We start from the raw sequence: 134,227 nt of genomic DNA, 5'->3' as shown, positions 1-134,227 counted from the left end.
AGACACTCGAGCATGAACCAAATGTCAGCGACAAGCCACAGGGAGAGGAGAGGAGCCCGTGTTAATTATTACAGAGAGAAATCATACTATTGCACCTGTAAGACATGCTATCCAGGATATCTGTGGATCACAAGTCATTTTCTTTTTTTTCCTCAAGGGATAAATGAAGAGGAAACACAATTTCAATGAATAGGTCTTTGAAAGCAATGATTAACTTTGTGATGGATGTATTTTTTCCCAAGATTTTGCATTATGGAATTGTGTTGTAGGTACTTCTCTAACGTAAATTATGTTGATATTATACAAAAAGCTTACTTTATGAAGCAGAGTAAATCTTTTAAAAGATCTCCAACTTACAGAAAACTGTGGAGTTCTTTTGCTCATCAGTATGTCAAGGAATTAGAGATTTTGTTTGAACCCAAGCTGTGAAGCTCTGTCTTCTCTGACAGGAGAAATACAAAGTTTTGGAAAGGTGTCTACAAATTCCTTCCCTCTGCACCGCTACTCTCTCATTTGACTTTGAACGAGCAGGAAAAAAAAGCCTTCTTCTTCTGACAACACGTTTCCCATGTGACACTTAACCTTTGGAGATTTCCCATTCTCTCTGATCATTCGCTGTTTGGTTCATGTTAATTAACCCTAGGGCACAGCAGAGAGTTGCAGGCTTTGAAGAGGGAGAAAACAGAAAGAAAGAGGTAAAGGGAAAAAAAAAGATTTTATTGTTTTCTGTTTTTTACGCCGATTAATTTCCCTATCCATGTGAGCGTCTTGCTGGTGCCAGTGAGGATAATGAGTGGCATGGGTGTTGGAAAGGATGGAAGATGGTGGCGGAGGGGAAGAGGCTGGTTGTGTTTGTGTCCCTGTCACCGTTAGTCCCTCTCCCTGTGAGGAAGTTGGCCAGAGCAGCCTGACCTCCCTCAGGTGGCCATGGATATGGAAATGAGATCAAAAATAGAACACAAGATGGTTTTCATAGCCTTCAGCTTCCCCGAAAAAGAGAGAGGATTTTTGTCTATTTCTTTTGATTCTTTTTGGCTCCTGGCAGAAATGGTCTTTTCTGTACTTGCTTGACAAACACAAAGCACGTTTCTCAGTGAAAAGTGCCACTGGTGGCAGGCAGAGCAATATTGCCTGAGCCCAAAGAATATGCTGTGCATGTGGAATTATTTTGTTAACCACTTCAGTGTTCGGGTCTCTTCTCTCCTTAAAGACGATAATGTCTATACTGTACAGCTGGAGCTAACCTCTGGCCTTTATATCCCCATTCATCAACAACTGTGTACATCTAAAAATACACAATCCACCACAGTCAGGTGACATACAGTACATATACACTGGCATCTCAAAACTCTGCAAGGTTTTTTATCTCCCTCTCAAAAGCACCTTTTCTTACAGCAGCAATGGATTGAAATCCACCACTCCAAAACAGTGGAAATATTCATGAGCAAATCCGCTGGAGAAGACGAGCCGCAGCACAACCAGAGGCTTTATTCTCCATGTTCTCGGGGCAAATCTGTTCCTGTGCTCTTCTATCTGACGCTTGTCTAAAGCACATAAAGACAAAGACAGGAAGTATGATTAGCTATAGAGAATAGGAGTGCAGTGCTCCCTCCAGGATAAGTCTTGAGGTGGGACTGATCAAAGCTATGCCCAGAGACAGAGGGAGACTGAACCAGCACTTTTTTTCAATGGCTATCTCTGCCTTAAGAGAGGAGGGGGGGGATATACATATTTCCCTTTCAACGTCTTTGCCAGAAAGTTGGTAATAATGAAACAATTGTGTTAGAATACAATACAGAACAATAGGTTTGACTAATGCTATAATAATAATAATAAACCCTCCATTGTTACCTGTATGTCTATAACTGTCAGTGTTAGTTTGTGAGAAGTTCATTAAAGAGATGTTGACAAAACGGTTCTACTATTAAAACTATAATAGCATCTTGATCTATCTTGATCTAATCATCAGTGCCTAAAAGAGATATTTAGAGAAAGAGTTCCTGTATATTAAGTGAAGTTGTTCTTTGCCTTATGCATCTCTGATTGTATTGTACATTTTTTGTAAATAATAGGAGCAGCACAAGGCATTCATAGCAGTATATGTCTACATTTGATCCAGTTTATTGATCCATTTACCCCGTCTTTCATCAGTTGGAATCATATTCTGTCTCTCTCACTCATTGTCTGCTGTATTTCCAGAGAGCAATCTTAAGATTCAGCTTCATGGATGCTAGTTACCCTTACTCCCTAATACAGAATAAGAAATGGTTTTACATATGCTAACTTTACTGGCTGCATCTCCTTTCAAGTGGGGCCAGTGTGTTTCAGTGAAGGAGAGAAGGAGATGCAGGTATATTTAGTCAGCCTGAGGGCGTGAGACTGGAAGTCCAAAGCTCTGGCTGGTAATTGAGACAGACAGACTGTGATGAGATCCCTTCATTATAGATATGTTTAAAGGAGAGCAGACCTCTGTGGGACCGACTGTATCAAAAGGAAGGCTTTGATATCTGGGCCTCAAATACTTATGGGTGTTGTAATGACAGCTGCCTGCACAGACAGTTGCTGCTTTGGATTTCATTTGTCTCTTTCTGTTTCTGGAAGTTTCTCCACTATCAGCATCAATATTTGATTTGTCAGTCGTGGCCTTGCTGCATAGATGGTTACCTATATTGTACATAATAATGTCATGGACAGACACACATAATCCTTTGTCTGTCTATTCTCTGGTTGTATGTAACTTAGATTTTTACAGTATATTATTGATACCCAGTCATTTTACCATTTTCATCCAGTTGATGGTGAACCAAAAACTTTTTTGTTTTTTCTTTGTTCCACATCAAAACTCAGGCCTCAGATTCCTCCAGCCAAAGCTTTAGAGCGGAACTTACACATTGTTTATTAATGTATTGTTAGCATTTTGGTTATAGCCAGACAACCGTCAATATGCTTATTCATAAAAGCACAAATTTGAATTTCTGCCTTGGCCTGTAAGCTTCTAAACTAGGAGACTAAATATATACTTACATTTTATTTCAAAGGGAAAAAATCCTCTCTGGCAAAAAGACTGGCTATGAAGAACTTTACTCAAGGATAGGAAGCACATCATTAAAATGGGGAGAAATATTAAAAAGGGGATATGAAAGCGTGAAGATCTACTCGCCTTTGGCTACTCTGAGGCGCTTCAAAAAGATCTTGAGATCTTTCCCTCCCTCAGACCTGCACTCTCCCTTGTTATTTGACTTTACTTGCTGGCTTCACACTGATTTGTGCTGTGGAGTTTTCCACTAAATAATCAATCAAATAAAGAAACATAAAGGCAAGGATCCCTATGAGAAGGCTCTTTTCTGCATGCAGCATAAACACAACACTGCGTGAAGGGCACAAGTGCTGTGGTCCCTTCATGTCTGCTTGACACTTCAGATTTCATCAAAGTCCCCAAGTCTCTGTGTCCTCAAACGCATCCCCAGACCGTGGCATGTTTGGCCTAATTATACAGAGAAATATGAATGCTTAGGGGAGTCCCCTTTATAAAAGTGTAGGTATGAGGTAATTACCTGTTTTTCCCGCCCTCTCCCTCTTTTGTCTCCCATCATCTGTGACACGGATGGGTGGGGTGCTGTCAGCTCTGGCCGAAAGACGAGCCATGAGTAGGGGACATTAACACATTACTCCCACTCCCTCATGGATAATGGAACAAGGTGTTCATTTGAATGATAAACAAAATGACTTGGAGACACTGGGAAGATCACTCGAGTCTGCCCCTCCCTGCCTCCCTCTCTCCTTCCATGTAAAGCCGAGCATATGCAAAACGAGGGCAAGGATTTTGGAGTCCCGTGAACTCATCTCTGTATCTCCCAGGCATGTTGGACAATTACGAGTCGGTGCAACTAACTCCACCTAGCTAATATTATGCAGTGTTGTGTTCACTGTCCTTTTATCAGAGCACAGCGACGGTACTTTCATCTGTAAAGTTCTTTACCAGATCCAGTGTATTATCCTCAGATTAGCATAGGGACTTGTAACTGAAGCCTTTAATCAACTGTCAGAAACAAGAAAGCACAGTGGCCTTAGTATGTCCAGGGTGTTAAATAATTCTGGACCTTGTCAAAAAAAAAAAAAAAAAATTCAAATAAAATATGAAAGAATGAAATTTTGATGTGCAAAAATATACAAAGTAAATATATTCATTTGTATGGAAAGGAAATTCAGCAGCACATAGCTGTAACAGTGTTTATTTTCATTTATGAAGACTTTCAATTCAAAACAAACTGAAGTTATTTTAGTTTATTTTGTTGCCAATAAACAGCTGGGGGGAATGTTGTTCTGCAGTGACGCTCTGACTAAAAAAGGTATTTCAAGTCTCCTGAAATCTACAGCGGTGCGGCTCACACAACACTGCCATGTTTGAAGAGTGACTCCTCAGAACTGAGTCTAAAAAGAGGGTGTTGAATATATATTGGTTAACATCCTTTAACGGCAGGTACAATTAATGTGTGAAGCTGTGCTTGAATCCCACTTAATGCCATACACCTGCCAATCATTGTGTTTGTAGAGCTAGATCACAGTGTTGTTTTTTCTACTGTATTCAGGTATGTATTTATTTCCAGTGGTTTGAAAAGATTGTATTTACTGGTCTTTTGAAGACAAGGAAAAGACGCGCTTGCTGTGCAAAGACTCACAAATTACAAAAAGAAGGAAAAGGGGGGAAGCAAGGATTGGAAAAGCACATGTAGTCATCTAGCAAACTGTATCCTCAATATATAAGTGCAGTGACAGTCGCACCAGGCAAACGTCCGATCATCTTTTGGGGATCATGTGCCTATTGTAGCTTCATCATCTTGTTCTTAGCTGGAACCTGGCATCGTCTTCTGCTGCTGTACTATAGCTCCTCTGCTTCAAGGTACAACTTGTGCATTGAGATAGATAGATTCTGATATATATAGGAACTAAAAGGTGAAACTCATTTTCTGATATATACAGAAGCAAATGAAAATGAGTCTCGTCTCACCTTTACGTTCCTCAGAATCTACCCATTGGGAGTGTCTTGTACCTCTGTAGGAAATTCTACTTAATTGACTTTCAGCATTTCTCTTTTCCTCTGCTTGTCCAAAGAAGCCTATGGTGTGCGGCTTGTTCTACTGGGAGCCGCTGTAGTTCACAGTATTCACAGTTCTCCAGTGGTTAGAGACGTGTATCCAGAGAGGTGCCAATCCAGATGTCTCACCACCTATCTCAGACGGAGCCCAGAAGGCACACGCAGGCACAAGTCCCTCGTTAAGACGACGTGCCGCTGTCTTTTATCAATGTTGACCAGCCGGGCTCCTCGTGGCTCCAGCAGCAGCGGCTTCTGGGAGCTTCTCTACTCCCTCTTCTTTGTCATCTCAGGTCAGTGGAGGTGCTACGCTTCCATCCTGAGAATTATGACAAGGGAAATACTCTGAAGGTATGTAAAGAGGAAGCACTCCGAACCTGTGGATTTTTTTTTTTTTTTTTTAAACTTTGTATCTCCAGAGATGCAAACCTGTCTGAATTATGCAGAAACAGAGCAGACATCTACAGGCCCTCTAAGAGAACAAGTCCAAGTCCAGTTCAGAGCCTGGCATAAGAAGACAGGTAAAGAATCGACCAGGCTCGATAAAATCTGATCTGACATAATTTCAATTATTTCCAAACGGCATCAGGGAGGTGAGGATTAAAGAGATAAAACACAGGCTTTTATGTATAGGCCACTTTGCTAATTAGATGGATTAAAATGTGCTCTGTGAAGGGAATTAATTTGCAAGTGAATGGCAGTTAGTCGGGAAACGTGTATAGCAGATGACACAAACCCCTGAGGGTATTCCGTGGTTAGTTTGGTACAATTTAGAAATTACACAACTCATTTACTAAATAACAGGCTCATTTTTCCCTGAACTGCATTCTTTAGTGCTTTACTGTCACTTGACTATCAGATGTGTTGAAAATAGGTTAGTCTATTCCAGTGAACGAAGGCCTCCTGGTAGTACCACTCACTGCAGTAATAGATAGCCATTTATAATTCATGAGGTGGCTAGTCCCCCAAGTTAATTTTGCCCAAGGCACTGTTTACTTCTGCTTTGTACTTTGTTTAAAGTCAGTTGTTGACAACTCTTGTACATGTCAAACTATCACCGCTAATAATTGCTTAAGGAGATAGAACTTTTGCAAATGTTGGTTCCACCACAGAGGTACATTCGCCTCACCCTATCCAGAACTTCTTCAGATGAATTTTTGATTCATCCTCTTCTCGCTCTTGACAAAAAGTCCTCTGTAATTCAAAGCAATAGCTGTAAGAGAAATTATAAAAAAGAATAATGTAGTATGCTCTCCATAACATCACAGTTTTCATGTGAAATAGGAAACGTCTCTCTCTCCCTCTCCCCCCCCCCCCCTTCCCACCCCCTCTCTCTTTCTTTCTCTATAGCTCTGACTTTCTTCTTTTTTTTTTTGCATATTGACCAAAGAGGGACTGCTCCGGTAGATGACTGGCACATGCTGTGGATTGACAGAGTCTATTGTAGGAGAGTAAGGGCCTTGGGCACTACCTCTGTGGGTCAACCCTATTCCTCTCTCGGTTCAGATAGCGACATTCACTCAGCGCAGGCAGTCGCTTGATTAGTGCCAATTATCCAGGCTGTCACTTTCCCTGGTGAGGGTGGCCCAGGATGCACCCCGTCCCCCACACTTCCCGTCTAGAGCGGACGTGCACTAAAAGTCTGCACTCATAGCTGTAGGCTGTGGGAATGATTTGGAATACAGAGAGGGGGGAAATAAAAGAAATGCGGGAAGCAAGCTCCGAGTTTGACAGTATGATAGCATTGACTTCCGAGACAGTTACAAGGGGAGTGTCACTTCACCCACAAAGATGACTCCCCAGGGCGGCACCATCCTCCGTCAGTCAGTCAGTCACCGTCTCAGTATTCTGCTGCACAGTGTCTACAGGACCCAACTGGGTTACATTCACTAAGGTATATAAAATTCACTTGTAAGTCTGTTGGTTTTTAGTCTAAACCAGAGGTACTAACTTTAACAAGTGTGCTCAAAAGTAGCGCACATGTTAACAATAACCAGCATAATTGTTTTAGAACATAATTTATGTGCTGTGGCCTTGAACCTGGAGTGAGAGGCAGGGATTGAAAACAAAGTTGTGTAATTTGGGCAACATTAGAAATGCGATTGTGAACGTTGATTTAGAATGAGGGAGGGTATAAATCTGCAGACCCAAAATTTTCAAATCTAATCCCAAAATGTGTCGACAGTTGTGTCAAAAACCTTTCCCTAAGAAATTAAAATGTATACAATTATTATATTTAAGTTGTTTCAAATAAATAGCAAGCTTTTTGTAGGGCTACTAAACAAATCTTCCTTTAGTGTTATGATGCTGATTTTTAAGTGTACCAAAAAAAAAACAAAAAAAAAAAACAGTGGATTTCAAACTCTGCTTTGCAAATGCCAAAAATCAGATTAAGCTCATTACCACATCACCTGTAATTGGGTTTAGCCTCGATCCCTCTGCAAGCACCAGTTCTTGGCTGCACTGCACTACTTTTCCTGGTTCCAAAATACAATCACGGTGTTTTCGAGCCACTCTTTAAACACTGCAGCTATGTATTTACTGATCTATTTCTTGCAGCTTTTATGTTGTTACTGTGTCTCTTGTAACTTCTCAGTATTCAGCAACAGAGAAGTGAGACGCATAGCTCCTCTAAACAGCAGAGGTTATCCTCAGTGTGGATGTCTGCAGGGGAGTAAACACCATTCGAGCGCAAGTGAATATTTTGTGTAAGAGGTTATTAATTATTCATGTCTACTTCATTGTGTATGATGATGTGTCAGGATGTTTGCCAATAAACAACAATATTCCTTGTAGGATTGATCCAATATGAAAAGTTGTTGAGCTAGTTCCTCTCAGTAAAGTCTGAAGAATGCAGTATGCGTGAGAGCTGGCAGTAGTACTTATTTATGGAAATATCAATATTGTATCATAATACCGTATCCTCTCCTCATAGTATAAACAATCCGCTCAAAAGGGTACTATAAATCTGGACTGTGAGAATGGCATTAATATGAGGATTAAGGAAAATGTGAAACCACTGTATACAAAGCTGTGTAATCAAATCGATTTTCAAGCAGAAAGGTAAACTGGGTCAGTGTGGTGCCAGCATTTCCTGAGGTTGGCAGAAAAGTACACACAAAAGAAAATAGAAATACCTCGTACCTTGTTTTGAAGTGTTTGCTCTATTCAGAAGGAGGCACGAACCAAGTATGGCGCGCCTCAGTGATCCAGCTCGTCATTGGCTCTTATTGCAGAGTGATAAGCCTCCTGTGTCTGCAGGGGGATTTCTGCTCTCTTTCATGGTAGCTGTGCCCCCGCCACTGCCGTCTCCCCGCGATGCCCCGGGGGAATACATCACCACACAGGCAGGACAGCAGGCCGGCATGGGCGTTATAATTGCCATCTCCTCCAAGTATACATTGTGCACTGTGGAGCACGGTGATTAAATCAAAAACTCCTCTGCATCCAGCTCTTTACCTTGCAGGCAAAACAGCAGGCTCCTCTGGGATGGGGTCATCATGGCCCCCTCTGTGTTCTATGATCTCTGCAAGGGAGGGAGGGGGGGGTGCACACAAACACTGCACACCATACATCACTCTATAGAACATTAAAAAAAAACAGAGCATGAAAAACTTAATGGGTGTTAAAATCTGGATTCATCGAAAAATTCCCGTATCCACAACAATCACATGCAGTATTGAAATGTTGGATAAATATTTGAATAGGTGAAAAGTAAGAGCTGACGCCGAACAATAAATGCTGATTTAACGCTGCGGAATAACACGACTCTTTTCATTATTAACATTTCTATTAGACACCTCCGTTTGATTCCTGATTAAACGCAACTGGTTAGAACATCTCCCTGATCATTAGCATTCTGATTTAAATGCGTCTTTGATCATTAAAATACAGATAATTTAGCTGATGCCATGAAGAAAATTAGACCAAGGTTTTATATCAAGAGTTATTGTCCTTGGACAACCTGCACACACACATGAATTAGACCATTATCACTTGGGTTAATGGCTTTGTTAATTTGAAGACATTAACAACTGCTCGGCTGTCCCCAATGAACATGTCATACAAGGCAGGCCTTGTATTGTTAAATGGGTTGCTAAGTAGATTGATTCCTTAGCTACAATGTACAGCAGTGATGTAGGCAAGCAGGTTAATTAAACATTTACACACAAACACCCAACAATCTATTGTACTCTTCTAATTTATGACATCAATATGCACTTTAATCAGGGATTTTGAGAGGGGCATACGTTTGGCTGCTCCATCCTAATTGGCACCATGCTGGTTTATAGCACTGCTGTTTTGAGGGTTGAATGGGACAACTGAGCTCACTGCGCTCACTCATAATAGGGACATACCAGTCACATACCAGACCTCCCTCCACTGCACAGGGAGATGCTCAGATAAAGATCCTGCACCCACACCTACACCTCCGCTCCCTTTCATCTCTGGCACCAAACACGGGCTGAAGAAGCACAAACACTGATTCCTAATCACCGCTCTCCCAGCCCTCCACTGCCTCCAACTCTCAGCTCTCTGTAGCACACACACACACACACACACACACACATATGCACATGTACACATTTGTATGCAAAAATACACACACACGCACACACACACAGAAGCCCCAGTCCACCACAGAGACTACCAGACGAGGCTCTGATGAGCGAAGTGAAGAAGCACGCACCACACCTCTTCCAAAAGAAATGTCTTTTTCCTTGTTATTCTGAAAACTCTTGGGGTCATGGGGAAGGGAAAAGTTCTTGCTTTTTATTGTTTTCGAAGAATTTCTACATTTGCGAGTGCAAAGTGGGATTTGGGCCAGAGGCATCGATGGTTTCCATCTTTCATGTATCCTCTGCTGACAGAAACTGAACTGACAGGAAGGCAGCAAGGGAACAATCAATCACCTTTTTGTTCAACTTACTTTTTGCCCACATATGTGTCTGTTAATTTGTTAACACATAGTGTACTGTAAAAAATCATCTTTTTACTTGTCTTTAGTGGCTGTCTGACTGTCGGAGCATAATTCTCCACCTAAACAAGAGTAGTCAACGGCAACGGAAAGCCATGATGAATTCCAATCATCATTCCATACACCATGCCTCATTAACTACGGATGTGTTTGCTTACAGCTTAGCCCAAATACTTCAAGTACTAGATGCACGTTGTTGTTGTTTTTTCTCCCTTTTTAAATTATCTCTCTCACTTATTCACACATACACACACACACACACACGCACGCACGCACACACACACACACCGGAAAAGCCACCCTTGCCAACCGTAGGCCCCGGGTAAGATTCCCACAAACTCCTTGAGGGCAATGTGTATCCACAACAGTGTCTTTCCCTCAGACATGTGGCATGGGTAAACAACATGGTTAAGCCTAAAACAATGTGTGTCCCTGATGACTGCAATTATTTATGAAATCAAACACAATTCAGCTCCTCGCCAAGTGGGACAGCTCTCCACATCACTCAACACATCTCCACTCTTTACTGCTCAGAGTGGTGTTGGACGTACCATAGTGCTGTTGTCCCGACCATCATGCTGCCCGGAAACATAATAATCTATTCCACTTTGTTTTAAACCTGAACATAACATTTCTTAACATCTATTTAGAGCATCGAACATGTGTAAACTGCGCTACCTTAAGGCTATTCCTTCTTCAGCTGTCTTTGTGGCTGATAGCGAACTGACTTATGCTGGGGCAATGGCTAAATTATTCAACCTAAGGTATTATTGCTCCTGACTAGAATAACACCGCTCAGAGTGAGAAATGCCAGTGTCAGAACAGTATGCGGGCTCTTGGGGGCATTAGCCTCCAGTCAGCAGCTGCCACAGATGGTATGCTCACTTTGTCATCCACTTTCTCAACACTGCTTGTGAAGAGCAATTAACAGACACAGAAGACCGTCCACACAGACGAGCTCATTTCATTTCCAAAAAGAAAATTAGAGAGGTGGACTGCAGGACACATCGTTCATCACCTGGGCGTCTCTTGATCTCGTACTCTGTGGACTTTAAAGAGAATGACTTCTTCTCTGGACTTTAATCAAACAGTCAGCTCTCAGCCAGTCAGTCAGACACAGACGCCAAACAGGTGCTGACAAGCTAGTGTCACTCAGGCACTTTCGTCCTTGTAAGGTCAAAGACCTCTCTCTCAGTCTGTATAATTAGAGAGTGTTTTCACCTGCTTTTTTCACCTGTATTTCATGTCAATAAGCACTTCAAATGAAATGACATGAGGTCTATAGTGATAGTGTGAATTTACTGTAATAACAAGCCATTGCTGAATCATAAGTAATGGTTTACTGATTATTGCTATTGTCAAATAATTTATAAATGTTAACAATTAAAAATATTCATTTACCGAACCAATTTAAGGATTTATTTTCTTTAATATCTAATAATATCTAAGAAGGAAATGGAAGGAGGAGCGTGGCAAAATCTTATAATTTATTGCATTATACTGTATATTATCCTTGTGAGGTTATGTTATGCTGTCATGCTATCATGGGTAGCCTTTTTACTAGATACCGCAACAACAACAAAAAACATTTATAAATAATAATTTTGATATCCACTAATCATTTAATCAAAATTTAATCAAAGGAAGAACGACCTTGTCATGCAGGATAGCATGAAATTCAGTGGATCAATTCAGTAAAAAGATTCCCGCATTGTAAAGCATTTCCAAGCGCATATATACTAACCCCATAAATCACAAGCAGAAGATAAATATGGGAGGGCGACTAAATTAAATGGTACTTAGCCTTGTGAAGTGCACTGTAATAGATCTAAGGAGGAGGTTTAGAGAAACAAGGAGGTGTACGTCCTCCCTTCTTCAGCCAGCGGTTGCAACCCTCGATGATCTCCCTTAACACAGAGGAAAGCAGAGATCATAACAAGACCTACTGCAAATGTATCTCATTAGCTGCCTACATACCTACCATCCCATCCATTTCATATTACTTTGCCCTCCTTGGGAATATAGAAAGAGGGCTTTGTCTGGTTTGTCCCCAAGCTCTTGTCAAAATCTTCTTAATTATGATTAATTACATACCCATAAAGATTTCCTCTACCAAGTATACAAATAATAGAATGCTCTCACTAAACACTACGTTATTCATTAATTATAGGCGTGTCTGCTACAAAATAAAATTCCTGCTGAGAACGTATTGCTTGCCGCAAGAACAATGTTTTTCATATTTTCACAACGAGTTGAAAAACATATCCATTTCTTTGCAAAGTATGCCCTAGCTTCAGGCTCCTCTGCATATTGGAGGTTTTCCCTCTGTGGGCTCAATTGTTATGGATGCTGTTTATGGTGGTGCTATGACAAGTGTGAAGGGCAGGCACGGTGAAAGATGTATCGCTCGCTTATCTGCTCAGTGTCTGAATATGTTATAGGATTGTAAATGACCCTGTATCATGACAGAGCCTCGCAACAAGCAAAACCACCTTTTCCATTTCATTCTCTATGATAACTTTGTGAAACAAAGTGACAAATACTGCGTGGGAGCCTAATGTCTGTAAATGCAATGAATTTGTGTGTGTGTGTGGTTGTGTGTGTGTGTGTGTGTGGTGGAGGGGGTGGGGTGGTGGGGGGGATATAAAATGCTTCTTATGAGATCAAATTATTTTTTGTTGTGCCAAAATTCCTGCTCATGATAGAAGTTTTACATAAGTTTGTAGAAAGTAGTCTAACGAAAACAGCTAGTTGTGAGTAATGTAGCAGGAATGAGTGACAAGAGGCACACTAATGATAAGGTTTATAAGTTTTGATAGTTTTTACGGCCTTCTCGAGGAGCTGAGGCACATCACTGAGATGTGCTCTTGAGCTGCACAGAGAACAATGTGCCTTTGAGACACTCGCTGCACTGAAGCTGCCTCGTCCTTCCGCCTCTTGCTGCATATGCTTTATAGCCGACAATAAACCATTTTAGTGCAAAATAAATTGGGATCGTATTGAAATGCTGGCGCTATATATGTCATCGAAGACATACAGTTATTTTTTAGCAAAGCTGGAGCATAGTTTATCATCATCTGAGTGGTGCGATGGGTCTGTTCCACATCATTGGCTTCTCTTGCTTAGTTAGATTGTGAAGGTCAGAGTTCTCAAGCCTTTTATGGCTGTTTAACTTTGGAGAATTATCACATGGGCAGGACTTGGCTGATTTATGCTGCAGAGCCCCGGCTTCAGCATAGGCTGATATCCATGCTGCTTTGCAGGTGTGCGGCGCAATACCATTATTTGGACCAAATCTTCAGACAAAGTGCATGCAGTGGTCTAAGATAGTTAATCAGTGTTTGTGAACATGATCAACTCTCTTCCAAAATCAGAAACCAGAGAACCAGGATCAATCCCCTAATTTGTAGAGTCATAAAGACACACAGCTGCCTCAATAGGCAATTAATTGGAGACTGACATATTGAATGTTTGTTTGAGCAATGTGAAGATTTTTTACAGATATTTTACAGTTAAATCATAAAATTAATTGAGATCCCAAAAAAAGAACCTAGTCCGAACCTAGTCCATCTTTTCATTCATTCTTAGGGTTGTCTTAGTTCTGTCTAATATTTCCTAATACAAAACTCGGGTTAACAAACTAGGGTTAACAGGGGCATAGGAAAAACATTTGAGTGCTGAAATTTGCTGTTGCTCCCCTTCAATTGCTTTGTTGAGCTTTAAAACTTTGTAAAATGAAGTTAACATCTTCAGTAACTGAAAACTGGTATAGCACGCAGTACTATCAGCAAATTTCCATAAGAAAGAATTCAAAGGTTTTGCAGATGAAAGCTTGAGGGGAGAACCCCTCTCCCTGAAACGGCAAGGTGACATTTTCTTTCCAATTGTTAATTGATGTTCTGCTGATTAAAGCACATTTTATGCTGAGGACCAGGGGGGCTCTATTTCTGTAAGCTATCAGTTTGCAGGCATGGATTGCAACAGAGTTACAAGGCCGAGCTGAACCCCATATGTGTTCTGTGTTGCATCAGAGATCCACTTTCTTCTCGAACAACTGCAGATACAACTGCAGATTTTAAGTTTGAATATCACAGTTCAGGGACAGAGAAGAATAATTATCTGCTTTAAAAAACATTGTGTTGTCTTATCTGAAAGTCTGTTAAAATATGAATTTTACACAAGCATAAAATACAGTTTTGGCACTCCAAGTAAATAAAATGATTTAAAGATTACTATAAAGATTACAAGTTACTAACTGTGTACTAAGTAAGTGTGTACTAACTGTACACATACTACATACTATGGCATATGTAAAAGGGTCCATTTGGATGATATTAGTTCACTCATAAACATCCCATGTAATGACTCACTACATAATATTTGTTTGAGCAATGCAGAATAAAAGCTGAAATCTGCAGCATAACTTATTTATGGAAATGTACAATTGATAAAATGCCAGGAAGGACTAATCTTTTAAAGCACCTCTTACAAAACCTCTTTGTCAGAATAATCAACACAATCTGCATAATTTACATTACTTACTTAGATGCCATGTACAGCCTGAGCTTAAAGTAAAGAAGTTTGTTTTCTCATGTTTGTGCCTATTAGCCACAAATTAATTAATCTACCCTCCAAAACCCAATTAAGCCACAAGCAATATTAATACATAGCCTATTTCCCAGAATGCAGAGGAAGTACCACGGAAGCACTATTATTTTCACAAACATAATCACATTTTGTTGCAACAGTTGCACCAACAAAAATGCCTGAGTTTATGTTATAATGTATTCAGAAACCATCTTAACTGTTTGGGTTCCTCCTAGAGGACTCAAACCTGCACAGGGAGATACTGAGTTCATGCAGGCGTTTTATTTTCTGCCACTAGGGGGAGAGTTGTTCCTCACAGGACTCAATACAGAGAGCAGCATGGGCCTTAATATGCAACTATAAACTACTGATGAAGCAGCTCAGTGAATACTTGTGAATAGCTCAGCATTACGTTCACTTTCACAACCTTGATCATCTTATTCAAAATGTTCTCACTTCGGTTATAACCCATATATAACACCATACCCCAAGTACCAATCATATAATTACCAACGTCTCAAGCTTGAGTGTTCATTCAACTCTAGTTCCTTCTGCCTTTCAGATTCCTCTATCCATCAATGATGTGAAAAGCTTCAGCTCCTCCATTTAAGATTGTTTGTTTTGTTGTTTGTCAACACAACAGAAGAGATGTGCTTTTCTAAAGCTCAGTGTTAAAGAGGCACCCCAAAGAAGAATACACACAGCGTTGCCATGGAGCCCATTGATGTGCAAATGTTTTCATTTAAATATTTTTAAGAGGATCAGCTCAGATTACGCCAAAGTTTGACAGAGATAATTCGATGGCTTGTGTAGCAGCTTTGTTTGTGAAGACCATCATTCAAGGCACGTCAGACCACCTTCACAAGCCACATAGCCTATATAATTAAGTTTACTTTGAGAAATAGGCCAAAGCTAGTACCTTTTCTTCATGCTCTGACTATCATGTTAGGGAAATGAGAGAAATTCTTCATAGAACTCATTGATGATAGTTTTTTAAAAGTTAATATCTTTGGTTATGCAGTCTGGTGAGGCTTGATGTGGGTTAATAATAATACACTGTTACAATAGGAGCTATCCTGCTAAAAGAAAAAAAAAACACTTAAGCCTTTTAGTTAACTTGCACTCTTTTTCCGTCTAATAACTCTTACTTCTGAGAAAAAAGACAGTTTGCCAACAAGCCGGTATAGTAGCATCCAGCGGATATATTTGCTCTTTTTCTTGCATTATAGATAAATGCACCATGGAGACCCCCCAGTATTTGGGACAAGAGAGAAGAGCTTAAATATTTATGCCTAAGCCTCCGGAGGCCCACTATTAGTTGTAAAATGTTTTACTTTCTGGGGCTGTCACTCTGCTCTGGCTCCCATTAACAACAGGGCTGACAGGGACCTCTGGGTCAAACATTTTGAGGCGACAAAAGGCCCTGATGAAATCACTCAGTGAGACCCAAATTACTTCTGTGTCATTGCTGAACAATATTTTCTCCCCAAAGCATTCCTCCTTCTGTTAACGCCATGACCCTTTCCACTGCATATGGAAAGGATTGTTTGTCTATAACACTGGGGGATGGAGATGAGGAGAAGTTCATGGACAATGTTCCTAGCAGTGTTAGCCCCCACAAGCAGGGAGGCTCCCCTCCCCCTGTTTTGTTGTGCTTTGTGAAAAAAGTTGATAAAAACAGGTTGTAAATGGAGATGGGCAGTTGGGAATGAACATGTTGGGGTGGAGCACTGAAGCGGGAAATCCAAATATACAAGACCTCAAAGAAAACTGGCAAAAGCATAGAGAGAAGCCCTGGGACATTCTTTATGGAGGGTCGAGGTCCGAACTGGGTAATTGAGAAAATAGCTCAGTCCATTTCAACACTTATGTTGAGGTTTCTGGCTAAGTGAGCTACTTTTTTGTGGGCAGGGATACAGTAAACAATATATTATTTTTTACTTAATTTTTGAATATATTAATTTTCTACTCTTTCTGTAGTGATTCACATCAAGCCCAATTCTGCCTCTATTGTTGGCACTGATGACAACAGTATGTACAGTACTGTATCGTGTAATTTCTGAACAAACAGATGTATCATAAAATAATTTGTACAATTTGTATTTGTGTTCTGCATACGTGCTGTGCTGAAAAAAAAGACAGCCGAGAGAATATAATCAATGTTTGACTTGCCTCTGTTTGTTATGAACTTCACTATTGACACGATCCCATAAAGTATACTTTGTGTTGTAAGGAAATCCATCGAGATGTACCAACATAGACATGGATTTCATCCTAAAAGAAAGATTGACAGTTGGGGCTAGCTTCGGAAAAGCTATAGAGTAATGTTAAGAGTGACACAATTGGATGAGCTGCAAACAGTCTCAGAAAGGCCTCTAAAGGAATGAACAGGCAGGGAAGCTTCAAATCCCCTCTCAACCCTAAGTGGGTGGTCCTTTCACTGTGGGTAACTGTGCAGTCGCCAGGCATTCGCACGGAGGTTTTGAGGAGGACTGGCTCTCCAGACGCAACATTCACCAGCCCAGGCCATACATCCACAGAATTAGATTCATGCTACACTGACTTTATTTAAGCTAAGAGTCCTGGCAGTGGCAGCATTAAATGACAGCCAGCTCTTGGGCCTTTCTCTGGATTAAAGGATGATTCAGGAGAGGAAGGCAGAATGGCTTAAGAAAGAATTCATTCAGGGAGAAAGAAGTCCATAGTTTATCTGGGAAAAGTAACTGAGACCTGTAGAGGTTGCCAAAGTGTATTGAACACTGTGAACATGTGTGAAGATTGACAGAGAAATATGCCGTGCCCCCCCTCCAGCCCCCCCATCCCCAACCCACCCAGTTTTCATTGAACATACTGTATAGAAAAGAGTTCACACTGAACATTAGAATAATCCAAAGTAAAATAAAATAAAGCTATAATAAGAATAATCATAATAATCACAATAATCATTCTCCTGGAACTTCTTTATTCCTGTATAACAATGTTGAAAAGTGCAATAGTTTAATGCCAACCATTTGGCAGAAATTAGAAAATATAATTATACAGTACACTTGTCTCTAGTTCTGACATTAGGCCAACTTCTCTGTTGCATCTCATTCACAAAAGCTGTAAGACAGTTATTTGTTGTTGACAAACCATAGAATCTTCTGGCACCTCCCATAATCACTGAAACTCTTCTTTCAGAAACATGCCCAAATATAAAAAATGGTAATGAAGATGATGATGATACAACAGCACCCCCATCATCTATATGATGACTAAGAATAGTTTCAGGGACACTTTCATTCTAATAGCCTATATTTGATTGTGCTGAGTCCTTCAGTAGTGCCACCCAGGCCTGGGAATGAAAAGCAGCCAGCCTACCAGCCAAGCACATGAGAACTGTTTAAGTTGGCCCCACAAGTCATACATTTCAATGATTTCAAAGAGACCTCCAATTAAAAGCTACAAACATGTCTTTGGAATGCGAACTAACACAATTAAAAGTGCTTCATGAGTGTATTAGAGGAATAAGTTGTGAATTAGCACTTTGAATACACAAGGCTGTTTTTATTCCCAAACCCTTTCAGTCATTCAAGAAGCAGAGGGAAAGAGGTCTTTTTGAAGTCAGCCGGTTCTCTTTCTCTTTTTTTTTCCTCCAAGCAAAAGAAGATTGAGTCAGCCTAATCTGCTCCTTGTACATTTGAATGTCTTCTGCAAAGAGCTCATCCTGGCTGCTTGATAAAGGCCCAGGTGCAGAGACAGTGGCCGTGCCTAACTTTGTCTCTGTGGGGGCTGTAAATCACGGGGGGAAGCCCACCCTTTGAAGATACGGGCTTGCTTTCCCCACTGATTTGTGGCCACCAGGGCAAGCCCTTTCCAGCCCTGCACATCAGTCTAGCCAACCAGAGAGGGTGTTAGGAGGAGGCAGACTCATAGCTCGGCTATATGCTCAAGGGTCCTCAATCAAGCTGCACAACACACACTCCATGCAGTAAGAAGCAGGGCTACCGATTGTCAAAGGTCAAGTGGAAGTACACTTGGGTGACACCGTGGGGATTTAGTCAGTCAGAAAATCATAGGCAGACAAAAATGTTTATCTTCCTCTCATGAGAAACATCAATAATGACTATTTATGAAGCTTCGAAAATGAGTGTGGAGTTAATAGTTGCTGCTCTTCCACTGACAACAGCAGGAACAGCTTTTTGCACTTTGCAAGCACTTGTCACGCCACTCTTTTCCCAGTCCTGTATTTAAGTATGAAATGTCTGACAACCCTGTGAATCTAGCATGACCCTTACACTGTACATACATTTGCTTCACACATACTTACTTGAGATACTTAATATGTGCATTGGAAATAAGGCTTGTAATTCATTCACCGCTGCAGGGCCCAGAGACGATGTCAATCATCCTGCCGTGATCAAGATCAGGCCGCGTTCGCAAGATGTCAGCTAACTGGTATGAATAAACATCATATTAACATGCTGCAGTGTTGGAAAGGAAATATTTAAAGAAAACAGAATTACACATTGCAAAATCAGGTTTTTATCAAAATATTAACACAATGTATAATGTATAACACATTTGCAGACACTACCTCACTTCTAAAAGAGATTTTTACTTGTGGTTATTTTTCTGACCCATTCTTTGGACTTTGGCCTGCACAGCGAGGCCAGAGCCAGTAGCAACCCTCCTACACACACACACACACACACACACACACACACACACACTAACACTCTGCCCCTGCTTTTCATTTGTCCACTACAGTGCCATCTAATGATGCCAAAGAAAAGAAATTAGCCGACCATTGCACGCTCCCTTTGACAGAGTCATTAAGGTGGCCAGCGTAGGGCTGAGCGGAGCCCTGTGAAGCTCACTGCGACACACAGGCTTGCATTCCTCTGTTTGTTATTTAGATCCTTATTTACACTTGTTGTCAAAGACAGGCTGGAAGCACAGCAGTGGCTTTCTCCATGGGCTGGATAACAATGAGCTGTAGGGAGCAGCCCGGCGAGGCATTTAGCCCAACCCAGCCCAGTCTAAGAGGAAGGGGAGAGGGAACTTTACTGCCAGTGAATCAGAGCTTTTCTCCCCCCACACACCCAGCTCTCCTCTCCTGCCGAGCGCTGTCCGCCTGCTCCTCTCCCTGTACCACACAGACCATGCACCTGTCTGTCAAGTGGGAGAGACGGCGAGATCTCCAGTTTGATCTCATGCCTGAAATGGACAAACTGCTCTCACAGTCCAGCGCCTTCAAGTGTCTCTCTTGAAATGGTCCCATAATCACAAATACAGTGGAAATAAAGCATCGCCAGTCAACTTAAAGAAGAAATAATTCGGAGTGGATGATTCTTCTCTGCTCTACTTAACAGTTCACAGAAAAGATGGATGCGGCAAGCAAGTGTTCATTTGTGGTTCTTAAAGTGCTGTGCCGTCTCTTTCATCATATTTCATCATTTTGTGCATTTGCTAATGAATTTAATGACCTAAAAAAATTCATGAGTAAAAAATGAGAAGAACATCACTTTTTCAATGCATCATCACTAAAACTCTTTGCCACACATGCTGGGCCTTTGCTGTGGATGATTTTTGCCCTTATATATGAAGAAGATGAAGATGATGTTGAAGTAAAATCAGTATTTTCCATAAAGGTAAGATATTAAGTGTGTTACTGTTTTGTGTTACTTTCTTGTTCTTTCATTTCAAGAAAAAATAATCAGTGGGAGATAAAATAATTATAGCTAGAGGAACCACAGGACCTTGAGTGCTTGTTTAATAAATGCATATTACATCATTCACAAAGAATGCCATTTCCCAGGCGTATCACTAGTTCTCATCATCTATTGCAAGTATACAAAATTTGGATTAATCAACTGCGCAACTTATGATAAAAGTACACAAAATCACAATTTTAAATGTGTGTTATCTGAACCCTGTATGGTTGCGCGCGCCCATTGTAACCTTTTTGTTTGGTGACTTCCTGAGAAGACCTAAGGTATCAGCAGCTGTGTGCTGCGTGCCTCTGATCCAGGCAGCTATTGACTTCCTGAGATTTGAATTAATTACTTGCTTCACAAGAGAAACTGGATTGCAGTGGAACCCCCTAAGAAGTCCACTCATTCTTAGGAAACTGCCCCATGGACTTGCAGATGGTTTCACTGAGATGTGCTTTCCCATAGAGAACAATTACACAGGGGATTGTGGTGCTGGCATAAACCTGGAGCACACAGTCTCCATTCTGAACATTTCAAAACAGCCATAGGGGAGGTTTGTGACTTAACATAAATTAGACCACCAGGGAATTGGGAGATCTGAAGTGGCGGAAGGGCAATATTGCAGATAAATGCACTGTGCGGAGAGCTTCTACACCAAAGAAGGAATAGAGAACAAAATCATACTGTGACACCTTGGCTTGGATAATGGCCACACTGAAACCTTTTGACGCTTGATAAAGTTGATCACTGCAACCTTATCCTCCTTTATCATGATGATGGATACGCTGGTTTAATAGGAACTTCCTCTGTATGTTCTCAATCCAAGCGGGGAAACAATGAGAGCAATTAATAATATGTAGAAACAATTACAGTTGATAGTTTTGGGGCCTGTGTAGTCTGAAAGGGATTAAATCGGTGCTGTGCTTGTATTCTGTTTGCTTTCGACTGGCAGAGGCCTTGTGTTTGGAATAGGTCTTGTGAGTGCCAGCAGCCCCGTTTCCCAGTGAAGAGTACACTTCAGCTGTGATGAAGTATCCAGGAACGCAGAGGTTACCAGTGGCTGCTAATTAACCTCACATTGTGTTCACTAACAAAGAAACAAAGAAACAAAGTGGAATTTCAATGCAGGAGATTATCACAATCACAATGAGCACAGTGCTGGATCATGCACTTAATGGGGATTTTCACACTGGCCATGACAACATGAGATTAGATCAAAGACAGATGAAGTTACATTAACAAAACAATGCAGCCTTGTTATGCAATAACAAGCAGCCATCTGGGCCTCACAGAGTCCCAGCATAGGAAAAAGGTTCCAAGTGCGCAGCGTAAATTGGCTAGACTTGAATGATACGCCTTCCTCAACAACTTCTGCAAGATTGCATTTGATTGTGAGAACTTTATTGCAGCTTTGTTCTGCTGGAAAGGAGGTAGCATCCTTCCTCAAACACATCAAGACAAAGAGGAAACGGGCTGTGTGTTCTTAGCTGGTTATTGTGGCCTCTGTTTCTATCCCACCGGCTGAATGGCAATTACTGCTGACTTCCTATCCAGCATGGAGCCCGGGCTCGCGGAGGGTGCCCCGACCCTGCAGTATCCAGAGGGGAGAGACAGAAGCTGTCAAAACTCACACCTCTGCCTGCTCCCTTGGGGAGTGCTCCTCCAGCTGCTGCCCCACGGGGCTCGCTGCACACTCCTGCTAATCAGCTCCATCTCATCTCTGGAAGGAACTGGCCCCCAGTGGACGTGGGCCCTCTTCTCACCTCTGCTACCTAGTGCACCTTTGAAGTCCCGCGCAAGTGTTAGTTTATGGTTGTAGAGGGCGCGATACAATCCCAAGGAAAGGTGATAAATTAGCTTTTCGTCCCACATTTAAAAGGGGAAATAGCAGGCTGCTAAAACCCACAGAATCTGTTACAGTTCTAACACCTAACAGCTAAAGCACTTGAGAACAAAAAACATTGTGGTGTCAAATCTGTTAAGTACCTTCATTAAAGCGGCTTGTTTGTATGAGCGTTTGATTTGGCTTCCCACACACACCCAAGGTTCTGTATGAACAAGCATTTGGTCAAGCTCTGACTGTAGCACTGCTTTGAACACAGTATTGAAAACAAATTATCCAATACACTGCGAGTGCAATAGATCATTGTATTTTGAATGAGTAAGTCTACTGGTTGTGACAAGACAAGCTGGGACAGAGCAGAGGCTGTTGGTTCTCAGAACACACCCTTCATAGGCATGCCAGATTAGATGTAGCGAAATAAAAATAGATTTTTCAACAATTAACACATGGGAATACCATTGTAGCCTACATCCTCAGTATAGCCCACTTGTACACAACATTAAATGTCCAAAATCAATGCAACTTAAGTTTTAGGCAATTATTTGCTAAACCCACCTTCAAAATGAAATTAAAAAGATGTAATATATTATATGTAATGTTAAATGTAATACAAGTGTAGCATGAATAGCAGAGTGTGGTTGAAGGTGGAGGCTGACAGGTGTGGTGCCTGAAGTTTGATGGATGGATGGTTGTCTGTCTTGACTCTGTCTCAACCCGCCCAACATTGCACAAGCTCAGGAGCCAATAAGAAGGGACCCTTCTATGTAAAATGGCAGCGCTGTCTTGCATCATTTTTTTCTTTTCTTTAATTGTACCTGGAAAAATATATCAGTCATTTTCACTGCATATTGAAACTGAAAAGAACCTACTGAAAGAATATCTGCCATCAAATTAGCTGCTTATGTTTTTACTGTTTGTCCGCTTCACATTACATTAGACCAAACCTCTAGGAGATCACTATATAAAGTTGCAAACACGTAATCTCTTTGGTCATGAAATGTTCAGCTGTTAAGTGGTTTTCAGTCAGTGGGGACCCTCTCTTTAGCACCTTACCTAACTAACACCCTTTGGTGACAATAAGCATCCTTATCTTGAATAACAATTATCACCCCATTTATCAGGGCCATTTGATCTTCAGCACCCTCCATTAGAGGCTTGACGAAAATCCTGTATGAGGAGATCAAGCATTCACTGATAGCACAATACTTAAAAGCTAATTTTTTACTTATTTTTTGAGGAGGTAAAATATGTGCTGGGTGTCAACAGTTTCATCAAAATCTATTAAAGAGAATCCACGGCCCGCCGTAACATCCACGTAGCTATCTGCTGCTTCTCAGTGGAATTTTGCTGCTGCCACCCGCTGACATAATTTGTTTCACAGTCACCACCCAGCAGCATGAATCAGATGTTGACACTCTAATTTCATGCACACATGGGTGTTTGGCCGAGCCAGCCTTGTATGCCGCTGCATTCCCCTGCCTCTCCAGCTGCCCACTATACCTGCCCTTTGCCCTTTGCCACAGCCAAGTGATGTATTTAGCCTGGGATCCACATATAATGACTGATGACTTTACCACACTCTGATGCTGACACCGTGCACTGAGAGGACAGGAGCTGCTTTATCACAAGGTTTCACTGAGGAAAGCTGGTCTATTCAAGTATAAAATGATGGTAAGTTGTTCACCCCTGGGTGTTCTAGGCTCTCAGTGGACCAAGCTGCACACTAGGTGCTCAAAACAATGCAAATCCAAATTCGGTCTGTGGTTATGTAGCATGTCATCCCCACACTGTATGCTGTCTCTTGCATTATCATCTTTCATGCTGTCCAATAAAACAGAAATGTCAAAGATTATCTTTGACAAAATCTTATGAGCATGATAAAATAAGATAAGATTCACCAACAGCAGATTTTTGTATTTGTGTCTAGTCTGATATTAAGTGTAGACAGGATACATATTTGGAAACCTAAATTGGATGCCAGTTGGTTAGAAACTAGCAAGCTTTAAACTCTGGTTTCATTAGGTAATTCTGAGTCATTGGCTCAAAAAAAAGGACTACATTCAGTAGCTCCTTTCTCAACCATCAGTAGTCAGCCACGTTGCTCTATTTACCGCTAAAATAAATCTGTTTACCATGGTCCACAACACCATCTGAAAATATTTGTTTTACTTTGTTGTTTTATCAAAACTTTGCAGGAAATAGGAAAATATAGCCACTGGTCATGTTTCAAAATGTCAAAGGCTTGTCAAGCATTGACACATTTGCAGAGTATAATTAATGCAAGTTTTGTCTATCATCGATTATTTTGCTGCTTCTAAAAGTCAGTGTTGACAGCGTGTTGTCTGAGAGAAGATTAGCTACCTTGTGGTACATGTTGGTCCATGGCCTCATTCTGTCAGCAGAGGAACTGGTATCCAAGCAAACAATTCTCAACACTACTGACCAGCAAGCTAATAGTGAACATGAGTAAAAAACTGAATAGTGAGGGCAATTCCCAATATCTTTCCCTCACAACAAATCTGACAACATTTGTTATGAGTGGGCATAAATCCACAAGATAAACTCATAAACAAATAAGTCATTCGTGTGCAGTGAAAGCCGGATAACGTCCAGGGTTTTATGAAACGCTCGCTTCCCCTTGACAAATATCCAAACAATAAACACATAGTAAATAACAGCACCCTGTCCGTTTCAGCTCCCTACTTGAGGTTAAGTTGAGTTTATTGCGGAGGCCACTGCCTGAATGCATTAAGCAAATCATAAATTATACATGCTAATTACCTTGGGCCTCCACTTTAATGAATTATTTTAATTAAACTACAACATTGGGGTTTTGCATGTGGTCTATATTTCATCCCCTGCCTAAGATGACCTTCTTCTTTGTCTAAGTAGAACATAGTTGAGAGAACAAGGACAACGCAGACTTGGATTATACAACTGAGTTCATGTTAGTGCTAATGAGTTGACAGTAACATTCAAGTAGCCATGTTCAAACTAACTCTGGTAAACGATCATCTGCATTCTCACAACAAAATGAGCTTAAATAACAAGAACAGTTTTTATTGATAGGCCAAAATGTATTATTAAAGGTGAAAGTGTCTAAAAGTTGTGTTTTCAGGATATCCTGGGGCCGCTGTAATATTGCAGGAATTGGCAGACAAAAACTTACAGAAACTGTTCATATTGGAGGGTGTTATTCGCAGAAAATAAAGTTTTATAGACAGTTGAGTTCAATTTGATGGATGTCAAGTGAAGGCAGAGCGATGAGTTTTCAGTGGCAGTGGTTTGAGATCTGTTTTACAGGATTTCACTGTCTCCTACACCTCAACCACGGGCTTCTTTTCCCGCCTCCCCCTTTTTGAGCTGTTATATCCTGTAACATTATTTTTAATACCAATGGCTTTACTCCACCCCATCTACTCACTGAGATGGTGCAATTAGTTTGTGAATTCCTTTGCTTTTATTCAGATAAAGCTGAAGGTGTAAAATTGTTTGGATGAGAATTGAATTCCAATCACATGTTCCATCTTGCATTTTTCTAGAATACTGGCACTAGATAGAAACCACAAAGTGCAATTAAGTGTAATTTTATTCTAAAATCAGAACGACTGTGTCTTAAAATATCGCATGACTGGATGTTGCTTTTCAAGTGGACTGCATCTGTGTACAGAACAATTCTTTAAAAAATCCTTCAAAAAAATCAGCTCTATATAACCTAAATCCATGTGTACTTAAGGGATTCTTTACTGTTAACAATACAATACCTAGACAACACATTAAACAAACTAAGTATGCAGTGAAATTCACTGAAAATTCACTCAAAAAAATAGCCAATAATAATAATAATAATAATAATAATAAGTATAAAAGTATATTTATAAAAGTTCCTTGGTATATTGTGAATTCAACATGTTCTTAGGCTCTTTACTTAGCATGTTAAATGAGGAGTAATGACGCCTTTTTTTTTTTTTTCCACCAGAGAAACAGGTATGTTATTCTATTTAAGTGGGCTAATTACCATATAAATGCGCTCAATGAAAAAGCTTAATTGTCTATTAATGTGGTTTAATTGTAGTTGTCCTGACTATACAGCATAATATCAGGTTTAAAATGAAAGCTTGGAAACAAGCGTTGCAACTTCAATACATTTAATCATCCAGAGTCAGCATTAATGTTATACATACAAATGCACAAAGTGGGAAAAAAAACTAACACTGTTGTACAAACAGTCCATGGGGGAGGGGTGGATTTAAATTCCAAAAGGGTCTCGGAGCTCGTTTCCTAGTTCCCCAGTCAGCAATGTGTTTGTGAAAAATCAGTCTTTTTGTCTTGCTGAAAAAAAGGCTAAATCTACATTGGTGGCCCAGCCTAAGTTTGCAATTCTTTGCACTTTCAATTCAAGTGAATGAGGGAGAATGAAGTGGCCGGAGACCCTTTATTTGATCTACTCGATTGCATAAAGTGACGGAATTCTAATGTATTTGTTTAATACCCCGAGATAGGCTGTTGCTTTCTATGGGGGGAAGCAGATAAAGCGCTTTATTTTCATTTAAGCCTTTCTGAAAACAAATCAAATAAGTGAGTGTTAAAAATGTATTTCGTACTGAGCAGTAGCCTATTTTACAATATTACCCCATCTATCCTCAGAATAATGATGAATAAAACTACCCTAAGAAAACAATAAAATAAAATGAAATTAATAGAAAAAGCAGACTTAGTGCAGGTTATGTCAGCTTCAACCAGTGCGGGATGGTAAAATTTTCAACATGGCAATTATATGTAATTACCCTATGACATTTGTAGAATTGAAAAATATGTAACCCTAATATCATTATGATTAATTCAGACATAGGCCTACAATAACTTGCTCTATGCGTTGCTTGTCTAAATGTTTATTGTTGGGCTTAATTGTGTATAGCCTACAGCTTGATGAATGAGCCCAGTTGTCTGCGCTGTGACCATGGCATGGCAACTCCATGCATCCTAATCGACTGCACGATTCATTTCTCTCCCACTGCTTCTCTAGCAGCTTAATGTCTGCAAAGCGTTTTGACTCTCACACTCTGAATTCACACAGGTCTGAATTTACGGTATGGGAAACATTACATTAAAATAATTGTTTCCAATTAAAAACTGAAGAATGCTATCAAATATTGCCATCAAGTATTTCTTTTTTATTTTAACACATGCAGTAATAGTAATAGTAGTAGTAGTAGTAGTAATAATAATAATAATAATAATAATAGGCCTAATAATAATAATAATAATAGTGTGTCCTTAGTAAATCTCCAGAAACATTGTGATTGTTTACTTCACTTTTAATGAGAAAATATTTTGATGACCAGCTTTTTTTCCAATTCATTGCAGACTATTTGCACACTTTTCAAAAGCACGCATGCTTGCAAAAAATAAACAAACAAAAACAAAACAACAACAACAATAACAACACAAATTTAGAATGCATGCTTTACCTAAAAAGAAAAAGTACAAATTTACAGCATCTGATACACATGGTCACCACAGCTTTTTAAATTAAATGCTTCACAGAACATTTTCTGGAAAATAGATATCTAAAACATAAAACTAAAAAGTGCATTTTACAACATTTCAGTATCAGTTATTTGCAATATTCACATCTTGCATTTGAGGACATTTGACAATACTACTTTTCAATTTTGAAAAGATTTCATAATTCTGTTTGCTTTCTTTTTTACAGGGATGGTAAGAACAAATCTAACCCCTATGCCTATTTGGTATACCCTTAACCATCATTCCAGTATTAAAAGCAAACAAAAACACAGAATCATTGCCTCGCAATTTCATTGACATTACAGTGGTCACACAGAAACGGTGCAAAAGTGAGTTTCGCTATTTGATAAAACTGAAAATCTGTCATGGGATTTGCAAGCACTTAAAATCATAGTTGATGGTGCCAAAACAAACTTTCTTCACTCCTCTCAGTGGCCCCACTTTCAACACCCACATTTTACAATAAACTGAAAAATAGAACTATCAAATAATTTATATTTTGAAGAGCAATACTTCGCTGTGCGATTCTGTGCTGAACTTCTATGACACAATTTAAAGCGACACATTCAATACACACACAAATAAATCAATATGCAACGCAACTTCTCGCCTTGATAGTATTTTTCCCGACAAGAATATAAACTTTGGGTTTGGTAAAAGGGGCCTGGGAGCCGACAGTTCATTACTGGAAAAGTTCACTGTATTGTTGGTCAATGGACAGCCACCGACTGCAGTGTGGAGGGGTTCGTCAGAGTCTCGCTCGGCGTTGCGGGGCTGCTTTGGCTCGTTGCTGTCTGTGGGGACGTCGGGCTCAGGGACTGTGGGGAGTTGGATAGAAACGCGGGGATGTGTGGAGGTAGCGCCGAGAAACCGGGCATGGAGGTCGGGGTGGGCTTTATTGGCACAGGAATAGCCGGTAACGACTGTCCCCCGTGACAGAGGGACTTGATGGGCATGCCATAGGCACTGTAGTCGCTGCTTGCCATGGAAATTGGGGCCGCCGTGTCAATCACGCTGGTGTTGTACATATGGGGCCAGGCTGTAGTCAACTGGTTGTGGAGGGGATACCCGGCAGACATGGACTGCATGGTGGAAAACGCAAGGCTTCCCGGGACCTTGTACTCTCTGGCAATGATGTTCTCAATGGCAAACGGGTGTTTAAAAGTTGATGACTGCGACACTCCGAGGTTGTAACTGGACATCTGCGGGAGGTGTGTGCCAGTGGCTGCCAGTGCGCTGAGTCTTAGTTTGGCTTGCTGTTGAAGGTAATGGGCAGCATCGGATTGCTTACTCGGGGCCAAATGATCAGATGCCATCAACACTTTGAACCGTTTGCGGCGTCTCAAGAAACTTCCATTCTCAAACATGTCTCCGCAACTGGGGTGCAGTGCCCAGAAACTGCCCTTACCTGGTTGATCTGGGCGCCGTGGGATTTTGATAAAGCAGTCGTTGAAGGACAGATTGTGTCGCAGAGAGTTCTGCCATCGCTGGGTGTTTTCTCTGTAATAAGGGAATCTATCCATGATGAACTTGTAAATTTCACTGAGAGGAAGCATCTTCTCGGGGCAACTCTGGATCGCCATGGCAGTGAGGGAGATGTAGGAGTAAGGCGGCTTCTGGTCGCTGTAAGTGTTTCTCCCTGGACGAGGCATCCTCGATATTTTTCACAAAAGTAAAATTTAGTCTCCGTTAATTCCTTGGCGAAAGCTTGCCACTCTTCATGAAAACAACCGCTGAAGATAGTCTAAATGCACGCAAAGCTGGAGCTGCGTTGAAGTCACCTGAAGCCGGTACAGGTTGAGCGCCTCTGGAGTTTGCAGGCGGTCGGACGGTGCACATTTATGGAGTGACGGGTGCTGTAAGTCTTTCTTGCAAAGTAAGTCAGCTTGTCCCGCTAGCAGAGTTGAATAGGCTTCATCTGGCGTCCTTGATAAGACGAGCTAAGTGGATGCCTCCATGTCCTTCCTCTAACCATCTGATAGTTTTATGTAGTGACATGAGCAGAAAAGACCCCTGTAGAGGCGCTCCATTAATGTGCCACCTCTTTGCTATCACATGACAATTGCCATGGGAGGAGGGGGCTGGGAGGAAGGCATAATCTGGTTTCATTTACACCTATTTACATGGACACCTTGGGCCAATAGAAATCATTTCCATTTGAAGACAGAAAAAGGGGTGAAAAGGCTCGGCAACCGGAATTGAACTGCGATGGCACTCAGTGTGTGAAGGTATGCGCTAACATACTTCTTCAGCGGACTTTACAGTTACAATTCACAAATGTAAAAGGAATATGAAATGGAATGTTTGACATGGAAATTATCGGGCATATTGCATTTTATTGATATACAATTGGCTTTTAGTGATCTGTGCTGTTGTTGATGTCAGTCTGTATTGTATAATCTAAAACATGGATTTATTAAAATTATTTATATTTGTGCAGTGTTGTGTGTAATGTGTAGTTTTCGTAAAGGTTAATGCGCCATGCGTAAATTGTGAGGCAGCACCTGCTCATTTACTCATCGGTAAATCTTGTTAATATGATGTGGATTTGAATGAATTGGCACCAGCTATTTCTAGTGATTTTACTGAACGAAATAGTATTTTCATTTATTTCGAATATATAATAATATTGTTTACGAAATGCACACGCCATGCAAAATTATTTGCCATAAGCAAGTTTGTTGACGAGCCGACTATTAGTTTTTCTCAGCTAATTTTGCTCCGAGCTGAGCAAAGGAAGTAGACAATATAAAAACATCAACACAATGCAAACAATGCTGTTCAAACTGAAACTTCATGAGGCAATCAAGCCTATTGTGTTTATGTAAAGAAGATTGAAAAGTACTTCAGAAATGCAAATAAACCCTTGAGGATGGTGTGGTGAAAACTGTATAAAATATCCATAAGTCAATTATATGAATGTGAAAACCAAATGGGAAGCCTATTTTGAGCTATGGCTATTCAAGCTTTTGGCCAGGGCCACCTTTCCGCTTGGAGGGTTTACAATGCCAGGGACCACACACACGCACACGCAGATTTGCTCATAATTTATGCTAATTTCCCTCCATAAACCCACAATGCACCCCATCACCAGTCTGACGGATTACGAATAGAATCGCAATGCGGGAACACCAAGCTATTTTGACCCAGAAATCAGTTAGAGGACAGCGTCCCGCCGGTTGTAAGATGTTTGTAAGAATCTCTCCAAGATGCTGTCTACAAACCCATGAAACGGGGGAAAAAATAGCTTACTGTGATTATTAAGGCAGTCTTAGCAATTGTCCTGTGATTACTACAGTATAGTAAATGTGTAATATGCCACAGTTTACTACAGTATTAGTTTATATATGGCAAGATAGGCTTTTCTAAAGAATTTTATACAAGGGAAAAAAGTCGAGGTTTCCTTATAATTCCCCCACAACTCAAAAAAAGCCTAAAACCTCCAGCATGCAGTTGCCTTCTTCATATTTTTTTCTCCAAAGTGCCTTTTTAACACCTGTCATTTCCTATTTACGCTCAGCTGAAAATGTTTTGTCCAAAAGGAAGTGGCCCTGTCGACCCATCTGAAGCACCGTGGATAATGACAACACACCGTCAAGTATCAAACATCTTCTGACATTCAGCCCATTCATTATAAAACTATATTATTGAGTCTAAAATTCGTTTCACTGAGATTAATATAGCCGTTTGCAAAGACCAGTCAAATCCGTCTGGGGTTGTAAATTATAGCAGCGCACATGCTTTGCTCTGCTATAGAATAAAAATTCTTATGGGGCTTGAGATTAATGGACTGTTCATACCGTATAGGCCTATGTCAAGCAAATAGTAGATATAATAATATTAGATGTGCGTGAGGGAAAATAATCAAAGCTCATATATTCCACAAGTGATCCTTTAATTACACACTTTCACCTGAAACGAAGACCCGTGATCAATTTCGCTCGTTCATATTTGCTCCGAAGAAGTGGCCAGTTGCTGTCATGCAAATATGTGTCTTGCAAGTTAACCTGCAGGACTCGCATTAACCAACCGAGCCACCGAGGAGCAGTGAGTATTTCTTTTTCTTTTTCTTTTTTTTTTTTTTTTTTGCTCACAGACGGTGTGGCTTTTTGAGCTTCAGGGTTATGGGATATTGGTAGGCCTTTTGTCCCTGTCGAATGCACACACTGAAAATACCACCATGACTCTGAATCTGAATAGGGTTTTTAGCTGCTCCCAAACTCCTGAGTTCAAGCAGCAGTAGATCAAGTCTGTACTATGTTTGGTCATTTGTAGGGACCCGAACAAAGGTTGGGATAAGCCAAATTGCATTGCACTTGTGAACCGTGCCTCAGTCTGAAGTATCCTTTATAGCGGGGGGGACCAAGAACAATTTTGTGTGAGGCTAAAAAAAAAAAAAAGAAGTGAAAACAAAGGGCACTTTCTGAAACATCTTAAAGTAGAGTAGTGAGGCGTGACATTCCCAGGGTGACGAGACACAAAAGCTGAGGTCATGGGGATGAAAAAGAGAATCAAACAGCCACTTTCACACGTCTGCCCTCCACTGCTGCACCCCCAAACACAATAGGAAACAAATGTTGTTAAAAGAGGATCGATGCCATTCATCCTAAAGCAGCGAATGATAGCCAAACAATATTGTCACACTGAATCAAGTTGAGATATGCTGCCACCCAGACCCATGGAGAGAAAAAACTTCTGCTATTCAGGAACGATTAAGAGAAATTTAAAAGTTGAGTGTGATGCTTATTACAGAAGCAAACACCGTAAATTTTAGTCAAGGGATTAATTTGTAATAGTGTGGAAAATAAACATAAATTAATCCAGAAATTAATTTTGATGTGGCCCATACGGCATGTAGCCTACGCCTAACAATTATGATGATCACAATATTTATTTAAGCCTAAATTATTTGGAAATGCAGCAGTAGTCCAATTTTTGGGACCCTAAAGTTGTCCTAAGCTTAATTTTAATGGCGATTTCCCTATATGATGCCAACTCCACAACAGCCAAGGTGCAGCACTTTGAGGGGCGCTTTATCAACTTTAACTTTTGAAATCCCACAGAGCAGGTTGCTTCTCGCATATGAAGCCCTAACTTCAGGCAATGTAGATTTACTAAAGAACCAATGAATAAACAGATTGCACTTTGCTAGAGGTGTGAATTGCATTCTTAAAGCAAACATTTGGAATCCCATGCAATTCTAAAAGAATAAGCAAACTATGAGGGTGAGTTAAAGCATCCCCCCCCCCCCCCCCCCCATTTCAGTTATTTATTTCACCCGCGATTTCCATTTTTAACATGCGTGATTACCACAACGAGGTCTATAGATTTAAAGGGACTTGCTATCTGGTGGCCCTTGTGTTAAGCACGCGCTCCGTTATGAGAGGAAGCAGGTAACCCACAGTTCGCTGTCTGGCATATACTGTAATTCTCCAACCAATAGGCCTGTGCTTCTAATTAAGTCCATGGTGATTTCAGCCCCCAGAGATGTTTTACGGTGCAATTAAGGACGCGCTGATGATAAGGTATGAATATTCAGCAGAATGACAATTAATTAGCAGACAGAGGGCTCTCATAAGAAGCTTCTCAATGGCGGGCAATTTTAGCCTATGAGGGGATATTCACACTACTTAAAGGCCAACTTCACATGCTGCCCCCTTGAATATGAATTTTTGACCACAAAAGGAAATCAGTATAGGCTACAACATGAAAGCATATTCTCCCTCATGCTCACGAATCTTAATTTTAAATCAAACAGATATGAGCGAGCATAAGCCAGGTAATGATCAAACATTTTTTTTTTCATATTTACATAAATGTTTTTATTTATTTTGTCAAAGACCGGGGCTGCTGTCCGTGCAGCCTGCTCATTAGTTGTTTCTGGATGACATCAGAGGGAGTACCTGGAAGAAGACCTCAGGGCATTTAGAACATATGCTCGGATTATGCTTAATGGTCTAATTACATAAATTAGGCATTCATTATACGGCACATCATCTGTAACAGATATCTCAATTGTACATAGGCGGGGACATCTAATTCAATTTGTCTATGGATATTTTCATCCAATTAAAATTGAAATAGCCGAAAAAGGGACGACAAAATGCCACTTTTATTACAAAACAAATAAAGAAACAAATAAAGCCCATTTGACAACTAATCCGTCGATTTTACACAGGACACGCTCTCTCTTACACTGACCACAGACTTTTTTTTTTTTTTACCACCTGATTATGTTTTCCACAAAATACCACACACAAAAGTGAGAGGTAGTTTCCCTCTGTGGCCATCAGATGGGGACAGGCTCTGGAGTCTGAGCCAACACTTTTCTCGGTTATTCTGTTATATTACAGGTTGTGAATCACTCTGCCTTATGTAATCACTCCTGCCACATGTAAACCAAGTGCATTAGGCTTAGTGATATTACATGACATCACATTTTTGACAGACTTGGATATTACTAAGAATTCATTGAAGGCCTCCTATTTTAAAGTTATTGATTTTGAAATGTGCTATGGTATTAATCATGACTAACTAAATCATAATTACATTTTTAGTTTTTTATTTATTTTGTTTATATAATTATACAGTTAGGATTCACTGGTATAGAAATCAATCAGTTTTACAAGTAGGGTATTTACAAGCATCCTCAATCAAAATAGATTAAATGTGTCAGAGCAAGATGTTGTTTGTTATGTCTTAATATGGTAATTTTGGGAAATTAAAGAAGTATGAAATAAGGAAAATTTAGCTCCCTCCTTTATCAACACATCTATCTATCTATCTATCTATCTATCTATCTATCTATCTATCTATCTATCTATCTATCTATTTATCTGTCTACAGTATGTGCGATCATGAGTTTTGCAAGTGGGTGTGCAAGTGTGTGTGTGTGTGTGCGTGTATGGGGATGGGTTCTTTAGGAGGAGGGGGGGGGGGGTTCCCAGTTCATTGACTCCATATGGTGAGAAACAGCAGGACTGATGAGTGTACTACCTGAGGTCCATGTTTGTGCTGTCAACTGCAACCAAAACAGAGGCCCCTGACCCCCTGCATAATTCATTACAGACAAGACAGTGCAGCTCACTCTCATTTCATCATTTAGCTTCGGTGACAGATGACTCCATAACACAAATCATCCTATAAAACTACACATGATCCTCAGCTGCTGACAGATGTAAAAAGGGAAAGAGTATGCTGATGCAAAAAGAGACACACTGTTCGAAAAAAAAAAAAATGTAAATGCGAGAAAGATGAGAGGAGAAAAGAGAATAACAATATGAAATAGAGTCCATTTCTGCGGCAATATTGAGGAAAAAAATGCAGAAACCCTCACTACTATACCATGTATTATGCTGGACTAGTTTCATATGAACAATAATCATGGAAATTTTTGGTTATATATGGTTGAAAATGAAAGAATAATGTAATATCGAGCAATGTGAGATCATAATATATTAACAACAAACTCAACAGAAGTGTGAACTTTCACCGTGAAGCAGAAAGATAAAAGGCCTATTATGCGAAAAAATCCTGTATGAATTAACATAGTTCAATCACATACAAAGTGCTACCTTTCACAGAGGATAAAAATGGGATGGCAGGCTTTGAGATGGATAATCATGGATCTGTACAGCTGCACAATGAGGAAAGGATCAGAGAATGAAATAATGCTAATGGAGGGATACTAAGTTTTAGGAGAGAGAGGCTTTTTGAACTCACAGGCTCACACTCCCCCTAAATAATGTGTTGTCTAATTTAACACTGATGGAGAAAAAATCCTGAGGGCAGGTGAACAAGTGAGAAACACAGTACCCCACACACACACACACACACTCTCACACACGTGCACAAATACACACATACACACTAGTACTACCCTTAATCAAAGCAAAGAGGATCAATACGTTTAGTCACTTTAAGCGAAATCACAGCCTCCCGAGGTCAAACTTGTGGATTTAACCCGCAACCTTGCCCTTTGACCTTTGTGTTTACTTTTTTACGACTTCTTCATAGTGGGGGAAAAAACGTCTAAGTTATTGCTTAAACCACATCTCAAATGCACAAGTGTTTTGGCTATGACATGTTAGGCAACTGGCTGTTTTCCATGAATGAATTACACTTTAAATCTATGGAATAGATGAATGATGAAGAGCTTTAATCTCCAGGCTCAATTCAGAGGTTGACATCGTTGTTTCTTACAAATGTCCTCCGCAACACCACCAACATGCATCTCCTCTGGGGTTAATGTATAACTAAGACATCCGACTGAAGCAAATCCTTTTTATTATGAGCTTGTGTGGTTGGAAGGCACAGTCCTTTGTGTGGCTCATGCTCATCCAGACCTTGGCAGTGATCAGAACACACTTAACCAACTGGGACCAAATGAGGGGCATTTTGTTCTGTCTTTCATCTAATACATCAGGGAAATGCCTGGTCTCCAAGGATGGGTAACAAACCCAAAGACAAACCAGAACAACACAATACACAATAACAATACATGAATGTTTACAACCATCCATAAACAAAAACACACGGCTGATGTTAGGGACAACCAAAGGGAAGGTAGCAACAAAACAAGGAGTTGGCAAACATAGTCCATGTCTGGACTCCCAGTTGTCTAAGCAAAAGTGAACTAAATCTGGAGACCTAATTTGAGGCTTTGCTCTTCCTGACCTACATCTCCAAAGTGCCTCTTTTGTTAGAGACAAGGGATCTGTCTGGGAGTAGGAACATTGGTTTTGGCCTCATTTGCTATTTGCATTTACAAGACAGGACAGTAACCACAATGACAATCTTCAAACCTTCTCTTGGTCGCTCACAGGTGAGTAACACAATGACCAATCAGCAACTGCCACTTGTATTGATATACTTTAATTAGGCCATGATATATGCTGTTGTAAGATGAAAATTTGCATAGTCAAGCATAAACAAGCCTCACAGTAAATCACAAAGCCCTTTAAAAAGCAATACAAACAAGCAATGTTGCATGGCTTGCTTTGCACTGTTCCTTTATGGTTGACCAGCTCAATGTGCCTCCTGCTGAAAGGTAATATGCATAACACATTTCCAGGCACTAATTCATTTGTTTAGTAATAGGGGAGCTAACCTGTGCTGAAAACATGGGTGCAATGAAGAAAACATAAAGGTCCTGTTAATCCACGGCTAATCAAAAGGGCACAGGAAACAGCCCTGCAGGAGGATTTTGCCATATTAATTAAGGCGAGACTCGAATATTTGTGTGTCTATAAAAGCATGCTCATAAGGTAGGGCACAGCATCGACTCGACATCATTATTCCACAAGATTGCTGTGACACTGTCAGTGTGAGGATGGAACCCCTAGCTGCAGCCAAGGACCTTGGGATGCATGGCTAATATCTAGAGGAAATTATGTATTTGTGTGTCTGAAATCCAGTTGATTAAGGGTTCTTCAAGCAATGTTGTGGCTGAAATATGAGAGGATTTATTTTTGAAGGATAGTAGTAATAGAACCGATGAACTGTGATGTTGATTACTAGACCCTTAAGGGTCTACACTTGAAAATAATGTTGTTGACTCTGACCTGTTCAGGAGCAACTACTTCAGACTTGACAAACCATTTGCATTATAGATGTGAAATACACACAGTCTGCATACACATAAAAGAATGAAATTGGATTTCTATCAAACAAGTCTAATCTAGAGTTGAGGTTTAAGCTATTATAATGCAATGATGAAAAAGCACAGGTAAGAATCCTATGAAATGTCAAGTACCGCTGGATATCAGAAAAAAAATCTTTGTCGGTCACAGCTACTGTAGGCACAGACAGAGAATTAAAAATCCTTATCAAATAGGGAAATGTTCAATTCCCCTGCCTAAACCAAAGCTACTACAATCCCAAATAATTAACTTTCAATAGCCAGTTGTCTTGACAACAAAGATACAGAAAATCTGAATGTAGAACAATCTTGATAAAAACATTACTCTTTGATAATAACGAGAAAAAGCGATTGCAGAGGTGCATCTAGCCTGTTATATCTCAAAGTCTTTTCAAATATTTGCAGCAGCTCACCTAGTTTCAAATGTCTGATGATAATGATAAAGTATGCTATAGCTCCTGATAATCATGTTTTAATGTGTAATTCTGAGCTTTGGTGTATAATGCGTTCACTTTCTCTACGGAAGATTGTTGTGTATTTACTGAGCCACCACTCTTGTTTGCTAACCCTAGACAACAGCTACAGCCTCCATGTAGCTTTCCACTTACTCTTTCAAGGAGAATTCTTCACTAAACTAGTGCTAAGAGGTGATACAAAGACTCTTCAGTCTTTCAGGATGGTATACATTTAGTCAGTTTTTAGATTTATAGAACTGACCCCTTCAATAGTGTTGGTACATTGGTCAAGTGAATCAATTAAGCTGCCAGTAATAGGCTGATTATAAAAATGTGCTTGCTTTATGAAGAAGTGTAATTCAGTTAATTGCAGTAGTGATTAATTTCCATTTTAAGTAATCTGAATGCAGGCCATGTTGAATAGTCACAAAATGCACTCATTATCACGAAGGGCAACTAAAATACTTTTGATTTTTACATCAGTTTCACTAAGAGCATTGGCAAGGTTTCAATGTTTTTGTAAAATACCAAGTTCCTGTAACTTTTAAGTCTTGTACAAACACATTCTGGGAATATTTAAGCAGGCCTCTTAATATTGAAAGTTAACAGCCATGACCAGAAGAGAGACAGCTAATGTTGTTCAGTAAGTATTTTGTTTTAATGAAACTGCTGAAAGTTAACTCCAGTTTTGAATTGCCCCCAAATCAGTACTGTCATTCAGTCATTACTATGTTTATGTCCTTATATCCCATTGATAGACTTCAACAGGCGTTAAACCAACTCAGGTAATATGGCCTAATAAAATGGAACCAATAAAAAGCATTTAATCTTGAGTGTCAACATGATTAATTGTGCACTAAAATCCATGTGAGACCTTCTAGTCATTGGGGCAGTGAAAAAGGCATTTTGCATTTCAGCATAACTGGCACCAGGACAAGCAGTTATGTGAGCCTATCCATGCAATGGTATGAATATCAAATTAATAATTAGTCATGTAATTTCTCCTCAGGAATTACTATGCCTCAAACTGGTTGGTGAATTTAATTATTAGCAGCCTTTTTGTTTCCATGTCCCTCTCATTACTGTCAGGATTGATGTAACGTAAACTTCATTAAAAATTAAAGCAAGAGTCTTAATTACAAGGCTACACTGACTGAAGTTAGAATTAGCCAACTCAGTGATGTGCAAATGAGAGCATTATTTAAGAAACATGCTGGAAGTAGTTATGCTAATTTGAAGAGTTCACAGTAGCAGACCTTTTCACTTGCAGTTGCATATTCATTAAACACACTATGCAAATTTAATGTAGCAGTCTTAGTAATGCCTTGTTAATTTATTCAGATTTATTGAGTACGACTTGTAAAAAGTACCAATTTAATTACCCTATCTCCTTGGAAGGTAGGGGATATGGCCAAGGTTTTAAACTGTGTAAATCAGGATTAGTGTGGTTTGATGGAGAAAAAGGGAATGAAAGGACACTGCTGTTAATAGCCATGCTTGAAAGACATATTGATTTACTTAAGACATGATCCAAGTAAAAATCTCTAAAGTGCACTCAGCCAGCCAAAAACAAAGTAAAGACGGCCAAGATATGTACTGTCGTAGTTATATTGGAGCTCTGATACTTTATACCACATCCAATTTATACCACATTTCCATCGTGAAATGTTTCTGTAAGGCTCACGGAGAGCAGCAATAACTATATCTTATAGTGTTAAGTATCAGCTGCTTTCTCCCTCAAAGTGGGTTTGTTTTTGTAACAGATATATTAAGTAAATTTAGGAACTTCAGACATGCATTACTCTAATGTGGGGCTTGTGAGGGTTTTGTACAACATTTACTGTACAACATCACAAATTGTGGCATTTAGTGCTACTGAAAGCATTTTGGAAGCATACCTTATACTTGGTAAGACATTTACGAACTCCATTCTTCATAACAGGCTCATTAAATGAGTCATGATAAATTCAAGAATGAACATCACTATTACAGCTTCATTACACATTTATGTCACTTTTCTGTGACAAGGTAACAGATGTGGAAATAGTACTAGCATATTCTACCCAAGTAGAAGTGTTACCTAAATTTTATTCAACACATTGTAAGATGTGTACATGTCTAGAAAGTTACTTAAGATCAAGTAAAGGATTAGCTCACTGAAGGAAAAAATACATTCTCATACTTAATGACTTTTGAGCAAAATTAGTAAGACTTTATACCTGTTCCAAGAGTTTTTGCTGTAGTCAAAAGTGGCCATATTAACATTTCTGTAGTAGCAGATGCATGAACTAGTTTACAAGTAAAGGACTATAGCCACCAGGCGGTGCTGAATGAGGTTGTTGACTATATCAGACCTTTGGTTGGAGTAGAGGATGTTAGAGAACTAGTGAACCAGGCTACTGCCCTCTCTTATTCCATGCTGATGAACACTACCATGTAATACAACATCCCTATAACTCCTCATTATATCACCAACATACAAGAACTGAAGAGTGCTGTACACCATCATCATTCCAGAGAGACATACCACTGTCAATATTGCTGTTTGGTTATCTGAAACAATCAAGGAAAGGGCAATGGTGGTGTTCTGCACAGTTCATAACATGATATAACATTAACTTGCCATTGGAACTGCATTAAATCATTCCCAGTGACCTGAGTTGCATCGAGTTCACACTACAGTTGGCAATAGACTGGTTTAGTTCTAACTGAGAATGCAAAGGTGATTGATGCAGAAAGGTGCATTGCCCATTGTCAGTCATTTTGCATTATGAAGAAAAGACAGCAGCTGAGCATAGAATTCATTAAACTCCTGAATGACAGGTGGAATTCCCAGTGCAATGGGATGCTCGACATGCCCAGGCAGATGTATGAGCTCAAGATAGTAAGTTACAACACCAAGTATCCAGAAATCAATGAACATTTGAGTTTCACAGTAGGAGATGCTAAGGCCCCTTGCTAAGGCTACCAGAGCAATGTGTGGTGACCTATTTACTCTTTCAAGAACAAATTTCGGAACAAGCGTTTTAAGTTGGACCCTGATGGTCTTGCAGAGTCCATATCATAGCCGGCAATTCAAGGACCTGCCCTTTCACCCAGCGGAGCTCTCTTGCTGGACAGCTGACGCAACACTGAGACAACAAGGAACATCCTGAAGCTACAGGTAACCTAAGCAATTAAATTAGGATTTTATGGTTAGTTTAGTTAGGCTAGTTATGGTTAGCTTAGTTAGTTGTCTTTACTACAAAGCAGTTTAATATGATGTAACATAATTGTTCATTGAGGTTAATTTGCTAAATGCTCAAATATTGTAGTCATGCACAGACAACTTTAATGGCCCTAGTGGTTTCCACCATAGGTGGACACATGTCCAGGCTGAGGACAACATGGACAACAACAGCTGAGTTGAGACAGAAATGAGGAACAGGGCCAGATTGGTGACTGATTTCTAGGAGCTTCTTGGACTTAGAAGCTTTTTGAAAGTGTCTCGCCATTACAGCAAAGGAGGTTAAGGATTACCTCCACACCCCACATTCCCACAAAAAGAGACACACTGGACTTGTGTGATCAAAACTAGGTACTCCATGTCTGACAGGCAGTTTGAAAGCTACCTGGCTATCTCAGCTGCCATTACCAAGGGAAAGTGTTTTGCCTATAGCTGGGAATACTGTCACCCAACAGTGATCAAGCATTCCCATATCAATGCCCTTATCCTTTTGAATGTTAACAGAGTGCAAGGCAAGGGTTTTGAATGATGATGTAATCTCACATAGCCATACCTCCAACTCAAACAACTGAGATCTGGAGAAATTCTCATCATAAAATGTGGAATATAGTTACTGGGAAAATAACTCCAGCTCTATGAGTATGGACATCAGCCCTGAGAAAAAAACACAATGCACTCCACAAACCAATCAGGAGGGAGTATGACCTACATAAGGGCTGCATGACAGCTACCTCAGCTCCCCCATACTCAGCAAACTGAATATGAGGGGCAGCTGGGTTCGTAGGTTAGAGGGCAACACCTGTACTTACAGAACTGGAGTTACTTTCCCAGTATCTATTCCTTCTATGTCTATCCAGTATCTATTCCCTCTATGTCATATGGGCTGTGCCCTCTAACAGGCTTCATTATTGGCTAAAACTGTAGGCGAAGGCCATTAGGGATGGCTAAAACTGAAGGCGAAGGCCATTACGGATGGCACTCGGATCCAGCACTCCCAGCTGGACCCGAGTGTTCAAAGAACACAAGTCAAACTACCTGACTGGCTGATAATGGGGAGAACATAAAGGGAGGTACCAGCCACACCGCTCCCAATTGTCCTCCCCATCCTAGCACACAAAGTGCCCAACAAGGTTGTGCAGCATTCCATGACAACCGTTGTTCCATACACTGTTCCTTACACATTGTTCACCCAAGAGTGTAGGGACCAAAATTAAGTTCTGTTCTGAGGACAGAGTGAACGAGTTGACTCTGTCCTCAGAACAGAATTTAATTTTGAGTGAACGAGTTCACTCTGTCACATATGGCTGGATAATGTACTCAGCAAGGCCCATTATGCCACTGTACATGTCTTCCAACGTCATGCCTCTGTAGAGAGCTGCTGATAACGTCATCCTACACATGGAGTGCGCTCGCACAAGAGCATTTTGCAACCAGTGTGCCAGCCTCTGAGCCAACAGGGGTGAGCCGTCACACCATGACCCACAAGCGATTGCTCTGGTGGGTTGGTCTGTATCAATGAAGCCATGCACCGCACGTAGCAAGAGGGCGCACACAGAGCACAAGAGGTGAAGCCTTCTCTCCTTCTCACTGATATGAGGTGGTGGATTAAAAGGTTTCAAGTTTGATCACCCTAGATCTAAATGAAGACATGATAATCTTTGGTTGAAAAGCCGGGTTAGGTCTGAGTTTAGCTGTGCTCATGTCCTCCTGAATGTTCAAGCACAAGGGATGCGTTGACAGTGCAAACAAGTCCCCTACCCACTTAACAGAGGTCAAGGCTGGTATCAGTGCTACCTTCATGGACAAAATGTCCATGCGGGACCAGCTTCAGCAGTTCGTCAGGACCACAGACCAACTGCAAGTCCTGCTGCGGTACAAGCCGGGAAGTAGGGGGCCTCAGTCTACTCACTCCCTTTAGAAAATGTTTCACCAGGGGATGGATACACACCGCCACAAACACTCTTAGCGTGGATGCAGCACGGCCCTTCTCAGAACAGAACAGGCTCGTGAATTGATGGCCTTCTCATTGCACCATTCTGTGAAAAGATTCCACCATGCTCCATAGGCTGTGGATGGCACTCGTGTGCTCTGAATTGTTTGTATCACTGCTGAGGGAAGACCCATGCTGTCTAACCTCTCCATTTCAGCTGCGCTTGAACTGAAGTGCATAGCCCCACCTTAAGTTCTTGTCCAACCATGATTGAATGGGGCTGCATAGCTCTAGCCAGTCGAAGTAGTGCTCTGAGAGCGGGGGTGCATTCATGTGTGCATGCATTGGCAATGGTTCGGGCCTGCCCACCGTCATATCCTGGCCTGAGGGTATGACCTAAGGGGGGCCCTGCCAGAAAGGGCAGTGGGGCCTGGGTGTGAACAAGGAAAAGCCAACATCCAATGCTAAGAAAGAGCATTAGGCATCTCGCTGGCACAACAGTCTGGAGTGCCAGAGACACTAGCTCCTTGGAATACCGGTGAATCAGACCCAAGGGCCTGTGACATCATGATTTCAAACTTCTTCATTCTGTTAACTGGCCTGTCAAAAGAGAACATGATTGAGCCCAATGTAATGTTGAGTCTACACTGTTCCTGTCATTGTTTGGAGCATCCCACACACTCCAATTGTGGCAAGCAGGTAGCAAGTGAGAGACAACTGGAGAAGAAAGGCTCAAATTACCTTCAAAATGTTCCGCCATCAAGAATAAAGTAATTTGAGGTGAGGTGCTGTCCTTCTGATTCCCAAGGAGACTACTCTCTTCAAGGTCAGAACAGCTAGTGCTGAGAGTGGGCTCTGTCAACTGTTCAGCTCTAGCAAGCTTGCCCGGCCCCGAGTCCTTGGCCCACAGTTACACAGTTCCCATCAGCATTCAAAGCATCTCACCCACTCCTATCACAGGAGGTAGAGAGTAAGAGAGAGCGGGAGCGGGCAAAGAAATGTTCGAATGGGGAGGCTGCCTTCGTGGGGCTCAGAGCAGCCAGTGCCGGGAATTGTCTAGTGGCCAACCCTACACACCACAGGCTTCTATGAACGCCAGTGTTGGGTTGAGTGGGGAAAGGTTGCCCAGCCAGTCAAGCACTGACTGGCCCTTACCAATCGTCTGTAGGCAAGGGTTAGGGTTTTCTCCTCTGCCCTTTCTCACTGAGCGCCGCTGCTCAGTTTAACACGTCACTTATCAGCCCACTTCCCCTACAGGGATCATGACAACAACTTGATGTAGATGTCACTTTACCTTGAACATTTTCATTTACTCAGATGAAGTGCATAATATATTTTGGGTTAAATATATAGCCTTACTGTACAGACGATGGAAGTTTTTTGATAGCCTATTTTATGTTTCACCTGCGCTATCAGTTGCATATTGGGTTTAATGGCTGATGACCAGGTGATGAGCTGAGGGAAAATATTCTGTAGGGTAAAAATTAGTTTTCCATTTGGGGATTGGAGTCATTTCTATTATTCAGTCTGAATACCACAAGTTCAGAAGAATGAAAAGGACAAGATGGCAAGATAGGAACTTATGTGAGGAACTAGTAGGAAGTAGTGAAGAAGTCTTCTTCTTCTTCTTGTGTTTATAATTATTGTATTTTGAAATTTGCTTCATGATGCCAATGTGTTTTTGTTCATTCATCATTAATCATGTTATAAGCTTGTTATGAATGCTGAAGTAGCAACAATAGATGTCTGTATTGAAAGTAAAGATATTCCGTATTTCTAAACTATGACTGCTGTGTCAATGCAAGCAGTCTGCTGGTTCAATGAAAGGACACTATTACAAACAACACAGTAATAAACATTTGCAGCTGAGAGCATTTTTACTGCATTGGACCAAATCCAAGTATAAAGACCCACTGCACAAAAAGAGGGGTGTTAACTAACATGCACTTTTAATTCAATATATAAATTCCTGAAGAAGAAAATAAACATGTCTGCACACATCTGGGCACGGCCTGTTTAATATAATAAACCTAAACTGTAAAATCACATATTCTTTTGGAACAGGTTTTGATCTGGCAATTAAAAAAATTAAGTTAAAAATGATACTGTTTAAAAAAGCAATGCACAGCCAGTACTCTATGCAGCCAAATAATGTTGTTAGTTGTGGTATGGTCAGTTGTCAGTGACTATATGTTAGTCCTCTGGGACAGTTGAAAGACTGAACTGGAGAAAAACATCCTTGGGGCTTTAGGGGGGGGGAAAGCCCAATAATTCTGATGGGTAAAAACAACCTGGAGACACGCACTGTGGGCCACATAACACTAACCATGGCAGAGCGGGGCTCACTGACTACACTACCCCAGGAGATAATTACACAGACTGGGTGTCTGTTGCTAGTGTCTGTTCATCACTCCCTGCTGTCCCCCAGGAGTCCCTGGCGGGGCACTCTGCAAACCGACAGGCCAATACTGGAATTACCTTCTACCTCTTTGCTGAATGGAAATTAAATGTTCATGTGTTTGACTCAGTCATCCAAACCAAAAGACAAAAATATGGAACCTGTTAAAACTCAGTATGCACAATTAAGCTGCTTGGGGTTATATTTATTTTGAACTCAAGGAAAAGGCCCAACTTGTTTTCTGTGATTACAATCTCCATAAATAATAAAAAGCACTCAGAAGAAGCAGATGTAAGTGCCTGAGAAGATTTTTTTTTTTTTATAAATGTGCACACAGTATAAACTACTGATGTGTGTAGGCGTTAGTGCTGTACCACAAACACTTCTGAGTTCATAACATAAATATTGCATTCCTCAATAATTTATGTGTTATTAATTAAAAAACATTTTACTTGAAAAGGAAAATATTTGTAAGTAGAAACACAGGACTTGTTTAATATATTGAAGCATACTTTAGCATAAACATACATATTATCATGCTGCATGCTTGAGGTCAGAAATGACCCCAAATAAAGTTTGATATCCCTTAAAACTAAATAAATGTTGTTTTATCAGCACAGGGGTTTTTTGAGTTCTTCTAAAACAAGTAACGAAAACAGATAAATGTTGCAAGAGGAAAAGGTTCTATGATATTGTTTCAATATGTGCACATGTAACTATGCATGTGCAGATACATTAATGTATACTAAATACATACATAATAAAGCATACTTGTACACACATACACACTGCTACTCATGTGAGCCATGTGTAACTTTTACCTTTTGGTAAGCTCAGATTGTATCTATGTATCTGTGCACTTACGTGCATGTACATAGATACAATACAGACATACAGACTCATTTTTTGGGGGGTGCAGTACTCATAATAAACCACCCCGGGTTGAATGCCAGCTGTATCAGCAGTAATGCATGAGCTTGATTTCAAGTCATATTTTTATGAGTCATTGGGCAAGTGCAAATAAGATTTACATCCTTTTTCAGATGATTGAACTGTCAACATGAACACTGAGCATTAGCATGTGTTCAATCCACAAAAAATAAAAAATAAAAACTGAAAGTACTATATATGGATTTATTGCATCTAATTAATGTGTCTATCTACTTTAAAAATAAATCACAAAGGTTTGGTTTATTAATATGCTTATTTTACCAAATATACAAATAAGCAAATTTTGAAGTGGCAATGGCCTTACTCTCTGTTTAAATGTACTGAAATTGTAGCCCAATACTGAGATGTATAATGACAACACACACACACACACACACACACACACACACACACACACACACACACACACACACACACACACACACACACACACACACACACACACTCACACTTACTGGTAAACCTGCAGTTAAATTGAGGGTTAGATAGGTAGGGAATATTTTTGTCAATTGTTAGCATGTCTGCGTACAGAGGTTTATTTAAAAACATTCATTTCCATATAGCATATACAACATATTTTTTTTCATAGTTTGCTGTATGATATCCTCACTCTGTTTATATTTTCAAGACAATAGGCAACCAAAGCACATTATACACCTGGGTTTTCCAGTAAAATGGTAATAAACATTGATGTTGCCACATCTACTGGTGCTATTTTTCCACATTATTCTACCATTCATGGAGCTGATTTTAAGATTAAAATGCTGATTGTATTCTGCAACTAGTAGATGACTTAATATCCATCCTTTATCATCTTGAGGGCAATCATTTCCATTTTTTCTCACTGAGAGTGACAGATGTGAACCATCCCATTGACCATAATTAATCTGTGTTTAAGATGAACAGGCCAGAGTAGCGGAGCCATAGCCCAGGGTCTGAGGGCCCATGTCACAGTGCTATCTGTCTGGCCCCATGCATCTCAGTGTAATTATCCCATTGCCATGAATAATGGGACAAGGGGGATCAGAGTGATGCTTTGATAGAGATGAGATTAGTTTAATCAAGTTCATTGCCTGGGCTAGGCCACTGAATCTCATCATCCTTCCTCTCAAATCACCAGACCCTCACCCCGCCCGCCAAAGCTCCCTTTACACCTGCCACATTAGCCAGAAAAATTTATGACATCGTTAGTTTTAAGTGCTACCTCTGTTAGGACAATGCATACTTAAACCAGAACCCTCTGTGGCAAAAGGACTCATATTAAGCGAGGCATAAGCAGGAGTCTTGAATCTGTGGGCAATATTCATATCATCATATGGTCTTAAGGCACTCTTACTACAATGAGAAATGCTAAACATATTTAAACATTTCAAAATAATTGTATTATGCTATACCTGTGGCTTGACCATGCCTATGATAATATATCTTAGAGTTAGAAATATCACAGGTGTCTCATACATTCTAGCACCATAACCTTGGTCAAATAACTTAATGAACTCAGCATCACATTCAAATTCATTATAAAGAAAAACTGTTGGTTTTGAACAGTTTAGGCACCTCTCATTAGAAAGTCAAACATGGGATTCATCATTGTAATGTGTTTCCCCCCTGAGGCAGATATTCATGTAAAATAGAAAGAACATGGCAGGGCACTCCATGTTTACAGACAACAAATCATGTTTGTCAAAACTGACAAACCCAGCGTGAGACAAAGGCTGTGGACTCGTAGTGATCTTAACTAGGAGGAATCCATAAACACATGTTCCCTGCAGCGCACCATCACTCTGCAGCCGGCCTGACGTCAGAGGACAGGGCTCAGACTGTCCACAGAGTACCGCAACTTTGCAAACAAAGCCCCAAGTCCAGCCTCTCGGAAGTCCCGACTTTGACTTTCTCCTAGCTTCGTGTCAACACTCTGCTCCGCAACCCCCTCCACACAAAAAAATACCACTGTTACAGCACAATTTGGGAGTCATTCATCAAATAAGACATAGGATTAATTAAGCCTGAGGACTGAATTAGCCTCCCTCTTCACTCATCAAGGTGTACCCTTGGCCTGGGGTTGGAGTCGGGGGTGGGGGCTCAACGCTGGTGGAGAGGGGTGTGGGGGCAGGGAATACATCCACTAGCATGTGTTTAGCACACCCAACATTCATGCCGGGACAAAAAAATGAAAATCCCTTTATCCCCAATTTACATATGATGTATGACAATAAAAAACTCCAGAGGGTAATGCTATCACAGTGCTGTTCATTACATATTAGCTTTATAGCAGTATATTTACAAGGGTTGAAGGCCTAGTAGGGAAAAAAAGTTGGCAAAAGATTGAATGAATTTGATTATACACAAACAAAACTTCTACCTCAGCAGGTTCCCATTCACACCAAAACAAAAACACCCACTTTTTTTCCCCATGTACTGTATATGTGTTGCTCATTTTGCTGTCGAGGGCCCCAGCATTGATTATCACTTAAAAAACAGTCAACAGCTGTATTCATAAAGCATTTTACATCACCCCAGTGTAAAATCTGGTACTTCACCATGACATTCAGCCTAACAGTCTTTCTGTATTGTTTTTAATTTAACCATTTCACATTCAGCACAAGGACAACGACAACAGGAGCACAACCTTTACACACTAGACAGAGACTGACGCCTCTCTTCGTATTGAAATGTGATGCATGTATGTCTTATTTGTTGTACTGGCTTTTGTACTATGTGTAAAGAATCCCCTCCCCTCTGTATATACAGAGGTATGACACACATAACATTCATACCATGTAATGAGTTCATTAGTCCATAGCATCCTGTCCCTCACTGGAGAGGGTCACGCTTTTGATGAATGGACTGTGTAGCTTATAGCTTCAGGCTAGGATTTAGCACCTCAAGAGGCAGAGAGGACCCAACTCCGGATAGAGCTAAGAAAGAGAAGAAAGAAAGGAGGAAATGAGGGAGAGAGAGAGAGAGAAAGACAGAGATGAATTTGGATTACCCAGGAGTTCTGTCTCCCCCGAGTCCTGTATCTGAGAGACATTAGGAATCTAATGTGCTATTATTCTCCATCACCCCCCTAAGCCTAAAACATCTGTCCTTGGGGTGTCTCCAGTAATAGACAAGGGCTTTCGGACCCTTCACTAAGACAAGACAGCAGCATCTACAAGGGCCCTTGACGTCCTGCCGACTTAATCTGCAAGTGCTTCCACAAAATTGACATTGCCTAGAGAGTAAAGCAATCAGCAGAAACGGTGTTACAGAGCATTTATATTTGAGCTGTGCTTCCACAGACAGTGAAGCCTGACCTTTACAAAACCTGGCAAAGAATTACATTTCTTTTCACTGTTTTTTTTCTAACTTTCAAAAGGATTTGCTTTGTCATTTGAGTTTCTTCAAGGTTATCAGTAGGCAGGTGAGTTAATTCAGGGAATGTGTGGGCGTGTTATATCGAGATAAAGGCCCTACTGTTCTCTTTCTCTATTTATCATGTAGGACTGCTGGTTAGATTAATATGCAATATCAAGGTTTTTGTAGTGGCTGCTAATCATTTCCCCCATTGCTCCCACGTTTGCATCATGGGAAGTTTTAGGCAAGTAATTGTGTTCTGCAAATATATTTTGTCTGTATTTGAAGATATTCTTTAGGGTGCATAGGTTGCAAAGAATATAGTATTCCATCTTTTTTTCATTCAATTGTGAAGCACTTTGCATAAGAAAAGTGCTATAGAAATAAAGTTTATTATTTTATTATTATCTGGATTGATCTTCCTTTACACTCAAATTGTGCTTCTCTCTCTCTCTCTCTCTCGCCCTCTCTCTCTCTCTCTCTCTCCCTCTCTCTCTCTCTCTCTCTCTGCCACGATTACAATGTTTTAATGAGAAAATCCTATTCAGGTGAAACAGTCTCTATTACAGCAGCTGTAATCAAGGTTTCTAAAGGCCAGAGCCTGTGGGAACACCAGTAAAATCCTGTTGCTGCCCATCTTCCTTCCCCTCTCCTGGCTTTCTGTGACCTCAGTTTGAAAGCAAACCTGTGGACGTTTCTGTTGAAATCCCTAACTACATTTTAAATCTAAATCACTGCGTGAACTCTGTTGTTACTTGTCAGCGCCATTTGAATTTCGTCGGCTAGATCCCTGCGTTAAGCGGGATGCTAAAGCACAAAATGCCAAAAAAGTCAGAGGTCATAATGCTGCGAGAAAATGATCCAGTAATGATCCAGACATAAAACAATTTTCTTAAGAACTTTTTAAAGAGAAGGCTAAATGCTCTGCTTTCACTGTCACATGACCTCTGATCCAGCTTGTAATATTTATCATTTAATATTTTTGCTACATAATTTATATAATGTCCTTTGTGAAGCAGCATTTTTATATCAAAATAGTCTAGTGATTACATGGACATTAAGGCCTAGAGTTAGTATTTTTTTCATCTACATCTTACCATTACACCTCTACAATAGAGCGAATTCACTTTCATAGATTATTTTGTTTTTGTCTATTTTACTCCACGGCGTTAGAGGATAATTGCTGTCATATGAACAGAGATGCAATATTCATGATACTCGTTTTTAACATGAAAGATCAATTAATGCAGGCATAGTATTTGATGTTGTATTTTTACTAATTGAATTAAATCTAGTCAAAGAGCAGGAATATTTGTCTTAAAGGCTTTCAGCCCCCCAGGCTCTAATTATAAATACATCTCCTTAAACAGAAAATAATACATCTTGATTCATTAATTATTGAAGAGAAAGAGAAAAAAATACTATGGATCATTTACATACCCAGTGATTTAACAGAAATAATGTTTCATCATTACACAGTACTGCATAGCAACAATCCTGCTATGAGATATGTGTCCCAGTAGATCCATCACACAGAACAGTGGGAACCATGCAACCTGTTTAAATAGGAAGTTTCTCTGTTAAAGAGACGGGGTAGACTGAACAGATGGCCAAACCTGTGTCTTTCACTACTGTTTCTGTTGAGCAATTAAAAGTTTCTGGCTGTTTTTCTCCCTTCCCCCCCAAGTACAGATTGCAAACATGACAAGAGGTCAAATATCTGCAAGGGAAAAAGGAGTGGAACAACTGTTCCATCGAGCTGCCTTGGCCTCAGCTGGTGTGCAAGCGGACGAGTATTCACCTGAACGAGGACTGGTAATCACCCCACACCAAAGTGAATAATTAGTGTAATAATTACCAGGCTTAAAATGAATCTGTGTGCTGCCCTCTCTCACAGTGCCATCAAGAATAACAGGTGTTGAAAGTGCCTTGAAGGGACAGAGATTAAAGATTATTTCGTTATCCTGGGTCTCCTTCAGGCACAACTGTCTTGTGTTTTATCCTGTCATCCACAGCCAGGGTCGTGTGGGGGCTCATTTTCCTCTGGCTTGGCAGTTTTGGGAGCTGGGCATTTGACAGAGAGTGAATGTTGTTTAATCTGGGAGTGTGAGCTGTCCTTGAGCTTCCTGGACACTCCATGTCCACATAACCTCCAGCTACATGGAGTTGGGTTGTTGTACTAATGGTTATTATTAGCTACTACACTGTGTTTTTTTTCTAGAAAATATTTGCTAGTTATTCTGGAACAACACATTTTGTATATAGTAAAAAAAAAATGGTAAAAGAAATATCAAAATCACAATCGGAGTAATATTAAAATTTTAATAATTACACAGTGATGGTACTCCTGTATAATGGTGACCAAATTCATAGAGTTTATGCCGTTTACATCAATAAATTAGACTATATTTTCCTCAGTGAAGACAAGACTATATAAATTAAAACTGCTTTGACATAGGCTGATATCAAAGCTGTGGACACTACTTATAAGATGTCTTTAGTAGCCTATAGGCTGCATATATTCTCTGTTTTGATTTAAGCAATGAAGCAAGTGAGCCTAGGGGTGTTTGTTCTTGTAGGAATTACTTAAAGACTTGTCAAGATGCCACAACTACTCCTTTGCTTCCCAGGCTCTTTCTCTGTTTGTTATGCAGACTTGCTGTGTGTTTTTGAAATTGCTACAGCAGGTGTAACAGATCTTAGACACAGCAATTCTAAATATTTGTTTGCAATCGTTGACGAAGTGTATTTTGTATTTTAAAGTGGAACTGAACATTCCTGATAGTATTTCTGACAGCAGGGTGTCCAAATGGCCGTTATTTTTCAATGTCACTATGTTTTGTAGCCGGGAACAATAATGCCATGATATTCCAATCCTACACAAAAGGATCCAACTATATAAATAGCTATTTGTATGGAATTCCAAAGCGTTTCCATTCAGCAAGAAGTAGAATATGTGAATGTCTATGCAAAATCAAGATGAATGTGGGGTCGAAACAGACATTGGTTGATTATAGTATCAGTATGACACGCTGCACTTTATCTTTCACTGTGCCCTGTTGTCTTATAATGTTGCATCATTAGTTTCCCTGACAATGATTTAGCAGTCAGCCTCCTACCCCATTGACCTGTGCTGTGGTTAAATGTAACCTTCTTTTAGCCCTGGCCATCATTTGTCACTTCTGAGCTGTCAAATACACACAAATTGGACACAAGCCGCCATGGCCGGTGACAGGGAGACACAGAGGGGCTGCAATACAGAAGCAGGGCAATCAACTGCATCTATTACATTTACATGGTCTGGGAAGGTTAGCAAGTTGTTCCTGAAAGATTACCACCTCTAATTTCTTTGGGGAGGATGGGACCTTGGTTCTGCTGCCAAGCCTGCTTTTCAGGTCAGGGCCCTCTGAATGTTAACTAAGACCCAGGAGCAGGTCAGCAGGCAGGCCAAGGGACCAGAGGAAAGACTGCCCCCTGCTCTTACACTGGCGGCCAGCAACTCGTGCAGAAAGTTGCCATCCATCTTTGGCACAATGCTAATGATCCATTCTGGGAGAGGTCTGCGGTTAGGAAGGCTATCCAGGTAGCTCTCCACTGGTGCCTCCCTGCTGCTAAGTGCAGCACCAACTCTGAAATCTATGCCAGCAAAAAGACAGGGCCACTTACCAAAAAGTCTCCAGTATTCCTTCAAGACAAGGCAGATCTGTTTGATGTCCTCACAGCCCCTCTTCAACCCTCTGGTTGTCTTCTTAAAGCTATGCTGCAAGAAAATCTCAAGAAAGTCTCACATAATGCCACAAAGGGTGCCTTTCGCCTTCACTTCTCTTTTCTAACTTTTACTTTGATCTAAATAATTCAAGAGTTTCAACTCCATCTAGGGCTGTGATGAGTACCGCAACTATTACAGAACCCACTAGTGCTTCTGCAACTCCAACCGTTATGGCCCTAAATCATGATTTCAATCTACAGCCAGTCAATTTTTTTATTTGGCTGTGGCCAAACATTAAATTGTATAAAATGGACGAGCAAAATATGATCAATATAGTCCTACTTTAAAATAATCTAAAATATTACTTCACTTGCATCTATGTGAAATCAAACTGCCGTAGACAAATCCAGGCCCATATAACCCACTTAAATACATACATAATATGTATATACACATACATATATAGATATATAACACAATTAAAATTATGTATTTATAAATATATATATATTTACTGTATATACACATATGACAGCTCCCATAGCTTCAGTACTGCATTTAACATCTGCAGGCATCTCAATTCCTATTCCACATCCTAGTAATTTTTCTTCCAGTCTGATACTGACATATTGACATAATGTACACATCATAATACACACCTATATTGACATAAAAGACACAATACACACCTATATTAACACAAAAGACACCTTATAATGCACACCTATATTGACATAAAATATACGTCATAATACACACACCTAGACTGAAGTAATATACACCTCCTATATTGACATAATATACACCTCATAGTAAACGTGTGGGTATGTACAGCATATATATTATTTGTCAGAGGGGGTCCCAAAGCATTACTTTCTTATAGCCTTAGCTCCGCCCCTGGAGCATACTTTAGATCATATCTACTATGTTTGATAAAGATAATATACTCTCATTCATCATGACCACAGTTATGTCATTAGAAATACAAAAGTAAAGAAGACAATAGAGTGTCCTACTCTTGAACAATGTGCCTCATGTCATTTTATCTAATTTGGTTAACAATGAAATGGCCAATTAAAAATAACTGCATTACTTTGTTAATAAAGCAGAGAGACTGACTCGAGGGAACATTTCATTGGCAGTTAATTATGCACTCTGGTATCCTCAGATGTTCTGAGCAAATGTACAGTGAGACTGTAAAGCTGCTATTGTGCTGTGGTTTCAAGTCATATTTGCATAATACAAAGAGCACCATGTGTTTTGCCACTGCCTCCACATGCAAAGACTCAGCATGTATACAAAAAAGCTGATGCTATTTGTATCTAAAGAGATGCTTTAGAAATACTGCATACCTTATCAGGTTCAGTTCCTGTGACATAAAGGAGAACTCCCTAATGAAAGCCTAATTTGGGTTTCATAACATGGATATAATTATATATTTATGTTGTCAATGCTATATAAACCACAGGTATACAAAACAATACAGTGAAAGATTAATGCCCACTATGTATGGTACCATCTACTGTATGTCTAACTGGTTTTTAACCTATGGTGAAGTCCAACTATGTCCAGTCAATCAAACTTCAATCCAAATTTTAAATTAAAATGAAATTTAAATAATTTTGACAACTCATAGTTTTCCAAAAAAATTAAAAATAATAACTAACACATAATATGGCTTAAAATCCAGGAAGGAAGGAGGAATTCCTTTCTATTTTTTTATATTTTCTATATTTCTTTCTATTACCTGCACACTTAGTGGAGTTGTGCTGTAAAGTCCTCTGTTTTCATGTCTTTCTGTGGTAAATGATGCTTGAAAAGCAGGGAGATCGCTCACTGTTAACCATATGGTTTTATGCAAAAGGTCACCAACGTTTCTAAGGGTTAATATCATACGCCCAAACATAGACAAGAGGGACCCATGTATATTAATGATAGTCTATAATCCCTTGTGCGAAGAAGACCAGTGATGGCAAATCAGTATTCTTTCAATGTTTTCAGTACATTGACAGACAATGAATGGGTACTTTTTTCGCAGTCTATTCTAATTACCAGACTAATATGATGAGATAAATAAAACAGATTTAGACTAAACCAAAAAAGTCATTTTAAACAATCTGTCTAATCCAGTGGCTGAATACTAAGTAAGTCTTTTTTATTTACTTCTCTTGCCGTCTATCAGTGATTAATCAGATAACCACTCATGTGACATGTTAGACTGAGATGGATTTAGTTGTCTCGCAAAGTTTAAATATGTAAACTTCCCAACTGTTAAAGGGTAACGTTAATATGTGATTTTTCTCTTAGGTATGATTTTTCCACTTTGTTTTGTCGACATCCTGGCTTTCTCTTTACATTGACAGTGAGCAGGATCAGTCTCCCCTCAGCCAAAATAAGAAATATTGGCTTTTAACCGCCACATAAAAGCGCAAGGATGCTTAAGGCCATTCCAACATTGTGTAAAAGCCTATAGGGATTTATACAGAGTGTAGTTTCTCACAAATCTGCAGTACGTACCAAAACAACTATCACTTTATGTGAGAATTAGCAAATAGTTATTATTTCCATGACATAAAAAGGTCCATGCCAACATGCACTAAAATAATAAAATATTGAAACGTCTATGAAACATAAATGTGAAATCTTGCTACATCTGTCTCTTGCTAATTGAGTTGCTACCAAGAATGTTAAGACTCTGGAGAATAATTTGTCAGTGCAAAACATCGAATGGACCAATTTATTGCTTGCTGCAGGCTGTAGAGTTCCAACAGTCTTTGATCAACCTTTTTAGGTCAGTATCTCTCGAAATACAGAGAGGAGTATTACATAGAAGAGAAAATATTTCATCTTTTTAAAAGACAAGGAAAAGAATTTTTGTAGTCACATTGTTTGGCTGGAGTGGTGAATAAATTCTTTATAGGGCCGGAAACCAGGGAAGAGTGGGGAAATAGCAGCTTCTGTGCGAGATATTTACTGTTTTGTGTGGATGATTACTAAAACATTTATCATAAAAAAGTGACAGCAAGAGTAATTATAAGTTTTGCTTCTTCCATCAGTCGCTGTGCTCTCACTCACTGTACTTGTAAGATCAATGCACTGACAGTTACCAATAGGCTTTTCCTACACTCTAAATTAAAAGGGTGCTTCAAAGGGGTTTTTGTAGGCTCTGGGGTTGAAGAATCTTTGATTTGAAGGATTCTTGACGTTCTGACAATGGCTCTACAAAAGTGAAGTTGTTTTGGGGTTCAGTGATGTGTCAAAATGCTGTTTTTACCTGATATACTGCGAGGACTCTTTATAGAGTTATGGGTAGTGTGCAGGCCTTTAAAACAAGTGTCCTCAGTGCAAATCCACATTTCAATTAAGGGTTTTATGTTTGACCTGTTTTTTTTTCTTTTCTTCTTAATTAATCTAGACCCCAGTAGAATTCTAGAATGTTGCTGCAGTTCACTGGGAATTCCCACTTAAATCATCATTTTCTTGCTCATTCCAAACAAACAGCTATATCTCAAAAATAAAAAGAAATTGACAATCACAAGTTTTTCCATTTAAAAAAACACAACTTTCCCTTTAATTTGGTACCAAATACATGGCAAGGCGATTCAGGGCGCCTCCTTTAGTGTCATTCAAAGTATGACAACAAAACAGATCCTTCCTATCTTGGCTAACGATAAGCTTTCAAAATCAATACAAAACCTCCAGCGCCTCAACCCACACAGTAATAAGGTCAGACAGTAATAGTCGCCAAACAAATATGGAAAAAGTTGCCAAATTTATATGGATAAAAGTCGCGGCAACCCGGCCAGTCCTCCTACCGACTCTTCGGCGCACTGCCTGCCGGAAAACAGCGTCTGTCTCCGGCAGTGAGAGCAGGTAGGTCCCGCTGTTTAGTGAAGGTCATCTTGTGTCTTGTTTTATCGAGCAAGAACAAGCGATTTCGATCAAAAGACTTCAACTCACAATGTCTTCGTAACTTTCCACTACATACGGCGGGTCAGGTTCTGTCTCACAGCACAATCTGACAGCTTCCAGAATGTTTTAAAAGCGTGACGCTTAGCCGGCGAAGCCATTTTTACCGGTGGAGGACGACTAAACCCGGGGAAAATCAAACGTCTGTGTCACCAGCTAAATTTTCCGGTTCCGGTTCATCGATGACAACTTGAAGTACCGGTATATATAAAACAAAGCTGATAACTTGATTTTCAGTTTTTGGTACATTTTAAACGATTTAAAAATGACGGGCGCTCTTGGGCGCTATAGTGAAATATAGAACGGGCGCTCTCGGGCGCTATGGGGTCTAGAGGGTTAATGTTTATGCAAATTAGAAATAGCCTACATCTTCATGGACCACACGTGAATAAATAAAAGACAAATGAGACATGAGTAACATACATACACATACAAACATACATAAAATAAAACAAATGAATACAAAAATAAAACAGATCGATAGATAGAGATAGATAAATCAATAGATGGATGGATGGATAGATAGATAGATAGATAGATAGATAGATAGATAGATAGATAGATAGATAGATAGACACTAGGCACTTCCGCATGTTGGCAGCCCCAAATAGCAGCAAGATGTAACTATTTGAATTTTGATGACTGCAATACCCAGAGATCTTGTGACGTCAGTAAACTTTGCACTTATCAGGCCTAAATTTCATCTTCTTAGTGGTTGGTGGGAGTGAAGATGGTGAAGAAAATCTTTTTACGGCAGGCTCAGCCATCGTTGCTGAGTCCAGCTTTCCCTGGATGATCTGAAACAATAACACGCTCATTCATGAGGCTTTTTTGTTGTTGTTGGTGAATTCCACCGCTTCCCGCTTTCTGACAGTAAGAGCTGGCCACCCATGAGCCTGTGCTGCCTCTCCCTGACGCTCCTTTGCCCCGCATGTGTAGTGCCAAAGACCGTCTATGTTTTAGTACCAGCCACCCTGTGTGGTTACCATAGAAACAGACAACAAACCTTGTAATGCCTGTTTCGGTCCAGTGTTCCTGCTTTTGCCAGATTGCAGCATTTGACAGTAACAGGTGACAGCTGGCTGGCTTAAAGTGCAATACGGCCTACCTTAGACCCACATATGCACTAACATATTTCAATGCAAATAGCGCTTATTTATTATATATTTCATGTAGGAATCAATAAGGTATTACGTTGCCTTCACTATGCCTGATAACATGCCAGTTTCTCCCAACCCGCTTGCCTCCTATTAGAAATGAGTTACATCCGTCCGCCTGTCTTTCACCGCCTGAACACATCACAAGGGTTTAAGTTTATTTGGATCCCCATAAGCCTTTGCACCAAAGTGCTAGACTCTCTGCAGTCCTCTTGCATCGGCAATAAAAAGAAGAAGAGGGAGACACACAGAGAGAGAGACAAAGACACACAAAAACACACAGAGAGTGAGACAAAGACGTGTAATAACACACTGAAAGACAAAGACCACAGTCAGACAACAACTTATTTAAAGCAATGGATTCAGTTTCTATAGCTCTCAGTAAGGCTTCAGGAACCGCCATGAGGAAAGATAAATGGCTCTTATGATACAATTTATTTTGGTTTCATGTGAAAAATGTGTTTCTATCCACAGGAAAACTTGTTTTAGAACTTTGACTGTTTGATGACTGTTGAAGGAACCAAAACTAGTTTCCCAGCGGCATCACTCCAAGTGGCACTTTTTATGTGTATTTTGTGTATGATCTCAGTCAAACAGATATGGTGCTTATATTGTATCAGATCATAAGAGAGAATCATAAAAGTTTGACTCTGATAGAGTGACAGGCAAATGAAAAAGATGCAGTAAAATAGTATGCAAAGAATAGTTTAACACACCTTTAATATAACCATGGCTACATATCCTGAGTCGGTAGTCCTCAAGTACAGAGTGATTTTATTACTGCTGCTAAATAATTCATATTACTGATATGATGTAAACAATGCTTAGTCACGAGTGAATGAATGTAATCAATTAATTTTCTTCTTAATCTTTCTTTTATGTATTGTCTTTTACTGACATAATAGATGTTATACAGTATGCTGCACTTCACACTACAGCTGGCCTTTCTCTTATCAAGTAGAATTAGTTCCTAAAATGGCCATGAGTCTATGCTGATCACCACCTTATCCCATTTATTATATCTATGAATGTTCCCTATAGGTCACATGGCTGGAAATGTTTAATTATGCTGGCAGTGAAAGGAAAAATTGAGTGGTACATTTAAAAATGCTGAATTGCTGTAATTAATTTTGGGGATGGTATTGGGAATGGTAGTTGGTGGTAGGTTTAGTTAGTGGAAGCCAATCCTCCAGTGTCCCTTCAGAAACGCTGTCTCAACACCACTGAGTCAGGCCATCTATTGGACACTTTGAAGACAGCTCATGTGTTTTTTTTACCATAGCGTTAGACATGACTGTTGGTCTGTGCCATATAAATCTAAATGAGTTTTTATAGAATTCAAAGAAATGTTTAGATGCTGCCCATGCTATCATCGATACATGATGCAAATTAAAGCCCTATGGCAAAAATCATCAAACAACATTAACTTGCGACATTGACTGTAAAACAGCTATATTTCAAATTCCAACCGCCATCACAACCTAACCACAGTTGATGTCTGATTGATTATTCTGTTTGCTACACAACGCTTCCTCCAATAAAAACCTGGGGTTATCAAACTGAAAGGGCCGTAAGTATCAGCTAAGGACAGACATGCAAACTAAAACATGTTTGCTTGAAAAATATCCACACTCCATAATAGTCAGGTCATATAATTTATTTCTCTGAAAACATTTCAACAAGGCCCTCAAGATATCAAGTTGTAGAGCCCACTACATCATTAGCTCACACATGTACAGGGTCTCCGAGGACCTTTAATTTGAGTAGGAAAAGTCTGTTCCTTCGCTATGAGGTTAAAGAGTGGGTGACAAGCGAAGAAAATCACAGCGGAATGCATTAATTAGGTAGACCTAAAAGCATATTTATCAAAGGCTAAGCCATATGGGATTTATCGTAGAAAGGATCCAATAAAGAAAGGACAGGTTAATAGAATAAAGGGCCTTGAATAGAACGTGTGCTTATACATAAAATATCAATCTGATCTCACACGTAAACGCATCATTAGGATGTAACGATTAAAACGTTATGACAAGCAAATCCTCGCCAAATGAATTGACCTTCATCTAGTTTGACAGTGACAATGGTCTTCCTATGTTCACTGTGATTAAAATGTCAGCTCCGCACCGAACCTCTGACTTAATTCATCTCGGCATTTGAAAGATTCCACATGAAACGGACCAATATTTGCTCAGAGTGAAAGACTGATTACATGAACTTGAATATGATGATATTAGATATAAATATTTCATGAAATCCCTTAATCGCAAAACAGCACAATGGTCCGTAGAGGAGGTAACAGCACTGTGATTCTGGCAGGATCATCTAAATGGCGTCAATCACAAGTGAATATGGAGGATTCCTGCACCAGCTACTGATGACTGATGGCCCTTCAGCGGCGATCAAGACAGAGCGAGCTGATTGAGAGAGCCTATCTTTACGGTGGAGCCATGGAACTGTTAACAGGATGTGATAGCCTGCGTCCGCTGAGTTGAGCTGGGAAATAAAGCTGTTGGGCTCCGGCTGCTTTCCCATCATTCACAGAGGTAATGATCTCTGACGCAGTCTGGCTTATAAGTAAGTAATAGTCTGTCCACAGGTTACTAAGGGCATGACACAGCGCTGCTGACAAAGTTGAACTTGGACAGACTGTATGAAGAACACTCCATTATCCTTGAGGCATTATAATAAAGATTAGGATAATATATGGTACAACACCTAAGGTTCATGAGAAAAGAGTCAGAGAATGCTTGCATCTGATTTTTTTGCCATGCCCACTTTTAGATTTTCCCTTCTGATTCAAGAAAAATGGAGCTGTTGATCACAATGACTGCAAAACTAAAATATAGCAGATAACGATAAGAAACTTCTGCATGTCATCACAGCTCAGCACTTTTTTGCGATAAGCGACACCGAGAGACAATCATGAACAATGTTGGTCATGATGCTCATATAAATGATGATAGCAATTATATTCTTCTTGAGATCAAAATGGAGGCAAGAGTATACTGAGAGGAAGCAGTCAAAGATCTAGCTCCACTCAATTATCTTTAGCAGGATAATTAATCAATTCAGTATGCATATCCAAGTCTCAGAGGCGCCTTTGAGATAATTGTTCTCATTGACTTGAATAATTATTTGTTTGCTGATTTAATTATTTTCGCATTTGGAAAACAAATGAACGTGTGCGGATACATACTCCAGATTTTTTCATTTGTTGTTGTGAGGTGAAATTCAGAAAAGATGGCAAATGTATGGCTTTTATCTGAATGTACACTATCACACTAAAACACTGACATCATACTAAATCCTAATGCAGAATGCCTTTTTGAGAAATTCACTGCAACCCTATTCAGAATTTATATCATTATGTGTTTTTTTTAAAGCCCTAACCTCAAGTTGAAGAAGACCAGTAAAACATTAATGGTTTCTGCCTTGTGGCATCAATACAAACCACACTGAACCAAAGGCTAATATTTCTCAGCTATTAGGTCGGCCCTGGGTTACAGACCCAGGATGCCCATGTAATGACTGGCATGTAGCAAACAATTGGCCGAGGCATCAGTTCACACCATTGTCAGTGTGCTATGAAATCCAAAGACCTTATGGCTACTGCAGCAAATAGCACAAATTATGAGGGCCACTTTAATGACACTCACTACTATTTATCATGCCGTTTTAAATGTTTTGCTCATTTGTTTCCATTAAATATTTCATCTTCCCTTAAATATTCATTTAACTTCCTCTTTAAATTTTTTACCAGTCTCTTTGCAGTTGCTATCTCCTTGCCTCCCTTTTAGGCTTTGCAATCATAAATAATTATTCATCTACACCCAGAAAGAGATTGCATAAAACATGCACATGAATCCTTTTTGTCTTTTCTCATTAGAGATATACTTCGAGTAGCCTAAATACTTCCCGCTACCCCACTTATGGAAATTGGTTGGAGAACCTCCCTAATGATACTGCTTCACAAATAGGTTACAGCTTCCATCTCTGATCATAACATTCACCCCTCCTTTCATGATGAAAGGAGGGGTCTGTTACAGCATCTGTGTTGAGCTCTGGAGTTCTGCTATTACTTTTAAAAGGAGGAATCGGATACATCCTGCATCAGACAATGCATCTTTATCTTTTATCATTTAAACCAACTGGTAGGTTACAGCAGACCTGTGTGCACAACAATAGCTGCTCCACTGCACTTATTCGTGTGTTGATGAGAGAAGTTTACAGTGATGAGCAGAGACTGAATGAAACACAAACATTGGAATATTGCACTTTCATTAGCAGGCTGTTTTCTGCTGGTTCTTTCTGGCTTTATGGTAGTTTTTCTGGGAGCATATTTTTTGCTAAAAAAAAATCTTCCAAATCATCATCATTTTGAGCATACACTTCATCATCCTCTGTGTCAAAAAAAGCACAACATCAAACATTTGGAGGATTAACTTTAGAAGTGATGAAAAAGCAAAGTTAGTACGAAACTAAGAAAACAAGTTCAATCAAACTAAACTGACAGAGCAATGCTACACTAGACAATTTCTTTCTTTTTCACTGTGAAAAAATACAACTGCAACAAGGATAAAGAAGAGCTTAGACTTTACATGTACATCAAAAGGCAAAAGCAATCAAACTTTCGATGCTATTAACATTGTATTGATATTTTTTAGTAAATCTAATGAAGTAAATCTAAAAAATATTGAGGATAAATTATTCCAACTCTTTTCTATAATTGGTATAGCCTGGCTCACTAGATTTGTCTTGGCTTAACAGGCAACATTTGTCTTTATTTGTTGGATAATTGCAACATGACTCATTAGCAAACAGCACCATGGTGGAAGGTGGAAGGGAAGCATAAACTCTCAATTTGACTGGATTATCCTTTTGTGATGAGGCCTAATGATCCAACAGAGTAAATAGCAATGTGTTAATTAGAAATTACACTGAATGATCCGCTGCACACAGAGGAGGTATTAAGCAGGCTTCATCATTATAGTAGATCTATAGCTGTCCTTCCTTTTTCACCACGAGGCCTGATAATAAAACATGACAATTAAAACTGACTATCCCCAAAAGAGAAATTATGCTGCATTTGTTGCAGTTGACTTCTTTCAGTAAGGAAGTCCGAGCCAATGTTGATGTTCTAAAAGCTAAATCAGACGGACACTCTCTCTGCTCTGATACTGATGTTAAGGCCGCACTTGAACGGTGATTGCAACAATAATATGAGAGTATCACAATTAAAAAGTAGTATAATACTCTCTGAATCTGAATCACAAAGCAGATTAAACAACATGTGATTAGTAAATGCAAATATATCCATCTCTTTTCCTTTGTCAGTAGCACACATGGGGATCCCATCTAGCATTTTGTGTTAAAACTGTAATTATAAAAATATTAGCAATGTTCTGTTCATAACATCTCAGACTTTGCTCCTGCTTGCTTTTCACAGGATTTAGAGTTAAAGCAACGCCTGATTTTTTATTAATAAAGGCGTCCCCAAGACTTCAAAACTATAGTAAGCATCTGCCTCCACCTAGTGGCAAAGACTTATCAGTCAGTCAGTGATGGCAGAGGTAAGACCTACCTGAGGTTTGAATGACTGGTGTGACACATGGCTGCCTCAAAGTCAGATACAAAACCTGTGGGAGGAAATTAGTATCATTAATCACAAATGAGGTAATAAAATAAATAAAAATCTAATGTCCTTCCATAAAAAATTTGAAAATTAAAATCATTATTTGTTGTTGTCAAAGCTCAGTGTTCTGTGCGTCTTCACCCCCAATTATCAACATCAGTGTAAATATTTGGATGCTTGTACATGACATAGGCCTACACAAACACACATACCACACACACACACACACACACACACACACACACACACACACACACACATAATCAATAACATTCACACGCACACATAATCAATAACATTAATTTCTGTGGACTACTGACTGTATCTTGAATTTCCCTTCTAAATCACTGTTACTCAAAATTAAACTGTGAAGTTCACAATGTTATTGATTACAGATTTATAACTGCATTATACATCCTACTACCACAACAATACACTGACAATCTGACATTTCTAGTAGCCTGCAGTCTGACACTTGGACTTATGGACTGTTGTGTTCTGCACTCATGTAGGCACTCATAAATTGGTGTCTAGAAGCAATAGGAGTTGACCTATGGATATGTGTTTTTGAAGGCTGACACCTATACTGATATTGTTTGGATTGAAGCTGCCAGTAGGCAATATTTTGTGCAAATATTCAATCCATGGTAAAACAAACAAACAAACAAAAAATACTAGTATTCAACGCTTTCCCCTAAAATTTTTGCAGGTTGGAAAATCCTCTGAGAGAGCTTTTAGACTATGGGACTGTAGAACTCTCAATAGAAACCCAGGATAATACAAGTGCTAATACTAGTAGCCTACAGCTAAGCATAAAACATGCATAGTTGTGTGGAATCCAATCAAAATGTTGCATTACAATCAATTCAGGTTAGGGCTTCCATTGGACAACCAGTGTAATAGGCTACTGATCAATTACACTCTAAATACATAATCAAACAAACTGCATCATACCCATCGTGTCTGCGGATGACGACAATGTTTTCCAGGCAAAACTGGAGACAATTGCTCGTTGTATTTGTTTTGATATAACTCAGTAAAAAGAGACTAGAAAGAGAGAGGTCTGAGCGTTTGGAGTGTCTAAGCAAACTACCTGCTGCTGCTGCTAGAAGCTCCACTGCCACTTGTATCTTTAGAGCCTGGGAACAATAAATGAATTAATCTATTGAATGAAACTTTGGTGCAGAGATGATGCTAGACTGAATCTAGCGGTGGGGGAAAAAAGTAAATTTTCACGGTCAACAGAGGGCAGTGACAGTTCGTCGGCTCTTGGAGGGTAAACTCAACTATGACGAGGCAGGGGAGCCAGGTTTGATATTTTTCCATATTTTTTAATAGAGCAGTAAAAACAATAGAGTCATTATCCCCTTGCAAGGATGTGACAGATTTTAAACTACAGTGAGAGAGCAATGCGTTTCATCGATTTTGTTTTAATCGCATAGATTTTGGGGTCATGCCATCAAAAATGTCTGGTGTTCTTAAGTTACTGACTGTTAGTGATGTTTTGAGAACTATTGTACTGCAAGAAGAAAAGCATTACTAAACAAATGATAAGATAGAAAAAAGTGATTCATCAAGATAACAATGTTCTGAAATTTTATAGTGTTGTTATCTGCTTTAGAGATGATGGAGGAAAGTATTAAAACCAACCTGCTGGAAATACTCAGACACAACTGGCAACTCAAATAAAGTGCACTAGCTCGTGTTAGCTGGAGAAGTAACAACAGAATGCTTTCTAGCCGGCTAACAGTTAGCAAACATCAACCCTCTGCTGCTGAGCAACTGTACCGCTGAGATTAATGGAAGACAGGGTTAGTAAAACCAACTGATACTGACTTTATACAGTACATGGCTGCGCAAACGGTCGTATTAATGTTGCGTCTACGTTGAAAATTAGCTCGATTTTATAGTTTCTACGTGGCGTTAACTGGGTAACATTACTGGGCTAGCGTTAAGTTACGTTAGCTAACTGTGGTAGCCAGCGAGCTAACGTAACATTTGCAACTTTGGCAGGAGTGGATTGTAGAGGAAGAAAGGAAGGAAAAGGATAAGTGGGATCACTGCGCACCACTGCTTATGCAAAGCTAGCTAACTTTTTGGACTCCTAAGATCGCGCTGTGACGCATTTTAAAAAAGCAGACCATCTCTGAACCCTGTAAGAAATTGAACATTATCTGGCTAATATGAAATGCAGATCGTTGGCATAGTTAGCTGTCAACGACAAGAGTCCCCTTGGCTAGCGGTACAGCTAACGATAGCTAGCACGCTAGCTACCAACTTATAAAGAAGTAGTGTTGTGTCGGATGTAGCTTAGCTGGCTAACTGATATAAGTTAAGTGGTAAGCCAGTGTTTGGAGTATTAGTTTAACATTTCTGTATCAAAGACTCTCAATCTGATCAGCACAAGCAACTAGGCGACGGGAAAACTCATGGCATCGGATGTGATTGAGAGTGAAGTGGTGTTGAAGGGTGTAAGTAATATGAATTTGAACAATAGTAGCCCAGATCTCGACACACCCAGCAGGACTTATGAGGAGCTGGGAAATAGAGAGAGTCCTTCATCATCTGGAGTATCAGGAGAGGGTGATGAGGAGGAATTAGACGAATTACAACACAGCACCGTTTCCACCGTTGAAAATGGCGAAGAGGCACTTCAAGAGAGTCCAACCAAAACAGGAGGTACGCCACAGGAAAGGACAACTCCAGACAATGGACATACACAATCGGGGGCAAGAAGCTCAACTCCAGTCAGCCTTCCCCAGCCATGCTCAACTTCTGGACCCAATGGAAGGTAGTGTCTGTGTGTATGTGTACACCTTTATATTCGGTATACATTTTGGTAACTTTTAAAATATTAGCTTCACTAAAGTCTTAATCAACAGACCCAGATCCATTGAGTGTAGAGGCAGTTCAATGACAGAGAGATTGCAACCAGAAAAGCTGCCACTAGTTTTGAGTCCCTGTGGACTCTTTCCATAAAGAGGATAGACTTTTTTTCCTCACAGACTACAGTAATACCTGAACCATTTGTATCAAACCTGAGATACATGCATATCTTCAAGTCCTCCAGTATGAGTACAATGTTTCAATATACTGAATTTGAAAATGTTTTAACCAACAAATTGTTCTCCAACGTTATTATACTTATTTTTCTGAGCATTTTGACTTCTTGGCACACACAAGTCCATAGGAGCTCAGCAGGAGTCAACCTCCAGTATTAGCTGCTTAAGGATCTCCTGCTCAGGATTCTCAATATCGCTAAATAACAGGCAAACGTCTTTGAAAGTTGGACCCGGGACACATAATGTAACAATACTGCCAGGGTCTACTTTGCCTTGTTCGTGTGTTAGGTATGATTATTTAGCCTAATTGTTTGTTTGCCAGTGTTTCAAAGCCCAAGTGGTGCTGACTGAAGCCCCAGTGTAGTTTGACCATTCATGCACACTAAAATGTTTGTTTTGGGACTTGAGATTTTTTAAAATATCAGGATCTCATGCAATTTCCCCAGGTTTGATGAGTAAATATTCAGAAGTAGCCATCCAGGAAGTAGAGTAAAACAGCTACCCATAATGCCCTGCAACATTAGTCACGATAGTAACACTAGTCACAAAACAACAATATGATGTTAAAATGGGTCAGTGTTTTGAGTTTCAGCATTGAATTTAGTACAATGAAAGTGTAATGTAGCACTTTTTTTCCACACACAAAGTCTGGTTATTGCAGTTTTCAGACAAAGCCATTGTCTAGTGTACTGTCAGTTAGATCAGGGCTTTTATAACAAATGATAAAAATCCTCCCGATTAAAAGTTAGACTAGCCTACATCTATCGTGTTTTCTTCAGCAGAGTAATCTTACTACTACCACCACTGTCATTCCTCTATTTGTGGCCTAGTAACCCAGATCTAGGCTGGTATTAAATCAATTCCAACAACTGTGTAGGCTGTAGTATTATCTATGAGTAACATCACATAGGCTAGATATAGCATCACTTGGCCTGACCTTTTACGGATAAGAGTTTTCTTTCTCTGTGATCCTTGGGAATATCCCACATAGCTGATGTCTATCTGAAAAACTGATGTGCTGCTGTTGACTGTTTCTGCCCCCTTAATCTTTATATAAACTAATCACATCAGTAGGTTTATTGACAGAAGAGTCATACGTTTAAGCTTGCAGAGTACTTCACTAAAGACAAATTAGGCTAATCTGCATCATCAAGTAGGCCTATGCCAGGGGCACCCAAAACTTTTCCATAGCAGGACCGGACAGCATGCAGTGTTAAATGAAGGAATCAAAGTCAAACATGGGCAGAATAATAGTACGCAGCACACTTTTCATTATGAAGATGAAAGATAAGAACATTACATGGGAGTAGACATAGGAAAGAATAGGTGTATACAGAAGAAGAGGAGAGGAGAATCATGTCCAGCCAATAATACCAACCAATAATATTCCCCTCTTATTATTTCCAACATTGGTGAAATCTTAATTCAGTCATGACCAAGAAAAATCACACAGTGCTATGATTTAACATATTGGTAAACCTAATGGGCACATAATCAACATTCAGTCATGCAAATCCTTTCACCATGTATTGATGAAATCAAGTTAGCATACACTATTTATTGGAGCAATCATTTTGTAGTGCTTGGACTTGACAGCCTGCTGCTGAATTGTCAGTGAGGACTGAAGCTTTCTTGGCTAGGCTATTCTTTTTTGAAGGGGACCTTAACCAAGAACATGTGTGTTTACATTCTCTGAATCAACCAGCTCAAGTCAACCCCCATTTATCTGGGATTTATTTTAGCTCACTAGTGCCTCATTATTTTTTTTAACTGTCACCCAGCTACCCATTTGACTCCCTATATGTGACTGGCCCCAACTACATGTAGCCAGGCCTCTGGTGCACTTTGGTGGCAAGGGTTCAGTTTCAAGAAACCACATTCCTCTGGTACTTCTCCCTCTCTCAGCTGGATTTCAAATGCAACATGCAGATTAGCACTATACATAACCAAACAGCTAAACTGATATGTTCTGAAATGTTGAGCACCGAATGCTCAGAATGTTTTTGTGTCTGGGAGTGCAAGCACAGGCATGTTTGTGATTAATGCATCAAAGGGAGCTCTGTACACTGAAGATACAGATACAATGATTAGCATTAGTAAGTAGCCTTATGCTTTACAAACTAAGCCTTTAACACACTGCTTCTTAGCCTACAAGCTTTTCAAGAAGCCAGTGATCTGATTATGAGCCAGTTGAAAGCTGAAGGTCTTGGAGAGATACTTAATGAACATGGCAGACTGTGAATTGAGTGTTGATTAGCGCTGCAACACACAGCATCTATTCAGGAGTTGGTGCCACAAAGGCGTGTCATGCTTTTCCTCTCCATATGTCAGAGTTGTAGACTTATCGAAAAAAGGCAGTAAGCCCATGTCACCTTTAAGGATTGTACAAGTCACAAGCCACAGTTCACAGATAAGCGATTATGTGGTTGGATTTTGTTTGTTCCAGATAATCTCTCTACTACCCTTGCTCTTGAACTTGGAAAGTTTGTAGCACAAGAGGGCCTTTAGCTATCAGAGACTATCGAAGAAATAATAATGCTATATCGCTTTTTTGTTTTTCCCAGTCTGGAGCGCCAGGAGTCAGTTGCCACAACAGAGGCGCGCTTAAGAATGGAAGGGGTTGAGCTTAAGGAAGAGTGGCAGGATGAGGACTTCCCAAGGTATTTTGTCAAACAATCATGCATGGTTCTTGGTGTAGGCCGTTGTCACACATTTGTTTTCTGTGCTCTCAAAGACACATGAATCACAGACCTGTTCAAGGACTGCTCACCTTATATTGGTTTAATTGTTAGGCCCCTGCCTGAGGAAGAGGAGCTCGATGATGAGCTTTTTGCTGGAACTTCTGGAGAGGGAGAACCAGGTAACTAAACAGATAAGAGTTTATGGTGCATTGCTACAATGACCCAGGGGAATAGTAATTGTTCTTACAAATGTTATTCACAACCCACTGATGGCTCAGCGTCTTCTCCAGGCTATGCAATGAATCACGGCAAGAAAGCCAAGAAGAGGCTCGCTGCTCCAGAAATCAGCCTTACTCTGGACCGCAGTGAAGGCTCTCTTCTCTCTGATGAGCTGGACGAAAGTACAGAGCTGGACCTCGATGACATAGACACACCCTCAGACAACAGCAACGAGTTTGAATGGGAAGGTAAGGACGCCATGTTATGTAATGACAATCAAAGAAAAACTTTATTAGCTTTATTGTCATGTTTCTATACAAAAAGGTGCAAACAATAAAGATTGTATTGATTTAAATTTGGGATGTACTGAGAGGTATGCAAAACTACACTAATACTGGAAGAAGATGAAGTCTGTCGTGTTGTGAGTTGTGTTCATGAAAAGCTTTACCCTCCTGTGGTTTATTCACTGGCTTTGACACAGAAGCAAGTGTGTTTTCATACCAGAAGTCTCTTTTTTCCCCTGGTGAGAATCTCTGCGTTCCTGGGTCCAGTTCCTGAGCATATTCCTTACTTAATCTTAAGAGTTTGGTTAGGCAGTTGACTGCCTGAAGTGTAGTTAAAATGTACTCTGTTGTTTTTGTGTTTCCACTCTGCTGCCTTCCTCTTTGTCGCTTGGAAGAATTGTTTCCATTCTCTGCCTGGAAACAGGCTGCAGGCCAGCAACAGGTTTCTCTCTTCCTTGTGGTAAGGTCTCCTGGACAGCCGTTGTTTTCGCCCAGCCATGAGTCAATCAACCAAGACTGTCCAGATTATGTTCCGCCTTCAATTACATTGTTTGAACAAATCAAGGGGTGTCCTGTGTTGCATTCCCTTATTTTATTTTCAGTGAATGTTTATGAGCATGTCATTATTCTTTTCCCCTCAAATTATTTTCTTGTTTGAGAAAAAATCAACAGTAACTTGTCAGTTACAAAGTTGTTTTTATCTGTGTAATAATGCTGCAATTACCAGTTATTAACCATTTTTACATTAGTGGTGTTCACAAGTTATTCCAAGTGTCATATACTTGTTTTCACAAGAAGTGACATGATAAATACATTATAGCCTAACAAAAAATGTGTGAAGGATAATTCCGGCTATTTTCAACCTGACCTTATTTTCCTCTTTTCTTTTTTTCTGGTTTTTGCCATCATGATTGATTGTATTCAAAATGTAATCACATACTTCACTGTAGAGGTTTACCTACCTTCAGTCACCGGGAGCACTGCTGTCGAAGACACACCCAGACAGCAAACACAATCTCCAACAACTGGCCCCCAAAAAGTGATTAAAACACGTCCTTTCAACACAATAACACTCACACGCACAGTTTTAGGTGTTAGATGTGTTACTTAAACTAGTATGAGCTAGTTGGCAAGTAGACTGTTAAAGTACTCTGATGCTATCATACTGGATTTTCTGTAAATACAATGTGTCTGAGTATTTAAAAACACGTTTAACTGCAGTTTGAGTGTTGTTGTGTTAAAAGGACGTGGTAATGCTTTTTGGGTTCAACTGTTGGAGATTGTGTGTACCCTTTTGGTGTGTATTGGAGAGCAGCGCTCCGGCGAACTGAAGGCACGTAAAGCTCTACAGTGAAGTAAGTGTTGAAAATTTGAACACAATCGACTGTCATGATGGCAAAAACTAGGAAAATAAGGCCCAGGTTGAAAATCACCTGAATTATGCTTTAATTGGGGCCGTATTACACATGCAACGCTAGCAATGTAATCTTGTGCTACACGAATCAAAAAAGTTAGCTGCACTGAAACGATACACATTGCACATCATTTGTTTGATCGTTAGATCCTGATAAAAGTATGTTGGTGTGATTTTGTTTGCCCTATATACTTCTATTCCATCCTGCTTGTTGCATGCTTCATATTTAAAAAAAAAAAAACATAATCATTGGTGGTGTTATTTGGTTTGCCAATTTTGTCAGTGACTTATTGAGGTTTGTTTCATGACTATTTGAACATGTTGCCCATGCTATAAACCTAGAGAGCTTGAATGTCACGTGGTACCGTTTGCTGGAGAGGTTTTTTTCCCCCCATTTTAGCCAGAGCCCCAACATAATTCTGTTGCCGATAATTGCTTAATGCTACAAAGAAACATCATTTGCTTCCATAATTTGACATATTTCCAGTTGAATTAGGATGTTGGGGTGGGATGTAATGCGGGCAGAGATCATTCAAAAGAGGCCAACGCTGTAAACCAATGGGATGTCTGTTAGGGAGAGAAAGGCAGTTTTATATGATGGGAGGGGCAGAGGGAGGATTGTTAAAAAATCTGTGATGGTATTATTGGTTGGAATTTGTATGTACGCCATGAAGTAACCACTAAAAAATACACAGTTTTCCAGCTTTGTAAAAGTAATGGGATTTTGATATAAAACGTTAAGAAAATAAAAAGTTAGCACATTTTTTGGCGTTATTGTTAAATAGATGGATATTATGACAAAGAATATTAGCTGACATGGTTAAAAAATCATTTTCTATTTCATTGTGACTTTAACAGTGGCTCATGTAGTAGGCTATCATAGTCATTCTCATATACCGTTACTGTATATTTGTAGCATAGTAATGCTGACCTTAACCTGAAAGGGAGGAGAAAGGGAGACATGACCTTTTAGATGTTATTGTTGGCATTAATTCAGAGACAAGAAATGCTACCCAGATATGAGAGGTGGAAGTAACAAAAAAAGATATAAATAAGTGTGATGAATATGCTTGCTGAAAACGAGTGATGAAAGTGCATGTGAATTGAAAAATTCTGTGATAAATTGTCAAGTGATTTGAGGAATCCAAAGACGATTTGATTAAAATAGATGTGATTTCATGAAAGCAAGACACCCCTCATATATCCAGAGGGTGCAGTGACCAAGCTATGGATTTAAAGTTCCTTTTTTCCTTTTAGATGATCTGCCCAAGCCGAAAACCACAGAGCTGCTGCAGAAGGGTGTGGAGTCTGTGCAGGAGTACTCAGTCTCAGAGGAGAGGGAGGAGGGCCGGCGCTGGAGGGTGTTTCGCATCGGAGACCAGGAACACAGAGTGGACATGAAGGCCATTGAACCCTACAAGAGGGTTATCAGCCATGGAGGTCAGTGGCTTTTAAGTGTGTCTTTGCTCTTTTAAGTTCCAGGCAGTTGCAAATAAACCCAGAGAGATGTTTTGCATTTGTGAATAACAGTATAGTCTTTCAATACGATGGAAAAAAATAATTATGAATAAAAGTTATGATAAGGAAGATTGTGTTTTGGCACTGAAACATCAATTTTGTTTGATTTTCCCCTGCAGGTTACTATGGAGACGGGTTGAATGCCATAATCGTGTTTGCTGTGTGCTTTATGCCTGAGAGCAATCAACCAAATTACAGATACATCATGGACAATCTATTCAAGTGAGGATTTATTTGAACTCTGTTTTTTTTCCCTTGTGAGAGAGCATTTTTGAACCTGTGCTAATGGGATTTTCCTCTCTCAGGTATGTCATTGGCACACTGGAGCTTTTGGTTGCGGAGAACTATATGATTGTGTATTTGAACGGGGCGACATCTAGAAAAAAGATGCCGACTGTCGGCTGGCTCAGAAAGTGTTATCAACAGATCGACAGGAGGTGAGTCAGACGGGTTCCTCTGAAGTCGGTCATCACACTCATGACACTCATGACACATGACCCAATCCAAAGCCCACTGGTTTATTTCAGACACAACAGCATCATAATATGGGATGAGATCTTTTTTGCATTGTTGACAGCTGCTCTTGCTCTTTATTCACAGATTAAGGAAGAACTTGAAGTCTTTGATAATTGTCCATCCTTCTTGGTTTATTCGCACCCTCCTGGCGCTCACAAAACCCTTCATAAGGTAACTTTAATCTTCAAGGTCATGAGAATAATAATTCAAATATATGTATATATGTTCTTGGGTAACCTTTTTTTTTAGATTCTAACACATTTTGTAATATTTCCTGCCGTTTCTCAGCTCCAAATTTACCCAGAAAATCAAGTATGTGTACAGTTTGACCGACCTGGCAGAATTGGTTCCAATGGAGTATGTGTCTATACCAGATTGTATCAAACAGTAAGTATGCTCCACTCACACACGTTAGCACTTTTCAAGCTCATCTCAGTCGTCTTATCTGTGACCGATTAGATCTTTGCAAAGAAATAGAAGGGTGTCTGCAAGTGCTTGAACAGTCTTACAAGTTTTTACATTTAATCATATAAATCCAAGGCCTGTAAGGGAAGTTTTTGGGAGATTGACCCTTTGGTCAACTTGATGAAAACATGCTAAGGCTCCATGCAACATTTCAGCATACACTATATTGATAGGTGACTAGCAATAATATCACTTAAGTGGGAAAATGAGAACATGTAGCAGCTCTAAAGCTAACTGGTATATAAGATTGAATGGTATGTGCTTAGGTCTGACAGTTTTGTGTAGGAAATTAGTCAAATTTACATGAAATATACAAAATCCTATGACCTTAAATTTGATTTGAAGTGACATTAAAAGTCTTAAAAAGTGTCATTTAACTTGCAGAAACATTTGAATTGCATGCAATATAATTGAATAGAATTGCATCCAGAGGATTTTGTTTTATAAACTACTATGAAAGAATAAAACCCTTCCTTGATTTTCTACTGTCAACTGATGCTGAAAAGTCACTGCAGAACTCATTTTTGTTGTTTCTGTCTGAGGTGGCTTAGCCTGATGTGGATGTATTCACGCGGCAGCAGAAATTCTCCTTGTATCAAATGTTTTAAGGTGCTCTTTTGGATGTTTGGTTGCTGTTGGCTGTCTTTCTCTATTCCTTAACCCCATTTCCCTGCCCCCTTAAGGTTTGACGACGAAAAAAATAGGAAAACCCGTAAAAGGTATATGCACTTTCACCCAGGGCTTCAGTCTAGGCATTTTTTGCATTTCACAAAACTAACAATGAACTGATTGGTTGGCTTTTAGGAATGCAACTATACACCTCAGTCTGTCTCAAGTTTTTGCTTTGAGTGTCAGTCACTTTCTGGCCAAAATCAATGACTTTTCTTCCCCATTATCGCACATTTTCCTTTGAGTGTTCTTAACAAGCAGGTTGAGTAGTTGTTTGATTTTCAAAAATAGGTAGCTTGGTGACTGTTTCACAAACCAAATCCCATCTCTGAGCCAATTCTGTGAATTTAATCTCAAAGCCAATTCATGTGAAATTTATGGAATTTATTTATTGATTACCATAAAACAATGCTAGCCTTAAGTATGTGGTTTAAAACATACCATGTACTTCTTTATTTTTGTCACTGGATGCTCTTCCTACACCATGCTGCTGGCTATCACAAAGAATTATTAATTTGTGTCATGAATGGTTAGAATGATGATGTGGAGGTTTAGGCATGAGTAGCACTTACTAGAATGTTTTTAAAAATACAGGTTTAGAATATGACGTGGTTCATGGTTGGTAAGTATGTTCATGTTTCCCGGTGTTTGTGTAACTGAATGGGGTGGAACTATTGGACTGCGGTCTGACTTAGTCACTGTGGTGTGTGGTTGCACTGTAGCCATGTCCTCACATGGTCCCTTCAGTAACTAGCCCTCACTGAACACCTGGCTTGTCCATTCTCACAGCTCTTTGCATGACTCACTGCATACCTACTCCTTACTGATGTTTCTTAATTGTCACAAACCTTTGTCAGCCTTGCTTATACAGACAGACTGGATCTGTGCATTACTGATAAGTAGCCAGCGCTTACTTAATGTTAAGTTATGAATGTGCAGATATGTGACAGAACATCAAAAGATGAGAAAAGGATATCATAAGATAACTGCCAGTGGCAGAGGGCCCCAGTGTTGTAGAAGAGGTTCTGTGTTGTGTAGTTTCAGTGTTTTCAGTAACTAGAGCATGGATAATATTTTAGTCCAGTCGTTTCAGCTGAAAAACGGCAACAGACTAAATCATGCATTCATTTGTTTCGACAAAAGGCCTCTGATAAGTCACAAAAAACACATATGATACACATTGTATTGTGAGGAATATTCTCTCACTCCCATTGAAATCCTGTTGTAATGGTGTAAGGGCAATGATCATAGCCACTCCATGATCAGATGAAATAGTGGTGCCTTACAGTATGTTGTGTTCACTATAAAATCACTTGATTTTATAACTTCTGTGTTTGATATCTTGGATCTAGATCTAACTAGTGCCACCTGGAGGTGGCTGACATGTCCTGTGATTCCTCAGAAAATAGATCCTTGGTAGTGTAGTAGCCTGTTATTACTGTGATAATCAGTTAGCCTAGCCCCGTTAGCTGTGACTCCACCCCAGTCTGCCCCAGACGTCTGACGAGTACTGAATCTATCTGTGCAGAATCGACCAGGACATGCACGGCAAAGTGGAGATAGCAGCTGCTGCTGTTCCAGAGTGACTCGGCTGGCCCTGCGAGATCTGGAGGAAGAGAACGATGAAGAATGTGTAGAACCACAGCCGCTCATATGTTGATGTTCTGTGCGATGTAACTGGAGACATAGTTCTTTGTGTCAGAAAAGTGCCTTTTGGAAATTATGCTGCCTGTTACATTGTGGAAGTCTTTGCTGTGTTACTGTCAAGCCGCTTGATCTCCAGTTTTTCTCTCATGTGCTGCCTGAAGCATTTTTATAACCTTTTTATGTACTATACCATGCCAAACTTAGATATTGATGTTTTCCTAGTTACTGTTGTATCTACAGTGTATTTAAGGCACTCTGTTACAAATGGTTGATGCATGTTCTGCTTTATTACATTTAAATATATATTTATATTCAAAGGGTGACAAAGGAGAGAGATTAATATATTTTTATGGTTGCTCTGATTTAAACTGCATTTTAGGTCTCCCAACCCATTGAGTGGCATTCTTAGAGCAGGTTTCACGGCACCGTTTCCACTGTTCAAGTTCACTGCTGAAGTTCATTGTTAGAATCCTGCCTTGGGAAAATAAAGTTTTCTTGATGCCCCTCACTTGAATGTGCCCTCTGACTTGTGGAGGGATCGAGGAGGACATTTGTGAGCTACAATCTGAAGCAGAGATGTACTGTAGGTCAAGGCTTAAGATGACATTATTTCCTGCAAGTAAATTGATGGATCCACATAGTTGTTTTGTATTTATTTATTAGGTATAGTGCCATTTTTGCAATGGCAATTTCACAGTGAGACCATTTGCATTGTATCAGAAATTGTATAGCACCCAAAACACCTGTAAAGCTTCACTTAATGTCATGAACAATGTTTGTCAAGACTGTTTTCTTCAATAATACAACCTCACAACTTGTTGATGACCACCAAGGTAAAGTAATGCTCTGTAGACCTGTGCCACTGTCAACCCACTAGATGGCACTGCTGACCAATAAATAGGAATAGGAATATTAGAATAGAATATTTTAAAATACACTTCTCCAGTCTCCATACATCAAGTCCGTAACAGTATTTACAGTAATATTTACAAAATTACTTGTCCATCTGCTCTGGCTGCCACATGCATTATTACACTACATGTCAGACATTAATAAACTTAAACATACTTATAACTTAGATACACTTGACAAGAAACCAAGCGGATGTTCTGGTGATGACCGATTGCGAATTGCTTTGAAGTGAAGGAATGACTCGAGACATCTAATGGCAACGTCATCAACCTCTGGATCAAACTTATTCGCAATGAGGTGGTGTTGTTGAAAAAGCCACTGGAGGTCACCAGCCCCGTATACACAAACCGCTCTTCTGTAATTCCCAGTGCACGGAGGGTACGGGGCTCCTTTCTTCACATCTCCCGTCAAATAGCTCCACTTCACCGCCCGAGCGATGGCGTGCATGTCTGACTCGTCGTACTTGCTGTTGGCAGGCAGCGACCCAGGCACAGAGGGCATCCTCTGCAGAGTGGCCCACATGTGCTCATCAGGGCTGTATGTGTCCTTCTCCCACTCCAGAAAAGCCCGAACCTCTCTGTTCTCTAGCACATGTATCACAAAGTCTCTCGTCACCACAAAGTAGGCATTTCCTGAGAACATGGGGCTGCTGATGGGAGGGGGACTTTTCAAAATATTCGTCCATTTGATAGTGTTGGTGACGTTGTAATGATACTGCCAGCGGCTTTTCTTGTGGTTATTGGTGGCCTCAGACTCCAAACTGTTCCTTCCATTGAGGACCTTCAGTGCCTGAACCATCTCTCTATTGGTTTTGATGGGGAAGTCCGTCCCACAGGTGTTGAGCAGGTACCTCCACTGGACAGGTGACTTCAGCAGATCCTCCATGCAGTTAAGATCTGCTTGCACTCGAGACCACGAGGCATAAATCACACTTTCTAATTTACTGGCTACAAACACATTGGGCAAGCAAGAAATAATTGCCTTCACAGCTTTCTTAAATTCTTCAGAGGTTTTCTGGTCCACGTGCACACAGTAGACGTTCTGAGGATTGTAGACGGCGCGCAGGAGTCGCTCAAACATCTCAATCTTCTCATGGATCACTATGGAGTAGGCAAGGGGAAAGTCTCTCTCCTCCATGCTGAGGGGCATTGTATTGAACCCTCTATTTTTGATGTAGGCCTGACAGTCCTTTGTCACATTAAGGTAGTAATCCTCAGATAGAAGTTTTCTTCTTTTAGATGCCAGAAGCCCATCTATTTCGCCTTTCTTCCCAATGTCTCCCTGGATGATAGCTGAGCAGCCAGGCAGGTCATCAGAGTATTGCTGTGGCACTTTGAGATCAGGCAATAAATGCCTGTCGGAGCCTGTTTGCCAAAGCACAAAGGAAAGGAGCGTACACATGAGGATGAGAAAGAGGGTCTTGATGAATCTCTTACAGTCTGATGGCCTAGTAAGAGCCATGTTTTAGTTGCGTGCTATAAGAAATAAAGACTGCTGCAACACAGGTTACACTGTCTACACTGGAGGTTATACTAAAAGCAAGTGGGGAGAGGCTCATGCGCTTCATTTTAAATGGCAATGCAAATATAATCACCCCCTTAAGAAGGTGTGTCAAACTATGTTGTAAGAGGAAGTGTCTAGGAAATATTTCAACATCTATTTGCTGTTAGATAGCAGGATCTGATCAACTATGTCCTGCTGTATCCTATGATCACTATTTGAGCAGAGTAAACTTCTCCAGCTATAAATGTTACTGCAGAGTTCAACATATTTCAACCTTTACACGACATCTTTACATGAAGGGTTTATGTGCTCTGAAACTGAAACAATTGTATTTTCTTGAGTTCTTAAATTGGTGTATTGTGCACATAATATTGTTTTATCAGGTGGCATAGCCTCATTCTGTTGCACACGTCATATTTTCAATATCCTCATATCATCTTACAACACGTGCTCAAAACAGCAAATATCCCTCTCATGGTAAATAGCCATCATCCATGCAGACAGTTTTAAAGGTGTGTTGAGGGAATGAATAAAGTAGAAAAGAAGCCTTTATTGCAGTTATATTTCTATTTACAATAACTGGTATGAAATTTAGTCATTACATGATCACTTCATTTCACTGTTTAATTCACAAATACCTCTTCTAATAATGTGCAGCATACAGATAGAGTCGTTCTACATGATCACTTCATTTCACTCTTTCACTCACAAAAGCCTCTTCTAATAATGTGCGGTATACAGATAAAGGCACTTTGTAGAATAAAATTAATCTCAACAATAGTCAAAAAGCAACACAATAGATACCAATACATTCCATTCTAAAATTCAACTAAACTGCTTTGAATCCCTCTAATCTCAGTCTTGACATTGGGACTGTGTACATCCACAATACATTCCTCAGCTACTGTAAGCTCTAGTGGGTGGGATGCCTCTAAGATCGGTTGAGATAAGTGCTCTCATCCACGTCCTGGTCTGCATCTGTGTCCTGCTCGTGGATGAAGCTGTAGCGTCGATACACTGATCCCCCCTTGCTGGTGTACACCACATCTGCCTCGTCCCCACTGTCTGGCTCGGGCACGCCGTGGGGCATACTGCTGCTGGCACTGCCGCTCAGTCTCTCATAGCTCTGGCTCCAGCATAGCCTCTTCCTGGCATGGGCCTTGACCAAGCCAAATACAGCTAGAGCCAACCCCAGCGCCAGCAGCAGGGCGACGGGCAAGGCGGCCGAGGTGTGCTTGAGAGCTCCGGATGACATATTCATGCCTGCTGCCTGGTTGTCTCCTGACTTGGGCTGGGGCGCCTCCACACACAGAGCTAGAACAAAAAAACAGCTGTTAGTAGGTGGTCATATCTAAGCAATTGTTGCTTAAGACTGGCAGGGGACTCTACCTGAGCGAGTGTCACAAACGCAGCAATCGGTGTCATTCCCTCCGGCCTGGCAGCAACGGGCGCAGCGGTTCTCCACAGCGTGAAGGGCAGAGTCACGGGGGCACGTCAGACACTGGTCCGGTCTGGGGCCTGTACAGTGTCTACAGGAGCTGTCACAGGGCTCACAAGTCTCCTGCAATGGCAATGATTCAAAAAGAATAATTGTACTGGCCAAATATAAGAAACATATGTAAGTTCTAAGTTGCATATATACATATTTGAAATGCATATTATGGAGGACCAACAATTGAGCAGCATGTAATTTATGAATATGACAACCAGTGTACCACAGCAAAAACACTTTTACAGTTTTTCTGCTTTACTCAGAAAAAAATGCGTCCACATTTGTACTTTATAATGAAATAAGATGGTAATGGTTATCTTTTGCCTTTATTTATAATGATTATGATAGGGTTAATGCAATGGAGCATGACTCCTGGCTCAGAGCTCACCTCTTTTGAGAAGTACCTCCCCTCCTCACAACGCGGATAGCAGACATTTTCCTTTAGGGTGCTACCCCAGTCGCACGTCATGCATCCCTGAGGCGAGGCATCTGCAAACATACATACAAATGTCCTTTTACCGCCTAACCTAAGAGGACAAAGGAATGGCAAATATGTTCACACGTAGGCAAGATATAGGCTACAGGTGGACAATAGGCTGTGATGTTGATCTGCACTATATCATAATCACAATCGTGATATCGTAATCAAATGTTTGTTTCATGGCTGGTACCTGTGCAGGTCTGGCAGCTGGTGTGGCACTGTTTGCAGACATAATTCAGCTGATAGAAGCGGTGTGGACAGTGCTCGACGCACAGCTTGGTGCCTTGCAGCTCCAGGAGAGGAGGGGAACAGGCCCTGCAGGACTCGGGCCCCGGTCCCGTACACAGCTCACAGGAACGATCACATTTCTCACAGCTGGAGCCCTCTCTGTAGTACCTGACAAGACACATGAGAGGATCAGTATTAACAAACTAGACGGCATTCAGAAAGCACAAATGCCTATGTTGGGCAATTCTCCAACTTGCTGTTGCACCCAAAGATATCACTCAAATTTTAAGTTAAATTGATTTCTTGAACCTGTAAACATACGCTTAGTCAAATCTCTATCTCTGTTAGTTTCATAGTTATGGCTAAAAAACGATAATCGTTTAATCGCGAAAATCCCAGATCTGGATCACCACCAAAATCTGATTGATTGTTCCTTGGGCCAAGACCGATCTGTCCACCAAATTTCACTGAAATCTGTTTATAGGTTTTTAAGATATCCTGCTGACTGACAAAACATAACCTCTTTGGCAGAGGTAATAATAGTTTATAAAATGATTGTATAGAAAAAGAATACGCATTACAATTTGTGACCCATTTTTTTCAAGTGAACTTCCATTTTAAGTTGCTGAGGTAATCTGAGAAACTGATTTGCATACTGGATCCTCGCTCCGTTAGCAATTCTGGTTTATTTCCAGACTTGTGTGTTTAATCAAGCTTTTACATCAGGGGGCAAAGGGTGAGGGGAATGTCAACAGAGTTTGACAAGAGAGCTTGTGTTTTTAACACAAAGTAAACATTTCCTGGTTTGGGCTTTTTACCCTTTGGGACAATGGGAGACACAGAGGGGGAGGAGGCGCAGGTATCCTGGAGAACAGCTGAGGCAATCTTTAGGCGACGCCCCGGTGCAGGTGGAACAGACGTGGTCACATGGTGAACAGAACCCCAGCTCTGTCCCATCAGCTTCCTGCCTTGTGCTGTATGTGCCAGCCGGACACTCACTCACACAGGTGCTGTCTGGAGAATAGCACACACACACACACACACACACACATAATGTCCATCATACACACAGAAAAATAAAGGTGGCAACTGAAGAAGAACCATTTCTGTCTCCACAAAGATCCTTTCAGACCAAGGCGTATGGTTATTTTCCAAATTCATGCCATCACCCACCATCCAATATCTCAAATAGGAATTAAGAACTCTTCACATTATCAAAATATCCATAACTGCTGATCAATTTCACGCAACCTTTTAAGCTAGACTGAAATGTGATTTTTATTACTCGTCTATATTTATTATACTCGTCTTTACTTGTTTATTACTTTATTAGAACAAGCATATTGCTGTTGTCATGTGAAAACCTGGTAACTCCAATTGTGGGTGATTTTCAGGATTATATGTTCCCCTATGGGTTGAGAAAATTCTACCACCCTTGACCTTATGAAACCCTTTCAAACCCCATTGGATAAACTTAGAAATTAATGATTGTCAAGTTAAAAACAAGCCTTTTTTTTTAGTTCCTGAAATGACATTTGGGATATGGATTTTTAGATGTGATTGACTTTTCTGTTGATTTTTTATTTTTTTTTACACTCAGAGCCACTTTACTGTTTGAAATAGCAGCTGAACATGAGTGGTGGCTGCTTACTGTGGAGGTATTTAGGCACAGCGCAGGTCTGGCATTCATCGTGCCCCGGCCCCTCACAGGAATAACAGTGGCGGTGGCAGCCCATGCAGGTGAACTGGTCGTCGTGCAGGTAGGTCCTGGGTGGGCAGTCTGTGTCGCCTGTCACTCCACACAACAGTGTGTTTGGGTCCAGCACCAGCCCCTTCTCACACTGGGTGCACTGGTTTGCCTCGGGACCCAAGCAGCTCGCGCAGGTCTGGTGGCACTCTGCACATAATAAAACAAATCGCGTGCCAAGCGTCACTTCAACTACGCTATGTCACTCTATTCACAGAAAAGGGTGTGATCACTTCCCCGTTGACTTGTAGGTGTGACAGTGTATGATTAAGTTTATATCAATAACCTGGAAAAGCCCTTACAGATAACACATGATACTGAAGCTGTTGTAATTCTAGATACAGTAAATACAGTCTGCAATTTTGGAGTTGCATATGCATGCTGTAAATTCTGTCATTAATGTTGTCTATCAAAATTATGTAATGATGTTTGCCTTTCCAGCATTGTTCCACTATATTGGTTTGTTGGTATAACATCCCTTACCTTATCCAGGATCCGTATCCCACCCTCAAACCCTCATGGCTATGTGTTTTTGCCGCTGTCCTCTTCTTTTCTTGTGTAACCTTTTCTTGTGTTTCTGTATCTTTTGTTTCTCGTGATTGTTAAGCAGTTTCTAAACTTTAAAAGTGCTATACAAACTATACATTTATTATAGATGAGGCACCCATGCACATGAACAACAGGACCTCATTTGACAAGTGCAAGACATAACATGGACAGAAGACTAATAAATCTAATATAAAAATCTAACAAACAATTTAAATCTTAATATGGAGAGGCTCACCTTGACATTCCATGGCTGCAGTCTCATAGTAAGTGGCAGTGGGGCAGTCCTTGGAGCACACACCTTCATACAGTTTGGGGGTTAACGTAGAGCAGGTCTCACAGTCACCTGCCGCCGGCCCTGAGCAGCTGCCACAGGTGGCGTGGCACTCAACACACAGGCCGTCCTCCATGTTCTCATAGTAGCCCATGGGACAACTAGCCTTACACACACCATTCAGCATCAGGTAGAGGAAGCTGCATTCTGAAATAATGATGGGACAGAGGTAACAGAAACAGGAGAGATTTCTGGTCGTGGTACATGGTACCATTCATTATTCATTTTAAAGCATTATCCTTTTAGAATGAGGGGAAAGTGGGGTGGATAAATGCTCCTGTTTTTCTACTGGAAGTTTAGATGGCCCAGATGGCTAATAACTCACTGAAGCAGGTCCTGTCGTCTGAGCAAACGTCACAGTGGGGGGGGCAGCGCCTGCAGGTACCGTCGTCTGCAGGATAGGTCCGCAGCGAACAGTTGAGTCGACACAAACCACTCTCCAGGAAGTGGCCATCAGCGCAGGACAGACACTGGGACTTGGTTCCATCACATGTCAGACAGGAGCTGTCACAGGCTTCACATGACGCTTCCGCTGTCTCAAAGAAACCTCTGAAAATAAATGTAGGAGTCAGTTGATAAGATAAGAAAGCACAGTAGGTGGAAATGAACATGCTGTCTTTACTAGTGTTTTTCTTTTTTCTGCTGCTTGGATTTGGTCAAACGTTCGTCCTTATGCTTACTCTGGGCAATTAGACCAGCACCTCCCCTGGTGGAGAAAGAGTTTATAGCTGCCTTTGGAGCAGCTAATACAGTTATCACTGGTGTCCACGCAGGCCTCGCAGTTTGGCGAGCAGTCCTCACACAGCTGAGTGGCAGAGTTGGCATAGGAGCCTGGCGGACAGTGTTCTACACAAGAACTGTCCTGGTCCAGGAAAATCCCTGTGTCACACAAACACACAGTAAGTGATGAGAGAATGTTTCAATCCTTTGTCATGGCCAAAGAGAGTAAATATAAATATTTATACCTGTGTAACAAGAGGAGCAATCCAGCGCTTGTGGGCCAAAGCAGGTCTTACAGGATGCATCACATGAGTGGCATTCACTATTTTTCCCTGAAATTAGAGCAGTGAGCAGAGCGACCTCATTTTACATCATGACAATTTGACAGAAAGCAGGGAAAGATACAAAATCCCATTAAAGGTTAATTTTGCACCCAGTTTGAGCTTCTCTCTGCCTACTGCTGGTTTTGAAAAATGCAAGAAAGTAGGCATGAAATACTGGGGAGAGGAGGGGGGTTTGAGGTTGGGCCGGGGTGGAGTGTCTCAAATCCACCTTTATACTGGGGCTGTTTTTTTTTTACCAAATGATATATCTTAGGAGAATTATCCTTGTACACAGCTGTATCTCCAACTGAACACCAGCTGCTCATTTTAACCACTGGAGGGCAAACTGAGCCAGGTTTAGTGAGATAAATAGGGTACCGGCACATTTGTGCTCAAATGTTGACAGTATGACCGACATTGTTGTATTTCATAACTAAACAGCACTAAATACCAGTGTACAACTCAAAAGAAGTGTTTTAGTGTGGAGTTACTCTTTAAAACTCTTTAAAAGTGTTACTGGAGTTTTTCCTCCTTTAACTATCTTTACCACTAGGGGGAAGCATTATAAGCTATCAGCTTGGTGTTGCTGAGGTTCAAATGATTAAATAATCTGAGACGATCAATAACAAGATGGAGCACTGGACTGGGTGCTTGTTCTCATTGTTTGCTCACCACTGATACAGTGCATTTTCAATGTATTTGTGTTAATGGGCAACCTTTGACATTTTCCAACTGCAAGGAGTAACTCACTGCAGACAGGAAGTGTGACTCATAAATAAGTGACCCATCATAGTATATAACCATTGTTGGTTCAGTCCTATTATATGCCTTAACTATTTAAAGTTATCAGTCATTGGACAAGGACATCAAAAAAGTATAATGTATGGCAAAGGTAACATTCAGTAATCCTACTTCCTATGTAATAATTGTTTTGAGGTTAGAAAATCAATTGAAACAGGTTTTTTACTAATAATGGTCAGTAGTAGATGGTGTAGAAAAATACCCAGTTGAATGATGGTGCTCTTGACAATATACATCCAGACTCACTGATCCCTTAAACTAGTGGTTCTCAATCCTGGCACCCGGGACCCAGAGCCATGCTACTTTTCATTCCAGCTGTATAATCAGGGACTGGTTTATACCTGGGATGCCAAGTGAATCCTATTAACTACCAGGTAGGATTGAAAAACAGCCGATCTCTGGATCCCGAGGAGCAGAGTTGAGAACCACTGCTCTAAACAACAGGAATGTAAATAATCAAACCACTGAGGTAGGAATGTAAATGATCGACCTGACTTCTGTAGGGGTTGAAACAATGGAGTAAGACCATCTGTGTTGAAATTAGCGAAACTGTTGACATAGACAGCAAATGGGACAGCAGGTAAAGAACCCTGTGCTCGAGGCAGAGAAGCCTTGTCAAATTGCTCCACTGCAATTAACTGAAATGGCTCTTAAATGGCTCTAATATAACATAAAAAGTGGTGTAGTGTGTGTGCAGCAGGGTGATGTAGTGAGTAGGGAGACGGTCCAATTGTGTTCAAGCCCCTGTCTCAGCATCTGCCTTGCTGAAGTGTCCTTGAACAAGATACTGAATCACTGGGTCACTTTCCTGTAGTTGACCCCGACCTCTGAAGGGGATCAATAAAGTATCATATTATTTATTATAATCACTAACTCCAGTGTCAGGAAACTCAATTGTGATACTTTACTGACTCGGCTTTCAGCTGAAATGCTTCACATTGGACTTAATAGCCTGTAAACATGATTTTGATCATGTTCCAAAACAGATGCCTATTGAGAGAAATTAACAACATGAACTACTTCAGATGAGCCCCTATCACAGTCGTTCCCCTCACCGTCAAAGTACTGGCCCAGTGGGCAGTTAACCAGAGGACACTGTCCGTGGAGAGGGGCGTTCCCACCAATGCACAAGTTGCAGTCTGTGGACCGCGGTCCGTGGCACGACTGGCACGAGCTGTGGCAGGACTGGCAGCGCCATCCACTGGAGTCACTGAAGGTTTGCTGTGGGCACTGTTTGACACACTCTCCACCTGACAGGACAGAGCAGCAGAGAGGAAGAGGACATGATCCTTTTGCAGGCAGAGTATCCCTCTGTATCAGCTACCGGAACTCTTGGAAAGCCTAGCTGAAATTATATAGTAGCTATTTTACTACTGTCCATTATTGAAACATAAACCATTTCAAGAAAGTGACACTAAATAGTAAAATTTCCTCCATTCATTTTAAACAGTGAAGCACAATGTTTGGGATTAGTACAATCAAGTACAATCAAGCCTTTATTAAAAAACTGGTTCTGTGTGGTCCCAGAAAAGATGACCTTGCACTCATCTCTCTGTGTCTCCATTTACTGCATGACTGTCTAAATCCTTCCCTCTATTGCTCTTCTCTTCTCCTCTGTCTGCCCTTCCAGGATCTCTCGCTCTCCAAATTCCATCCAACTGCCCAGGCAGGAAACAGTGACCTAGATCTTTTGAAACTGGACCTTGGACTAGCCTTGGCTGAAGAGGGGAGAATGAGCTTATCGCCCATGACTGGATCCTGTCTGACGCACTGTAGAATCACAAGCCCATGAAATATGGACTATCCTCCAGCAGGCATACTCACTCATTTCATATTTGCAACATAAATGACGCACTGTGCATGAAAATGTTTGGTAGCTTGTTATTCTTGCATGCTAATCTTCTTCTTTATGATTTAAAGGCTTTACTTTATGGCCTAAAAGCTTATATTTTACCCAGTCGCCCATAACAGAGAACACAGTCATGTCCATCCCAACATCCTAATTTCCTATTTGCATAAACCATATATTTACATATCGCATGCCTCAGATTTGCTGACGTGGAAGTGATTTGCAATCCAAATGAAGACTCCATGCCAAGACTGGTCCTTTAACAAGAATGATTGATTACCCTCATGTACATAGTGATTTAGGAGAACATAAAGCACAAACTCAACACATAGTAATGGGACAAAAGGGTCATCTTGTTGTTTCAACCCTGTAGAATGTGATCAGCACCCCAAATGAATAGAGAAAGTGATATTCTTTCCTACTGGTACCATTGAGGAAGTAGCCAGTCTGGCAGGCCAGGCAGTGTGTGTTGCTCCTGCAGTCGGTGCACGGTGCTGGGCAGGTCAGACACACACCCCTCCCCCGGTCCTCATAGGTGCTCTGGGGGCAATGCCTGCGACACTGGTGCCTGAAACTGTTGAGAGAAATTCTAATTTAAAATCAAATACATGTCCGTTGAAAAAACTCTTTCTTGAAAAGCCATAATAATTAGTAAGCCATTAGTCTAGGATTAGGCTTGGTGTTTGTCTGTGAAACCATAACTGGCTTTCACAGTAGCTATTAAACTAGAGGAAGTTTTTTTTTCTTTGTGAAGCAAGCATCCAGAACAAAGCTTTTGATAGATCAAAGAGCTGATGAAAACTATAGTGATTTAATACCACACGTCACTTTCAAAGCTTTACAGCGAAAGAACAATGACGTTGCTACAGGCAGTTTGTCCCTACTTGGAGGATTCTGAGGCCAAACGAACTGAAACCGGAGAAGTGACAAAACGCACCACATGGAAGACGCAATCCCAGCATGCACTGTGCCGGTTGTACAGCACACCTGCAGCCGTATTGTTGACTTCAATACATTCCTCAGTCAAAAGGTCCACTCAGTCAAACGGCAATGAGAATGACAAACAGAGATGAAAACATAATGTAGGCTGCTTTTGTTCAAGCCTATCATGGTTCTATTCTCTTCTCAAGGCAGAAAGTTAATTGGTGTTTTATTTGCAGCCTGGAGGCGGAGGGGAACTTTTCTGTCATTAACCTGTCCTATCGGTCCTCCAGGGCTTAATTGAGCTATTAAACATGAGACAGCTCTCCTCAAAAAAAAAATCTAGCCTAAAGCAGCTGAGATATTGAGTTGCAAAGATGTCACCCATAAAACATTAAAGCAGGAATGAATCCTAGTTTGAAGAAGACATACTACTCTAAATGAAACGCGCGCAGCAGCAGTAAGCTAGGAACTTATACAACATCTACTGCTGCCTTCCATGCCACCTTCCTATATGAGAGAATCTGACCGCCGACAGCCCGAGCCACACTTCCCGCCGTGTTGCCGTGGTATCGGTGCTGAGATGCGGCGGTTGTTTGAGGAGGAACAGCTGGAAGCGCCACACTGCATCCATCATCGCACTCACAATAGCAGCTCGTGCAGACCAGGCCCCGTCTCTGGCCTGGAAACACTAGACTGCTTAAGAATCTGTGGGACGTTTAAGAATCCCTCTGTGCAAATATTGGACTATCCATTCCCGGAGAGCACATCAGCATTTCCAACGCAACTGTTGTTTGGGGCTTTTACTTTCTTGAGTCGAAGTTATAGGAGAAGGTAAAAAAATACAGGTAGCCGTTGAAGATAAAAAAGCTTGAGTAAATGAAGAATATAAATCATACTGAAAACAGTTGGGATGTGATTTCTTCCACTCAACCTCTTAGAGGGGAAGGTAAATGTCAATAAATACCAAGCATCCATCACACTGGGTTTCTTTTCTAAAGGCAGTGGTCTTCAAGAATGACAATCCACGGGGCACAAGTTATGCCTAGTTGTTTTAATTGAACCACAGCTTTCATCACTAAACGAAACCGCAAATGCTGGAATTTCTTATCGAAGAATGGTGCTGCATTCTTCCAGAAGAGTTTTGTACATGAAGAATCTATGAGAAGACACAGTGCGGCCGTTCCTGCAGTTCATGATGGCCCCACACTCTTATTAAGATCCTTTTATTGAGGATTGCTTTATACTGGTAGTTGCCGTGTCTGTGTACTGTGTATGTAATGCAGCCACAAGGTTGCACTGAGACATCGCTAAATCCATCGTTGTTAAAAGCAAGGCCACCGAAGTAGCAGACTGAGCATCTCACAGCGCCTACAGTATGTAAGAACAATAAAAAGGCTTTGAGTGTATTGAAACAGCGGACTTTCCTTCAACTCTCCTCTACTGTGACTCACACACGACGAGAGTCACTCAAGATGATGCAGCCCATACAATCATCACACCTGCTACTGGCTACACTTTTAGCTGAATCCTATGTCGCTTATGTTCTCTCTCTCACTCTCTCTCCCAAAACACACACACACACACACACACAGACATACATACAAGGTGAAGTGTCTCTATGAAGCAGACTACATTCTATGCTCAAACCAAGGCTCAGGTAACATTGCATGACTCGGAATGGTGGGTAACCTGACTCACACAATACCAGGAGGCCTAAACTCGGGGGAGAAGAGCACAATCGGAGGTCTGTTCTGGCTCTGTAGCCTGTGTTATGCTGGGTCCAACTGATAAGCCAAAGTAAACAGAAATACAGCTGAAATATACTGTAGCTTATCAGCAGTGTAATGAATAAGCAAACAAATTCTACAAAACAATTGATGTTGTATGTTTATAGAAAAGTACCCTACACAGATTCAGCTACCTAGCTCTTAATTTAGCAGGGTAATGACAAATTCAATAAAAACAGTTTAAAACTCAATTGGAGGACAACATTTCAAAATCTTTTAAACAAATGTATGAATAAATCACAGTGCCATGCCAAATTACCTTCTTTGTGTGAAAAAGACAATAAAGATTCATCTTACTCTATTAAATGTGAAGTATTAAAAATAATAGATGCATAGATTGCAAGTGGTTTTCTAGTGGAGGATATGGGAGGACAGAAAAGTCCACTGAACAGAAGGAATTGATAATCTGGAAAAAGAAAATATGAGCAGACTCACAGAAAGTAACCTTCAACACAGCTGTTGCAGATCTCAGGGTCTCCTGTGTAGAAAGGAGAAAAAAAAGTGAATAATTAGAATTTATCCTGAGGATCAAACCCATGAATAGGTTTAGTTATATTATGCTTCATAGTGTGCACCATTATTATCAATCTTTTAATCAACATCGGCAAGCTTCCTTACATAAGAGCAGGTAACAGTATGGTATTGTTAGCCTGGTACTCTGCAGCATGCGTGACTTACTTGTGGAACATGTTTTGCAGCCCATCTCACAGTCAATGCACTCTCCTGTATCAGGATCCTGGACCTGCCCTGAAACATAAAGACACACAGAACCTCTAAACCCGGAGCCTCCACCCTGTTTTTCTCTTAGGTTACAGCCAGTTATGAGCGTGCTTTACATTTACCTATGTCACAGTACGCCGTTTGGCAGACACCATTCTGGAGTTTGTAGTGCTCCCGACATTTGGCACATATGTGGGCATCGGTGCAGAGTTCACAATTGGCGATGCAGGGCAGGCAGGTGTAGTGACCCCTGTCAGGATAGAGCCCCCGGGGGCAGTGCGCCCGACAGCGACCTTGGTGGAGGAAGCGCTCCTGTCCGTCTTCATCTGCGGAGGGGACGATACGGAAGACTTGTTAGCATAAAGCCTGCTCCACTTTCTCCTCTAATGAGGATGCCATTAGCCATAAGGCACTCCTGCCAGGAAATGCCTCTTCCAAATGTGGACTCCTCTGAAAGTGGGAATCAATGAAGCCCCAGTAGTAAATGAGGGGATAGAGCCAAACGGGCCTGGCGATAACATGGAATGGAGGAAAGATGATAGGACATGCTGCCAACTGTGAGAAAGTTCAATGCCTACAGCAAACGACAGCACTAACACATACTGTAGTGATTGGATTTATTTTTATTGGAAAGAGAGACATGTCTTGTGGCACAAGGACTGAATCACCGGTTATTATTTTAATTCTGAATTAAGAATGGAGGCACGAGAAAGCATATAACATTTCATTACACATGCATTACTGACAAAAGCACAGAACAAATGGATCTCAAAACCACGAGCAACATCATAAACTGCCCGCACAGGCCAGTATGTTGACCGTATGGCCTGCAAATAATAGAGATCGCTTCCTGACTGATGATGCTGTGACTAACATATGTAAACAAGGGCAATCAGAGGCACATGAGAGAAGATCAGAGCTGCGGGCAGAGACGGTGTTGTGTCTTGGCCCTACTGATTAATGCTCCGCCACCTGCCACTAGCCTAGCTGTGGCACCTGAGGCGGCTCTGGAAGCAGCTGAGTTACAGTATTGTCACATCTGCTCAGCGCTGCAGAGAAGATGTGTGAGACAGGAAGGAGAGGGCCCACAAGCTGCTGCCTTTCTCCCCTCCACCTTCCAGAGCCTTCCACCTCAGCAGGCACACAGAAATGTGGCTGCTGTGTGAAAATTCGGCCGGTTCTATTAAAAACATTAAGAGTGTGAAGGGTAGAGATTGTTTGATGTTCTTTGATGAAGCATCTCGCATTAAAATGTAAAGCTCCTTAGTTCGCACTCACCCACACATACACACAACAAAAGCAAAAGTATACCAAAGTTTATACACCAAAAAAAAAAAAATCTACAGTGCCGATAGCCTACACGAATGCAATTGTCATTTAAATATACAGTCGGACTCAGTATAAATAGCACTCCATAGCCCCTAAACATGCATAATTCTGATAATGTCACCCTTCAGTGAAAAATACATATACTCAGGAAACAGAGGGGGGTGAGAGAGAGAGAGAGAGAGAGGGAGAGAGAGAGAGAGAGGGAGAGACTCGCAGGTTGCGCCCAGTGGATTGCAACAGTAGTACTTGTAGCCCAGGGGGATATTTTTCCCTTTCCCTCTGCTTAACAAAGGCTCCATTCTGACATGATCAGATTTCACTGTGAAAACTCAGGAAGAACCATCACACCTTCATTTCTATTTCCATTTCAAAGCTGCTCCTTTGGCCAGAAATCAACCATTTCTATGTGGAGGGGGAGAAAAAAAAAAAAGAAGAAAATCTCTGTCTGACAGAGCTTAACAATGGTAAATGTTAACCCAGAGGTGAAAGCTCCTCCTCTAATTCCCCAGCCTTTGAGCAACTCTGCTTTGGTAACCACTAAATAGCGCTGCTTTGAGAAAACACCCTCTCTGTCTACTGGATTAATGAGTCAGTGACATGGCTTTGTTTGAATCTGGCAGCTGTGAAGCCACAAGTGAAGACAGAAGAACTACACAGGCTATTGGCAAACAATCCAATATTCATATAGAAGCTGTTTTTGGCATCTCCCATAGACAATATTAGTATATCATTAATATACAGACAAGTGGAATAGCCTCATGTAGATTTGAAATCATATTTAAAATTCAATTGCCATATGATCATAGGAATATAGTCTTAACTTCAATGTAGGCTACCTAGCCTTTATTTAGCTGGTGATTATTTGTTGCCCAATATGCTTTGTGAAACTAGACAAAAACCCATCACATCTCGTCTCAAGTGCATCGTGTCAACGCATAAACACAGGCAAAATTACACTATAATACCCCGTAGCCTATTTCTTTTTATTAATCCATCGATGGGTTTGTGTTATTATGTAGAATAGCAGTATATGTGCAAGAAAAAGCACAATTACTCACCAACTCCACAGGTAGTGCATTCAAACAGCTCGTGCCCGTCGCACTCAGAACAGGTGGGATGGCAGAGCACGCACTGGTTCTTCAACATAAACTGTCCGCTTGGACAAGACGCCGCGGTTTTACATCGAATAAATCCGACACAGTAGAAAATAATACACGCGGTGAAGGACTTCATCGCCATGCCCGAGGACTCATGGAAGAGAAAAAAACGGGGACAGTCTCCAAAGGCGCAGTGTCCGTGCGGCAGGTAGTAGATCGATATGGGGCTCTGTGACACCAACCCAGAAATAACTTGCTGGACCAGTTCGTTCAAGCAGGACTGGACAATGAGCGTGGATTTGTGGTCAGGCTTTCATAAATGACCTTATCCGCAAAAAAGAAGAAGATGAAAGAAAAAAACAAAAAAAAAACACTCACTTTCTGTGTCACAACAATTTTAAGTGAAGTGTAAAACTAATAGATAGATAGATAGATAGATAGATAGATAGATAGGCTACATACATATGCATACATGAAAACGAATGTTAATTAGCTAGGCTAAATGTTAAATAGCTACATCATGAGATAAAATAGTCTATGGTGTAATTTACTGGGAATGTCGATAAGTAATGGCAATGCAAATTTTTCCTATTTTAGCAGTGCAAAGGATGACAGCCCATACAGAAAAATTGCATTTTGCATATAGCCTACTTCAGAACATGTACATAGATGTTCCAAAATATACAAAAACTGACCAGAAATTACTTGTACATGTAGATTACATTAATTTTAAATATATTATATTTGGCCGCTCAAATATTTGAATATTTGAGCGGCCAAAAGTTTATGCATAGGAATAAAATGTATCCTATCTGCAGTGTCCAAAACATATTTGGAATTTGGCATGCACATATTTTAGGCCTAACCTACACAGGGCTATAGCTTGAAACATAAAACATTCACACCCCGAAATCACACATGCAGAAGCAGCATTTCCCTAAACATGCTGCACTATTACACATTCAAAACGCCCTTGGTTTTAAAGGTGCAAATCTGTCTGTCAGCTGACTAGTTCAGTGTCAAATCGAGATTACTGATTGCAGAACGGGAATTTCCTGTCCTCAGTTCTGATTGGCTGAGACACGTTCGGTTGCAAAATGCCTGATAAACACACACCTGCTGTGACCGCAGTTAATATTATGACCCTGAGTATCACCAGTCATACTGCTACCTGTGTCGCTTAGCAACCATGGCGTCGTTTACACTAAACACTTTAGCTATACTGTAGCCTATTGTGTGTATTGAATATTTAATTATAATCAGGATATTTAGCCTAATTATTATTGATTAAAAACAAAAGATGAATTGAATATTTGTTCTTACTGAATAGTGTGCCACCGGAGTTATATAAAAGCGAGAATTCATACTGCTTTGCAGTGATTTTAGTGCAGCTAAAAGACGAAAGCACGGCCTCTTGTGGTTCATGGCTTCCTGGGAAAACCGAAAAATTAACAGAAACACCACTCATACCGTGTTACTTACCACCTGAGCAACCACGTTGTTTATTGTTGTAAGATTGCCTGGGAAGAATAACATTTAATTAGCCTATTATTATTACTGGCCTATAATACTTTTTATTACAATATTATTGTTTATTAGGCTATTATTGATTAAAAGTCAATTATTCAACATTTGCATTATTTCTTTTTAATGCTATCGCCATTTTCTAAAAGCAGTAATAGCCTCTAAATGTCGTGCTTGACAGAGCTAAAGCTACGAGGGTTTCCGGCACAGCGGCCTCTCGTGGCTCCTCGCGGTATTAACCAATAGGAGGGCGTGGGCCAAATCTCTTCACCGGCTGACGTCACACGACAGCGGCTCCTGGAGGAGGCGTGACTTTGTTCTGCTGCAGCGGAGAAATATGACATGGGGATGAGAGAGAGTGAGACAGCGACAGGCTGATAGGAATTAACTGTTCGTCAGAGGTCTGGACTGGAAAACGCTACGATGGGGAGTAATGAGTGAAAAGAGCACGGTAAGACACAGACTGGGGCTTTCTGAAGCGACAGGCCAATGCATGGCTCATTTGATATTGAACACAATACCACTGCAGACAGGTGCACCTGCCTTTAATGCGAGTACGTGCCTCGATGTATTCAACTTGGTAGTGCGTTTCAGGTTCAGTGCGAATACCTTTATTTTTGGTTGAATGCAAATGCATTGATGCCAGATATCTCACCGAGGGTTAGGGATGGAGCCGGAGTCTCGGAGTTGCATACAGCAAACATGGATGTAGTATTGTATGTGTGTGCCTAGGCACAGACCTGTGTGATGTAGGAACATAGCATGTATATGGAGAGCTGAGTAGATTTTGTGATGGCAGCATGTCTTATAAACATGTCTTAGCCTATTGAGGCTGTGTAGCCGTGAAGGCTAAGGTTCTCTATACAGCCATGGAATATTAATCATCATAGTGTATTTTGGGCCGGATGGCTTAACATGTAGATGGTTATGAAATACATATCATATGTTCCATGGAATGTCAGTTATAGCAACCTGACTTTTGGCTATCTATTCAACCCAAAATGTAGCTTACTGTAAGTGCAAATTACACAGTCTGGTTTAATTTTTGTGGCTATTTATGTTTATATTGTTGTTCCCTGTTTCACATGCAATCATACAACTACACCTGATCATGAGTCCACTAATTAATTACTACAGTATATTCAGTGAACTTCATGTTCCCTGACATAGGCCTACATCATAATACCTTCAAGCTATCATTAATATCCAGCTTATGTTCATGCTGTGTATAACACCAGTGTAATAAACACTGCCCACATTGTATAGCCACAGTTTCCTGCTGCTCAACTGCAAGACAATGGATCAGATCAGATCAACTTGTTTGTGTCTGTATGCAATAGAGCAGCCTAACTTATTCAGGCCCCTGCTCTCCCTGTGCGAATTCATTAGTTGGGTTTGTGAGATGGGCAGTTGACAGCAGTGGAGTCTGATTTGGAGACAGATAGAACAATCAGGGCAGAGCTACAAAGCAGATTCCCCGGCTGCCAGGCCGGGCCGGGCCATGCCAGCACCACAGAGGGCTTCAGTGCACCGGGGCACTGGGGAGAGGGCGCTTGGCACCTGATCAGTTACCACAGTGAATTCTGTTCCTGTCACTGGCATTTAGCTCCAGAAAAGCAGAGCAGAGATGACGGTTGTTGTTGAACTCAGTTGGGCTTTCATGTCACTGTGGCAGCGCCGCTGTATCAAACTGCTCCTCGACTGATACAAAATGACATTCCTTTGCAAACATCTGTGCCAATTGCCCACTGCCTACTTCAAAAACCTTTGCAGAGAAATTACCCTCATACGCTGTCATTATAAAGATGCTTTGATTGCTTTATGGTAAAAAAAAAAAATGCTTTCACTTCACACTTAAGATGTACCAGCAGACTCAGCAGTGGATCTGTTTTCCCACTGGAATCATTAGACAGGAATCTAAGAGAACAATCAAAAGAAACCCATCTTGTGGCTCCTGAAAAGGACCTGGAAAGGGGCCTAAAATGTACCGTTGCCTTTCAAAAGAATTCCATCTCTCCCTGCCCGATTCCCCCAAAGTTTAGTCCTTGAGAGGAGATGAAATGAGTCAAGTGGCCCATGGCAATCATGACCCAATCACTGCACAGCTTTGAAGTGGGCCCTGTTCTTCAGACATCTCCACAGGTGGGGAAGCAATGTTAAGTGTTCTGTCTGCAGGCGGAGGGAGGTCAGCTAGAGGCCATGGAGGCAGCGAGAGGGGCTCCTTTCACGCACATGAAAATAGGGGAGGGTGGAAGAGATAATGATTAGTTCACCTTTCCAGTCTGACTCACTGTGGTCGCCTGTAAGTCTGTGGAGGACATGGGACTTGATGGTGGATAGATACTCTTGGGGGATTTTGTCTCAACCCAGTCAGCAAAATCGTTCTCAGATCTGTGTGCAGATGCGAAACGGACCTCCAATTCACAGAGAATTGAAGTTGTAGTTGTAATAAAATCCTTACACTGGTCTATACTTGCACGTAGTGGAGTAGGCTCAACAAGGTGAATGCTGGGAGATGTCTTTTGACAGAAATATGAGCTGTTATTTGAATGTAAAGATAGGATATAATGGTGTTTTCTTGCAAAGCTAGAGCTTGTTTAACCCCTTGTATTTGTCAGATTTTGGTGTCTGAATTGCTGAAGAGGTATGGGATCCCACATGGTTTATGACAAGGGGGGCTGAACTGGTCATAGCATAATCTAGACCATTATTTGACACTCTGGGGTCAAGCTGTTGAATCCAGAGATCCAAGATGCTGAAGCCAAAATATACTGGCCTAAAACACAACTGAAAGGCAGTAGATATGCTTTTCTCTGTAGAGTGCCACTGCATGATTACTTACATTTCAGCAGTCATTATCTAGCTTTGAAAAGGAAATGCTCCGCTACATTAGAGCTACATGAACTATCATCGCCAAGTGTCTATTTGACTGAAGTTGATGACATTATAATTGCAAGGTTTTGTGCCTGAATATATATTCAGAAAAGTTTATCATTGTAATTAGTTTTTACGAACTACTGCCGCTGAAGAGCTGGAAACTGGAGTTTGAAGTACATTGTTACAACATGCATCATTGTGGAAAGTGTGAGATTGCACAGAAACCTGAAATTTACAGTAATGGCAGAGATCTGTCCTGGTTATTTTCTAAGAAGGTAAAAGAGATTAGAAATGAGGAACTAGCAGTGTGACGCTTGTCAAAGTTCCAGTTAGCTCTATGGTTTTAAGATAGATGACGTTTCTGAGGAATCTTTTCTTGACAACCAAAGCTCGGTTGTTTGTCTTGGTTTTCCTCTCAATTCTCTGACTGTACAGTGTGTGGTGGGCGGTTTCGATGATGTATTTTGAATGTTTTTTGGTTTACAACAGCGGCATATATGCATGTTTTTTTTTTTATAGTCACACATCGTCCCTGGTTGAACTTTCAACACCAATAAGAGAGGGTTATGATTAACGTTGAAAGAATTACACCCTCAGAAAGAGAGACTGAGTGTTGTGTGTGTGTGTGTGTGTGTGTGTGTGTGTGTGTGTGTGTGGGAGAGAGAAAGAGAGAGAGATAGAGAGAGAGAGTCCACTTCCCCCCAATCTTTATCCTAGTGTGACAGAAGCAGCAACAGGAGTTGGATCGTATAGCTCACCAAGAAGATATTCTCTGTGACAGCCATAGACTGTGTGTGTGTGTGTGTGTGTGTGTGTGTGTGTGTGTGTGTGTGTGTGTGTGTGTGTGTGCCCCTCCACCTAATTGCATTTGTGTTGCTCCACTTGTCTGGTGCTGAGTCTGGGAGCAGGCTGGCTGCTGGAGATGTCTGCCATTGTAACACTCTCCCCACAAGGCCCACTGGGCACAACCATCCCCTTTCCTGCCTTGAATCAGGAGAGAACAGCTCCTCAGTCAAACAGAGCGCTGCTGCACAGGATTCCCCTGGTGACTCAATTTACATTCATGCAGGCCCACAGCGTAGGTCATTTTCATTCATTCCCAAAAACAGGTCAGGGCCCCTTTTCTATGCAAAAATTGGCGGTGTTTTGCCGGTATCTCCATTTGGGAGATACCAGCTTATTTCCGTCAAAGAGGATATTAAAAGGCAGGATAGACACAATTCCGAGAAAAAGAAAGCAGTAGCGCTATTGTTCAGATTGCTGTACGTCATTCATTTTCTTAAACAGAGAAAAATGCTCCGCTGGCTCTTCTCAATGTCACTGGCCTTTGTTTCATCTCCACTCCATCAGCACAGCACATCTCAAGTGTTAAATTAAACCCATTCATGCAACGTTGCCGAGGTCATTTGCCCTTTCTTCCGGCTCTTGTAAAATTTCTCCCATCTTCTTTTTTTCCCGTCTGGTGACTTAAAAGATGAGGAAGGAAGAGTTCTGGGAAGCTGTGACTCAACCTGCGGGTCAGGAAGGACAGTACATTTCGTAACCTTTATTTATTCATCGAAGGTTTGCAGAGAACACGTGTTCGTTTTCAGCAACACCCTCCATTGGCATTCATATAATTGCACATACTCATAAGTAGCTCACTGGAGAAGTTGGGGTACAGGTCTGCACGTGCTTGATTTATTCATCCTGCACCCCCCCCCCCCCCCCCCCCCCCCCCCCCACACACACACACACACACACTGCTTTTGTACGCCTCTCCCACCCACAGCCACAGGTTTGCTTGCTGACCCCCACCCGCTGCCTTAAGATTTAGTCCCATACCTGAACACCCACACTCCATTAAAATCTTATTTAGGGCTTGCTCTACCATTATAGAATGAGTGGATAATATCATACTATTACTGTAAAAGTTATTGTTTCCAACAGTTGTTACAGACAAATGCCTATCAAATAGACAAAGAACAGGATTATGGCTGCAGGTGCAGCTTAAATAAAATGATTAATAATCAAAAGGAATATAACATATTGTGCTACACAGTACTATTATCTCACAAAATAAAAAAATAGAAAATAATATCCCGATCTAAAGAATATACACAAAATAACAGGATATTAATCCTTAGGCTATGTGAATAAATTAACTTATAAAATAAATTATTAAACTAGCCTGTAAAATTAAAAGATGAAACATTAAATAGCAAAAATCCCTTTCAAAATGAATTACACTACAGGCACCATATCATTAAGCTTTTGAACTGTGGGGCTACACATTTTTGCTAGCATTATTATATCACTGCAACATATTTAGTCTATTTCTGAAGTTGTCTGTGGATCAATAGAAGGTCACTCTCTTATGATGGTCTAAGCATGGTGCATCTTTCCCACACACACTGACTGTCCTCTCTGTGCGCACTGGAGCCGGGATGGAGAGAACCTGTCAGGTCAAGTTGTTCAGTTCAGGGAATTGAAATCGGTCAGTTTTCTGATGAGGGTCCAACTTAAAGGACAAATATTCAGCGATTTCTGTGTCCAGGACCCTTGGCTGTGGAGCGGCAGTAGGTCCGTCATCGTCCCAGATGGAAAACAGATGGCATGGGACTCTCCCTGTGGCTGGGGGTTGTTCCTGGACCTGGGTAGTGGGAGTGAATGGGATATGCACCTGATTTTACAATAGTCTGCGTCACCTTGTTGATTACCTTGTTTCACTAACAAAGACCACGCCACTATGAGATGTATTTAGATGGTTTATTGAGGGAAAGAGGGGTCGAGAATGGAGGGATGAAACAAGGGCCGAGGGTGGAGGGATGAATCAGGGGTCGAGATGAAGGGATGAATCGAGGGGGTCGGATGAATTGGGGTCAATGGTTAGCTCGAGGAACCAGGGAATTGAGACTCGGGGTGGGGGCGCTGTCTCGCTGATGGGGAGTCTTCTTGGCTCCATCATATCCCCCTGTGGTTCCTGTACTGAGAGAGAAGAGCAAGGGGTTGGGGGGAGGGATGAGAGAGCTGAGACTTACGAGAGAGAGAAAAGGTCATGGTTTAGGCGCGTTTAAATAGGGTGGAGCAGGAAATTGAATGTGTGCTTGAGGCGTGGTCCTGTTCCCGAGCTTTAGTTATAATAATAATAATAACTTAATTTAATGTCCTGAGCTATCTGCTGTACATTTTGTGAGGTTGTTTACAGGTTGGGTAGCACTTCACACATATCAAACTGTCCATTCTTTGCTCCCATGTTCACCATATGCTGTCCAATAAGCCCACTCTCAGTGATAATGTCAAAAGACTGAAGGTCTGCATGAACCAATTCAATGAATTTTACAATTGTTTCCGTTTTAGGTAATAGGCTTTGCCCTTTAGCCACTACATATACTGTAATAAGGTTTGCTAGTTAGGTAGCATGGTGGCATAGATTTTCATGTGAGCATAGTTTCCAATTTAGTTTACGTAAAAGCATTGTACTTGTGGTGATGCAGACAGATTCTTTTACCTTTAACTATTTTATTATTCCTGCAGCATCCGTAAGTGACTGTACAAAGTGCCTTGCTGAAGGACACCTCGATCGTAGTTGTTGTGTGAGGGGCGAGTGTTACACATTCAGTTTCTCTGGTCATTGGTAACTACAAAAGTGGTGGACTGGACTGAACCATTAGTGGAAAGCTCACCACAGACCACAACATTCCTGTTGCATAGCCAGAAAACCCTGGGATCTTTTCTTGGAAACCCAAAGATTTTTACGCCTTTTTTCTGCAAGGAGATACAGCAGACACTAAATTAAGAATTAGGTTATTTGATATTACCCTCTCCACCTTCGTGAGTGTGCAGTCATGTGCATGCACAGACACACAATCAGTGTAAAAGGAGTGTACCGTAATACAGGTGTTGTGTGATTTATGATCTAAGGTATAATAGTACTCAAAGTACACTCTTCTAGTGTGTTTATCCTTCTCTATAGTACAGTATAGTATTCTTTTTGTGGGGCTATTGAAATTCTGTTGGTGGAATATGGAAAAATGTACAATATGCAGTTTCAACTGAGTATAATAATAATAATTTCTGCATATCCCATATGGTAGCTGCTTGTTAAAAGAAGAGGAAGCAGCACACTGTACATGATTCTAGATGACAAGACATTGTGCCTTGCACTGTATGCTATTTTCCTATTTTTTTCATCCTGTACAAAGGTACCAAAATGAAATAATCAGGTTGACAAGGGAACATAAAGTACTGTATAACTGCTTATGTGGTTGTGTGTGTGTGTGTGTGTGTGTGTGTGTGTGTGTGCATGGAAACAACGCGTGCTTTTACAAGAGACATCCATTACGCAATCTAATGTATATACATCCTCTGGGCTTGGATGCAGAAAGCAATAATATATGTCCCCAAATATCATTGAGCTGTAGGTGATGATAATAACTCTCACAGACAAAGCCAGTAAATCTGCTGTCATGTGTTGGCAGGAATGTTCCAGGGTTGAGCTACATGTGGGCTTTGAGCTGGCGGGGAAAGTGTGAGTAAGCGAAGGATTCTATAATAGATCATCTGAGTTGAAGCTCAGCTGTGTGTCTGTAGCTGGTGGTTCAACCCTCTTCAGGACACCCTCCCTCAGCACAAACCCAAATAGGCAACACCAGCTGGCTTCAGCGAGTAGGTCTGTTTATCTCACGTGGGATCAGAAGATAAATATTCACATAGCAAGCAGTTCCTTTACGTCACTTCTGAGTAGCTTCCGCCCTCGAAACACCCCTCTCACCGCGTAATTAATATACCTGACACAGGCTGGTAAGTGCGTAATTCATATGCACAACATACTGTTGAGGCCAGGGTTTTTTACATTTCTGTGGCTTTATCTTCTAACCAACTGGAAGCCCAGGAACCTTCTGCCTCGTCACAGCTGTGAGCTTGTGGCGCTCTGCTGGAAAGAACCCAGCCAGGAAAACGAGGTATTGGCCACTATGGAGGGTCTGACATTTTCAGGGGTTACGCTCTTCTCCTGTGCCCCTCAGCGACCAGCTCTCTGTTTGGGTGCGCACACAGCTGAGCTGCAGCTCTGTTCGAACAGAGGGATTGCCTGTAAGGTTAAACTAAAGACATACCAGTCTTAAAATTGCTTCATTAAATGGATTTATTGCATATGTGTTGTGTAAATCCTGACCCCTTCTTTTAGAACTGATATGATATCCAGCCCGTCTTTAAGCCCTTGTGCCTGTAAACCATATTTTTGACTAGTATGGAAGCTACTGTATAATTTCTGTATAATTTCTTGCTCTGATGATGGATTCAAATTTAGATTCAGCTGGCACCTAGCCTGACCTTCTAAATTGATCACAGCCACTGAAAGGATTTCTAGGAACAGGCTTCCCTCAGATAGATATATACCGAACACGCCGCTCATGCTGTCCACTGCAGCGTAAATTGAAATTTGCCTCAAATATTAATGTGATGATGCATTTACTGCAAATTGACAACAACTCTCCATTCCTTTGCATATGCTGTGCTGGCTGTATGCAGCACAGCAATGAGATGTAAAGTGACATTATTGCTTCCAGCAGCATATTTCTCTCAGTATGTGAAGGGCCAATGCACAGAGGCCCGTCTTCTTTAGGTTTAGAGACAGAGAGAGAGTGTATGTCTCTGTGTGTGTGTGTGTGTGTGTGTGCATGTGCGAACACGTGTGTGCATGGCTTCATTACAGAGCTGAGACAGACCCTGTCTAGAGGTCAGGACATGGGAATATTATACTCGCTTTCTGTTGCCTTGAATCCACCAGGAGGAGTTAGTGTTTACATAGTACAGAGGATCCTTCCATCTGCCTGGCTCTTCGTCTCTCCGTCTCTCCGTCTGCCTGTCTGCCTGTCTCCCTCCCCTTCGCTCTCTCTTTCTCTGTCCATTTCTGTCTCCAAGGGGACGTCATACAGACTGACTGATATCTCTCCGGGTGCTTTGAGGTCACAGCAAGGAAATGCGGTGTATGGGACTTGGAGGCAAAGGGAAAGTCCCGCTAGTGAATAGAGCATAATGGAGGGATAAGGGGGACTCGGCACAGTCCCAGGTGGTGACGAGAGAGAGAGAGAGACAGAGAGACAGAGAGATGGAGAGAGAGAGATGGAGCAAAATGGCTTAACTTGATGAGTTGGTGCTTGGTGAAGAGCCCTCTCTGGAATATGTACTTTCAGGGTCTGATTGAGACAGTCATACATTCCACAGGCTGTGTCTATAATATCCCCTTGATGACACACACACACACACACATGCAGATACACACATTTACTCTCACTCTCACACACACATACCCCCTACACACCCCTGGCTAAGCGCTGGTGAGACAGACACACAAACACACACACACACACACACACACACACACAATCACCACAAGTACAAGCTTGCCATTGTGCCTGCAGGAGGAGGAGGGACAGAGATTGAGGCTGACTGATTGATATGAAGGCTGAATAGCAAGTGGTCCTTTCACTCTGCATTGAAATTCACTGATTGAATCTTGTGCTCTCAAGCAAGGACTTTGAAATAGCGGAAGTGCTTAGTTTGTAGTTTGGCGAGACATTATAATATCCCATTACATGAATTTCCCATGCCACTTGAGTGTGCTGTTTTATGAAGCAAGGTAATGGATTATGTTGATTATTCAGTACTGATGCAAGGTGGAAATGATCTGTTTCCCTGGAATTTTGTTAATTTGTTTTTCCATCTTCTCCACAGAAAGGATATTATTACTCAGAGTGGAATGTAACAGTAATTTCCATTGTTGTACTTTGTCGTAATTTTTTCTGTTTCTGTTTTTATTCGCTGAATTACATTAGCCGTAGCAATGGAACAATGTTTAAAACCTGTTGCCTGCTTTTAGTGCTTTCCATCTCTTAGCAGATTAAAGTGTCAAAGCTGGGTCCATTGCTGTTGGAAAAACACACGCATTTTCTTTCTCTGTAGAAAAGCACATTGTCGGACCATAACTGAGAGGGTGGCTTGACATTTTGGTGTGCACAGGCATGTGAATAAGCACTGAATGAGAATGCCATCTTTTATTAGCTGTCTTTTCTGTTTCTGGCAGCCCTTTGTGGAAGCACTTGCTCTGTTGGCTTTGAGATGGGTAAACACACTGAGAGCACAGTGAGTGGTGAACATGTAATAAAGCATGGTGAGTGTTTGTGTGTGCACACGCACGTTTGCATACTCACACACTCGTGCACTCCAGAGGGAGGGGATCATACAGTGTTTATCTACCAGTGTTGGACACAGCAGTTTCAGCCTGTTTGTGCTTGGCCCCACTAACTACAGCTCAGCTCACCCACTGGTGACGAGGCCTCGGCTGGCTTGACAGAGCTGTTTGTTTGAGCCAGAATATAAGACTTTATTCTCTGTGCGAGCGCTTGAAGAATCCAAAACATTCTGTCCAACCGAGGAGGGATCAGACTCCTGGAGGTTCGGTTATCCTAATTTGTCTTTCACCAGCAAGACCACATCTTTTGTGCGACCCTTGCCGGACAGGTCTCTCGCCGCTGTTTTGTAATTTGGGCTCAGGTTTCCTCAGCATTGACTCTGTGTAGCAGCGCTGTCTGCTCTGCTCGGGAGCTGTGGGGTGAGGCAGCCCTCCATATGCAGGATGCATTGAATCAGCCACTGAGACTGGAAGTGTTAGAGTGCCGAGTCACAGAGATAAACTGACTTATTTATAAGCTTTGTTTAATATTGTATTTTGCCTCTTATTGCTACATATGGCATTACGCAAACGTCTGAAGAGGCCTCTTCAGCTGCTAGGCCAAAAGACGACACATTTTATGAAAGCTTGCAGCGATAGAAAAGCAATTAGCCCCAACTGTTTAGTAGCACACCACTTTGACCAGACCTCAGTAAATGAGATTTGTGTGACTGGTACACTGATATTCTGTAAAAGCACAGCCTTACTTTGCCACAAGCATGACAGCCTACACCCAAAATGTTGAGCCTAATGAAGATATGGCTGGTCTCTCCTCTCCTCTCCTCTCCTCTCCTCTCCTCTCCTCTCCTCTCCTCTCCTCTCCTCTCTCCTCTCCTCTCCTCTCCTCTCCTCTCCTGACAGCAGATGGTCTGCCACTGGCAGGTTCAGCAGCAGCTCCCCATGATGTGAGATCCAGTCTTAAAAAAGCAACAATTCATCCACTCCTCTGACTAAACAGCTTTACACTTTGTCAAGTTGAAATGGGGATTGCTTTCGCAGCAGGGCAGGGTGTGACACAACACCTCCCTCGTGACAGTTTGTGGGTTTATTGAGAATTCTGGATCAGTTCGGTGCCGCACGAGAAGACACTGAGTGGGAGATGTTTGTGACATTTTGTTTTAGATTTTTCACTGTTTGTATTGCCTCATGTTTCATTCTTGAAGCTTGCCCTTTTCAGTGTTTCAGTGTTTTCTGTGAAATAATGAGAGCTACAATGTGCCAGGGCTTCCTTGCCCAACTAAACCCTCCTGATTGATAATTGATCAGAGAATATTCAAAAACTTTAAAAAAAATCAAAACTTAAAGTATAATGATATAAATAATATCTGTCTTATGACATAAAAATCCACATTTCTTGTTTATCTCGTTTATATATCGCTTAAGATAAAATACCAGCCAGATTCTTTCTGCATGTTTGAATTATCTTCAGTCCATCTCTTGATTTCTTGAAATCCTTAAATTGTGAGAACCACAATATTTTTATGCTATCACATGCCTGTATTTTCACATCTTTCCTCTTCAAACTCGGCAGTGGAAATTACTTTCAAGTGCAATTTTTCCACCTGAAGGGAAGTCATTTTCATTTTTAGCCCCGCGACAGCAGGGGCTCTATGAGTGGTATTGTCGGCGGGTCGGTCGGTGGGTCGGTCCCTCTGTTCACCACTTTATGGGTCACGTGGCCCGCAGGGAGTTAGATTGCAGACTGTCAAGCGGGAGACTCCCGGCAGAGACGCTTCCACAAAATTAAACGTTGCGGGGCTGTTAGACTTTTAGTCTTGTTAAACCTTTCTTTTATACAAGGAAGACCTTTTTCTCCTCTGTCTCAGACTAAATAAGATTACACTTTGATATGTGTTTTCTAAATATAACATAATATAAAACAAAATAGTTTTTGGCTAAGTGGTCAATCTTATTTAAGAGTGACTCCCACATTTCTTTAATTTTCTCCAGCCTATGCTAGAGTTTGGTACGTGACACAAGCATCATTGTATTTCAGAAATTATAAGCCATCGAATGCCTTTTAGCCTCTTACAGTAAGGGGTTTCATTTGAATAAGAAAACAAAAATTGATTGTTGAAGGTGAGTTAGCTGATTCTAAATATCGGTTTAGAACTGCTAAAAAAAACAGCTATTGGCGATGTACTTTGAATTCCTGGATTTGGTGGTGTATTTTTCATATTCTCATTGGTAACTGGCCAAGCATAGACGATGTGACATCACATCAAGTTATTTCCAGCACAGCTATACAATGGAGTTTAATAGGACACTATTTTTCAACTTGACTCATATTTTGCACCGACGTTCAACAATCATGCAGGGAGAAATCCATCTTAGAAGATACCAATTTCTCCACCAGTGGACAGTGGCCTCAATAGACCATAATGCAATGCAGCCACAAGACACGTTGCACTTTGACAAAGGAGTGCGGTGACAATCAGACACGCCCCAATGGTTATGAACTAGTTGGCTAGAAATATAAAATATGCCCATACGCCCACCTTTGATTGAAAGCAACAAGGTCATGCGTGTTCTCTGGGAGTTGTTGAAAGGAATTGTGGGAAACGTAGGAAATCACTGACTGAAGGAGTAGACGAGGCAGGTTGAGGGAAAGTGGGTACACCAAAAAAGTAAATTATAACACTGCTGGATTGCACTGAACATCACAAATTGGTGATATTTAAAAGTGTAAAGGTATCCAAAGGTGGATTTTTCCTTTAAGGCAACAATATTTCATTGCATGCAGTCCAATTAGAGCACTCAAGTGTACGCTGATGTACTATATATATATATATAGTATATAACCTACGGTAGACATGCATAGCATTTCCAGCCACTTTCCAGTAATGGAGAAGATGTAGTGCAAAGAGTAGAGTAGAAGTGTTTGGAGATTGTACAGTATGTGCACCTCCCACCTGCTGTGTATCTTCCTCGCATGTGGGCGCTCACCGCTCACTATGGAGACAATTGTCTCAGCTACAACCCGTCCTATCACTGAACAATGGGTACATGTACACTATGGAAAAAAATAGTCTCTTACAGCAGTTTTCCACATATTACTGGATATTAACAAAAATTTCAGTGGAAAACATTCAGTTGTGTCCAAGTATAAGAATTATTGGTTGATTGCAAGATGAAATTGATCTTAACAATGGAAATCTGGCCAGTTCTCCACATACTATTAATCTAATAATTCCTATACCTGGACACCATTGAATGTTATTTATTATTTGCTCTGACTTAACAGTAACCAGTGTGCAGACATAGCATTGTCACATGAAGCCGGAAGTGGACGAGTGGTCATATCTCTTTTTCTGGCTCTCAGTTTATTATTTTTTTTATGTTTATGGAGAACCAACTCTCCACTCCGCTGTTTTTTCTTCTACTGTAGCTCTTTGCAGTAAGCTGTGGAGAGGAGGAGATTCACCTTCCTAACCTCTGCACATACAGAGCGATCTGGCTACAGAAAACGTGACACTCAGTAGTGAGCAGTGTTATGTAAAGTGAATCAGAACTTTCCTTGGGGAAAGGCGACCACAGCAATGTACTATGTAAAGGCTGCAAAACAACAGATGTCTGCAAGTTGTCATTATGAAGTCTTTTGTATTTTCTGTTACAATAGGACATTTCACACTTTTTTTCTCTCTCTCTACTGGTGGGTTGGATGTAATAAAAGTCCAAATGGTATTTTATTGAAAAGGAAGCGGTGGGTGGAGTTTGAGGAGCTGCTGTATTAGCATGCATGTATGTAGGCTGGCTTTGCATATAATTATCAAGGTATTTCTCACACAGATAGAGCTGAAAACCACTCTTTGCCATCAACTCTTGCAAGTAAGTTCTATTTATTCATTTGGACAAAGTTTACAAGAGAAGTTTCTCCTTAGAAAACCAAAAATATGCTAATAAAGTGATATTTCCCACAGCCCTTATTCACACGAGACATTTCAGAATCGGTAAAACACCTGAACTGAAGAATTCACACAGGCTTATTGTGCTTGTGTGCACTATGGGTTGTAATTTCCTGTTTTTCACAAGTCTACATGTGAAACTTGATTGACTAGTTGAATTTATAATGTTGCGTGCTGTAGGACTCGGTGTAGTGCTAACAGTTGTCGTTAAATACACATCACACGTTAAATAGTCCAGTCAAGTCGAATTTTACTTATATAGCACAGTTCATACCAGGGCAGGTCAAATAGTAAGAAAATAAGAGCATGTAAATACACAAATATACATACATATACACATGTACACATACTATAGTTCCTCTTCACCTGATATAAGTGCTGCTTGCTTTTTGATACTTAGGCTAAATTATAAATATCAGCAATGTACTGTTCTCAGCAAGGTAGACCAAGTAGCCCTGGGGACTCTTTTATAATAAGCTCTCATGCACAATTGTTTTTGCTTTTTGTTTTTTTTTTGCATCCAAATTATAGTTGTTATATATTAAAAATGTATCTTCATGGCAACATCTGGGTTTACAAAAATTAGATAGCTGGAATTTTCATTTATTTATATCATATCTGAGGCAGAAGGGATCATCTGATGGAAACTCGGATACAATTAACAAATAATTCATATTTGAGGCTCCTGGATTCCATACTGAAGAGCTGCAGTGTCTGCGGACCGTTGCTGTTGTGTGTAGTGATGCTGGAGGAGAAGTCAGCAGTCCTGTGTTTGTGCAGGCAGATGATTAAGAGATGAGTTCTCCGTCTCTCTCTGTTTTTTACTGTCTACAAACGTGTCCTCGTAAATATGGAGGGACTGTGGGCAGAATGCTCTGGGGTCAATGGACCATGGAAGTAAACAATGCAGTGTGTGTTTGTGTTTGAGTGTGTCTGTGTGTGTGTGTGTGTGTGTGTGTGTGTGTCTGTGTGAATACAATAAGGAGAAAACACAGTTCAGACTAAGTTACTAATGCCAGATATGGCCTCCTCCTCAGCAGTCTGTTAGAAAAGCGTCTTGAACAGAAGCAGGTAAGAGAGCAGAAAGCGCTGACTGCAAATAAGATAGTAGCTGCTTGCAAGGACGCAGTTTCCCCCCTGTGGTCTAACACTTCTGTGCTCGTCTTGAGACCACAAGAATACAGATACAGCTTACAGTGGACTCTTCTCCTTCAGTCTGTCTCTGACACCAGTATAAAATACATTCTCAAGCTAATTACTAGTGGACCTCCAAGCTAGGCCTCTCTTACAACAATCAGCAGGGTATGTCAGTCTAGTGGGGAAGGTTGAAGAAGTGATAGTTGTGTCCATACTATTGATGATGAGGGTGGGAGTGATACAGGCCAAGCGATATCAACAAACCAATCCACTGTGTCTCAATTCAAACTCCCAACAGTACTAAAATTAAGTTGTTGGCTACATCAAAGGAGCTTCCCAGACTCTTTCCTGTTTTGTTTTTTTTCAGGAAATATTCAGCCAGATATTTAGCCAGATTTGCTATTCTCTAGGAAGCATTAGAAACCTAATTGGCTAATCCTACATGACCTATACCCCTTACACCTGTAGTGTCAATGTAGGTGAGGAATCTGTCTGCTGTTAAAAGTGATATGTAAGTGCTATGGTCAGTGATGCTGTGAGAGATAGGCTGTACAAATAAAAAGGGGAAATGTATGTGAACCTTTTTGCTGTTCATGTGAATTATGCATGACCCCGCAAGATATTTCAGTCCCCAGTTATGACGGCTTTGACACTAACTCCTCAGCACTTCTCAATGCTCGGACGAAAGGGGAGGAAAGCCAAAAGTCCACTGAGTTTCCACTGTGCCTGCTCATACACTCTGTGCCCACTCTTGTCTGGGTATTAGCTCTCACCATTTCCATGTATGTGTGTATGTCCCTACACACTCTATAGTCACATGTTACTCTGTTACATAACTGCAGAAATCGTGAAGCTAGCCGCCTAGCACTGCAGTTTCTTAACCATGACGGTGGAGTCACATATACCTGCGTCTTAGGATGAAGCTGAAATGATGTTGATGCCACAGGAAACAACTTCAGAAAGCAGGGAGTTTAGAAATAAAAAAAAAAACTCTTACCAGATGAACTGCTAGTTCCTAGTTCCCAGGTTTGAGGAAATGTTTTTGAGCAACTAGAAATCAACCTGAAACTGTCATTGCAGGTGTCATTGTGCAGCATGGATAAGTCAGTGGCAGATTGGTTTACGACTGCTGGAGTAGACCTATGTCAACATAGCAAACAATTTATTTTACTTGTAATAAAGTAATCATGTTTCCCTTATGAATCAAATTAAGCAATAAGCCAAAAGAGGTTTTGCTTTACTGTGTTTTTACAACAGCTGCCTGAGAGGCGTTGTTCGGCGCAGTGCAGAGTGAGCACTAAAGCGTGCTGTCAAGTGATTAAAAAATCATCATTAAAAAAGAAAGTCAAATGCAAGGCAAATGTCCAATTAATCTTTGATTTTTAATCTATAATAATGAAATGTCATTCTTCTGCTAAACATCTGTTCAAGTGTAGTTCTTGAACAGTTGCTAGACAAAGTGGTCACAGGTGTTTATTGGGTGTTTTACAACGGCTTTAAACTGAACTCAGCCAGTCAGAACTAAGGGCCGTAACTTTCTGCTTCCAACGTATGTGTGTGTGTGTGTGTGTGTGTGTTTCAGGGTTCCCTGCATCCCCAGTGTCTTCCTTCTGTCTGCTGCCACTGAAGCCATGGACTAGAGCTGCGTCTGGTCCTGACAGTCCCATGGTCATCAGATGGCTCATCAACCCTCAGTGAAAATACAGAAAGTATGTTTGATATGTTTCCCTCCATGAATAACTAACACAGAAAAACCTGAATCAGAAGCCTCTATTGTCACTGATAGCAAAAAATAGGCTTTTTTAGTTTACTGTTGTAAAGTTTGACAAATATACAATTTGCTCATTATGATTAATCACTAAACTGGACAGTCCCCTGTTTCTTTGGCCCACATGGTGTTTTACATCAGACAGAAAAACATGCAGTAGGATGATTCATAATGACCTCCCATAGGGAAAAATGGTCTGAATAGTGTTGTTCTCAGAGGAAAAGATGAGGTCATGACTTATAATATTCAGCTGTTTCCACGTCTCTCTCCTCACCATTAGACTCATTGCTTTTTGCTCTGCAAAGCAATATCATGATTCTCACTTCATGGTCAGCCTATTATTCTGTTCAGTGTCAAGTGTCTTCCCCAAGAGAAAGCTTAATGATGCACACGTATTTTGTCTCGGAGGTCCTCAAAGAACGGCGACTAGACTGGCATTCATTCCCTATACTGAAGTTGTCTTTATGCCAACCATTTAACTACTAAATCCTTCACACTTCTGAGATAATGTCACCTTTGATCTGACATGGTGTGCAGCACCCATAATCTCATGGTCTCACTCAAAGGCCCTGATCGACATTGGTTGCATTATTGGCTGGAGCTGACTGGCCGGTGTTTCCTCTAGCTTGCATGGGGCGAAACTCTCTCAGTACAATAATGCACATGCAACACAATGCAAATGGCTGACAGTAACTAGGTCAGCTAAACTACAGCTTAAGTGCAGCTTTGACTCATAAATAATGCATATGATAAAGACTAAAGTTGGTGGATCTTGAACAAAGATATTTTCTCTCTGATGCCAAGGATCAAGCAGTGCTCAGCTGTGTTGTGTGGAAAGGTTTTTTTTTTTTTTAATATGTGTCCTTAATTTTGTGTGGAGATAATCTGTGCTCACTAATTCAAATCCGAGACTGCATCAGATTCGGCCATGGTTTATAAAGATGTACCATGATGACCTGTTCACCCTTTTATGAGAAGCTGTAAACACGACAGACTAATCCATTAACATTCTTTTAGCCTTTTAGACTTTTAGACTCAGACAGCAGCATTTGTTTTGCGTCAACTCTCGTCTGTCCATTCACTGCAGTGAGTCAAAACCTGATGGACAGTCACGTCACGTGGAACTGCTGCTAAGAGTTAGGCTCTCTCCCCTGCTCACTGCTCAGAGCCATGGGCCGGGTATCTGGCCGTTTCCAGCGCTGCTCTCACTCCTGGGTCAAAGCCAAGGAATGGTCAGCCTTCAAACCGCTGGTCCGCACACAGAGGCCCGGTGTCAGCGCTGTAAACCTGTGGGTGTTTGTTTCTTCACTGACAATGCTGTGAGCGCCGCTCCTCTGACACCCACGCAGCCTCAAGTGGAATGGAAGCTATGCCTATACTCCCGCATTCCCCGGGCCGAGGGAGTGAATGTGCGAGCGCGCCTTGGAAGTGTTGTTTATGACCTTGCAGCGAGGCGATGCATGTTGATCATTAGAGTCCGAGTGCTATGTAGCCATGATGTAAACATGTTCTCCAGCTAGGACATAATAAAGAACATCGCACTCCTTCGACCACTGCTGCACGACAACAGTGAGTCATCTTTCCTTTCAGTCCAGCTCAGAGTGCTGATGTGGTTGAAGATACTGGATCATACCCAGCAACCCCCGTTTGACCCTTGGTGGCAGGAAGAGGGTTAGTGTTGTTATGAGCGCGGGCGATGGGCCAGAGGCTGCTGGGATAGGCAGGTGTGTCCTGGATAAGGCCTCTGTGTTGTTGATATTACATCTGCGCTGCTAGATACTATGTTATGACCATTAGCAAGAGCTGGGAGGAGCAGTGGGAGTGGAGTGCAATTCACAGTACGTTCAAGTATGAGTACTATGATGCATTACACATCAGTAGAAGCAGACTGAGACTGCTGGCAAGGATGTAAATAAGAAGTGTGATTTAATCAGGTAATTATTTTCTAATAGGGGTTCGTGAGTGATGGACACTGGTGGCTGAAATGTATTTAAGACGCTGTGTGTAAGACCTTTTGTGTTTCTACTTTCTGCCTCTCCAGATGAGAACGTGAAGGCTGGCGTCCACCAAGGCCACCGCTGCACCCTGGGCAGCGCACACACATGATCACATGACTCTGGACATGGACGCGGTCCTGTCAGACTTTGTTCGGTCCACGGGGGCAGAACCGGGTCTGGCTAGAGACCTGCTGGAAGGTAAGACACATGGCGCTGCCCTTATGTCTCCAAGACTGGAGACTCTAGGCCAAAACACTGTGCAGAAGACTCAGTTTAGGCTGCGATATTTGGGAATTTCTATTTTGATCACCTGCTCCCTGTTGTGCTGCGGCTGTGCTCAACCGAGCAGAGGAGACGAGAGGAGAGGAAAGGACAGGAGAGGAAAGGGAAGGAAAAGAAAGGAAAGGAAGGAGGGGAGGAGAGGAGAGGAGAGGGGCCTGCAGCAACGAGCCAGCCTGCTGATTTAGAGGCCAGTGTGACGGTTTTACGAGTGCACTCCCCAGGGTGAGCTTTGTGCCCATTCATTGGAACTCATTGAGGAGTGGAGTGCTACTGGCACTTGTACAGCTTACATATAGTACCCACTCAGGAAAAAACAGGAGAGCAAAAGTGCATACAACAACAAAAAACTGCCCATATGGTCATTGGTATTGGCTTCAATATCTAAGGTTAGTACAATAGTGATGTTTTATTTTTTCATTTTTTTCCCCAAGGGCACATGTGCAGTAAGAACTGCACAGCATTTATATGTTTCATGTTGACCAAGAGCATGTGGATTCCAGGATCTAGTCAAACTGCAGTAAAAAAAATATTCTCATAGACAGTATTGTAACCTTTGAATGCAGATGCAGTGTTGTTTACTTTACTGGGATGTGCCACTGAAGCCTTTTCACACTAATCAGCCTTCCATTAGGATATGAAATCCTCACAGAGTGTTTGTGGGAGTGGTGCAGTACGTGCTTGTCCTCGTATCTCCGTGTCTTTGTGCGTATAGTTTGCACCCTGCGTCTGGCCTGACAGATGAATGAAAGTGTTGGGCGTCTCTCTCTCTCTCTCTCTCTCTCTCTCTCTCTCTCTCTCTCTCTCTCTCTCTCTCTCTCTCTCTCTCTCTCTCATTTTTTTCTGGTTCTCCTTTGGCACTCAGCCACAGGGGCATACTAGTGAGGCTAACAGACACAAAACACGACAGAGCACTCAGACAAGACAGAGATGGGCCTGGATGTCCTGTTACAGTCATATAATGCCTGCTGCTTATTTCTGCCGTTAGCTTTCCAGACCAGCATCAGTCAGCTGCTCTGTGTCCCTCCCTGTGTCTGAGTGAGGAAGGTGTGAGGAGACAGACGAGCGAGAGACAGACAGGCACATGTGGTGCTTCCCCCTAGAGGCGGGTTTATGCACTGAATCTGCACCATAGATAGTATCAAAGTGTTTTGACCTCCATTGTCAGATTCATTGTGAATCAGGATATTGATACAGGTCTAAACACATTACTGAGGCACCACTCTTTAGACTTAAAGGTGGGGTTTTCAAATTTCACAGGTAACTTACAGTTGGCTATTGTTGAGGCACAGGCAGAGTGGAGAACAGAAATCTATTTTATGCATTGGTGGAGGAAATATAGTTTTCTGTAAGTCTCGGTGTGCCTTTACTTTTATATGAACAGTAAGCAAAGGTAATTATCTCAAGAAAATTTGATTAATATTCTTAGTTTTTTTTTTTCTTTTTGCTTAAAGCCAAATGAATTCTTGTAATTAAATAATTCAGTTAGATTTTACAGGAGTGCTTGTGCATGATGATCTAAGCTCAACTTCCACTGTCCCTGTAGGGAAAATCCCCATACACACACAAGGAGCCGGTTTAATTCAAAATCCTGTAATGAGAAAACAGGAATCAATTTGGAGTTCAATGCAGCTAGTGTGTTTCTAATGGAGGGTTTAATGAATGTACATACTGTATAGTGCAGATGAATATATCAGTATTGTTTTTGCTTCAAATGGAGGAGCAAGTCGGACATTAACAAGGCTGAAACAATGCTTTACATGCTGCATTGATTGAAGGCTAATGTTTAGCAGCCTGTGAAGACGATGCATTAGGTGCTGAGTGGCTGCGATGCTGAACCTTGAATTGTATTCTCGGATTCGAGCAGCTAAAGCATAGAAATCCATAAGGCGGAATCAGGTTTGCATTGATTGACGCGACTGACGATGATGAGTGGTGCCAGGTTTCAGCTTCAGACTGCCGAGGCCATGTCTGGAGGAAAGAAGACCGCTTCCTCTAGGTCTCTTAGACAGGGAGTGAATTAATGTACCCTCCCTCACAAACATGCTCACATTACATGCAGGCGCACACTTGCTGCGTCTCTGCCTCCTAGATGTTTTTGATGTAGTCGTAGGTGTTAATGTGTGCTTTATGAAGCACAGCTAGTTCCTGTGGCGTCAGCCCACTGAGTTATAATAAGACCGAGGCTTGACTTGTGTCTCCTAAACCTGGAAGGGATTTCTGTCAGAGAGACGGCACCCAGAGGAGACAACTGTGTGTGTGTGTGTGTGTGTGAATGTGTGGGTGTGTCTGTGTCTGTGGGTCTGTGTCTCTCCTGCACATCAGGATATTGCTGTCACTTTGTTATGGGATCTGTTTCACCTCACAATCTTCATTTCTTTGGCACCGCCCAACCTCTAGCCGTTCTCTTTATGATGCAGCGTATTAACCTCAGACAAAAGCACTGCGTTACTTTATTTTACATGGGCCATATGGGCTACATATGCTGTTACAGTAGATTATTAGTGGAAATATTTATCTCTGGATATTCCTATTCACTGTCAGATGGCCATCAACCACACCTTTGTCTGTGTGTGTTCTGCAGGTAAAAACTGGGACCTCAGTGCTGCTCTGAATGACTATGAGGAGCTCAGGCAGGTCCACACTGCCAACCTGCCGCAGGTCTTCAATGAGGGCCGCTACTACAAGCAGCCGGAGACACGCGACACACCCACCCATGTCAGCAAGATCGATAGGCCATGTGCGCAGAAGCAGGAGGACAGTGCACAAGGTAGCAACACGGCAATATTACCTCCGCCGATGGCCTCGACATTTCTGTAGATGTATTTCTTTGACTCTGATGGCTTCCCATTTGTCTTTTCCCATTCCCAATCTCCCTTCCTCTCCCCGCCAGAGAAGCGTCTGTCCCGCGGCATCTCCCACGCCAGTTCTGCCATCGTCTCCCTGGCACGGCTACATGTGGCCAGCGAGTGCACCAGCGAGCAGTTCCCTCTTGAGATGCCCATCTACACATTCCAGCTGCCAGACCTCAGTGTCTACAGTGAGGATTTCAGGAGCTTCATAGAGAGAGACCTCATAGAGCAGTCCACCATGATGGCTCTGGAACAGGCTGGTGAGTACTATAGATAATAACATACTATCCTACTGCTGATTTGGCATATGTAACAGGATCCTATGCATCTTAATGTAATCTTTATTTAGAAGACTTGGCCAAGAATGCAGCAGCAGCACTTGAAACTTCAGACAAGCACCAGTGCAAGTCAATAGCGGAGAGAGAGAAATAGACGGTGAGACTGAGAGTGAAACTGAGAGTAAGACAGAGAGAGAGAGAGAGCAGAGCAGAGTCGCACCATCGTCTGGAAGCAAGACAACAAACTAATTCAAAGCATCCACAATTCCCAAAGGATTCATCTTCCAGCTAAAGCTTTGAACTCACTGAGAGAAACTAGTTAGTGAAGTTTCAAATCTTTCAGCAGGCTCTTCCACGCAGAAGGTACCAGAGACCACAAAGGCTTTCTCACCTAATTCTGTTCAAGATTTGGGGATGGTCAACTGAGCAGAATATTGGGGCCAATAAACTATACTGACCTCCACATTCCTGTGTTATATAAATGCATAAATTAGAGAGAAGCTGTCCTAAAAAAAAAGGCTTATAAATAAAAGTTTACCACTGACTGAGCCAGCCAGCCCTGGATTTACTGTTGTAACAAATCTCACAGCACCATGATAAACTGTATCTAAATTGTATCCATCAAAAACTGCTTGTAAAGATACAGAGCTGAGGCATTCATATAAAAAATATCTCTGTAATTAAGTAAAGGTAAAATAAAGTGGAACAACCGGTTTTCTTTTAGCCTCACTCCACCTGATCTGGGATGGGTGCTTGAATCTAAACTGTGATAGTGCATGTCATGCTTTACAGGTTATGTGGGGGATTCATGAATATAACATCATTCATTAAACAGACTGGGAATTAACATGTGGCCATCTTTCCAGAACGGGGGAAAAGATTTAAAAAAAATAAAATAAAATTAAGGGAGACAGAATAAAAGCATCTGCATTTTCGAGCACATCTACACTGAGGGGCAAATCATTCAGAGCCTCTTCTGTGTTTACTGTTGTTAAATAAATGATGCACTCGGATCACCCCGGGCTCGGAGCAGTGAGGCTGCATGCAGCAAAGCAGCGTGCGGCGCCCGGGGCCGTGAGGCAGCCCTCGCTCCCTCAGGGACGCAGTGCTGTGGGAGGGGAGCGATGGAGCCAGGCTCAGGGGAGGAGAAACTGGAGATACTGTAGGAGGTGTATGGAGGAGGAAGACGTTCAGAGTTGTTTTGGGGAGACTGCTGAGCATTTGAGGGTGGGTGCAAGCATATGGGCCGTGCTAATCGTTGCCTACAATGTTCAGCTATTAAGGCGCTTATGCTCGCTGGCTAATTGTCCTCAATGGCCCGTTATTTGTACATGCTCCAATAATGATAGACTGAGAGACATTAGGTTACATTTGAATATGAGTCATTTAAAAGAACATGGACTGCTAGACGGAAAGCAGTGCGTTGGTATCTATGAACTCCTTTCTGTTACTTGTACCAAACGTTTCCAGACATCCTTGTTACAGACAGGCAGAGTTCATCTTTAAGGTGCATGCAGCCTGTCCAAGACTGTTTTCTCCATGTGTGCAGGTCGTCTGAACTGGTGGTCCACCATGTGCACCAGCTGTAAGAAGCTGCTTCCCCTGGCCACCACTGGGGACGGGAACTGCCTGCTGCATGCTGCCTCTTTAGGTGAGCTACTCGTGTATACAGTCCTTAATATATTACAATGATATTTGGTGTAATGTAACAGTCCTTGAAAAAAACATTCAGCAAGCAGCTTGACGTGGAACAACTGTGCGATGTACATGAGTCAGTGTCACAGCTGTCTAACAGCGTCAGCTCCGTGCCACAGCTGCTGAATCCAGAGGAGAGAGAGAGAGAGAGAGAGAAAGGAGGAGGGCGAGGGGGCGATGGAAAGGAGGGAGGGAGGGAGATAAGTGACCTACAGAGAGTAGGAGACCGTCAGCTGCAGGGTTCGGGGCTGACAGCCTATCTAGGGCCAGGCTGAGGAAGATGGCCGACTCCCCAGTGGGAGGAGTGCTGGAGCAGGAGAGGAGCTGCTGGGGATGGATGCACCAGACCTAATGTAATCTGCATTGACAGACAACTAAGGCCCTTTGATGAGTGATGAAAGGCATTTTTAGACATGAAGGGAAGAGCTGAGGTCGTCTCAGAATGATTAATCAACATACTTATGTATGTTGAAGCAGTTGAGAATTGAGTTTCAGCCCATGTGTGCCTCCGACAAGCGTGTTCATGTCTTAAATATGTGCTATGGCATGACTATGATGTTATTTTATTATGATGTTATTGTGCCGTTTTGGTCGCATACATCCTCCATCCTAACATGCACTAATGACTGTATGTGTGTGTGTGTGTGTGTGTGTGTGTGTGTGTGTGTGGATCAGGGATGTGGGGCTTCCATGACAGAGACCTGATGTTGAGGAAGTCCCTGTACACCATGATGAAGAGCGGAGCTGAGAGAGCGGCTCTGAAGAGGAGGTGGAGATGGCAGCAGACCCAGCAGAACAAGGAGGTCAGGAGAGCGTCCATCTTCCCACGCTGCACCTTCTAAATGCATCACTTCCACTCTTTCGCTAATGACACATTATTAAATCCATATGAGCAGCGAGGGACCAGCCCCTTCTAGCCTCTGGTAATAAGTGTTGATTTTAGCTTCCTCGGTCCCATATTTGGATTAATGCCGCAAGGAAAAGCTGCTCATTTTCTTCATCCATTTCTTTCTTTGATGCCTACATTGGTAGCAGTGTTAACACAGTCAAATCCTCTGCATTATCTCCCCCTTCTCTTGATATCCATAGATTAAAGTATTAAAGATATTATTATTATATTATTATAATTATTAAAGATAGGTCAGGCAAAGAGCTAGCCCAGATGTATGTATGTATTTAAAAGTGCCTACATGTGTGGGTGTACAGAGCTTCAGGAAACAACCTTGTAGATGTAGATGGAAGTACAGAAGTGGAATAATAATAGACATTATGTGGGTGAGCATGAGCACGTGCTTACCAGAATTTCCATTTTCCTATATGTGTGTGTGTGTGTGTGTGTACAGTCAGGGCTGGTGTACACTGAGGAGGAGTGGGAGAGAGAGTGGAATGAGCTACTGAAGTTGGCCTCCAGTGAACCACGCACTCACCTCACTAAGAACGGCAACACCAGCGGAGGGTAAGCTATTGAACTCTCACACACACACACACACACACGTATCTCTGTTCCCAAGACACAACACACATTACATTACTTTAACCAGAATCCAGCAAGGTTTACTCAGTAATCATTGTATATGATAAACAGAGGGAAACAGAGCAGCAAAAGGCAAAATGTGCAACATCACACAAGTCGCTGGAGAGATCAGAGAGCACTATTGGTTTTTCGCTGCCCCTGAATGAGTCGCCGACAGGAGGGTCCCCAGGGTGTCACTGTGATCAATGTCCTCAGACTGGCTGCCTGCTCGCCCTCTCACCCCGCATCACACCGCCCTGCATTACAAACCTCACTATAGGCCAGTGACCACAGAAGGCTTTACAATTAAAAAAAAAAAAAAGAAAACCCTGACCTTTTCACTGAGATGGATTTGTCAGGGAAACCCATTGCTCTCACTTGCACTGCAGTTCTCTCAAATTGTTTCCTTGATTTAATAACATGGTTGCAGCTCACATGTGACACTCTGCCATCTACTGGTTATCTTCAGTATTCATCATTTCTGGTGTGATAGTCAACCCTGAGCAGCGGAGCAGAGTTACTTTTAGCTGGAGCAGGTGATGTGATTTGTGTTCACCCCTGTTGCATAAACAAGTGTGTGAGTGGGTTTATCTCAGGTCAGAGAAGCAGGTTGGAAACTAACTCTGGTTTCCTCCTCCTACGCACAGAAACCTTGTGGTGTACTCTGTTTCAATTTCCACTGAAATAAACATACAGTACACACGCTTGTTCACACACAAGCTGATTGATATGGTGAAAAAAAACAAAAAAAAACAATAATGAACAGAAAAGATGACAGTCAACTGAACACTGCAGTCAAAGGTCTAAAACAGAATGGAAAAACTTATACTCGCTGTGGGTTGAAATGTCATTCATTCTCAGTCGGGTTTTGTGACTGGCCAAATAATTACCGTTCTTATAGATTCTTATAAAGTGTTGACTGCAAAGTGAAATGTGCAATTTCTATTGCCAAACCTCATTACACAACAGTCAAAGACTGTTCCTTTGTGGTTTTGGGTGACAGCAGCAGCTGAAAATAACACACCAGTTTGACATTGTTGATTAATAGTAATTCACAGCGTATTCACAGTGTCGACTTTTCCAATCCCACCACCTCTAACATTGAAAACATCCCATTAAGGAGTATAATTTACTGATTTAGTCTGGTGGTTTTAACCTCTCATTGAGTTTGACTGTAATACAGTAATCAGGTTAGGGATGTTTGATGGTCCTAGTGTGCGATGAGCCCCTAAATAGGATGAGTGGGATTCACATATTAAGAGGCTCTTCATTAGAGTGAATTTGGCAGCGTGGCTGTTTGTGCGGTTGACAACTTAATTGTTGCACATCCCCGGGTCCCCTGATGGTTGCATGCCTGAGCCCAAGCTCTGCTCTGCTTCTCTCTCTCTCTCTCTCTCTCTCTCTCTCCCTCTCTCTCTCTCTCAAACACATGTATGAACAGATGGGACTTTGTACGTTGTAGTCTTTACTGTTAAAGTTAGCCTGAGGGCAATGCTTAAAACGGATCCAAGTTGATCAGATCCAATTATGCAGCAACATGATTGACAGATACTAACAGATACTATTATTATTCTGGGTTTAGGTAGATGTGATCCCGTCAGTCACTACCTGTTCTCATAGTATCCCATGATCCCAGCTCCTGTACAGCATTGTGTGTTGTTTTCCTGCAGGGTGGATAACTCCGAGGACCCGGTCTACGAGAGTCTGGAGGAGTTCCATGTGTTTGTGCTGGCCCACGTGTTGCGCAGGCCGATTGTAGTGGTGGCTGACACTATGCTCAGAGACTCAGGAGGAGAAGGTAGTCTGCATGTTGTCTCACTCGTCGTCTGCATGCATGGGATCTCATAAGCAGTTGACTGAGATTAAAGATGCTGTTCTGCCCAAATTCCAGCGTTTGCTCCCATCCCGTTCGGAGGGCTGTATCTGCCTCTGGAGGTGCCTCCGAGCCGCTGCCATTGCTCCCCCCTGGTCTTGGCCTATGACCAGGCTCACTTCTCCGCCCTGGTGTCCATGGAGCAGAGAGACCAGCAGCGTGAGCAAGGTAAACAACGGTCCATCATCACAGAGCCCAGCCAGGACACACTTGTCACATACAGTCTTGATAGAGAAAGCTGATGAGATCTGCACCAAATTCTTGGGATTTCCTGACCAGCTCTTAAAAAATATAAAATATCACCTTTCTCGTAATGTGCAATGGTCAGGCAGTTTCACTCTTTGCTTTTAAGTTAGTGGGTAGATTGAAAGAGAGAGAGAGGGAGAGTGGTCTGCCTGTCCTTCTAGAGGTGAATAATGTATGAGACAGCCGTCTAATTACCTGTGATCCATTATTAAAACAGGCCAGCAGACAGCAGGAACCAGGGAGTGGCCAACAGAGAGAGAAAGTGGACAGCGGGCCTCTTCTCCTTAGTTTCTGAACATTGACCAAGCCTGGTTGTTTTGTGTACAGTTACTCTCTCTGTACTGCCACTGTTGGTTAAATCTGGCTTGCTACAGTAGGTGTCTAACTGGTTTTTATGCATTTGCCTCTTCTGTAAGAGTTTGTTTTATGGTGCTTTGTAGAGCACCTTTGTATTGATTTTGTTTTATGCTACGGAGAGTGAGTGTTGATTTTTTGTTGTGGTGACTGACTTCTAAAGCCCCTATGTGTACAACATTTACCTCAATATTATCATGTTAAATTAATTTTGATAGCATAGGTGTAGAAAAATCAGACCATCGTGGGGAAAATTGGTTTATTCTAGGTGTTGCTTTCTATTGTGTTTATTCTGTGTCCCTGGGTCGGGTACGACTTGAGGGAAATGTGCAGGACGGACTTATGGCACAAAGGAGAAGTCTCAACCACAACAGGAAGAGGACTGCCTCACTCTACTTGTTTGTAGCATGGAGCATCAACTGTTGCTGTAGTTTAAGTTACTACAGTCCTGAAATAATCAGGATAAACACATTATTCACCATGTATTGTCAAGAAGAATAGATCCACTCTACTATACTCTACTGTACAGCTATGCCCTGGTTAGCTGTCTTTCAGTATCATAGTAGCCTGTTAGCGAAAATGTTTCATTAGCATTTAATTTAAATGGCAACAAATTTATATAAATTCCACATCTGTTTGGCAAAAATTGCTTTGCTTGCTCAATCTAGTTGTAACTAAAATATTTGCGAGAAAAAATATCTTTTGTCACACATAGATTAGCCAGTTACAAACACACATTGTATACAAACACTGAACGAGTCAACATCACTCAATACGCGCTGAGAGAGCGCTATTTCATTAGCGTTGGGCAAACATAAATTCCAAACCAGATACTGATAATGTAGTTGTAATTAAAATTAAAAAATATTTTTTTGTTACACATATCCTAGATTAGTGTGGCTAGTCAGTATAGCACAGACTTTATTTTTGGTGTTTCTTGCAAATCCCATTCGTATTTTCCATAGGGATTTTGGATTACAACCTGTATGGCAAAAAAATGCAAACTTTAGAGCCTACAAAATTACATCAGACAGATTCAGTTCTCCATTTCACATCACATCTTCTGTTTATGTCTTCTCTCTGCAGTCTGCAGAAAGGGGAAGTTTCAAATTCTACTGGTTGTAGCTTTAATACTTGCCTATTCAGATTCTAACTTTCCCATTCGGGATGCATTGCCCATGCTCGAGGTCAGAGTAATCCTCACAAGGAGTTCCTTTAAGTAACAAATAGAGTGGATCTCCTTGACAACCAGCCTCAGTAGTCACAGCACTCCTCTGTATCTGCCTCAGTGGGTGGAACACACTTGTCATTTGCGTGGGCAGCTAGCCAACTCTCTCTCTCTCTCTCTCTCTCTCTCTCTCTCTCTCTCTCTCGCTCTCACACACACATACACAGACACATTTACACACACTCTTTCTCTTCTCTCATTTGCTTTTCTTGGTGTGTGTGTCTATGTAAGGTCCTATTCTCGGCCTATAGACACCAACCTAGTTATTAAGGCAGGGTACGGCCGCTGCAGTCTCAACAACACAGCAGACTGGCAGACAGACATGATTACTAACCTGCCGTTCCCGCCCTGAAGTCATTCTCCATAAAGCCAGCAGCACATCAAAGCCAAACTACACCATAGCCCGTAATTGTTCAGCGCTCCCACTTTTATTAGGGTGTTTTACCATGGCGGAGGGAATTCTCCTTTTGTCCAGCAGATGGTGCTTATGTCCAAAGAACCCACAGTAGCTCGATCACAAACTCGGTGCATGACCGCACTTAGCCATTCTGGTACAAGGTGTCCTCTGATCCGATCAGAGTGCATTTTGTCTGCAGTCACTCTGCAGAATGTTATCAAAACACATATGCTTAGCTCAGTGCATTTATATATCATGTGATGAATGATATTACCCAGCAAACACACAAAACTATCTGCTGTTCTGTTTCTCTGCATTCCCATGGAGTAAGAGGTGTAGTTTTATGTTTCTGCACAATGTTCAAAATGAATGACCAGGTCATTGCCTTTTTGGATTATTCCCGTATTCCTGGGTTACTGAACAGTATGATGTTGCCATATTGGCGACATCAGTAACCTTGACACTGTTCTGGTACAGATTTGCCTTGCCTCCTCTGAACAGGTGCCAGAGAGACAGAAAGGCAGAGGTTCAGACAGACAGACAGACAGACAGGGCTGATCTGCCACAGCCAATTAGGGCAGAGTCGCCCCAGCCAGCCCCTCAGCCCTCACCACATCACCACATATGGGCAGGGTCCCGGGCTACCGGGGCCCCAACAAACCAACCCTCTCTCCTCCCGTCCGCAAGAGGAGACAGACTCCTTTCACAGGCCGGCCTCTGTGTGGGTGTCTCAGGTGGAGGGTCGCTCTCAGTTTCCCCCCAGCCAGTGAAGAGCAGCAGAGGCGCTGCTGGCCTGTGTGTGTTCAGGTGCCAGAGGCCGGGTTAGAATACTGGCTCTTTCTTCAGCTCTGTCTGTGGAAGATTATAGTAGAGTCCCTCCCAGTAACCTGAGTCTAAATCACACTGACACATCACGCCACTGCCCCTTTTATGGCCTGCTTGCATGGCTGCTGGGGCTGCATTGATGGTGGCTGGTGGATGGTGAGAAACCAACTGGGGAGGGGTGACCAGAGTCAGGGGTTACTGCAAAGGATGAGGACTTTCTTTTATTTCTGTTTTTTTTTCTTTTTGAACACATTAGTTCCCAAAAGAGCAGTTAAGTGTTTTTTGAACCCAGTGTATGTTTTCTATCAGCCAACTGCTGCTCACCTACTGTGTGATAATGACTGGCTCCTCAGTAGCCGCCACTGGCCATGCCTGTTATCGGCTTGTTTTTGCTCCTGTGGTTAAGCGACTTGTGAGTGGAGCTGGACCTTCGGAAAACTCTGGAGCTATTTCAAGCTCTGGTCCCAGTATCAAAAGACGTCCAGGTTTTCTTTGGCATCCCGTCATCAACCCTCTAACCCCCATTTCAATGAAGTAAATGGTCGTCTTTTACACAAAGACCACCTACATAACAGTGTGGTATAGCCATCCTGCTCTGGCTAGGTTTCACTGCTCTATCTATTAAAGACATCCAATGTCTTACTCACCACGCAGTCAACATAATTATATCAATATGTTAATGAGATATAAAACATTTTTTTGTTGTTGTTTTATGTGTTACTTCAAATGTGATGCACTTGTAATTACCACCATGTTTCCGCTGTTAAAATATGTGTGGCAAAAAACTCAGGCTTGTTTATATGCATGACTGCTGTTTACTGTGGTGAATTGAGCCCTTTAAATCTGCAGCTGTGCAGAGTGGCCAAAGTCAGGAATTCAAATTTGTGCATATTCCAGACAGTACAAATTGTTCTTGAATAGCAGTACAGAGGAAACCTTGCCTCAGTGTGGTTGCTGTGAACAAAGGTTGTGATGGGTGACTTTGTCCTCTAAAGGGAGTAAACTAAAGAGAATCAATAATCGTCTGTTTCCATCAAATAAGGCATGGTACACTTGAGATACTCACTTTACACATGCTAAAAAAAAAAAAACACATATGCAAGATATTTATGTCCAGTCAGGTCCTGTAAATAAATAAATAGAAATGTTTATTCACCTCGTTTACAACAGCTGTTTCCTCACAGGTTACACCCAGGCTTCCTCCCCCTCTCTCTGTCTGCATCCCCCTAATTCAAAGATGCGAAGCGAGGCGAGGCGAGCTAGCAGCTATGTTGCTGAGCACACAGCTCGCATTCCACGGCGGGCTATGATGTCATCCGTGCATATGCTATGGGAATCGGTCGTTCAAGGACAGCAGAACACGGCTGCCAACAGGGATAGTAAATACATTACAGCACACTTTAGTCCCCCAGAGCTCAATTGGCAGTGTTAGATATTGGAACTGGACCAGGCCCAAATGGGAACAACAGCGCACACAGCACTTCGGAATGGCGAGAAGGGAGGACAGCTGCATCGTGGGAGCCGGGACGCAACCCCACAGACCTCCGCTGCCCGCTGCATGACCTGAGTGGGAACTGAGTGGGAGCTGGTTCTGTGTCGCCTGTGTCTGTTCGTGTGTTTGTGCATATGATTGCATTTTTTTTATTTTTTTTAAATGTTCTCAGCAAGATACTTCTTTAAGGAGACGTCCCACTCCACCCATTTTCCCCCAGATTTCAGCACTGCCATGCCAATATTTCCATGTGTCTCTGGCAGCCGTGTCTGACTCTGTAGCCAGGCTTGCTAACGTGTTACCAGTGATACCTTTTTTAGATAGTTGGTGTGAAGTGCTTTTTAATTTGCAGGTATGACGCAAAGGCAACCTTGAGATCTGATGACAAATTTCCAGACAAGCTCAATCCCTCAGCGGTGCTATTAGTGATATATTTGCTCTGCTGATGGTATGGAATGTGTTTGCCCAGCGTCTAGTGGCGTCAGATAGAAAGAAGTGATCATATCAACAGAGAGGGCAGACTAGTCTGGGTGTGGCTGCACCGTTTTTCTGTGGGGGGAAAAAAGAAGGCATCATCATCACTATTTTTGACTCCCACTCAACACGCACGATACACACCACACACACACAAGCAAACACAGAGACACAAGAGAGTGTGAATGAAGATTTGACTTGCAGTTTCATCAGTGACACAGGAGGGGCCGTTGCTGCTGGTGTATCTCTCTCTATGAAGCCTGCAGAGCAGAGCGGCCTATTGGCAGTGAAAGGATTGATGAGGCAGGGAGGAGACTGTATGTTCCATCTGGGACTGACAGTGAAGGCTGGAATGTCCTGGGCCTGAGCAGCCTGTTTCTCTCTGCTGTCATGTGGACAACAGCCCCCACACTAGGTAGCCTGAGGAGAGCTGTCAGGTGGGCCAGAGGGTCCAGCAGTCCTCCTTTACACTCTGATTGAAACACACACGCAAACACATACACACTTGCACGCCTCCCACGAGAGGAAACCCGGGTGGGTGTCTGTTTTATGTTCTGTGTCCAGCGATTAGTGTTGAAAACCTCTTCCTGCAGCAGAGAAGCAGATCGTATCAGCGGAGGATGAATGAAATTATTTCAGTGCCTCTGCTCAGACACTGTACTGCTGCCTACGGTTGCACAATATTTCTCAAACAAATCATCACATCACAGCTCTGATCAGCAGTAGGTGAGAGAACCACTCAGTTCCTCTGAATCAAAGTGGTAGTGTCGTCATGCCAAACTCCCACCACTTCTGTTTCTAGTATTGGTGCGTACATACCTCAGCGTACGAAGCCTTTCCAAGCCCTTGCTCGCAGACTGGGTCACCAGACTTTCCCTTTATGTGACAAGAGTATGTAAAAATGTGGAAAGACTGGCTGCAGTAGGCTAGACAGGCTTGTACAGTAGCACCAGTGAACCAGGACAGGCACCGGGTCTGTGTTATGGGAGAAGCAACCAATTTAAAGGTTTTAAGAGTCATGGCTGAATGAGGCCCCTCACTGTCTGGATGAGTCAGTATGGCTCTATTAATATGTGGAGAGTCAGTATGAGTGACACTCATTGGTCATGGTCACTTCTCTGCGGATAGAATACACCTATATTTTACCCTCATATAATATGCTGAGAGTCATCTGGGATAAGTAACACGTGGCATTATTCTAGTGTCGGAGATAAAGTGATACCATGATGGCCTTGTGAGCATGGGCAGTGTGTACTGTAGTGTACCTTGGTAAAGCGAGACCAGACTAACTTGCTGATAATCTCATCTCTTCCAGCTGTTATCCCTCTGACCGACTCGGAGCACAAGCTGCTGGCACTCCATTTCGCTGTGGATCCTGGGAGGGACTGGGAGTGGGGGAGGGACGACAACGACAACGCCAAGCTAGCCAAGTAAGACCTACAGTATATCACAGGGAGTGGATATACTGCATGACACAGAGATAGAGGCGCTGTCTGCCAAAGTAGTCCCATAAAGAGTGAGAAAGTGCCAGGTCCAGGCCATGGGTGCTCTCTCCGTCTATACACAGGGCTCTTGTGGGGGATTTAGCTCTGCTTATGGGCTCCAGGCTCTCAGGTCACTTCAAAGAGTGAGCAGAGAACAAATTGTGAGTCATGTCAGTCATCTATAGGGTTTCCCAGGAATGGGCTTGCTAAAGCAGAAACACCCTCACTGGATTGGCCCCATGGTTTAGGAATGAGTTTATGTAAGGGTTTCTGTTTCACATTCCTGCCAGTCAGGGGGTTAGCTTATCCTTTAACAGGCTGCAGTATGAACAATTCACATATGAAGCTTTGTGAACCCAAACTATAGATAAACACAGTGAAATACAATCCTTAACACACTTCACACCATCTCTTCATTTCACCCCTAAAGCATTGCATGCATAGTTGTTAATTAGGGGTTCCACTTTGTGGAAATGGTTGAACGCAGGGGGGTTTATGCAATGTTTTTAAAATTTCTGTAATTAACTAATTCAATTTTTTTAGTTCAGTAAATCATCAAACAATGTCATGAGGATTTGGTTAAAACAGTTGTCAAATGTGAAAAGTGAAGTGTGGCCATAACACTGCTTGTTGTTAACCATGATTGCATATTATCCTGCAGTCTCATCCTGTCTCTGGAGGCCAAACTCAATCTGCTGCACAACTACATGAATGTAACGTGGATCCGAATTCCATCTGAAACAAGGGTAACTTTTTTGGCACATATGTGTCGTGTTTGTCATGGTTAATTTAGCTCAGTACGGATACTCCATTCCAGATGGTCTTGAAATCATGCGATCCTATCAATTTTGTTTTATTGTCAATGTCAGGATGCAATTTTACAGTCAGTAACTCACAAAATCATTTATGAATGCTGATTAAGAAACATAGTTAAAGCAGAGTTTGTTTGCATCAGTCTGAACTATACTGTGAATCCATGAAGGCTCTCTGTTGATAAAGTATTGAATTGTCCATTCCACCAAGAGGGTGTGAAAATGTCACTAAGAAATTATTGTTTGTACTCTGTTTTGTTTCTCACTGTGTGTGTGTGTGTGTGTGTGTGTGTGTGTGTGTGTGTGTGTGTGGGTGTGTGTGTGTGTGTATGGTTTGTGTGTGTGTGCGCGCTGTAGGCTCCCCTGGCTCAGCCAGAGTCTCCCACAGCCTCTGCAGGTGAGGATGTCCAGTCTCTAGCTGAGTCCATGGACTCTGACCGCGAGTCTGTCGGCAGCAACTCCAATGTCAACACCGGCAAGCCCAGCAAGGAGAAGGACAAAGACAAGCAGCGCAAGGACAAAGACAAGAACCGGGCAGATTCTGTGGCCAACAAGCTAGGAAGCTTCAGCAAAACCCTGGGAATCAAGCTGAAGAAGAACATGGGAGGTCTGGGTGGCCTTGTGCATGGCAAAATGAACAAATCCAACTCTGGCTCAGGTCGTACCGGGGAGAACGGAGGGGAGAAGGTGAAGAAGAAGGAGTCTAAGACCACCAAGGGAAGCAAGGAGGAGTCGGGCCAGTCAGCCAGCTCCACCTCTTCTGAGAAGGCCACTAGCCCCTCCCCTACAGACAGAGACAGACCCTCTAGCTCCTCCCCCACTGAGAGACAGGACAGTGCAGGGAGAGTCTCGGGGGACAAAACCCTTGACAACTGGAAATACAGCACTGATGTCAAACTCAGCCTCAACATCCTGCGGGCTGCCATGCAGGGGGAGCGCAAGTTCATTTTTGCAGGCCTCCTCCTCACCAGCCATCGGCATCAGTTCCACGAGGAAATGATCAGCTACTACCTGACCAGCGCCCAGGAGCGCTTCAGCCAGGAGCAGGAGCAGAAGAGGAAGGAGGCCGAGAAGAAGCCCCCTGCCCCTACTGAGGCGGCTGTGAAGAAGCCTGAGCATGAGAGTGTCTTCCAGAGGGAGAGGTCCGACAGCTCGCCCGCAGAGAGCTGCTCTCCAGTCCTGCCCCACCACACCCACACCTACAACCACAGCCACAACTCACAACCTCCACTGGCCCTCAAGATGCAGGGCAGGAGCAGCCCCACTCCTGCAGCCCCCCTTGTCTCCATCCCCGTCCCACCTCTCACCCCACCGCTAACCTCCCACCACGCCTCTCACCCAGCCCCAGCCCCCGCGCCTTACTCCTCCCCCAGTATTGGTGCTAAGAGACCCGGGCCCGTCCCCGTGTCTGCCCACTACAGCCATACACCGCCCATCCAGAGGCACAGCGTGATTCACTTACGAGATGTCAACGTGCAATCCTCCAACTTCCAGGACGACCCCTACAAGCCAGTGATGGGCAGCCTAAAGACATGCGCCACCTATCCCCAGCAGAACCGCACACTCTCATCGCAGAGTTACAGCCCTGCTCGCTTGTCGGGGGTCCGCACTGTTAACACCATAGAGCCCCTCTCCTACAACATGCCCGGTGAACACAAGTCCCACACCTACACCAATGGATTCGATGCGGGAGACATTCAGGACTGCCTGGAGTTTGCTGACGAGGACCCCTCGGCTCACACCTGGCTCAACCAAGACAAAACCAAAGGGCGGAGCTCTGGAGGCCCTTTGTATTGCTTTCAGCAGCGCCGCTGCAAGAGGGAGAACTGCTCCTTCTATGGCAGGCCAGAGACAGACAACTACTGCTCCTACTGTTACAGAGAGGAGCTGAAACGCAGGGAGCGGGAGAACAAAGTGCACAGGCCTGCATAGCCACCACCGCCACTTCAGCCACTTGTCAGCTGGTCCAACCTAAGGCCACAGGAGACTGAGGAAACGACACCATCTGCACTCTGCATTTAGCATAACATAATGGCATACATTTTCCTACTCTGTTGAAGAATGCTCTTCTTGTATCCCTGTTGCCCCGCCCTTGTTAGTAAAGAGTACTACTTTATGATGGGGGAAGCAGAACTTGAAACAGTGAGCAGCTTTGGCCAGATATTGTGCTATTTTTGTGTTTTCTGTCTCATTGAATTTAGTCTTTTACTTGTTTTAGAGTAAAAGTCTGTCCTGTGCTGTATTTTCTGTATGTAAGGGAAAGTCCTGTATTTTTCAGAGTACAAAAGAGTTGTGTCTCATCTGGAGGGAACATTTTGGCTATTTTAATCAGTTTGAATGCAATACTTCTGCTTAGTTCTTCGAAATGTGTTTGTGGAAAAATTGTAGTTGTTTTGCGATCAAAAGAAATACAATGGGAGGTAAATACTAAACTTATAAGCAATAATTTGGTGATTTTTGCTACACCCTCTCCCAATTTTGTCTATGCACCAATGATAGTTACTGTAGGTTAACTGTGTCTTGTACATTGTAAAGGATTGTCACAGTGTGCTTTTGTAAAAGAATTTCAAATCCAGGAATAAAAATGAATAAAACTTATGGATTATAATGTTGGATTAGGATCTAATGTAAAGCTATCTAATTTGTAAAATATACCTTTGTTCTTACCATGGTGCAAGGGTCTGGTGTGTCAAAATTTGACTCAAAATGTTGTGTAAGATATCACAAACTTATGACCTTAGTCAAACTCCTAAATATCACAAGCACTGCCAAACTGACTTCTTTAAAAAAAAGTTACCATCAGCAGTTTTAAATTGCGAAATGTACATTATGTGCCAAACACTGAATAATATGCATGGGATGAATTGGTTCTCAGATATGCAGTGTTTATGGTGTGTTTCTCTGAGTCGCCTGTTAACCACCCTGTCGGTAACTGTGTTAGGTGAGAAGAATTGTGGGTTGTGAAAGCAGGCCGATGCCTATCTGTCTGAAGTGTAATTACGTGTCTCTGCCCCACACACAACACTGTGTGCAATCATGCTATTAGCACTATGTGGTGACCTACAGTATAGATGTGTCACCGGTCCAACGTGAGATTGTCTGTTCTTCTTACATATCTAGAGGCCATTTAAAAGAAGCACCTGCTGCTAAGAGCACCTCAAGCCTTTTGTGATCATCAGTGCTTTAACCAATCAGTGGGTTTCAAACCCCGGGCCTCCAAGTGCTTTCTGCTCATTCAACATGACTACTGTAAAGACGCAGTGTTTGTGTTGCTGTTTGTTCTGGTGATGCTTGGATAATATACCACGCTGTCCTTAACTGAGTGTGTCCTGGCCAAGGATGTCCACTGCTTCCTCGGTTCGCTTCTGTCTTTCTACTCTACACACTGCAGTGTTCCTCCTCCTTGTTTCTATATGTGACCAGTTCATGGACTCTCACCATGTTAGGACTGTAAGATATGATTTTGTATTCCTTTGAGAGTTTTACACTACTTTAAATTATTAATTTGCACATTAGGTACAAATGTAAATATGAAAAAAAAAATAGTTTATTGTTACAAATATGATGTGTCTGTGTCATTTTTTTATGTATGGAGGTGTAATAATGAGAAATCTAGAGGATATAATTTGAATGGTCAGTCTGAAGAAAGTTTAACCAATATTGTAGTGCAGAGGGTTTTAGAAGGGTGACATTTTGAAAGAGTTTTTATAACTTGCTATTTTATATTAATTGATGGAACCAATTAAATCGCATTGGTTTGTTTTGAGACTCTCATGCACTACAATAAACATCTTTTTTTCTTGTCAATACAATGTTATATTCCTTTCACATTTCCCCAATTTCTGGTAAGGCCTAAAAGCAGTTCAGAATGAGTTGAAAGTACTAATCAACTAATCAACACTGAATTTGCTTGTGGTCTTTTAAACATACACTGAAGAGTATCACTTTAACTGTCCCAGTTTTTGCTGGCAGTTGCAACAGGCGCTCATACTTACCCAACGTCCAGAAGAAGCCATCCAAATTTTTAGAATAGGGCAGTTACCATGGTTATTATGATGGTCAGAACGAATGGAAAAGGTAATTAATCTTGAGTTCTGCTTTTAGAATAAGGCAAAGAAAATGGAACGAGAGGAAAATTCCCACCAAAATCGGCCTGAGGTTACAGAGTTGAGATTGTTATGAGTCAACTGCCAAGTAGGGCAGCATTCCAGAGCCGCGTTCCTCCAGAGACCGGCGACAGGATTGCTAATACACAGGGAAACAGGCCTGCAAAAAGCAACATGACATCTGCAAGTGCGTTCATGTCAACTACACTCTCTGTCCCAGTGTTGTTGAAATCTAGTGAGGGCTTGTTGGCTGTGCGTGTGTCATACATCAAGACAAACACAGTATCGAACGCCACATCAAAAGAATTCAGAAGATGTTAGGTGAATCCAAAGAGAGGTGTGATCATTTAATTAGTCATCGTAGGTGTGGATGACTTTAATTGTGGCTTAATCCTCAAAACAGAGGCAGGGAGCAGCCTATGAGGAAAGACCAGTAAGACAGCCCGCAGTGTTTCATCCTAGCTTATGAAAAAGTTGTTACCAAAGCCTTCCAGTCCAC

The 134,227-nt window shown here is 41.5% G+C and overlaps 5 protein-coding genes across 9 annotated transcripts; 2 read left to right on the top strand and 3 right to left on the bottom strand.

The window, feature by feature from the left end:
* Window positions 1-28,435: 28,435 nt before the first annotated feature.
* foxb1a (forkhead box B1a) lies at window positions 28,436-29,377 on the bottom strand. Its single transcript, XM_071915595.1, has one exon. The coding sequence runs from the start codon at window positions 29,375-29,377 to the stop codon at window positions 28,436-28,438; it is 942 nt and encodes a 313-aa protein (XP_071771696.1).
* A 36,281-nt stretch (window positions 29,378-65,658) lies between these two features.
* Window positions 65,659-77,244, top strand: bnip2 (BCL2 interacting protein 2). 4 transcript variants are annotated; one of them, XM_071896473.2, is made up of 11 exons: window positions 65,659-66,922; window positions 69,758-69,853; window positions 69,986-70,053; window positions 70,153-70,341; window positions 73,049-73,231; window positions 73,429-73,531; window positions 73,615-73,746; window positions 73,910-73,996; window positions 74,114-74,212; window positions 74,974-75,009; window positions 76,488-77,244. In XM_071896473.2, the coding sequence occupies exons 1-11, from the start codon at window positions 66,561-66,563 to the stop codon at window positions 76,543-76,545; spliced, it is 1,413 nt and encodes a 470-aa protein (XP_071752574.1). In that variant the 5' UTR covers window positions 65,659-66,560; the 3' UTR covers window positions 76,546-77,244. The 4 variants fall into 4 exon arrangements, with proteins under 4 accessions (XP_071752574.1, XP_071752573.1, XP_078139079.1 ...); XM_071896472.2 differs by having other exon boundaries at window positions 65,661-66,922; window positions 70,165-70,341; XM_078282953.1 differs by lacking the exon at window positions 74,974-75,009 and having other exon boundaries at window positions 65,661-66,922.
* A 430-nt stretch (window positions 77,245-77,674) lies between these two features.
* gcnt3 (glucosaminyl (N-acetyl) transferase 3, mucin type) lies at window positions 77,675-78,974 on the bottom strand. The gene has a single exon (XM_071896530.1). The coding sequence runs from the start codon at window positions 78,917-78,919 to the stop codon at window positions 77,675-77,677; it is 1,245 nt and encodes a 414-aa protein (XP_071752631.1). The 5' UTR covers window positions 78,920-78,974.
* Window positions 78,975-79,486: 512 nt separating this feature from the next.
* On the bottom strand, window positions 79,487-93,568 carry LOC139909395 (cysteine repeat modular protein 2). The gene is made up of 16 exons (XM_071896453.2): window positions 93,361-93,568; window positions 91,096-91,299; window positions 90,932-91,000; window positions 90,689-90,731; window positions 87,971-88,116; window positions 86,749-86,943; window positions 84,815-84,901; window positions 84,530-84,728; window positions 84,175-84,398; window positions 83,754-83,996; window positions 82,874-83,119; window positions 82,041-82,236; window positions 81,185-81,390; window positions 80,902-81,002; window positions 80,411-80,582; window positions 79,487-80,335 (listed from the first exon to the last, which is right to left on the bottom strand). The coding sequence occupies exons 1-16, from the start codon at window positions 93,539-93,541 to the stop codon at window positions 79,953-79,955; spliced, it is 2,895 nt and encodes a 964-aa protein (XP_071752554.2). The 5' UTR covers window positions 93,542-93,568; the 3' UTR covers window positions 79,487-79,952.
* A 1,689-nt stretch (window positions 93,569-95,257) lies between these two features.
* On the top strand, window positions 95,258-133,388 carry otud7a (OTU deubiquitinase 7A). Of its 2 annotated transcripts, XM_071896480.2 has the most exons (13): window positions 95,258-95,374; window positions 111,638-111,764; window positions 113,865-114,018; window positions 116,684-116,869; window positions 116,993-117,211; window positions 118,779-118,880; window positions 119,600-119,727; window positions 120,268-120,380; window positions 122,108-122,235; window positions 122,329-122,478; window positions 128,642-128,756; window positions 129,472-129,556; window positions 129,980-133,388. In XM_071896480.2, exons 3-13 carry the CDS (start codon window positions 113,934-113,936, stop codon window positions 131,552-131,554), a joined length of 2,886 nt encoding a protein of 961 aa, XP_071752581.2. In that variant the 5' UTR covers window positions 95,258-95,374; window positions 111,638-111,764; window positions 113,865-113,933; the 3' UTR covers window positions 131,555-133,388. The 2 variants fall into 2 exon arrangements, with proteins under 2 accessions (XP_071752581.2, XP_071752583.2); XM_071896482.2 differs by lacking the exons at window positions 95,258-95,374; window positions 111,638-111,764 and having other exon boundaries at window positions 113,931-114,018; window positions 129,980-130,764; window positions 130,876-133,388.
* Window positions 133,389-134,227: the final 839 nt, after the last annotated feature.

This window comes from Centroberyx gerrardi, chromosome 4 (assembly GCF_048128805.1).
Source record: "Centroberyx gerrardi isolate f3 chromosome 4, fCenGer3.hap1.cur.20231027, whole genome shotgun sequence".
NCBI classification, from domain to species: domain Eukaryota; kingdom Metazoa; phylum Chordata; class Actinopteri; order Beryciformes; family Berycidae; genus Centroberyx; species Centroberyx gerrardi.
Note: the sequence above shows the minus strand (reverse complement) of the source record. Positions and strands in the feature narration are given on the sequence as shown.

Bases quoted from the DNA above. Each gene is read 5' to 3' on its own strand.
- foxb1a (XM_071915595.1), bottom strand. From the start codon at position 29,377: ATGCCTCGTCCAGGGAGAAACACTTACAGCGACCAGAAGCCGCCTTAC.
- bnip2 (XM_071896473.2), top strand. From the start codon at position 66,561: ATGGCATCGGATGTGATTGAGAGTGAAGTGGTGTTGAAGGGTGTAAGT. The intron at 73,232-73,428 runs GTCAGTGGCTTT...TTTCCCCTGCAG, and splicing joins GAGGGTTATCAGCCATGGAG to GTTACTATGGAGACGGGTTG. The intron at 73,532-73,614 runs GTGAGGATTTAT...TTCCTCTCTCAG, and splicing joins ATCATGGACAATCTATTCAA to GTATGTCATTGGCACACTGG.
- gcnt3 (XM_071896530.1), bottom strand. From the start codon at position 78,919: ATGTGTACGCTCCTTTCCTTTGTGCTTTGGCAAACAGGCTCCGACAGG.
- otud7a (XM_071896480.2), top strand. From the start codon at position 113,934: ATGACTCTGGACATGGACGCGGTCCTGTCAGACTTTGTTCGGTCCACG. The intron at 128,757-129,471 runs GTAAGACCTACA...ATTATCCTGCAG, and splicing joins GACAACGCCAAGCTAGCCAA to TCTCATCCTGTCTCTGGAGG. The intron at 129,557-129,979 runs GTAACTTTTTTG...TGCGCGCTGTAG, and splicing joins GAATTCCATCTGAAACAAGG to GCTCCCCTGGCTCAGCCAGA.
- LOC139909395 (XM_071896453.2), bottom strand. From the start codon at position 93,541: ATGGCGATGAAGTCCTTCACCGCGTGTATTATTTTCTACTGTGTCGGA. The intron at 90,732-90,931 runs GTAAGTCACGCA...CTTTCTACACAG, and splicing joins CTGCAAAACATGTTCCACAA to GAGACCCTGAGATCTGCAAC. The intron at 88,117-90,688 runs GTGAGTCTGCTC...TTCTCTCAACAG, and splicing joins TGTGTTGAAGGTTACTTTCT to TTTCAGGCACCAGTGTCGCA.